This window comes from Pseudophryne corroboree, chromosome 3 (genome assembly GCF_028390025.1).
Source record: "Pseudophryne corroboree isolate aPseCor3 chromosome 3, aPseCor3.hap2, whole genome shotgun sequence".
In the NCBI taxonomy this organism is placed as follows: domain Eukaryota; kingdom Metazoa; phylum Chordata; class Amphibia; order Anura; family Myobatrachidae; genus Pseudophryne; species Pseudophryne corroboree.
Genome location: NC_086446.1, coordinates 66347176 through 66491354, shown reverse-complemented (window position 1 = coordinate 66491354; position 144179 = coordinate 66347176). Strand labels below are relative to the sequence as shown.

General features: G+C 48.3%; 1 protein-coding gene across 1 annotated transcript; it reads left to right on the top strand.

The window, feature by feature from the left end:
- Window positions 1-27316: 27316 nt before the first annotated feature.
- LOC135054742 (oocyte zinc finger protein XlCOF6-like) lies at window positions 27317-78274 on the top strand. Its single transcript, XM_063958039.1, has 2 exons — window positions 27317-27421; window positions 76007-78274. The coding sequence occupies exon 2, from the start codon at window positions 76129-76131 to the stop codon at window positions 78226-78228; it is 2100 nt and encodes a 699-aa protein (XP_063814109.1). The 5' UTR covers window positions 27317-27421; window positions 76007-76128; the 3' UTR covers window positions 78229-78274.
- The last annotated feature ends 65905 nt before the right edge of the window (window positions 78275-144179 follow it).

The window sequence follows — 144179 nt, the reverse complement described above, 5'->3', positions numbered from 1 at the left end:
AGCGGGCGTTTTAGAGCCCCTGACGGCTTTTGAGACGGCTGGACAGGCACAAGCTGAGAAGCCGGCTGTCCCATGTCATCAAACTTCTTATGTAAAGAGTTAACACTTTCACATAATTCCTTCCATAAGCCCATCCACTCAGGTGTCGACCCCCTAGGGGGTGACATCTCCACTACAGGCAATTGCTCCGCCTCCACATCATTTTCCTCTTCATACATGTCGACACAGCCGTACAGACACACAGCACACACACAGGGAATGCTCTGTAAGAGGACAGGACCCCACTAGCCCTTTGGGGAGACAGAGGGAGAGTATGCCAGCACACACCAGAGCGCTATATATATACAGGGATATCACTATATAGAGTGTTTTCCCTTATAGCTGCTGATAACTGTAAAACTGCGCCAAATTAGTGCCCCCCCTCTCTTTTTTACCCTTTTCTGTAGTGCAGGACTGCAGGGGAGAGTCAGGGAGACGTCCTTCCAGCGGAGCTGTGAGGGAAAATGGCGCCAGTGTGCTGAGGGAGATAGCTCCGCCCCCTTTTCGGCGGACTTTTCTCCCGCTCTTATTGAAAATCTGGCAGGGGTTAATTTACATCCATATAGCCCTGGGGGCTATATGTGATGTATATTTGCCAGGCAAGGTGTTAATATTGCTGCTCAGGGCGCCCCCCCCCAGCGCCCTGCACCCATCAGTGACCGCAGTGTGAGGTGTGCATGAGGAGCATTGGCGCACAGCTGCAGTGCTGTGCGCTACCTTGATGAAGACTGATGTCTTCTGCCGCCGATTTTCCGGACCTTCTTGCTTCTGGCTCTGTAAGGGGGCCGGCGGCGCGGCTCTGGGACCGGACTCCGAGGCTGGGCCTGTGTTCGATCCCTCTGGAGCTAATGGTGTCCAGTAGCCTAAGAAGCCCAAGCTGGCTGCAAGCAGGCAGGTTCGCTTCTTCTCCCCTTAGTCCCTCGATGCAGTGAGCCTGTTGCCAGCAGGTCTCACTGAAAATAAAAAACCTAAAACTATCTTTTTTCTAAGGAGCTCAGGAGAGCCCCCTAGATTGCACCCTGCTCGGTCGGGCACAAAAATCTAACTGAGGCTTGGAGGAGGGTCATAGGGGGAGGAGCCAGTGCACACCAGGTAGTTCTAAAGCTTTCTTTTTGTGCCCAGTCTCCTGCGGAGCCGCTATTCCCCATGGTCCTTACGGAGTTCCCAGCATCCACTAGGATGTCAGAGAAAGGACTGTACCTGCTAATACGGTGCTTTCTTTTGCTGTGGGGCAGCCTGTGGCAAAAAGGTCGATTTCCCAGCAGTAGCTGTGGACACGAGGTCCGAAAGACCCTCCCCAAACAGTTCCACCCCCTTATAGGGCAAAACCTCCATGTGCCGCTTAGAGTCGGCATCGCCAGACCCAATGCCGAGTCCATAACCCCCTTCTGGCGGCAATGGACATAGCGATTATTCTTGATGCCAGCCGGCAAATATCCCTCTGTGCATCACGCATGTATAAGACTGCATCTTTTATATGCTCAATCGTCAGCAAAATATTGTCCCTATCCATGGTATCAATATTATCCGACAGGGAATCTGACCACGCAGCAGCAGCACTGCACATCCAAGCTGATGCAATCGCTGGTCGCAATAGAATGCACGTGTGTGTGTAAATAGCTTTTAGGGTAGCTTCCTGCCTTCTATCAGCAGGTTCCTTCAGGGTGGCCGTATCCGGAGACGGTAGTGCCACCTTCCTTGATAAGCGTGTCAGCGCCTTATCTACCCTAGGGGGTGTTTCCCAACGTGACCTATCCTCTAGCGGGAAAGGGTACGCTGCCAATAACCGTTTTGAAATTATCAATTTCTTATCGGGGGAAGTCCACGCTTCCTCACACACCTCATTTAATTCCTCAGATGCAGGAAAAACTACAGGTAGTTTTTTCTCACCAAACATAATACCCTTTTTTGTGGTACCTGGGGTATTATCAGAAATGTGTAAAACATTTTTCATTGCCTCAATCATGTAACGGGTGGACCTATTGGAGGGTACACTAGTCTCATCATCGTCGACACTGGAGTCGGTATCCGTGTCGACGTCTGTATCTGTCACCTGAGGTAGCGGGCGTTTTAAAGCCCCTGATGACATTTGAGACGCTGGAACAGGCACAAGCTGTGTAGCCGGCTGTCCTATGTCGTCAAACCTTTTGTGTAAGGAGTTGACACTTTCACGCAATTCCTTCCATAAGTCCAACCACACCGGTGTCGACCCCGCAGGGGGTGACATCACATTCACAGGCATTTGCTCTGCCTCCACATCATTTTCCTCCTCATACATGTCGACACAGTAGCACCGACACACAGCAGACACACAGGGAATGCTCTTACAGAGGACAGGACCCCACAAAGCCCTTTGGGGAGACAGAGGGAGAGTATGCCAGCACACACCAGAGCGCTATATATCACAGGGATATCACCTATATAAGTGTGTTTTCCCCTTATAGCTGCATAAAACGTTATACTGCGCCTAATTTGTGCCCCCCCTCTCTTTTTTGCCCTTTTCTGTAGTGCAGGACTGCAGGGGAGAGCCAGGGAGCTTCCTTCCAGCGGAGCTGTGAGGGAAAAATGGCGCCAGTGTGATGAGGGAGAAGGCCCCGCCCCTTTTTCGGCGGGCTTTCTCCCGCTAATGTAAAAGTTCTGGCAGGAGTTAATAAGCACCTATATAGCCCCTAGGGCTATATATGGTGCCAGTTTGCCAGCCAAGGTGTTAGTATTGCTGCTCAGGGCGCCCCCCCCCCAGTGCCCTGCATCCATCAGTGACCGCAGTGTGTGGTGTGCATGAGGAGCAATGGCGCACAGCTGCAGTGCTGTGCGCTACCTTGGAGAAGACAGAAGTCTTTAGCCGCCGATTTTCCGGACCACCTTCTTGCTTCTGGCTCTGTAAGGGGGACGGCGGCGCGGCTCCGGGAACGGACGACGAGGTCGGGTCCTGTGTTCGATCCCTCTGGAGCTAATGGTGTCCAGTAGCTTAAGAAGCCCAAGCTACCACCACTTCGGTAGGTTCGCTTCTTCTCCCCTTAGTCCCTCGATGCAGTGAGCCTGTTGCCAGCAGGTCTCACTGAAAATAAAAAACCTAACAAATACTTTCTTTCTAGGAGCTCAGGAGAGCCCCTAGTGTGCATCCAGCTCAGCCGGGCACAGAAATCTAACTGAGGCTTGGAGGAGGGTCATAGGGGGAGGAGCCAGTGCACACCAGGTAGTCCTAAATCTTTCTTAGAGTGCCCAGTCTCCTGCGGAGCCCGTCTATTCCCCATGGTCCTTACGGAGCCCCCAGCATCCACTAGGACGTCAGAGAAAATAAGATTTTACTTACCGATAAATCTATTTCTCGTAGTCCGTAGTGGATGCTGGGACTCCGTAAGGACCATGGGGAATAGCGGCTCCGCAGGAGACAGGGCACAAAATAAAAGCTTAAGGATCAGGTGGTGTGCACTGGCTCCTCCCCCTATGACCCTCCTCCAAGCCTCAGTTAGGATACTGTGCCCGGACGAGCGTACATAATAAGGAAGGATATTGAATCCCGGGTAAGACTCATACCAGCCACACCAATCACACCGTACAACTTGTGATCTGAACCCAGTTAACAGTATGATAAACGCAAAGGAGCCTCTGAAAAGATGGCTCACAACAATAATAACCCGAATTTTTGTAACAATAACTATATACAAGTATTGCAGACAATCCGCACTAGGGATGGGCGCCCAGCATCCACTACGGACTACGAGAAATAGATTTATCGGTAAGTAAAATCTTATTTTCTCTGACGTCCTAGTGGATGCTGGGACTCCGTAAGGACCATGGGGATTATACCAAAGCTCCCAAACGGGCGGGAGAGTGCGGATGACTCTGCAGCACCGAATGAGAGAACTCCAGGTCCTCCTCAGCCAGGGTATCAAATTTGTAGAATTTAGCAAACGTGTTTTCCCCTGACCAAGTAGCTGCTCGGCAAAGTTGTAAAGCCGAGACCCCTCGGGCAGCCGCCCAAGATGAGCCCACTTTCCTTGTGGAATGGGCTTTTACTGATTTTGGCTGTGGCAATCCTGCCACAGAATGTGCAAGCTGAATTGTACTACAAATCCAACGAGCAATCGTCTGCTTAGAAGCAGGAGCACCCAGCTTGTTGGGTGCATACAGGATAAACAGCGAGTCAGATTTTCTGACTCCAGCCGTCCTTGAAACATATATTTTCAAGGCCCTGACAACGTCAAGCAACTTAGAGTCCTCTAAGTCCCTGGTAGCCGCAGGTACCACAATAGGTTGGTTCATGTGAAATGCAGAAACCACCTTAGGTAGAAATTGAGGACGAGTCCTCAATTCCGCCCTGTCAGAATGAAAAATTAAGTAAGGGCTTTTATATGATAAAGCCGCCAATTCTGACACACGCCTGGCTGAAGCCAAGGCTAACAGCATCGACACCTTCCATGTGAGATATTTTAAGTCCACAGTGGAAAGTGGTTCAAACCAATGTGACTTTAGAAAACTCAACACCACATTGAGATCCCAAGGTGCCACTGGAGGCACAAAAGGAGGCTGTATGTGCAGCACCCCTTTTACAAATGTCTGAACTTCAGGTACTGAAGCCAGTTCTTTCTGGAAGAAAATCGACAGGGCCGAAATTTGAACCTTAATGGACCCTAATTTTAGGCCCATAGACAGTCCTGTTTGCAGGAAATGAAGGAAACGACCCAGTTGAAATTCCTCTGTAGGGGCCTTCTTGGCCTCACACCACGCAACATATTTACGCCAAATGCGGTGATAATGTTTTGCGGTTACGTCCTTCCTGGCTTTGACCAGAGTAGGAATGACTTCTTCTGGAATGCCTTTTTCCCTCAGGATCCGGCGTTCAACCGCCATGCCGTCAAACGCAGCCGCGGTAAGTCTTGGAACAGACAAGGCCCCTGCAGTAGCAGGTCCTTTCTTAGAGGTAGAGGCCACGGTTCGTCCGTGAGCATCTCTTGAAGTTCCGGGTACCAAGTCCTTCTTGGCCAATCCGGAACCACGAGTATAGTTCTTACTCCTCTCCTTCTTATGATTCTCAGTACTTTTGGTATGAGAGGCAGAGGAGGGAACACATACACTGACTGGTACACCCACGGCGTTACCAGAGCGTCCACTGCTATTGCCTGAGGGTCCCTTGACCTGGCGCAATATCTGTCCAGTTTTTTGTTTAGACGTGACGCCATCATGTCCACCTTTGGTTTTTCCCAACGGTTTACAATCAGGTGGAAGACTTCTGGGTGAAGTCCCCACTCTCCCGGGTGAAGGTCGTGTCTGCTGAGGAAGTCTGCTTCCCAGTTGTCCACTCCCGGAATGAACACTGCTGACAGTGCTATCACATGATTTTCCGCCCAGCGAAGAATCCTTGCAGCTTCTGCCATTGCCCTCCTGCTTCTCGTGCCGCCCTGTCTGTTTACGTGGGCGACTGACGTGATGTTGTCCGATTGGATCAACACCGCCTGACCCTGAAGCAGAGGTTTTGCTTGACTTAGGGCATTGTAAATGGCCCTTAGTTCCAGAATGTTTATATGAAGAGATGTTTCCATGCTTGACCACAAGCCCTGGAAATTCCTTCCCTGTGTGACTGCTCCCCAGCCTCTCAGGCTGGCATCCGTGGTTACCAGGATCCAATCCTGAATGCCAAATCTGCGGCCCTCTAGTAGATGAGCACTCTGCAGCCACCACAGGAGAGACACCCTTGTCCTTGGCGACAGGGTTATCCGCTGATGCATCTGCAGATGCGATCCGGACCATTTGTCCAGTAGATCCCACTGAAACGTTCTTGCATGGAATCTTCCGAATGGAATCGCTTCGTAAGAAGCCACCATTTTTCCCAGGACCCTCGTGCACTGATGCACTGAGACCTGGCCTGGTTTTAGGAGGTTCCTGACTAGCTCGGATAACTCCCTGGCCTTCTCCTCCGGGAGAAACACCTTCTTCTGGACTGTGTCCAGAATCATTCCTAGGAACAGTAGACGTGTCGTTGGAATCAGCTGCGATTTTGGAATATTTAGAATCCACCCGTGCTGACGTAACACTACCTGAGATAGTGCTACTCCGACTTCTAACTGTTCCCTGGATCTTGCCCTTATCAGGAGATCGTCCAAGTAAGGGATAATTAAAATGCCTTTTCTTCGTAGAAGAATCATCATTTCGGCCATTACCTTGGTAAAGACCCGAGGTGCCGTGGACAATCCAAACGGCAGCGTCTGAAACTGATAATGACAGTTTTGTACTACAAACCTGAGGTACCCTTGGTGAGAAGGGTATATTGGGACGTGGAGATAAGCATCTTTGATGTCCAGAGACACCATATAGTCCCCTTCTTCCAGGTTCGCTATCACTGCTCTGAGTGACTCCATCTTGAATTTGAACCTTTTTATGTAAGTGTTCAAGGATTTCAGATTTAAAATTGGTCTCACCGAGCCGTCCGGCTTCGGTACCACAAACAGCGTGGAATAATACCCCTTTCCTTGTTGCAGGAGGGGTACCTTGATTATCACCTGCTGGGAATACAGCTTGTGAATGGCTTCCAAAACTGCCTCCCTGTCGGAGGGAGACTTTGGTAAAGCAGACTTCAGGAACCGACGAGGGGGAAACGCCTCGAATTCCAGTTTGTACCCCTGCGATACTACCTGTAGAATCCAGGGATCCACTTGCGAGTGAGCCCACTGCGCGTTGAAATTCTTGAGACGGGCCCCCACCATATCTGAGTCTGCTTGTAAAGCCCCAGCGTCATGCTGAAGACTTGGCAGAAGCAGGGGAGGGCTTCTGCTCCTGGGAAGCGGCTGCATGGTGCAGTCTTTTTCCTCTTCCTCTGCCCCGGGGCAGAAAGGAGTGGCCTTTTGCTCGCTTGTACTTATGGGAACGAAAGGACTGAGTTTGAAAAGACGGTGTCTTTTTCTGCTGATGTGAAGTGACCTGGGGTAAAAAGGTGGATTTTCCAGCCGTTGCCGTGGCCACCAGGTCCGATAGACCAGCCCCAAATAACTCCTCCCCTTTATACGGCAATACTTCCATGTGCCGTTTGGAATCCGCATCCCCTGACCACTGTCGCGTCCATAACGCTCTTCTGGCAGAGATGGACATAGCACTTACTCTTGATGCCAGGGTGCAAATATCCCTCTGTGCATCACGCATATATAGTAATGCATCCTTTAAATGTTCTATAGTTAACAAAATATTGTCCCTATCCAGGGTATCAATATTCTCAGTCAGGGAATCCGACCATGCGACTCCAGCACTGCACATCCAGGCTGAGGCGATTGCTGGTCGCAGTATAACACCAGTATGTGTGTATATACTTTTTAGGATATTTTCCAGCCTTCTATCAGCTGGTTCTTTGAGGGTGGCCGTATCAGGAGACGGTAACGCTACTTGTTTAGATAAACGTGTGAGCGCCTTATCTACCCTAGGGGGTGTTTCCCAACGCGCCCTAACCTCTGGCGGGAAGGGATATAATGCTAATAATTTTTTAGAAATTAGCTGTTTTTTATCGGGGGAAACCCACGCTTTATCACACACCTCATTTATTTCCTCTGACTCAGGAAAAACTATTGGTAGTTTTTTCACACCCCACATAATACCCTTCTTTGTGGTACTTGTAGTGTCAGAAAGGTTCAATGCCTCTTTCATTGCCGTGATCATGTAACGTGTGGCCCTACTGGACATTACGTTTGTCTCGTCACCGTCGACACTAGACTCAGTATCTGTGTCAGGGTCTGTGTCGACCCACTGAGGTAACGGGCGTTTTAGCGCCCCTGACGGTGTCTGAGACGCCTGGACAGGCACTAATTGATTTGCCGGCTGTCTCATGTCGTCAACAGTTTTTTGCAAATTGCTGACATTATCACTTAATTGTTTAAATACAATCATCCAGTCAGGTGTCGACTCCCTAGGGGGTGACATCACCAACACAGGCAACTGCTCCGCCTCCACATCATTTTCCTCCTCATACATGTCGACACACGCGTACCGACACACAGCACACACACCGGGAATGCTCTGAGTCTGCCAGCACACACCCAGCGCTATATATATATATACAGGGATAACCTTATATAAGTGTTATTCCCTTATAGCTGCTGTTATTATCGTTATTTGCTGCCAAAAATGCCCCCCCTTCTCTTTTTTACCCTGATTCTGAAGCAGGACTGCAGGGGAGAGTCAGGGAGCCGTCCTTCCAGCGGAGCTGTGAGGGAAAATGGCGCTTGTGTGCTGAGGAGATAGGCTCCGCCCCTTCACGACGTCCTTATCTCCCGCTTTTTTGTGTAAAAATGGCAGGGGTTAAAATACATCCATATAGCCCAGGAGCTATATGTGATGTATTCTTTTTGCCACCTAAGGTATATACTGTTATATTGCGTCTCAGGGCGCTCTGCGGTGCTGTGCGCTACCTTAGTCTGAAGACAGGATGTCTTCTGCCGCCGATTTCACCGGACCTCTTCGTCTCTTCTGGCTCTGTAAGGGGGACGGCGGCGCGGCTCCGGTGACCCATCCAGGCTGAACCTGTGATCGTCCCTCTGGAGCTAATGTCCAGTAGCCTAAGAAACCCGATCCACTCTGCACTCAGGTGAGTCCGTTTCTTCTCCCCTTAGTCCCACGATGCAGTGAGCCTGTTGCCAGCAGGACTCACTGAAAATAAAAAAACCTAAACTAAACTTTTATTCTAAGCAGCTCAGGAGAGCCACCTAGATTGCACCCTTCTCGGCCAGGCACAAAAATCTAACTGAGGCTTGGAGGAGGGTCATAGGGGGAGGAGCCAGTGCACACCACCTGATCCTTAAGCTTTTATTTTGTGCCCTGTCTCCTGCGGAGCCGCTATTCCCCATGGTCCTTACGGAGTCCCAGCATCCACTAGGACGTCAGAGAAATATAGATTTGTTAAAAAAAAAAATGAGCGTCTATTTTGTGTCTGTCCTGTTTAATCACTGTCTTATGCTGCCATACACTTGTACCATACCGCGGGGCATTGCACCGGCAGTTCAGGTGCGATGAATTTGCACCTGAACTGCCAAAGTGGTTATCATGTGATCATGCGATAGATCGCATGGTAATCACATGATAGACACGTCACCGCCGAGTGGAAGCGGCCTCTGGCTGGTCCCAGCAGGTGCTCATCGCACATCGCAGTGAGATGTATCTCATGTGGGTTTAAAACCACATGCGATCGCACTGCGATTCGAGAAATATTCAGTGCAGCTCATAATATCTTGAGACGCGATATTCGAGCGGCGTGCCCGCGCATCGCGTCTCAAGGTACCTAAAATGTGCATACAATCCTCCTATTTATCTCACAAATGTGGCCGAAATCGCACCGATTATCTCAGAAGTGTATGGGCACCATTAGTATAAATCAGTATTGCTCTGTATTTGTTTACACTTTATATTATATATTGACACAATTGTGTCAGAGCTGCTACTTTAGTGCTTCTATAAAAACCTTGGCATATTGCCCAGACTCCTTAGGGTTTGGATACAATTATGTGTCCCAATCTTCAATAGTAATAATAAGAATTTACTTACCGATAATTCTATTTCTCGGAGTCCGTAGTGGATGCTGGGGTTCCTGAAAGGACCATGGGGAATAGCGGCTCCGCAGGAGACAGGGCACAAAAAGTAAAGCTTTCCGATCAGGTGGTGTGCACTGGCTCCTCCCCCTATGACCCTCCTCCAAGCCTCAGTTAGGTACTGTGCCCGGACGAGCGTACACAATAAGGGAGGAATTTTGAATCCCGGGTAAGACTCATACCAGCCACACCAATCACACCGTACAACTTGTGATCTAAACCCAGTTAACAGTATGATAACAGAGGAGCCTCTGAAAGATGGCTCCCTACAACAATAACCCGAATTAGTTAACAATAACTATGTACAATTATTGCAGATAATCCGCACTTGGGATGGGCGCCCAGCATCCACTACGGACTCCGAGAAATAGAATTATCGGTAAGTAAATTCTTATTTTCTCTATCGTCCTAGTGGATGCTGGGGTTCCTGAAAGGACCATGGGGATTATACCAAAGCTCCCAAACGGGCGGGAGAGTGCGGATGACTCTGCAGCACCGAATGAGAGAACTCCAGGTCCTCCTTAGCCAGAGTATCAAATTTGTAAAATTTTACAAACGTGTTCTCCCCTGACCACGTAGCTGCTCGGCAAAGTTGTAATGCCGAGACCCCTCGGGCAGCCGCCCAAGATGAGCCCACCTTCCTTGTGGAGTGGGCCTTTACAGATTTAGGCTGTGGCAGGCCTGCCACAGAATGTGCAAGTTGGATTGTGCTACAGATCCAACGAGCAATCGTCTGCTTAGACGCAGGAGCACCCATCTTGTTGGGTGCATACAATATAAACAACGAGTCAGATTTTCTGACTCCAGCTGTCCTTGCATATATATTTTCAATGCTCTGACAACGTCCAGTAACTTGGAGTCCTCCAAGTCACTTGTAGCCGCAGGCACTACAATAGGCTGGTTCAGATGAAATGCTGACACCACCTTAGGTAGAAAATGCGGACGAGTCCGCAGTTCCGCCCTGTCCGAATGGAAAATCAGATATGGGCTTTTGTAAGATAAAGCTGCCAGTTCTGACACTCTCCTGGCCGAAGCCAGGGCTAGTAGCATGGTCACTTTCCATGTGAGATATTTCAAATCCACATTTTTTAGTGGTTCAAACCAATGAGATTTTAGAAAGTCCAAAACCACATTGAGATCCCACGGTGCCACTGGAGGCACCACAGGAGGCTGTATATGCAGCACTCCCTTAACAAAAGTCTGGACTTCAGGGACTGAAGCCAATTCTTTCTGGAAGAAAATCGACAGGGCCGAAATTTGAACCTTAATAGATCCCAATTTGAGACCCATAGACAATCCTGATTGCAGGAAATGTAGGAATCGACCCAGTTGAAATTCCTCCGTCGGAGCACTCCGATCCTCGCACCACGCAACATATTTTCGCCAAATGCGGTGATAATGTTGCACGGTTACTTCCTTCCTTGCTTTAATCAAAGTAGGAATGACTTCTTCCGGCATGCCTTTTTCCTTTAGTATCCGGCGTTCAACCGCCATGCCGTCAAACGCAGCAAGTCTTGAAACAGACAGGGACCCTGCTGAAGCAAGTCCCTCCTTAGAGGTAGAGGCCACGGATCTTCCGTGATCATCTCTTGAAGTTCCGGGTACCAAGTCCTTCTTGGCCAATCCGGAACCACTAGTATCGTTCTTACGCCTCTTTGCCGTATAATTCTCAATACTTTTGGTATGAGAGGCAGAGGAGGAAACACATACACCGACTGGTACACCCAAGGCGTTACCAGCGCGTCCACAGCTATTGCCTGCGGATCTCTTGACCTGGCGCAATACCTGTCCAGTTTTTTGTTGAGGCGAGACGCCATCATGTCCACCATTGGTCTTTCCCAACGGGTTACCAGCATGTGGAAGACTTCTGGATGAAGTCCCCACTCTCCCGGGTGAAGGTCGTGTCTGCTGAGGAAGTCTGCTTCCCAGTTGTCCACTCCCGGGATGAACACTGCTGACAGTGCTATCACATGATTCTCTGCCCAGCGAAGAATCCTTGCAGCTTCTGCCATTGCACTCCTGCTTCTTGTGCCGCCCTGTCTGTTCACATGGGCGACTGCCGTGATGTTGTCCGACTGGATCAACACCGGTTTTCCCTGAAGCAGAGGTTCTGCCTGGCTTAGAGCATTGTAGATTGCTCTTAGTTCCAGAATGTTTATGTGAAGAGACGTTTCCAGGCTCGTCCACACTCCCTGGAAGTTTCTTCCTTGTGTGACTGCTCCCCAGCCTCTCAGGCTGGCGTCCGTGGTCACCAGGATCCAATCCTGTATGCCGAATCTGCGGCCCTCCAATAGATGAGCACTCTGCAACCACCACAGAAGAGATACCCTTGTCCTTGGAGACAGGGTTATCCGCTGGTGCATCTGAAGATGCGACCCTGACCATTTGTCCAACAGATCCCTCTGGAAAATTCTTGCGTGGAATCTGCCGAATGGAATTGCTTCGTAAGAAGCCACCATTTTTCCCAGGACTCTTGTGCATTGATGTACAGACACCTTTCCTGGTTTTAGGAGGTTCCTGACAAGCTCGGATAACTCCTTGGCTTTTTCCTCCGGGAGAAAAACCTTTTTCTGAACCGTGTCCAGAATCATCCCTAGGAACAGCAGACGAGTTGTTGGCATTAACTGGGATTTTGGAATATTCAGAATCCACCCGTGCTGTTTTAGCACTTCTTGAGACAGTGCTAATCCCATCTCTAGCTGTTCTCTGGACCTTGCCCTTATCAGGAGATCGTCCAAGTATGGGATAATTAATACGCCTTTTCTTCGAAGAAGAATCATCATCTCGGCCATTACCTTTGTAAAGACCCGAGGTGCCGTGGACAATCCGAACGGCAGCGTCTGAAACTGATAGTGACAGTTTTGTACGACGAACCTGAGGTACCCCTGGTGTGAGGGGTAAATTGGAACGTGGAGGTACGCATCCTTGATGTCCAAGGATACCATAAAGTCCCCTTCTTCCAGGTTCGCTATCACTGCTCTGAGTGACTCCATCTTGAACTTGAACTTCTTTATGTACAGGTTCAAGGACTTCAGATTTAGACTAGGTCTTACCGAGCCATCCGGCTTCGGTACCACAAATAATAAGAATTTACTTACCGATAATTCTATTTCTCGGAGTCCGTAGTGGATGCTGGGGTTCCTGAAAGGACCATGGGGAATAGCGGCTCCGCAGGAGACAGGGCACAAAAGTAAAGCTTTCCGATCAGGTGGTGTGCACTGGCTCCTCCCCCTATGACCCTCCTCCAAGCCAGTTAGGTACTGTGCCCGGACGAGCGTACACAATAAGGGAGGAATTTTGAATCCCGGGTAAGACTCATACCAGCCACACCAATCACACCGTACAACTTGTGATCTAAACCCAGTTAACAGTATGATAACAGCGGAGCCTCTGAAAAGATGGCTCACAACAATAATAACCCGATTTTTGTAACTATGTACAAGTATTGCAGATAATCCGCACTTGGGATGGGCGCCCAGCATCCACTACGGACTCCGAGAAATAGAATTATCGGTAAGTAAATTCTTATTTTCTCTATCGTCCTAGTGGATGCTGGGGTTCCTGAAAGGACCATGGGGATTATACCAAAGCTCCCAAACGGGCGGGAGAGTGCGGATGACTCTGCAGCACCGAATGAGAGAACTCCAGGTCCTCCTTAGCCAGGGTATCAAATTTGTAGAATTTAGCAAACGTGTTTGCCCCTGACCAAGTAGCTGCTCGGCAAAGTTGTAAAGCCGAGACCCCTCGGGCAGCCGCCCAAGATGAGCCCACCTTCCTTGTGGAATGGGCATTTACATATTTTGGCTGTGGCAGGCCTGCCACAGAATGTGCAAGCTGAATTGTATTACACATCCAACTAGCAATAGTCTGCTTAGAAGCAAAAGCACCCAGTTTGTTGGGTGCATACAGGATAACAGCAAGTCAGTTTTCCTGACTCCAGCCGTCCTGGAACATATTTTCAGGGCCCTGACAACATCTAGCAACTTGGAGTCCTCCAAGTCCCTAGTAGGTGCAAGGCACCACAATAAGCTGGTTCAGGTGAAACACTGACACCACCTTAGGGAGAGAACTGGGGACGAGTCCGCAGCTCTGCCCTGTCCGAATGGACAAACAGATATGGGCTTTTTTTGAGAAAAAACCACCAATTTGACACTCGCCTGGTCCAGGCCAGGGCCAAGAGCATGGTCACTTTTCATGTGAGATGCTTCAAATCCACAGATTTGACTGGTTTTAAACCAATGTGATTTGAGGAATCCCAGAACTACATTGAGATCCCACAGTGCCACTGGAGGCACAAAAGGGGGTTGTATATGCAATACTCCCTTGACAAACTTCTGGACTTCAGGAACTGAAGCCAATTCTTTCTGGAAGAAAATCGACAGGGCCGAAATTTGAACCTTAATGGACCCCAATTTGAGGCCCATAGACACTCCTGTTTGCAGGAAATGCAGGAAACGACCGAGTTGAAATTTCTTTGTGGGGCCTTCCTGGCCTCACACCACGCAACATATTTTCGCCACATGTGGTGATAATGTTGTGCGGTCACCTCCTTTCTGGCTTTGACCAGGGTAGGAATGACCTCTTCCGGAATGCCTTTTTCCCTTAGGATCCGGCTTTCCACCGCCATGCCGACAAACGCAGCTGCGGTAAGTCTTGGAACAGACATGGTACTTGCTGAAGCAAGTCCCTTTTTAGCGGCAGAGGCCATAAGACCTCTGTAAGCATCTCTTGAAGTTCCGGGTACCAAGTCCTTCTTGGCCAATCCGGAGCCATGAGTATAGTTCTTACTCCTCTACGTCTTATAATTCTCAGCACCTTAGGTATGAGAAGCAGAGGAGGGAACACATACACCGACTGGTACACCCACGGTGTTACCAGAACGTCCACAGCTATTGCCTGAGGGTCTCTTGACCTGGCGCAATACCTGTCCCGTTTTTTGTTCAGACGGGACGCCATCATGTCCACCTTTGGTATTTCCCAACGGTTTACAATCATGTGGAAAAAACTTCCCGATGAAGTTTCCACTCTCCCGGGTGGAGGTCGTGCCTGCTGAGGAAGTCTGCTTCCCAGTTTCCATTCCCGGGATGAAACACTGCTGACAGTGCTATCACATGAATTTCCGCCCAGCGAAAAGTCCTTGCAGTTTTTGCCATTGCCCTCCTGCTTCTTGTGTCGCCCTGTCTGTTTACGTGGGCGACTGCCGTGATGTTTTTCCCACTGGATCAATACCGGCTGACCTTGAAGCAGAGGTCTTGCTAAGCTTAGAGCATTATAAATTTACCCTTAGGCTCCAGTATATTTATGTGGAGAAAAGTCTCCAGACTTGATCACACTCCCTGGAAATTTTTTCCTTGTGTGACTGCTCCCCAGCCTCTCGGGCTGGGCTCCGTGGTCACCAGCATCCAATCCTGAATGCCGAATCTGCGGCCCTCTAGAAGATGAGCACTCTATAACCACCACAGGAGAGACACCCTTGTCCTTGGATATAGGGTTATCCGCTGATGCATCTGAAGATCCCACTGAAAAGTTCTTGCGTGAAATCTGCCGAATGGAATTGCTTCGTAGGAAGCCACCATTTTTACCAGGACCCTTGTGCAATGATGCACTGTTTTTAGGAGGTTCCTGACTAGCTCGGATAACTCCCTGGCTTTCTCTTCCGGGAGAAACACCTTTTTCTGGACTGTGTCCAGAATCATCCCTAGGCACAGCAGACGTGTCGTCGGGATCAGCTGCGATTTTGGAATATTTAGAATCCACCCATGCTGTTGTAGCAGTATCCTAGATAGTGCTACTCCGACCTCCAACTGTTCCCTGGACTATGCCCTTATCAGGAGATCGTCCAAGTGAGGGATAATTAAGACGCCTTTTCTTCGAAGAAGAATCATCATTTCGGCCATTACCTTGGTAAAGACCCGGGGTGCCGTGGACAATCCAAACGGCAGCGTCTGAAACTGATAGTGACAGTTCTGCACCACGAACCTGAGGTACCCTTAGTGAGAAGGGCAAATTTGGGACATAGAGGTAAGCATCCCTGATGTCCCGGGACACTATATAGTCCCCTTCTTCCTGGTTCGTTATCACTGCTCTGAGTGACTCCATCTTGATTTGAACCTTTGTAAGTGTTCAAAAATTTTTTTAGAATAAGTCTCACCTAGCCTTCTGGCTTCAGTACCACAATATAGTGTGGAATAATACCCCTTTTCTTGTAGTAGGAGGGGTAATTTAATTATCACCTGCTGGGAATACAGCTTGTGAATTTTTTTCCCATACTGCCTCCTTGTCGGAGGGAGACCTTGGTAAAGCAGACTTCAGGAGCCTGCGAAGGGGAAACTTCTCGACATTCCAATCTGTACCCCTGGGATACTACTTGTAGGATCCAGGGGTCCTGTACGGTCTAAGCGCCATGCTGAGAACTTGTCAGAAGCGGTGGAACGCTTCTGTTCCTGGGAATGGGCTGTCTGCTGCAGTCTTCTTCCCTTTCCTCTATCCCTGGGCAGATATGATCTTATAGGGACGAAAGGACTGAGGCTGAAAAGACGGTGTCTTTTTCTGCAGAGCTGTGACTTAGGGTAAAAACGGTGGATTTTCCAGCAGTTTCCGTGGCCACCAGGTCCGATGGACCGACCCCAAATAAATCCTCTTCCTTTATACGGCAATACACCTTTGTGCCGTTTGGAATCTGCATCACCTGACCACTGTCGTGTCCATAACATCTTCTGGCAGTTATGGACATCGCATTTACTCTTGATGCCAGAGTGCAAATATCCCTCTGTGCATCTCGCATATATAGAAATGCATCCTTTAAATGCTCTATAGTCAATAAAATACTGTCCCTGTCAAGGGTATCAATATTTTTAGTCAGGGAATCCGACCAAGCCACCCCAGCTCTGCACATCCAGGCTGAGGCGATCGCTGGTCGCAGTATAACACCAGTATGTGTGTATATACTTTTTATGATATTTTCCAGCCTCCTGTCAGCTGGTCCTTGAGGACGGTCCTATCTATAGACGGTACCGCCACTTGTTTTGATAAGCGTGTGAGCGCCTTATCCACCCTAAGGGGTGTTTCCCAACGCGCCCTAACTTCTGGCGGGAAAGGGTATACCGCCCATAATTTTCTATCGGGGGGAACCCACGCATCATCACACACTTTATTTAATTTATCTGATTCAGGAAAAACTATGGTAGTTTTTTCACATCCCACATAATACCCTCTTTTGTGGTACTTGTAGTATCAGAAATATGTAACACCTCCTTCATTGCCTTTAACGTGTGGCCCTAATAAGGAATACGTTTGTTTATTCACCGTCGACACTGGATTCAGTGTCCCTGTCTGTGTCTGTGTCGACCGACTAAAGTAAACGGGCGTTTTAAAACCCCTGACGGTGTTTTTGAGACGTCTGGACCGGTACTAATTGTTTGTCGGCCGTCTCATGTCGTCAACCGACCTTGCAGCGTGTTGACATTATCACGTAATTCCCTAAATAAGCCATCCATTCCGGTGTCGACTCCCTAGAGAGTGACATCACCATTACAGGCAATTGCTCCGCCTCCTCACCAACATCGTCCTCCTACATGTCGACACACACGTACCGACACACAGCACACACACAGGGAATGCTCTGATAGAGGACAGGACCCACTAGCCCTTTGGAGAGACAGAGGGAGAGTTTGCCAGCACACACCAAAAACGCTATAATTATATAGGGACAACCTTATATAAGTGTTTTCCCTTATAGCATCTTTTTTATATATTTCTAACGCCAAATTAGTGCCCCCCCTCTCTGTTTTAACCCTGTTTCTGTAGTGCAGTGCAGGGGAGAGCCTGGGAGCCTTCCCTCCAGCCTTTCTGTGAGGGAAAATGGCGCTGTGTGCTGAGGAGATAGGCCCCGCCCCTTTTTCGGCGGCCTCGTCTCCCGCTCTTAACGGATTCTGGCAGGGGTTAAATATCTCCATATAGCCTCCGGAGGATATATGTGAGGTATTTTTAGCCAAAATAGGTATTCATTTGCCTCCCAGGGCGCCCCCCTCCCAGCGCCCTGCACCCTCAGTGACTGCCGTGTGAAGTGTGCTGAGAGGAAAATGGCGCACAGCTGCAGTGCTGTGCGCTACCTTTAGAAGACTGAGGAGTCTTCTGCCGCCGATTCTGGACCTCTTCTTACTTCAGCATCTGCAAGGGGGCCGGCGGCAAGGCTCCGGTGACCATCCAGGCTGTACCTGTGATCGTCCCTCTGGAGCTGATGTCCAGTAGCCAAGAAGCCAATCCATCCTGCACGCAGGTGAGTTCACTTCTTCTCCCCTCAGTCCCTCGTTGCAGTGACCCTGTTGCCAGCAGGACTCACTGTAAAATAAAAAACCTAAGCTAAACTTTTCTAAGCAGCTCTTTAGGAGAGCCACCTAGATTGCACCCTTCTCGGCCGGGCACAAAAATCTAACTGGCTTGGAGGAGGGTCATAGGGGGAGGAGCCAGTGCACACCACCTGATCGGAAAGCTTTACTTTTGTGCCCTGTCTCCTGCGGAGCCGCTATTCCCCATGGTCCTTTCAGGAACCCCAGCATCCACTAGGACGATAGAGAAATAGTGGAATAATACCCCTTTCCTTGTTGTAGAAGAGGTACCTTGACTATCACCTGCTGAGAGTACAGCTTGTGAATGGCTTCCAAGACCGTCTCCCTTTCGGAGGGGGACGTTGGTAAAGCAGACTTCAGGAAACGGCGAGGTGGATCTGTCTCTAGTTCCAACCTGTATCCCTGAGATATTATCTGCAGGATCCAGGGATCTACCTGCGAGTGAGCCCACTGCGCGCTGAAATCCTTGAGACGACCGCCCACCGCCCCCGAGTCCGCCTGAGAAGCCCCAGCGTCATGCTGAGGCTTTTGTAGAAGCGGGGGAGGGCTTCTGTTCCTGGGAAGGAGCTGCCTGTTGCTGTCTCTTCCCCCTTCCTCTGCCTCGTGGCAGATATGAATATCCCTTTGCTCTCTTGTTTTTAAAGGAACGAAAGGGCTGCGGTTGAAAAGTCGGTGTCTTTTTCTGTTGGGGAGTAACTTGAGGTAAAAAAGGTGGATTTCCCGGCTGTAGCCGTGGCCACCAAATCTGATAGACCGACTCCAAATAACTCCTCCCCTTTATACGGCAAAACTTCCATATGCCGTTTTGAGTCCGCATCGCCTGACCACTGTCGCGTCCATAAACTTCTTCTGGCCGAAATGGACATAGCACTTACCCGTGATGCCAGTGTGCAGATATCCCTCTGTGCATCACGCATATAAAGAAATGCATCCTTTATTTGCTCTAAAGACAGTAAAACATTGTCCCTATCCAGGGTATCAATATTTTCAATCAGGGACTCTGACCAAGCTACTCCAGCACTGCACATCCAGGCTGTCGCTATAGCTGGTCGTAGTATAACACCTGTATGTGTGTATATACTTTTTTGGATATTTTCCATCCTCCTATCTGCTGGATCTTTAAGTGCGGCCGTCTCAGGAGAGGGTAACGCCACTTGTTTAGATAAGCGTGTGAGCGCCTTGTCCACCCTAGGAGGTGTTTCCCAGCGCGCCCTAACCTCTGGCGGGAAAGGGTATAAAGCCAATAACTTCTTTGAAATTAGCATCTTTTTATCGGGGGCAACCCACGCTTCATCACACACCTCATTTAGTTCTTCTGATTCAGGAAAAACTATAGGTAGTTTTTTCACACCCCACATAATACCCTGTTTAGTGGTACCTGTAGTATCAGCTAAATGTAACGCCTCCTTCATTGCCAAAATCATATAACGTGTGGCCCTACTGGAAAATACGGTTGATTCGTCACCGTCGGCACTGGAATCAGTGCCTGTGTCTGGGTCTGTGTCGACCGACTGAGGCAAAGGGCGTTTTACAGCCCCTGACGGTGTTTGAGGCGCCTGGACAGGCACTAATTGATTGTCCGGCCGTCTCATGTCGTCAAACGACTGCTTTAGCGTGTTGACACTATCCCGTAATTCCAAAAATAAAGGCATCCATTCTGGTGTCGACCCCCTAGGAGGTGACATCCCCATATTTGGCAATTGCTCCGCCTCCACACCAATATCGTCCTCATACATGTCGACACACACGTACCGACACACAGCAGACACACAGGGAATGCTCTTAACGAAGACAGGACCCCACTAGCCCTTTGGGGAGACAGAGGGAGAGTTTGCCAGCACACACCAAAGCGCTATATATGACAGGGATAGCCTTATAATAAGTGCTCCCTGTATAGCTGCTTTTATAATATAATTTTTGCCACTATTTTGCCCCCCCTCTCTTGTTTTACCCTGTTTCTGTAGTGCAGTGCAGGGGAGAGACCTGGGAGCCGTCCTGACCAGCGGAGCTGTGTAAGGAAAATGGCGCTGTGTGCTGAGGAGATAGGCCCCGCCCCTTTTTCGGCGGGCTCGTCTCCCGCTCTTTAGTGGATTCTGGCAGGGGTTAAATATCTCCATATAGCCCCCGGAGGCTATATGTGAGGTATTTTTTAGCCAAATAGGTTTTCATTTGCCTCCCAGGGCGCTCCCCTCCCAGCGCCCTGCACCCTCAGTGACTGCCGTGTGAAGTGTGCTGAGAGGAAAATGGCGCACAGCTGCAGTGCTGTGCGCTACCTTTAGAAGACTGAGGAGTCTTCTGCCGCCGATTCTGGACCTCTTCTTGTTTCAGCATCTGCAAGGGGGCCGGCGGCGAGGCTCCGGTGACCATCCAGGCTGTACCTGTGATCGTCCCTCTGGAGCTGATGTCCAGTAGCCAAGAAGCCAATCCATCCTGCACGCAGGTGAGTTCACTTCTTCTCCCCTAAGTCCCTCGTTGCAGTGATCCTGTTGCCAGCAGGACTCACTGTAAAATAAAAAACCTAAGCTAAACTTTTCTAAGCAGCTCTTTAGGAGAGCCACCTAGATTGCACCCTTCTCGGCCGGGCACAAAAATCTAACTGAGGCTTGGAGGAGGGTCATAGGGGGAGGAGCCAGTGCACACCACCTGATCGGAAAGCTTTACTTTTTGTGCCCTGTCTCCTGCGGAGCCGCTATTCCCCATGGTCCTTTCAGGAACCCCAGCATCCACTAGGACGATAGAGAAAATAGATATATCTGCAGATCAATTGATCTGCAGATATATCTATGGACGGATCGGGCAGTGTGCTGTGCATACACACTGCCCGATCCGTCGGGGACTGACGTCATGAACTGGGCGGGCGTGTACACACGCCCGCCCAGTTCAGCTGTCAATCACTGCCGGCTGCCACACTGTTACAGCATTTCTCAGCGTCCTGAAAACCCACTGCGCTATTACACTACTGCTCAGCATCTGGAAAACCTGTATTGCTGACTCCATCAGCATTCCCTACAAACTTAATCCCAAAAACACAATGTTGCATATACAGGTGCCTACCCACTAATTAGTGCATCGGCACATGCATATGCAATCAGGTGCTAGTGTCCACTGAGAGAATAGTGCTTTAATGAAGGTACAGGCTGCTGCTCCCAATTATAAGGATAACTTATGAATAACCAAAAAACAAACAATTACAGGGAAATCACTCTCTGTAAAAAAGGAAGCGCTGCCTATACCTATCTTGAGCGCTGTGGACAGAACTGGGCAGGCTTAATAAATGATCTGCTCATGCAGACGTGGCAGGTTTGTCAATAGGCTCTGGGTAGAAGGTGACGAGCTATGGGGTACTGGAACACTGGTGGTGTGATCCATCAGTACAATAGGTAGCTGGCATGTCTCCATGGCTGAGAGTCTCGTGAAGACTGGTGAGTATCAGGATGCTGGGAGTAGTCAGCAATGCAGGGAAGAGAAATGCTGGACAGAACCAGCACAGCCGAGTTTCCAAATGCTGGACGGGACCAGCGAGGTAGTTGGCAGAAGGCTGGGCGGAACCAGCGCAGTAGATTGTCCAGATGCTGGGCGGAACCAACAATGTACTTGGCAGAAGGCTGATATTTTGATATTGAATTGTCTCTTTTGATAGGTATAGGCAGCACTTCCTTTTTTACAGAGAGTTATTTCCCTGTAATTGTTTGTTTTTTCCCTACAAACTACTCGCTGGTTCCGTCCAGCTACAGGAATACCTGCCTTGCTGACTCCAAGCATTCTCCACAAACTACTCCGCTGGTTCCGTCCAGCTACAGGAATACCTGCCTTGCTGACTCCAAGCATTCTCCACAAACTACTCCGCTGGTTCCGTCCAGCTACAGGAATACCTGCCTTGCTGACTCCAAGCATTCTCCACAAACTACTCCGCTGGTTCCGTCCAGCTACAGGAAAACCTGCCATGCTGACTCCTCAGCATTCTCTACAGACTACTCCGCTGGTTCCGCCCAGCCTTCTGCCAACTACCTTGCTTGCATCTGGACAATCTGCTGCGCTGGTTCCGCCCAGCCTTCTGCCAGCTACCTCCCTGGTCCCGTCCAGCATTTGGAAACCCGGCTGTGCTGGTTCTGCCCAGCATCTGGACAATCTGCTGCGCTGGTTCCGCCCAGCCTTCTGCCAGCTACCTCGCTGGTCCCGTCCAGCATTTGGAAACCCGGCTGTGCTGGTTCTGCCCAGCATCTGGACAATCTGCTGCGCTGGTTCCGCCCAGCATCTGGACAATCTGCTGCGCTGGTTCCGCCCAGCCTTCTGCCAGCTACCTCGCTGGTCCCGTCCAGCATTTGGAAACCCGGCTGTGCTGGTTCTGTCCAGCATTTCTTTTCCCTGCATTTCTTTTCCCTGCTACTAAGAGCCCCGGGCTAAATTTCAGGATATGTGAATGAGAGCGCCGGGCTGGATTTTAGGACATTCTGATGAAAGCACATAATTGGATTTCAGAAAATGCTGATTATCAGAACATGCCAGGACACACGGATAGGTGAAGGCAGCACTGAGCAGGTTGAGGATAGCTGGGTACAGGAACACTCTGATACTAGAAAGGAACAGTGATGTGGCATAGAAAGCATTCAGGTAACATAGACCTGTGATCAGAAGCTATCCCAGAGGGAAAGTGTTGCTCTGACATGGTTTGCTGGGAGTCTCAGGTTTAAATAGGAAGTGGTGAATGTTCATTGGTGACTGGAGTCAGGTGACCACTGCAGCACTGGGATTGGTTTAGAGAATCACATGAAGCAAATCCAAGATGGCTACAGCCATGATGCCAGATGGTTTGTTTACAAACGTCAGAAACTATAATGAGGACCGTGCGGCCATGGGGACTTACAGAGCTCACTGATATGACGTCGCCAACTTAGTTAAGTGTTGCTAAGACCCCGATTCATGATCAGTGCAATAAAACAATGGGCGCCCAAACATTTGCATACCACCCTGTCTAAAGTACAGGAAAATGCATTTTTGGGCACCCATTAAACAGTTGAATCTCACCCGACATCAACCATCCCTATGTATAAGTAGTATTAAGCAGACCTCATGAGAAATGTCGACATTCTGAGGAAGGGGATGGTTAGGATTAGGCTGCAGGTGGAGGTTGGGGTTATAATATGGGAGTGTGGCTAGCTATGGTGGAGGGTTAAGATTAGAGTTAGGGATAGGGGAGAAATACTCAAGGGAATATAGGAGCATCACGATCCATGCCAGAAGTAACTGTCACAGCACCACCCGGGACCCGGAAGAAGACGCCACTGCTGCCAGAAGGCAAGAGACGTGTCGACATGGTCACTGTCAACATTCCGAGTATACCAACATGCTGCATGTCAACAGTTTGACTCTGCTGACATTTGCATATTGCCCTGATGACTGTCAACAAGTCATACCACACCCCTGGGTGATGACTGTATCATTGTGTATGGCAGGTTCTTATATGGTGTGAGGATGCACAAGAGGAGACTTTTGTATTGTAAAGTGAAAAGCAGTTTTAAGGGCCACCTATTATCTGCTCTTATTTATTTATTTATTAACAGTTTCTTATATAGCGCAGCAAATTCCGTTGCGCTTTACAATTTGAAATAAAAATAACAAACTGGGTGATAACAGTCATAGAGGTAGGAAGGCCCTGCTCGCAAGCTTACAATCTATAGGGAAATAGGCATATGTACACAAGGAAAGGTGCTATCTATTGCATAGAATGAGAAGACATGTGAGGATATGTGTGGACTGTACAGAGTGGATGCAATTTGATAGGAAGGTTTATGAAAGTTATGTGGGTGGTTCAGGAATTTGATACGCTTGCCTAAAGAGGTGAGTTTTCAGGGAATGCTTGAAGGTTTGGAGACTAGAGGAGAGTCTTATTGTGCGTGGTAGGGCATTCCACAGAGTGGGTGCAGCCCGATGAAAGTCCTGCAGTCGTGAGTGGGAGCGAGTAATGAGTGTGGATGAGAGACGCAGGTCTTGTGAAGAGCGAAGAGGTCGGGTTGGGAGATATTTTGTGATAAGCGAAGTGATGTACGTTGGTGTAGTTTGGTTAATGGCCTTGTGTGTGAGTAAAAGTATTTTATATTGAATGCGGTAGAGTACAGGTAACCGATGGAGGGACTGACAGAGTGGATCTGCAGACGATGAACGTCTAGCGAGGAAGATAAGCCTCGCCGCTGCATTCCGAATGGATTGTAGTGGTGAGAGTCTCGTTTTGGGAAGACCAGTTAGGAGACTATTGCAATAATCAATGCGGGAGATAATGAGAGCGTGGATTAGAGTTTTATGCAAAAAACAATACATTCACTCACGGGGGTATATTTACTAAGGTCCCGATTTTGACCGAGATGCCGTTTTTTCTTCAAAGTGTCATCTCGGTCATTTACTAAACTCAAATCACGGCAGTGATGAGGGCATTCGTATTTTTTTGGAAGTCCAAGAAAAAAAATACGAATGAATACACCATCGGTCAAATACGCCAGCAAATTAGTAGAACTCGGTCATTTACTAAAAAGTGCAAATCTCAAAAGAGGCAAACACTGCCGTGAAAAAATACAAATCGCAAAAAAGTGCTAAAAAAAACCAGACCTGCTTTTTTGATCCGTGATTGTATAGGCATGCACGGATCCATGAGATCCGTGCATGTATATCAGTGGGAAGGGGTGGGAAAGTGTTAATTTTTACAAAAAAAATTGCGTGGGGTCCCCCCTTCTAAGCATAACCAGCCTCGGGCTCTTTGAGCCGATCCTGGTTGCAGAAATATGGGGAAAAAAGTGACAGGGGTTCCCCCATATTTAAGCAACCAGCATCGGGCTTTGCGCCTGGTCCTGGTTCCAAAAATACGGGGGACAAAAAGTGTAGGGGTCCCCCGTATTTTAGAAACCAGCACCGGGCTCCACTAGCTGGACAGATAATGCCACAGCCGGGGGTCACTTTTATACCGTGCCCTGCGTCCGTGGCATCAAATATCCAACTAGTCACCCCTGGCCGGGGTACCCTGGGGGAGTGGGAACCCCTTCAATCAAGGGGTCCCCCCCCCAGCCACCCTAGGGCCAGGGGTGAAGCCCGAGGCTGTCCCCCCCCCCATCCAATGGGCTGCGGATGGGGGGCTGATAGCCTTTGTGAAAAATGATGAATATTGTTTTTAGTAGCAGTACTACAAGTCCCAGCAAGCCTCCCCCGCAAGCTGGTACTTGGAGAACCACAAGTACCAGCATGCGGCGGAAAAACTGGGCCGCTGGTACCTGTAGAACTACTACTAAAAAAATACCCCAAAAAAGACAAGACACACACACCTTGAAAGTAAAGTTTTAATACATACATGCACACAAACATATACACATACTTACCTTATGTTCACACGAGGGTCGGTCCTCTTGTCCAGTAGAATCCATGGGGAACCTGTTGAAAAAATTATACTCACAAAATCCAGTGTAGATCGGTCCTCTTCAAATCCATTTGTAATCCACGTACTTGATAAAATAAAAAAACGGAGTCCCGACCACGAACTGAAAGGGGCCCCATGTTTTCACATGGGACCCCTTTCCCCGAATGCCAGAAACCCACTCTGACTTCTGTCTAAGTGGGTTTCTTCAGCCAATCAGGGAGCGCCATGTTGTAGCACCCTCCTGATCGGCTGTGTGCTCCTGTACTGACTGACAGGCGGCACACGGCAGTGTTACAATGTAGCGCCTATGCGCTCCATTGTAACCAATGGTGGGAACTTATTGCTCAGCGGTGAGGTCACTTTCGGTCAACCGCTGAGCAGAAAGTTCCCACCATTGGTTACAATGGAGCGCATAGGCGCTACATTGTAACACTGCCGTGTGCCGCCTGTCAGTCAGTACAGGAGCACACAGCCGATCAGGAGGGTGCTACAACGTGGCGCTCCCTGATTGGCTGAAGAAACCCACTTAGACAGAAGTCAGAGTGGGTTTCTGGCATTCGGGGAAAGGGGTCCCATGTGAAAACATGGGGCCCCTTTCAGTTCGTGGTCGGGACTCCGTTTTTTTTATTTTATCAAGTACGTGGATTACAAATGGATTTGAAGAGGACCGATCTACACTGGATTTTGTGAGTATAATTTTTTCAACAGGTTCCCCATGGATTCTACTGGACAAGAGGACCGACCCTCGTGTGAACATAAGGTAAGTATGTGTATATGTTTGTGTGCATGTATGTATTAAAACTTTACTTTCAAGGTGTGTGTGTCTTGTCATTTTTGGGGTATTTTTTTAGCAGTAGTTCTACAGGTACCAGCGGCCCAGTTTTTCCGCCGCATGCTGGTACTTGTGGTTCTCCAAGTACCAGCTTGCGGGGGAGGCTTGCTGGGACTTGTAGTACTGCTACTAAAAACAATATTCATCATTTTTCACAAAGGCTATCAGCCCCCCATCCGCAGCCCATTGGATGGGCGGGACAGCCTCGGGCTTCACCCCTGGCCCTTGGGTGGCTGGGGGGGGGGACCCCTTGATTGAAGGGGTTCCCACTCCCCCAGGGTACCCCGGCCAGGGGTGACTAGTTGGATATTTGATGCCATGGCCGCAGGGCACGGTATAAAAGTGACCCCCGGCTGTGGCATTATCTGTCCAGCTAGTGGAGCCCGGTGCTGGTTTCTAAAATACGGGGGACCCCTACGCTTTTTGTCCCCCGTATTTTTGGAACCAGGACCAGGCGCAGAGCCCGATGCTGGTTGCTTAAATATGGGGGAACCCCTGTCACTTTTTTCCCCATATTTCTGCAACCAGGATCGGCTCAAAGAGCCCGAGGCTGGTTATGCTTAGGAGGGGGACCCCACGCAATTTTTTTTTTGGTTTTACACAAATTTTTTTTTTTTTTTAAATGCACAATGAACCCCAGCACGGATCTCACAGATCCGGCCGTGATTCATTGTGTTAAAGTCGGCAGTGTTTTGCTAATCACTCCCGAAAAACACTGCAAAAAATTACGAATGACATCGACATCGGAAATCACGAAAATGCAGAATACTACAGCTTAGTAAATTAGTCGTAATCAATTCAAAAAGTTGCAGTTTTACACTTTCGATGTCATTCGTGATTGAACTTTGACCTTTTTCCGAAAATTACGAATGTTAGTAAATATACCCCACTGTGTGATAGATCCAGAGAGATGTCCCCGTCCTCTTTAGTGTCTGGATCATTCAGAGGAGAATCACAGGATCCCACAGGAGGATCATGTAGGTGGGATTTAGAGTCTCACCTAATTCCAAAGTGACATTATACTGTCTTCTGTAGAGAAGCCATGTGTGTCTTATACACTTATTATACTGTTTAATCTCCATTAAAGAAATCGGGTATTTTTACATTTATTGTTTTGTGGTTGATTCAGGTTGCAGCTCTTTTTTCGAGGTGAAGATAAAGACGGAGAAGAAGACACCTATGTGAGGGGTTGATCAGCAGTGCAAGGAGGAGGAAATCCCTACAGATATCAGCACAGGTGAGCGATACACACTTATTACAGAGAGAGTCCCATATTCTCCTTGTTCTGTCACTGCAACAATAACTTATACTACACCCTGCTATGTCAGTACAAACTAATGAGGGAAATGTATCTGCCCAGCAGGGGAGTCAGGAGCTATCAGCCTCTATTATACTCCTGCTCTCCTCCTCACATCATGTCACTGTGTGTTACCAGCCCAGAGATCTGACCAGTCTCCTCCTCACACTCTCTGGTGTATCTCATACATCAGGAGCCATCAGCCCCTATTTCTCTTATGTCCTAGAGGATGCTGGGGTCCAAATTAGTACGATGGGGTATAGATGGGTCTACTAGGATCCACTGGCACTTTAAGAGTTTAATAGTGTGGGCTGGCTCCTCCCTCTATGCCCCTCCTACCAGACTCAGTTTAGAAAATGTGCCTGCAGGAGCCGGTCACAGCTAGGGGAGCTCCTAGAGCTTCTTTAGTTTTATTTTTTAAGAGTCATTTAGGCACAGGGAAGCTGCTGGCAACAGCCTCCCTGCTCCGTGGGACTTAGGGGGGGAGTAGTGTCCAACCCTCTGAGGTTAATGGCCACTATCTCCGCTGACAGGACACTGAGCTCCTGAGGGTGATGATCGTTAGCCGTCCGAGGCGACCGCTCACTCCCGCAGCATGCCGCCATCCCCTAACAGAGCCAGAAGGTTTTGGTGGTGAATGTGTCACCGGCAACCCGACGGGCGGGGAGCCGGTGTGAATGGCGGCAACAGGGTGGGAGCACAGTACTGATACTGCGCTCCGGAAGGCTCAGCGGTACAGCAGGTGCGGCGCTATGAGGGATGCCCTGGGCCAGCGCAAATACCCTTACACTGGTCACTCAGGCTATCAGGGACTCAAGTAAACAATGCTAGCATAATACCACAGGCCGGTATAAAATTTAAAATAGTACGGGAAGACGCACCATGTTTAGGGGCGGAACCAGCAGTTCACCAGCGCCATTTTCTCCCTGCAGATCCACTTCCAGCGACGCTGACAGGGAGTGCTGTCCCTCCACACGACTCCAGCTATACTGTGCGGTACCAGGGGGTTGTAGAAGGTGGGGAGGCTGTAATTTCGCTGCGTAGTCTATTGAGGGTACACAGTCAGCGTGATAAAGCTAAATATTTATCTTATATAAAACCCTTTATGAGGTCTAAGAACACTGTACGCTTTTTACGTATGGAGTACCGTAAGGGTACGCTCGTTGCGTAACAATCGCTTAGCTGTGGTCGAGACGCTCAAGCGTCACGTTCGCTCACGGCCAAGAGATCACAGGCAGGCACGCTATTGGCTGCCGACTAACGTAATGATTCGCTATAGCGTAGCGGACGCTCGGGACCACGAGGAGATCACCAGCGGCGCTGACGCTCACAATGTTAAACCTTTATATCTAAACCATAAACAATGTAACATGCTGTGAAACCTTAGTGTAGAGATAGGGTGTAGATGCAACACAGTGTAACCTTATTAACTTAAAAGCTGTTTGAGCGTCACCGACGCTCTGAGAATACTTAACACTATAAGAAATACACAGATACCGTGCTTAGGGTCCAACGCCTAATGTATATATTATGAATGCTATACTTGCAAAAGAATTAATACAATACAAGTCATACACTACAATATAACATAGACTACCTAACCAGATAACTACACATGAAATACAATACAATACTATTACGTTTAAGGGATATTACGAGAGAAAGAGGAGAAGAGAGAGAGAGAGAGAGAGAGATATGGCCCATAACAACAAGGAAAGACAATATGATTGCGGAGAAAACTTACGCACAAAGGAAACGATCGCATGCGCCTCTGGACATCCAGCTCCCGATTTTCAGCAATGATAACCGTTGAAGAGTGAGAGCTGGATGTGGTCGGCTTGTCTATTTATGCCCCACACACAATACAATTCAATGGTCCCTACAATCTTATTGTTCATTGGACACAGGAATTCCTCCTCGCACTATAACAAAAGGTCATAGGTTGATTCATACAGGTGGGCTGTGACTATTTCCATCAGCTCAGGTGGGAGGGAAACTGGGTTTCCCGCCGCATGGATAATTAAGTGCAAATAATAGTAAATGGACATAAACTTCTTATGTCCATAACTATTCGCACGAGCGATTAATCCGCTCCAAACCAACACCGGAATATTGCTCTTTAAATATTCTTCCGATGGATACTAAACACCACTGTATGACTCCTGTTAGACCCTTCGTACAATACAAAGAGGGATCTCTCTGTCCAGGAACATGCTATATTAACTAAACTTTCAGAATCTATCAAAGGGACCATGATCTACAAAATACACTATATAGTGAAAATATGTAACGATTGAGTCGCACGCTACGATCACATAAACTCTACCGTAAATACGCATACCGTGTGCCTGCGGGTGCCCGCGACTGTGAGTATGCGCACGCACGGGAGAGCGTACGCATGCGCAGCGCGGACGTGTATGAGGTGCAAATATGGCAGTGTGTATAGAGATATTTTTCTGACTTTGACAGTCCACCCTTTGGCAGTCAATAATAACTGCCTCTTCCTAAAACATTTCAAAAAGAGAAAAATATATGTCAGAAGTTAATACATTTACATGGTTGGGTAGGGGAGGAGAGGAGAAGGTAGGAAAAAGGTATGACCTAGTGAGATAGCAGAAGCATGTGTGTATGAATCCGTGCTTGGGGGTCATGTATCATCGTGCCGTACGTGTTTTAAATCAAGCTTCGAGGTATTGCGAAGTATACATTTGAATTCCTTCTTATCCCGTGGTACGGGTCTGTGGATGGGCTGTCAAACTTTACCGAGCTCTTTTCGGTTGTGGTTGTAACAAAATGGGGGAGCACATTTTAGTTGATGATACATGAATGGGGGAGATATGTGATTGCTGATATCTGTGCCTGTATTCCCTATCGACTATGTGTGTCATTACCTGAGGGTTGTAGAAATGAAGATAAAGAACACTTATGGTAAATGCAGTGGTATTCTATGTCAGGTAAATGAACATTTGTCGGTTGAAGTCTTGTTCGGTGTCTGTTGAATGCAGTCTTCTTTGTGCTTTTGCCCATAAGGTGCGAGCAAAAGCTTTGTCAATGTCCATAGATTTACAAAAGTGTTGGGCTAGCGTAATTTTAAAATTTCTAGGGAAACTGGGGATCTATGGCAAAGTTCATCAAAAATCTGTATATCAGGTTGTCAAAACTTCTTCTTTAATCCATCTGTTGTCTGTATATCGGCTCATCAAATTCCTCGTCCAAGTGGGTCTTTTTACCTTGGAGGAAACGGAAAAACAGGTGAAAGAAACGGACCGTAGAAATCGCATTTTCATCACATCATTGTTTCTACATTTGGGTCATAAATCAGATCCATGGGAATTACAGTTTCCTCACTCCTCAGACTCATTACCCTAGTACGACGATTGCACTTCATTAAAGCCTGACTGCATCTAAATATTAAACCAATTGATATGACAACACCTAAGATACATAGGAGAAACTTCCCAACATCCATTATGACTCCTTGAGCCCATTCTCCTAAACCAGAAAACCAATTTCGCGGGTTCAACCATGACACCCAACCAGTCAGCTCATTACCTACAGCAGCAAGAGTGAGATTGTGTCTCCTGCGAAATTCCCACTTCAGTTGGAGAATATCGTCCATCTTTTGGTCTATAACCTCGACCGGGTCCTCGGTGCTATTCGTAATATATGTGCAACATTTCACGCCGTATTGTGTTGCCAGTGTGACACAATATCCGCCTGTCACTGCTGTGAGGTAATTAAGAACCATTCTATGCTGTACCAGTTCTGTTTTATAAGCTTGAAGCTCTCTTCCAGTATACCTAAAAGTGTCATCATACATTTCTGTGATATTGTCTAACAAATTTGCGAGCGCAGAAATGTATTTATAATTCAACACTCCTCTGGCGGTGCGAGTGATGTCTAACGCAAGTAGAAACTGAATCCCGCTGGATTCATGGATCATGTCAGAGGCCGGATGCTCTGTTCTTTCTATCAGGTGCCGTTTAACTACGTGCTCGTAGTGGGTGTGAGTATAAGGAGCTTGGGCAACACGGTGTATATCTTTCATTTTGGCATGTGATACAGTCATTACCTCAGGCAGTACTTTTCCAATATAACACAATCCTTCAGAGTTTGGGGCAAGCCACTTATACGCCTTTCTCCCGCATATGAAATATGCATCATCGGGGAGAACATATGGGACGGAGTAGGACATAACCATATTACACATCTTCCATGTGAAATCTCCTAACCCTAATTCTCCCATCTGTCTAGTACACGTATCAGCTTGTACGATATGTGCACAGTATCCTGGTGATACCTCTCCAACTCTCGTAATCCTATTTCCTAAGGTATACCTATACCGGAAAGATTTTCCTCTACTGGCTATGTGGCGTATAAGCTCTGTATCTGTAGGCATTCTATCTGCTCTATGCGAAAAGGTCATGGTTTGGTTACTCCATGACACTTCCCAATTTCCCGGCTTTCGGGGATTGGAGATGTTAAAACATAATAGGGACCTATCCACATGGTATTGGTGGAGCTTCAAACTAGGAGGGCTGGAGATATTAAACCTCCTGTCCACCGGTCTCCCACCACTTAACTCAAGTACCTCCCCTAACGTTAAAGGAAATGGTACTAGCCCTGATTTGCTATGACCTTGAGGTACTTGAGAGCATACCCAACAATCTGTTTTATTTAACACACTACCCACTAAGGAGTGATAGTCACTCAATGGATGCCGGTCCATATGGATATTAAAACTGGATTGGCATTTCTTAATGCACCCATCCTCCACTACGTTGTCACAGAGCCTACAGATACAGTTTTCTTCAGCTAACAATCCTTCACAATTCCTTCTATTGTCAATGCTATCGGATCGTTTTCTGATACTCGCCTTTACTTGTTGGTTAAGTTGTTCTTGGAAAACTACGCCTCCATTTTTATCATCAGAACCCATTCCAGAACCTCTCTCGACCTCCATGGTACTCTCGCCGGAACAGACTGCTCTGATCAACATCATGGTCAACAGGAAAATCCGGATCACAGTCTCTTGGGGCAAGTCCATCTTGTAGGAGGAAACGGAGAAGAATGAGAAGGGGGGAAAAATAATTTGAGGGAGAGGGGATGGGAAGTTGGAGAAAAACAATAAAAGGGAACAGGGGATCGACAACTGCTTTTGGTCTTGTGATTTTCAATGCTCAGGTGCCGCCTCAATCCTCCTGGAACAGACACTCCAGTGATACAACCTCTACCGTCTGTTCCTTATCACGGGACCTCTCTGGATCAGCAACCTTCTTACAGTGGGACGAATGAACCCAAGTCTCTCTCTCAGCAACCTTCAATGCTGTAGTGCTAGTCAATAAGACCTGGTATGGTCCTTCCCATCTGTCAATAAGGCAACCTGAGCGTAGAAAATTCCGTATCATTACATAATCCCCAGGTTCAATGTCATGACAATTACTATCTGGTAAATCAGGAATCACTAACTTCAGATTATCATTTTGATTCCTTAACTGTTTACTCATGTTAATCAAGTATTTTACAGTCACTTCATTGTTACACTTCAAATCATCCTGAGGGTTAATCATAACATGCGGTTGTCGACCAAACAAGATTTCAAAGGGAGACAGATTAAGAGGGGACCTGGGAGTGGTTCTGATGCTGTACAGTACAATGGGTAAAGCTTCTGGCCATGTCAATCCTGTCTCTGCCATCACTTTACTCAGTTTATTTTTAATAGTGCTGTTCACTCTTTCCACTTTCGCACTCGCCTGTGGACGGTATGGAGTGTGCAGCTTGCTATCAATTCCCATCAACTTACACATTCCTTGAAAGACATCACCTGTAAAATGGGTACCCCTATCACTTTCGATAATTCTAGGGATACCATATCTACATACAAATTCCTGCACAATTTTCTTAGCAGTAAACATAGCGGTATTTGTAGCCGCAGGAAATGCTTCAACCCAATTTGAGAAAACATCTATACAAACAAGTACATATTTCAAATTCCGACAAGGGGGTAATTGTATAAAGTCAATCTGTATTACCTGGAAAGGGCCGCCGGCAGGTGGGATATGAGATGGTTCTGTAGGTATTGCCTTTCCGATGTTCTTTCTCAAACAGGTAAGGCATGACATTGCTCTTTTACTCGCATGAGATGAAAATCCTGGGGCACACCAATATGCTCTTACCAACTTGCACATCCCTTCCTTGCCCAGATGAGTCAGCCCATGAGCTGCCTCAGCTAAACATGGAAGGTATGCTCTGGGGGCCACTGGTTTACCGTGTCCATCCGTCCAGAGTCCTGAGGACTCCTGGCCATATCCTTTTGCCTTCCAGACTGCCTTTTCCTGTGTGGAACACAAATTTTGCATCTCACACAACTTCTGTGTGTTGATGGTATTAAATACCATCAGTTGTGTGGTGTCTGTCTGTCTGGGGGTACCGGCTGCTAACTTAGCAGCTTCGTCTGCTCGGCTGTTACCAAGTGATACTGGGTCCTGGCTATATGTGTGTGCTTTACACTTGATAACAGCCACTCTGTCGGGTTCCTGTATCGCTGTTAGAAGCCTTTTTATGTGAGCTGCATGTGCTATCGGTGTACCAGCTGCCGTCATGAAATTTCTGAGGCGCCATAGGGCTCCGAAATCATGGACTACCCCGAATGCGTATCTAGAATCGGTGTAGATATTGGCTGATTTGCCCTTAGCCAATTCACATGCTCTGGTTAGGGCGACCAGTTCAGCAACCTGGGCTGAGTGAGGTGGGCCTAGCGGTTCCGCTTCTATGGTGCCTTGGTCATCTACGACTGCGTATCCAGTACACAAGTCTCCCGAGTCTGACTGTCTGTGACAACTACCGTCCGTGTAGAAAGTTAGATCTACATCTTCCAGTGGATTGTCACTGATGTCAGGCCTTGCGGTAAAATTTTGGGTCAAATATTCCATACAATCATGTGTGTCTTCCTTTGTGTTAAATTCTCCTTCCCCACCACTCTCATCCTCCACCCTTTGTGCCTGTCCAGGCACACCTGGGAGATATGTTGCAGGATTTAATGCACTGCATCTCCTTATGGTGATGTTTACGGGGGTTATTAGTGCCAATTCCCATCTTGTAAACCGCGCTGATGAGACGTGCCTGGTTTGGGCAGAATTTAGCAAGGCTGACACTGCATGTGGTGTATGAATTGTGAGGTTGTGACCTAGCACTACGTCTTCGCTTTTCGTTACTAGCAATGCTATCGCAGCAACGCTTCGCAAGCATGTGGGGAGGGATCGCGCTACCGTGTCTAGCTGAGCGCTGTAGTATGCTACTGGCCTGCTGGCATCACCGTGCTTTTGGGTTAGGACGCCTGCCGCGCAACCAGCACTTTCTGTTCCGTATAGTTCAAAGGGTTTCCCATAGTCTGGCATACCTAATGCTGGTGCCTGCGTTAGGCACTGTTTAAGTCTCTCAAATGCCGTCTCAGACTCGTCTGTATGCGAAATCCGATCAGGTTTGTTTGAGGAGACCATCTCCTGCAAGGGTAACGCTAGAATGGAAAACCCTGGGATCCAATTACGGCAATACCCACACATTCCTAAAAATGTTCTGATCTGTTGCTGGGTTTGTGGCAGAGTCATGTCTCTAATTGCTTGAATTCTATCAGCGGTCAGGTGTCTCAGTCCTTGTGTTAGACAGTGTCCCAAATATTTTACCTTAGTTTGGCATAATTGCAACTTGTCTTTGGAAACCTTGTGTCCTGTGTCTGAAAGATGAAACAGGAGCTGTTTCGTATCCTTCAGGGATGCTTCCAATGAATCAGAACACAGCAGTAGATCATCCACGTACTGTATTAATACTGATCCACTCTCTGGTTGAAAAGACTGTAAACAATCATGCAAAGCCTGGGAAAAGATACTTGGACTGTCTATGAAACCTTGTGGTAATCGAGTCCATGTGTATTGGACTCCTCTGTATGTGAATGCAAACAAATATTGACTGTCAGGGTGCAGAGGTACCGAAAAGAAAGCGGAGCAGAGGTCAATAACAGTGAAAAATTTCGCAGTGGGCGGGATTTGCATAAGGATGACAACTGGATTTGGCACTACGGGGAACTGACTCTCAACTATTTTGTTAATCCCCCTTAGATCCTGCACTAGCCTGTAACCCCTCCCCCCACTCTTTTTCACAGGGAAGATGGGACTATTGGCAGTGCTGGACGTTCTTACCAGAATGCCCTGTTGTAGCAAGCGCTCTATTACTGGGTAAACCCCTAACTCCACCTCTGGCTTCAGAGGGTACTGTGGGATTTTTGGAGCTATCCTACCATCTTTTACTTGTACAACTACCGGAGCTACGTTTGCCATTAATCCAGTGTCCTGTCCATCTTTAGTCCAAAGTGACTCTGGTATCTGAGATGTCATTTCTTCTACTTGGGAGGGAGTCCTATTTGTCATAATGGTATGTGACATTAATTTTGATGGGGAGTCTAACATGTCTCGCACTTCCTGGGCGTGATTCTCAGGTATGTCCAAGAATACACCTTCAGGAGTACAATAAATGACGCACTCCATTTTACACAGTAAGTCTCTTCCCAGGAGATTAGTCGGTGCCGATGCAGCCAGCAAAAAGGAATGCTTGGTATGTAAAGGCCCTACTGTAATCTCGGCTGGCTTGCTAACAGGGTAATGCTGGACTACTCCTGTTACTCCCATGGCTGGAATTGTCCTACCAGTGGTTCTCATGCCCACTGTCGAATTTATCACTGATTTGGCCGCCCCCGTATCTACAAGAAAGTTTAATGATTTACCAGCTACATTAATTGCAACTTCGGGTTCACTTCCAAGGCTTGCAATCAATTTTACTGGCTGCAGATTACAGGTATGGCCACACCCCTATTGGGTATGGTGACCTCCCTGAATCCCGCTGGCAGCAACTACTTGTGAGGGAGTTAGCTGGGAACTACCAGAGGCGTGCCAGTCTCTGTTCGGGGGGTATCTTTTTGTTTCCCCTGTATGTGGCTCATAACTCCGTCTCTGTGGACCCTGATCCCAATGTCGTGTGTCGTGTCGTTGTCTAGGGGGTTGATAGGATTTTTGTACATTTCTCGATCTACAGTCTCGTGCAAAGTGTCCCTGTTTGTGACAAAAATAACAAGTTACCACATTTGACTTACCCACAGGGTTTGGTGATATTAACACAGGCTGTTTTGTGGTCAGGGCCTGTATACTTACTGACATTAACTTATCACCTTGTGACTCCCTGTGTCTGGTGATATTCCGGTCGTGATCAATAGCAGCCTCTCTCAAAGTAGCCACAGACAGACCTCGCCAACATGGTTGTGTGGTCTGTACCCTAGTCTTTAATGACTCTTTTAAACCATCCATCAGTACCGATACTGCTACTTCTCGATGGTTTATGTTTGTTCTAATGTCCTCTATGCCTGTGTATTTTGCCATCTCTGATAATGCTCTGTGAAAATATTCTGCAGCTGTTTCTGACTCCTTTTGTTTAATGGAGAATATCTTGTTCCATTTAACTACCGCTGGGAAATACTCCTTTAACTGTAAGCTTATTCTTTTTACATTATCATTGTTGTACACATCTGTAAGAGGTACATCCTGATCTAATCCACAGTCAACTAAAAATTGAGTTGCGTCGACATTGGAGGGTAAACAAGCTCTTAGCAGTACTTGCCAATCTTTATTATTGGGCTCTAAAGTGTTTCCTAGGTCTCTGATGTATTTTTGGCTAGCAACTAAATCTTTTCTAGGGTCAGGGAATTCAGACACTATGGTCCTTCATTCCATTCGGGTAAACGGGCTATACATGGCGATGTTCCTAACAGGAGTGACTCCTGAAGTGTCCGTTTTCCCATTTGGCACTACTATTACCTTAACAGGATTAATTCTAACAACATCATTCTGTGTAGATTCTGCAGTTTGTGGTGAAATAGTTTCAGCATAGTGTATGGTGCCGTACTTACCCGTTGATACGACCTCACCTGTCCCTCCGCTAGGGGGCTTTGTTACTAATCTTATGGGTTGGGCCGTGCCTACTGTTGTTTCTGATATGGTGGCTGCTAGAGAGAGCGCTGATATTGTTGCCGATTCGTCCTCTTGATCACACTCCTGGGGAAAGTTCAAAACAGGGTACAACTTGCACGGGTTAATACTTGCATTGGTTAATTGGTTAACATTATCTTTAACATTTACACAGTTGCTAAGTGTTTGTTTGTTACACCTTAGTGCGTCATTCTCCGCAACCAATTTCTCTCCCGGTATGTATGGTGGCGGTGGGGCCGTGGCTATCAGTTTCCTGATAGAGCCAGATCCCGCCGCCTGAGCCAATCCTCTCTGTATGTCACCCTCCTGTTGCCACAACTGCAAATAATCATAATGCTTGATTCGTCTCTTTGCTGATTTAATGAGACATATCCTTCTCCTTAAATTCGTTAACACTTCTGTGCTGAAGCTACCTACTCTTGGGAATTTCTCCCCGTCATGTACTGTCATTCTCTCCCATTCATCACATAAAGCTTCAGTGTGACTTCCGTACTTTTCACACATTACGTACCTTGCCGACCCGACTGGTCGGTTTATAGAATCAACCCGAACCGAGGTTGATCGCCCCCTTCCTGAACAACTGGCCCCCATAATTTGCAGGTGTTACGGAACCTTACAAAAAACCAAGATATTCACGATAGGTTGGCGGTGAAGTTTACCGAGCACCTCACTCACTCGCCCACGCCGACCAATACGACCTGATCACACTGATATAGTGCTGGCGTACTCGACCCAGGGCCCCTATTAACCTTTGTTTACTGGAACATGTGGGTGTGATCCGCAGAGCATTAACCCTTTCCAGTAAAGGTGTGGTTGTCAGATAGTTCCTGAGTGACCAGCGAACTTCCCTTTTTGAAAAAATAAAAAATTACACAAATCACGTTAGAATGTACAAATAGCGTTTATGACCTTCGTACACAAATAGTACCGGTCAGGTTTACTAATGCACACAATTACGTGCGGTACAATCGTTCAGCACATAAGCAACTAATCTTATGTACGGAGCGACCAGTGGAATCGAAAATTGCGGCTGCGAATTCCTTCAGCAAGAGCTTGTATGGCCTATATGGGTGTTGCACCAACCCTTTTTTTTTGGTGTTGTGCCTGTGGACTCTATAGCGGACTTCCTTGTCTGCTGTACCTAGACCTCCTGGTCTGTTATGCGACCTCCTGGTCTGACCTCCTGGTCTGTTACAGTATGACCTCCTGGTCTGCTACACTCTAATGCTCAAATTTTATGTTTAACCAAGGATGCCTCCCTAGCCACCGTGCATGTCACTTACACGTATGTACCTTCACGAGAACTCGATGATTTCTTTTGGTTCAATCCTCAAAATTGTAAAAACAAACACTCACTCACCACATATACACTTTTGTTTCTATTTCTATTTCTGCGCAGAAATTTCTCTTTAGACCAGATGTGTTACAAATTAGGAGAAGGATCTATTAATTTAAATTTCGAATTTAAAATAGATTTGCGCTACTTATCGCCTGTTGCGCTATTTATCGCCTGTTGCGTTATTTAAAAATCAACACTATCGTGTGACTTGAGTTACGTGGGCGTACTCAGACGCTCCGTTGCGTAATTTACGCTGCGTGCGTCGGCCTTTGCGTACGCGAGTCTCTCCCTTTGTTAGAGACACGTGTACACCAGTCTTTGTCCACCGTAACACAACTAACACGTTTTATCAATGTATATGATCCTCGATCATCTACCGCACACCACACCAATCTCTCCTTTTACCTTTAGGTAGAGCTGTGTGTATTTCTATACCTTAACTGTATTACCTTTACTCTTTAACTATGAAATAGCGGCAAATCTCTCTTAGTACGTTTATCAATTATACAATGGCAAACAGGAGAGTGATATATGAAAATACACGAATGAAAAGAAATGCAGATATGCGTGCGTGTGTACGCAAGACAGAAATAAACAGTTTTAAAAAGACACTATCGTTTTGTTCTTACCTCCGGTCCCGGATTCCTTCAGCACCCTTTACTAAGCGAAGCAGACGCTTATCCAAACAGCACTACGAGGAATATGACCTCCCGCCCTTTGCTGCTGGATAATGTCTGCTGAAATTACCTAGTGCAGATATGTGAAGGACGGGCGAGCCGCCAATTGATAAAGCTAAATATTTATCTTATATAAAACCCTTTATGAGGTCTAAGAACACTGTACGCTTTTTACGTATGGAGTACCGTAAGGGTACGCTCGTTGCGTAACAATCGCTTAGCTGTGGTCGAGACGCTCAAGCGTCACGTTCGCTCACGGCCAAGAGATCACAGGCAGGCACGCTATTGGCTGCCGACTAACGTAATGATTCGCTATAGCGTAGCGGACGCTCGGGACCACGAGGAGATCACCAGCGGCGCTGACGCTCACAATGTTAAACCTTTATATCTAAACCATAAACAATGTAATATGCTGTGAAACCTTAGTGTAGAGATAGGGTGTAGATGCAACACAGTGTAACCTTATTAACTTAAAAGCTGTTTGAGCGTCACCGACGCTCTGAGAATACTTAACACTATAAGAAATACACAGATACCGTGCTTAGGGTCCAACGCCTAATGTATATATTATGAATGCTATACTTGCAAAAGAATTAATACAATACAAGTCATACACTACAATATAACATAGACTACCTAACCAGATAACTACACATGAAATACAATACAATACTATTACGTTTAAGGGATATTACGAGAGAAAGAGGAGAAGAGAGAGAGAGAGAGAGAGATATGGCCCATAACAACAAGGAAAGACAATATGATTGCGGAGAAAACTTACGCACAAAGGAAACGATCGCATGCGCCTCTGGACATCCAGCTCCCGATTTTCAGCAATGATAACCGTTGAAGAGTGAGAGCTGGATGTGGTCGGCTTGTCTATTTATGCCCCACACACAATACAATTCAATGGTCCCTACAATCTTATTGTTCATTGGACACAGGAATTCCTCCTCGCACTATAACAAAAGGTCATAGGTTGATTCATACAGGTGGGCTGTGACTATTTCCAACAGCTCAGGTGGGAGGGAAACTGGGTTTCCCGCCGCATGGATAATTAAGTGCAAATAATAGTAAATGGACATAAACTTCTTATGTCCATAACTATTCGCACGAGCGATTAATCCGCTCCAAACCAACACCGGAATATTGCTCTTTAAATATTCTTCCGATGGATACTAAACACCACTGTATGACTCCTGTTAGACCCTTCGTACAATACAAAGAGGGATCTCTCTGTCCAGGAACATGCTATATTAACTAAACTTTCAGAATCTATCAAAGGGACCATGATCTACAAAATACACTATATAGTGAAAATATGTAACGATTGAGTCGCACGCTACGATCACATAAACTCTACCGTAAATACGCATACCGTGCGCCTGCGGGTGCCCGCGACTGTGAGTATGCGCACGCACGGGAGAGCGTACGCATGCGCAGCGTGGACGTGTATGAGGTGCAAATATGGCAGTGTGTATAGAGATATTTTTCTGACTTTGACAAGCGCCAGGCAGTTCTTATATAACTGTCTCTGGGGCGCTGTGTGTGCTGGAGCCAAACTCTGTCTCTCTCTGAAGGTACGTGAGGGAAACTGTGTCTGACATTTTCCTGTGTGTGTGTATGCAAATTCTCACATAACCATGTCCAGGGACTCTGTGTCTTATGCTGCAGAGGAGGTATCTTCTCCAGAGGAATCCATTTCATGTACCCAGGAATGTAATATCATGTCACAGACTTCTGAATCTGAGCCACAATGGCTGGCTTCCATTAAGGCAGGCATTCCCAACCACGGTCCTCAAGGCACACCAACAGTGCAGGTTTTAGTGATAGCCAGGCTTCAGCACAGGTGACTTAATTAGTAGCTCAGTTATTTTGATTTAACCATCTGTGCTGCAGCCTGGATATCACTAAAACCTGCACTGTTGGTGTGCCTTGAGGACCGTGGTTGGGAATGCCTGCATTAAGGAAATGTTATCTCAGATTTCTACTAGGGTGGCCCATACTGAGACTAAAACTCAGGTTTTAAGGAAATCTATGGAAGTTTGGTCGGGTTCTGTTCCCTATACTTCTAAATCCCCTAGCATATACCCAAAGAAACGTGCACTTGCCCAGATTATGCAAGCCGACACGGATACCGACTCTGACACGGCAGACGGTGATGGGGATGTGCTGAGGGAGGCGGCATCCCTTGCAAATGGGGTGCAGCTCATGATTGAGGCCATTAGGGATGTGTTACACATTACTGACCCACCACCTGAGCAGGTTGAGGAGGCGTACTTCACAGACCATAAGAAAGCCTCACTAACCCTCCCTGCGTCTAAAGAATTAAACACTTTATTTGAAAAGTCCTGGGAAACCCCGGAGAAAAAATTCCAGATCCCAAAGAGGGTTCTGGTTGCTTTTTCCTTCCCTGAGGAGGATAAGAAAAAATGGAAAAACCCATCCATAGATGACACATCTGTCTCCAGACTGTCTAAAAAGGTGGTTTTACCTGTCCCTGGATCTACCGCGTTAAAAGAACAGTCTGATCGTAAGATTGACACTACTGTCAAATCCATATACACTGCTTCAGGAGTGGCGTTGAGGCCCACTATTGCCTGTGCATGGATTTCTAAAGCCATAGTAAAGTGGTCAAGCACATTACTAGAGGACTTAGATACGATGGATAGAAGTGACATTGAACTGTTTTTACGTAACATCCAGGATTCTGCGGGTTTCATGGTGGAGTCCATGAAGGACCTGGGTTCTGTCTCAGCACGCAGGGGACTCTGGCTGCGCCAATGGTCGGCAGACGCGGAATCCAGGAAAAGTGTGGAGAACCTACCCTTCATAGGTCATGCTCTATTTGGGGATGCGTGGATTTCCACGGCAACCGCGGGTAAGTCGACCTTTCTTCCCTCAGCTGCTCCTTATACGAAAAAAAAACTTTTCTTCATCAACATCGCAGTCCTTTTGGACCGCAAAGACAAAAAAGTCCAAACCTTCTACCACCTTCTTTAGAGGTGGTCAGGCAAAACCCAAGAAGCCTGCACCTGCAGGTTCCCAGGACCAGAAGCCTGCTTCTGGTTCCTCAAAATCCTCAGCATGACGGTGGACCACACAGCCTGGAGAAACGGGCTGGTGAGTGCGAGACTCAGAGGTTTCGACCACGTCTGGGTGTCGTCCGGCCTGGTTACAGGATATTGTATCCCAGGGGTATAGACTGGAGTTTCAAGAACTCCCGCCTCACCGATTTCTTCAAATCAGGCTTGCCAGCTTTGAGAGAAAGGGCTATCCTACAGGAAGCCATCCAAAAATTGAAAAAGTCAGAGGTCATTGTTCCAATTCCACCTCATATGCAACACATGGGTTACTATTCAAATCTTTTCGTGGTACCGAAACCAGATGGTTCGGTCAGACCGATTTTGAACCTGAAATCGTTAAACCCTTATCTGAGGGAGTTCAAATTCAAAATGGAGTCTCTGAGAGTGGTGATCTCAGGTCTGGAGGAGGGAGAGTTTCTGATATCCCTAGATATCAAGGATGCCTACCTCCACATTCCGATTCGGCCGCTGTATCAGGCTCATCTCAGATTTGTACTATTAGACAGTCACTATCAGTTCCAGGCACTGCCATTCGGTCTCTCCACGGCACCGAGGGTTTTCACCAAGGTGATGGCAGAGATGATGGTTCTCCTCCGCACACAGGGAGTGAACATAATTCCATATCTGGACGATCTGCTAATAAAGGCTTCGTCCAGGGAGAAGTTGTTGCAGTCCATTGCTCTCATAACTCATCTGCTCGGGTAACATGGGCCCTCATTTTGAGTTGATCGCTAGCTGCTTTCGGTCGCAGCGCGGCGATTAGGTGAAAAAGCAGAATTTTTGCGCATGCGTACGGGCCGCAGTACGCACGCGCAAAGTACTTTCACACAAAACTATGCAGTTTTACACAAGGTCGAGCAACGCTTTTCTGTCGCTCTGTTGATCGGTGAGTGATTGACAGGAAGTGGGTGTTTCTGGATGGTAACTGGCCGTTTTCAGGGAGTGTGCTAAAAAATGCAGGCGTGACAGGTAAAAACGCAGGCGTGCCAGGGGAAACGGGGGAGTGGCTGGCCGAACGCAGGGCGTGTTTGTGACGTCAACGCAGGAACTAAGCGATCAACTCGGAATGAGGGCCATGGTTGGCTCCTGAACCTTCCAAAGTCACATTTGGAGCCAATAGAGAGATTGTCTTTCCTGGGGATGATCCTCGACACGGAAGTGCAGAGAGTGTTTGAACTGGTGGAGAAATCGTTGGTGATACAATCAATGGTCCGGGATGTCTTGAAGCCTACCCGGGTATCGGTTCATCAGTGCATTCACCTTCTGGGGAAGTTGGTGGCCTCCTACGAGCCTCTATAGTTCGGAAGATTTCGTGCTCGGTCCTTCCAACTGGATCTCCTAGACAAGTGGTCGGGATCTCACCTAAACATGCACTAGAGGATACGTCTGTCGCGAAATCAAGGATTTCACTCCTCGGGTGGCTGCAAATGCGTCACCTTCTGGAGGGCCGCAGGTTCGGGGTTCAGAACTGGATCCTTCTAACCACGGATGGAAGTCTCAGGGGTTGGGGCGCAGTCATTCAAGGGGAAACCTTCCAAGGAAGGTGGTCAAGTCTGGAATCCATTCTTTAAACATTCTGGAACTGAGAGCCGTATACAACAGTCTTCTCCAAGCGGCACATCTTCTGCAAAATCAGGCCATTCAAGTACAGTCGGACAATGTGACGACGGTGGCCTACATAAACCGACAGTGCTAACAAGAATCCTCCTCTGGACAGAAAAGCACACAGTGGCGCTGTCAGCAATCTTCCTTCCAGGAGTGGACAACTGGGAAGCAGACTTTCTCAGCAGGCACGATCTCCATCCAGGAGAATGGGGCCTCCATCCGGAGGTGTTCACAGAGGTGACCAGTCTTTGGGTCGTGCCTCAAATAGACATGATGGCTTCACATCTCAACAAGAAACTTCTGAGGTACTGTTCCAGGTCGAGAGACCCACAAGCAGTGGCGGTGAATGCCCTGGTAACACCATGGGTGTTCACGTCAGTGTATGTGTTCCCTCCACTTCCTCTCATTCCAGGAATTCTAAAACTCATAAAGAGAACAAGGGTTCAGGCAATTCTCATTGCTTCGGACTGGCCAAGGAGAGCTTGGTACGGGGATCTTCTGGACTTACTGCTGGAAGATCCGAGACATCAGCCTCTATTATACTCCTGCTCTCCTCCTCACATCATGTCACTATGTGTTACCAGCCCAGAGATCTGACCAGTCTCCTCCTCTCACTCTCTGGTGTATCTCATACATCAGAAGCCATCAGCCCCCATTATACTCCTGCTCTGCTCCTCACATCATGTCACAGTGTGTTACCAGCCCATAAATCTGACCAGTCTCCTCCGTACACTCTGCTGTATCTCATACATCAGGAGCCATCAGACCCTATTATACTCCTGCTCTCCTCCTCATATCATGTCACTATGTGTTACCAGCCTAGAGATCTGACCAGTCTCCTCCCCACACACTCTGGTGTATCTCATACATCAGAAGCCATCAGCCCCCATTATTCTCCTGCTCTCCTCCTCACATCATTTCACAGTGTGTTACCAGCCCAGAGATCTGACCAGTCTCCTCCCCACACTCTCTGGTGTATCTCATACATCAGAAGCCATCAGCCCCCATTATACTCCTGCTCTCCTCCTCACCTCCTCACATCATGTCACTGTGTGTTACCAGCCTAGAGATCTGACCAGTCTCCTCCTCACACTCTCTGGTGTATCTCATACATCAGGAGCCATCAGCCTCTATTATATACTCCTGCTCTCCTCCTCACATCATGTCACTGTGATCTGACCAGTCTTCTCTCCTTCTCATTATCAAACTTCTTATTTCTTCCATTTGTACAAAACAAGTCTCTAACTGTAAAGTCATTTATATAATAATTCTATGAGGTCTATCCCATCTCCAACATGCCTGTCAAACCACTCCCACTGCTAGAGAGATGGGTCAGACCTAACTAGAGAGGAGTATCCGCTGGGTTGCCCGGAACAGAAGTATGGGATCGAGCATGATGGGAAGGAGCTTGGGGTGAAGGGGCTGGGACAGAGCAGCAGTTGGCACAAGGGGCAGATCAACGGATAGAGAGGAGGTATGGCAGGACAGAGCAGGGACGTGGTGGGCAGACTGAGGTGACCCAGCATTTGCAGGGTTCCATTACTAGTATTATAATATTATGGTAGATACTACCAATAAGTATTTTTCCTATAGTGCTTGTATATCCCATATTCCCATGTCTGTTGGATGTCTATCTGCCCTTTCCGAATACGCCACTGTCCAATTAAGCCTCAAGCCCTTCCAGTACCCTAGAACCTCTGTGCCAATCATGTTGGAGAAGCTTGAAGTGCGAGATTTGTGTTATGTTAGTTTCAACATTTGTTGGTCTCCCATTCTGTAATACAAATTTCTCTAACGTCCTAAGTGGATGCTGGGGACTCCATAAGGACCATGGGGAATAGCGGCTCCGCAGGAGACTGGGCACATCTAAAGAAAGCTTTAGGACTAACTGGTGTGCACTGGCTCCTCCCCCTATGACCCTCCTCCAAGCCCCAGTTAGATTTCTGTGCCCGACGAGAAGGGTGCACACTAGGGGCTCTCCTGAGCTTCTTAGTGAAAGTTTTAGTTTAGGTTTGTTATTTTCAGTGAGACCTGCTGGCAACAGGCTCACTGCATCGAGGGACTAAGGGGAGAAGAAGCGAACTCACCTGCGTGCAGAGTGGATTGGGCTTCTTGGCTACTGGACATTAGCTCCAGAGGGACGATCACAGGCCCAGCCTGGATGGGTCCCGGAGCCGCGCCGCCGGTCCCCTTACAGAGCCAGAAGAGCGAAGAGGTCCGGAAAAATCGGCGGCAGAAGACGTTCCTGTCTTCAATAAGGTAGCGCACAGCACTGCAGCTGTGCGCCATTGCTCTCAGCACACTTCATACTCCGGTCACTGAGGGTGCAGGGCGCTGGGGGGGGCGCCCTGAGACGCAATAAAACATGATAAAAATACCTTACATGGCAAAAAATACATCACATATAGCTCCTGGGCTATATGGATGCATTTAACCCCTGCCAGAATATACAGAAAAACGGGAGATAAGGCCGCCGAAAAGGGGGCGGAGCCTATCTCCTCAGCACACTGGCGCCATTTTCCCTCACAGCTCAGTTGGAGGGAAGCTCCCGGTCTCTTCCCTGCAGTCACTACACTACAGAAAGGGTTAAAAAAAGAGAGGGGGGCACTAATTAGGCGCAGTATTAAAACATACAGCAGCTATAAGGGGAAAAACACTTATATAAGGTTATCCCTGTATATATATATATAGCGCTCTGGTGTGTGCTGGCATACTCTCCCTCTGTCTCCCCAAAGGGCTAGTGGGGTCCTGTCCTCTATCAGAGCATTCCCTGTGTGTGTGCTGTGTGTCGGTACGTTTGTGTCGACATGTATGAGGAGAAAAATGATGTGGAGACGGAGCAGAGTGTCTGTAACAGTGATGTCACCACCTAGGGGGTCGACACCTGAGTGGATGAACTGTTGAAAATTACGTGACAGTGTCAGCTCTGTATAAAAAAACAGTGGTTGACATGAGACAGCCGGCTACTCAGCTTGTGCCTGTCCAGACGTCTCATAGGCCGTCAGGGGCTCTAAAGCGCCCGTTACCTCAGATGGCAGATACAGACGCCGACACGGATACTGACTCCTGTGTCGACGGTGAAGAGACAACCGTGATTTCCAGTAGGGCCACACGTTACATGATTGAGACAATGGAAAATGTTTTATACATTTCTGATAATACGAGTACCACCAAAAAGGGGTATTATGTTCGGTGAGGGAAAAACTACCTGTAGTTTTCCTGAATCTGAGAAATAAAATGAGGTGTGTGATGATGCGTGGGTTTCCCCCCGATAACAATTGATAATTTCTTAAAAAGTATTGGTGTATACCCTTTCCCGCCAGAGGTTAGGGTGCGTTGGGAAACACCCCCTAGGGGAGATAAGGCGCTCACACGCTTGTAAGAACAAGGGCTCTACCCTCTCATGAGATGGCCGCCCTTAAGGATCCTGCTGATAGAAAGCAGGAGGGTATCCAAAAATGTATTCACACACATACTGGTGTTATACTGCGACCAGCAATCGCCTCAGCCTGGAGGTGCAGTGCTGGGTTGGCATGGTCGGATTCCCTGACTGGAAATATTGATATCCTAGATAAGGATAGTATATTATTGCCTATAGAGCATTTAAAAGATGCATTTCTATATATGCATGATGCACAGCGGAATATTTGCCGACTGGCATCAAGTATAAGTGCGTTGTCCAATTCTACCAGTAAAATGGTCAGGTGATGCGGATTCCAAACGGCATTTGGAAGTATTGCCTTTGAAAAGGGACATTTGGGGTCGGTCTTTTAGACCTGGTGGCCACGGCAACAACTGGGAAATCCACGTTTGTACCCCAGGTCGCCTCTCAAAATAAGACGCCGTATTATCAGGCGCAGTCCTTGTTGGCAAGCGGACAAAAGGTTCCTCTTTTCTGCTCGTGACAGAGGGAGAGGAAAAAGGCTGAAGAGATTAGCCAGTTCCCAGGAACAGAAACCCTTTCCCGCCTCTGCCAAGCCCTCAGTATGACGCTAGGGCCTTACAAGCTCAGGCACGGTGGGGGCCCGTTCTCAATTAATTTCAGTGCGCAGTGGGCTCACTCGCAAGTAGACCCCTGGATCCTTCAGGTAATATCTCAAGGGTACATATTGGAATTCGAGACGTCTCCCCCTCGCCGTTTCCAAAAGTCGGCTTTACCGACGTCTCCCTCTGACAGGGAGGCAGTTTTGGAAGCCATTCACAAGCTGTATTCCCAGCAGGTGATAATCAAGGTACCCCTCCTGCAACAGGGAACGGGGTATTATTCCACACTATTGTGGTACCGAAGCCAGACGGCTCGGTGAGACCGATTCTAAATCTAAAATCTAAAATCTTTGAACACTTACATACAGAGGTTCAAATTCAAGATTGAGTCACTCAGAGCAGTGATTGCGAACCTGGAAGAAGGGGACTACATGATGTCTCGGGACATCAAGGATGCTTACCTTCATGTCAAAATTTACCCTTCTCACCAAGGGTACCTCAGGTTATGGTACAGAACTGTCACTATCAGTTCAGACGCTGCCGTAGGGATGGTCCACGGCACCCCGGGTCTTTACCAAGGTAATGGCCGAAATGATATCCCTTCGAAGGAAGGGAATTTTAGTTATCCCTTACTTGGACGATTCCCTGATAAGGGTAAGATCCAGGGAACAGTTGGAAGTCGGTGTAGCACTATCTCAGGTAGTGTTGCGGCAGCACGATTGGATTCTCAATATTCCAAAATCGCAGCTGGTTCCGAGGACTTGTCTTCTGTTTCCTAGGGATGTTCCTGGACACAGTCCATAAAAAAGGTGTTTCTCCCGGAAGAGAAAGCCAGGGAGTTATCCGAGCTAGTCAGGAACCTCCTAAAACCGAACCAAGTCTCAGTGCATCAATGCACAAGGGTTCTGGGTAAAAATGGTGGCTTCCTACGAAGCAATCCCATTCGTTAGATTCCACGCAAGAACTTTCCAGTGGAACCTACTGGACAAATGGTCCGGGTCGCATTTTCAGATGCATCAGCGGATAACCCTGTCACCAAGGACAAGGGTATCCATCCTGTGGTGGTTGCAGAGTGCTCATCTTCTAGAGGGCCGCAGATTCGGCATTCAGGACTGGGTCCTGGTGACCACGGATGCCAGCCTGCGAGGCTGGGGAGCAGTCACACAGGGAAGGAATATCCAGGGCTTAGGGTCAAGCCTGGATACATCACTTCACATAAATATCCTGAAGCTAAGGGCCATTTACAATGCTCTAAGCTTAGCAAGACCTCTGCTTCAAGGTCAGCCGGTGTTGATCCAGTCGGACAACATCATGGCAGTCACCCACGTAAACAGACAGGGTGGCACAAGAAGCAGGAGGGCAATGGCAGAAGCTGCAGGGATTCTTCGCAGGGCGGAAAATCATGTGATAGCACTGTCAACAGTATTCATTCCGGGAGTGGACAACTGGGAAGCAGACTTCCTCAGCACGACTTCCACCCGGGAGAGTGGGGACTTCACCCAGAAGTCGTCCACATGATTAAAAAACTCGCCAGGTATTGCGCCAGGTCAAGAGACCCTCAGGCAATAGTTGTAGACGCTCTGGTAACACCGTGGGTGTACCAGTCAGTGTATGTGTTCCCTCCTCTGCCTCTCATACCCAAGGTACTGAGATTGATAAGATGGAGAGGAAAAAGCACTATATTCGTGGCTCCGGAGTGGCCAAGAAGGACTTGGTAACCGGAACTTCAAGAGATGCTCACGGAGGATCCGTGGCCTCTACCTCTAAGAAGGGACCTGCTCCAGCAAGGACCCTGTCTGTTCCAAGACTTACCGCGGCTGCGTTTGATGGCATGCCGGTTGAACACCGGATCCTGAAGGAAAAAAGGCATTCCGGATGAAGTCATCCATATCCTGATCTAAAGCCAGGAAGGATGTAACCGCAAAAACATTATCACCGCAATTGGCGAAAATATGTTGCGTAGTGCGAGGCCAGTAAGGCCCGACGGAGGAAATTCAACTGGGTCGATTCCTACATTTCCTGCAAACAGGAGTGTCTATGGGCCTGAAATTGGGGTCCATTAAGGTTCAGATTTCGGCCCTGTCAATTTTCTTCCAAAAAAGAACTAGCTTCAGTCCCTGAAGTTTAGACGTTTGTAAAAGGGGTACTGCATATACAGCCTCCTTTTGTGCCTCCAGTGGCAATTTGGGATCTCAATGTAGTTTGGGTTCCAAAAGTCACACTGGTTTGAACCACTTAAATCTGTGGAGTTAAAATATCTCACATGGAAAGTGGTCATGCTGTTGGCCCTGGCCTGGGCCAGGCGCGTGTCAGAATTGGCGGCTTTATCCTGTAAAAGCCCTTATCTGATTTTCCATTCGGACAGGGCGGAATTGAGGACTCGTCCTCAGTTTCTCCCTAAGGTGGTTCCAGCGTTTTCACCTGAACCAACCTATTGTGGTGCCTGCGGCTACTAGGGACTTGGAGGAATCCAAGTTGCTGGATGTTGTCAGGGCCCTGAAAATATTTCCAGGACGGCTGGAGTCAGGAAATCTGACTCGCTGTTTATCCTGTATGCACCCAACAAGCTGGGTGCTCCTGCTTCTAAGCAGACTATTGCTCGTTGGATTTGTAGTACAATTCAGCTTGCACATTCTGTGGCAGGCCTGCCACAGCTAAAATCTGTAAAAGCCCGTTCCACAAGGAAAGTGGGCTCATCTTGGGCGGCTGCCCGAGGGGTCTCGGCTTTACAACTTTGCCGAGCAGCTACTTGGTCAGGGGCAAACACGTTTGCTAAATTCTACAAATTTGATATCCTGGCTGAGGAGGACCTGGAGTTCTCTCATTCGGTGCTGCAGAGTCATCCGCACTCTCCCGCCCGTTTGGGAGCTTTGGTATAATCCCCATGGTCCTTACGGAGTCCCCAGCATCCACTTAGGACGTTAGAGAAAATAAGAATTTACTTACCGATAATTCTATTTCTCATAGTCCGTAGTGGATGCTGGGCGCCCATCCCAAGTGCGGATTGTCTGCAATACTTGTACATAGTTATTGTTACAAAAATCGGGTTATTATTGTTGGGAGCCATCTTTTCAGAGGCTCCTCTGTTATCATACTGTTAACTGGGTTCAGATCATAAGTTATACGGTGTGATTGGTGTGGCTGGTATGAGTCTTACCCGGGATTCAAAATCCTTCCTTATTGTGTACGCTCGTCCGGGCACAGTATCCTAACTGAGGCTTGGAGGAGGGTCATAGGGGGAGGAGCCAGTGCACACCAGTTAGTCCTAAAGCTTTCTTTAGATGTGCCCAGTCTCCTGCGGAGCCGCTATTCCCCATGGTCCTTACGGAGTCCCCAGCATCCACTACGGACTATGAGAAATAGTATTATCGGTAAGTAAATTCTTATTATTTCTTTAATGTTTCAAGTCATGGGTATCAGTCATTTCTGCTGCGGGGTACTCTGGGCTCCACAAGTAATTACATCAAGGTGTAGAGTTGGATCTTGATCCGAGGCACAAACAGGCTGAAAGCTTTTGACTGTTCCCAAGATGCTCAGCGCCGCCTCCATGCACAGGGGGCTCAGTTTGTAGTTGGTGCCTGCAGTAGCAGGTCACTTACCAGGGGGCTGCCTCAGGCAGTCTATTCTTAGCTATTACATTTGACAGGAAAGAAGAAATCTTTTATCAGAATCTACAAGGGCTGCAGCAGGCTAGGTCTAATAGACATCTCTGCTGCAGCTCCATCACCCCCAGCGGCGCTGTATACTCCCACGCCCTGGTTGCTGGGTCACTGCAGTGGAGGCTCAGGTCTCTTCCAAAGGCCAGTCACACACACACGCACACCTCCTGGATTGCGAAGCCGCTGACGATGGGGAGGTAAGAGGCTTCTGTGCCCGCACTTTACTGCGCACTGGCGTGGACACTGATTACTGGGCAGCCGCTCCACTAGCCACCAGGGACAGTAAAGGGGCACAGGTCTGGGTTTTTTTCTCCTATATTAACCCCGTTTTGTACTGCCCGCAGCGCCCGGTGGGGATGCCAGCAGGGGGAGCAGGCCGGACCTGAGGCCCCTCCCCCCCAGCCCCAGGACGCCATTTCTGCAATGTTCCCGCCCTGGAGCTGCATATCTCTCCCTGACTCCTGACCAGCGGCTATCACAGATTAAGCTGAGCTGTTCCTGGGACTGCTGGGGCAAATACTCTTCTGTAGAACCGCCTGATTGCCAGTGCTGTGTTTCCTACAGGATACTTAAGTATTCTACCTGTCACTGGGACAGTGTTATTAGTTAAGAAAGAGTGCATACATTCAGGGTTGTGTGGTACAAACACCCTGTGATATACATCCAGTGTTTACTGTGTATTGTTATATCTATTGTTATCACATATAGCTATACTGAGTATTACTTTGTATAGCTAATCCAGTGCAGTTTATGGTACATAATTTCTGCATGGTACGTTTGTGACGATATATGTGTGTGTGCATTTAGCTGCTGCGTGGTTACCTTAATTACAGGGTATTTCACTCAGTGTGCTATTCCTGTATTACTACACCTGAGGGGGCCAAGTGTTTTCTGGTTTTTCTTTGTTTAATATAGGTGTGTATCACAAGATATACTAACGGTGTATTTTTACTTGTGATTTATAGTCACCATATCGGTGGTCATTCCGAGTTGTTCGCTCGCTAGCTGCTTTTAGCAGCCGTGGAAACGCTAAGCCGCCGCCCTCTGGCAGTGTATTTTTACTCCACAGCTCCGCTGAGAAGAAGTTCCCCAGGCTCTCCCCTGCAGATCACGGTAGAAAAGGGTAAAAGGAGAGGGGTGGGCACATAATTAGGCGCTAAAAACACAATATACAGCAGCTACTGGGTTTAAATTAAGTTACTGTGTTATTCCTGGGTTATATAGCGCTGGGGTCTGTGCTGGCATACTCTCTCTGTCTCACCAAAGGGCCTTGTGGGGGAACTGCCTTCAAAAAGGGCATTCCCTGTGTGTGGTGTGTCAGTACGTTTGTGTTGACATGTCTGATGAGGAAGGCTATGTGGAAGCAGAGCGGGAGCAAATGAATGTGGTGTCTCTGCCGACGGCACCGACACCTGATTGGATGGATATGTGGAAGGTTTTAAATGATAATGTTAATTCCTTGCATAAAAGGTTAGACAAAGCTGAAGCCTCAGGACAGTCAGGGTCCCAACCCATGCCTGATCCTATGTAGCAGAGGCCGACAGGGTCTCAGAAGCGCCCACTATCCCAAATTATTGACACGGATACCGACATGGATTCTGACTCCAGTGTCGATTACGATGATGCAAAGTTACAGCCAAAATTGGCTAAATCCATCTGTTATATGATTATAGCTATTAAGGATGTGTTGCACATCACAGAGGAAACCCCAGTCCCTGACAGGAGGGTTCATATGTATGAGGAAAAGAAGCCACAGGTAACTTTTCCCCCCTCACGCGAGCTCAATGAGTTATGTGAAAAGGCTTGGGAATCTCCAGATAAAAAAATGCAGATTTCCAAAAGGATTCTTATGGCGTATCCAAGAAGGTAGCCCTGCCGTCACAGGATACGGCTACCCTCAAAGATGCTGCGGATCGCAAACATACCCTGAAGTCCATTTATACACATTCAGGTACCTTACTGAGGCCGGCAATCGCGTCGGCTTGGGTGTGTAGTGCTGTAGCAGCATGGACGGATACCTTATCTGAGGAACTTGATACCTTAGACAAGGATACTATATTAATGACCCTGGGGCATATTAAAGACGCTGTCCTTTATATGAGAGATGCTCAGAGAGACATTAGCCTACTAGGTTCTAGAATAAATGCTATGTCGATTTCTGCCAGAAGGGTCCTGTGGACTCAGGAATGGACAGGTGATGCAGACTCAAAAAGGCACATGGAACAGAAGTCCTCCCCGGCTTCCACTAAATCCACCGCATGACGCTGGGGCTCCACAGGCGGAGCTAGGCCCGGTGGGGCGCGTCTCCGAAATTTCAGCCACAAGTGGATTCACTCCCAGTTGGATCCCTGGGCAATAGATATTGTGTCTCAGGGATACAAGCTGGAATTCGAAGAGATGCCCCCTCACCGATACCTCAAGTCGGCCCTGCCAGCTTCCCCCTTAGAGAGGGAAATAGTGTTAACTGCAATTCACAAATTGTATCTTCAACAGGTGGTGGTCAAGGTTCCCCTCCTTCAACAAGGAAAGGGTTATTATTCGACCATGTTTGTGGTACCGAAACCGGACGGTTCGATCAGACCCATATTGAATTTAAAATCCCTGAACATGTACCTAAAAAGGTTCCGGTTCAAGATGGAATCGCTGAGAGCGGTCATTGCAAGCCTGGAAGGGGGGGATTTTATGGTGTCTCTGGACATAAAGGATGCATACCTTCATGTCCCCATTTATCCACCTCATCAGGCGTACCTCAGATTTGTGGTACAGGATTGTCATTACCAATTTCAGACGTTGCCGTTTGGTGTCTCCACGGCTCCAAGAATATTTACCAAGGTAATGGCGGAAATGATGGTACTCCTGCGGAAGCAAGGGGTCACAATTATCCCATACTTGGACGATCTCCTCATAAAAGCGAGGTCAAGAGAGCAGTTGCTGATCAGCGTAGCACGTTCTCTGGAAGTGTTACGGCAACACCGCTGGATTCTGAATATTCCAAAGTCGCAGTTGGTTCCTACGACTCGTCTGCCTTTCCTGGGCATGATTCTGGACACAGACCAGAAAAGGGTTTATCTCCCAATAGAGAAGGTTCAGGAACTCATGACACTGGTCAGGGACCTATTAAAACCAAAACAGGTGTCAGTGCATCACTGCACTCGAGTCCTGGGAAAGATGGTGGCTTCATACGAGGCCATTCCCTTCGGCAGGTTCCATGCGAGGACCTTTCAATGGGACTTACTGGACAAATGGTCCGGATCACATCTTCAGATGCATCGGTTAATCACCCTATCCCCCAGGGCCAGGGTGTCTCCCCTGTGGTGGCTGCAGAGTGCTCACCTTCTCGAGGGCCGCAGATTCGGCATTCAGGACTGGGTCCTGGTGACCACGGATGCAAGCCTCCGAAGGTGGGGAGCAGTCACACGGAAGAAATTTCCAAGGTTTGTGGTCAAGTCAGGAGACTTGCCTTCACATCAACATCCTGGAACTAAGGGCCATTTACAACGCCCTACGTCAAGCAGAGACCCTGCTTCGCGGTCAACCAGTTCTGATTCAGTCAGACAACATCACCGCTGTGGCTCATGTAAACCGACAAGGCGGCACAAGGAGCAGGGTGGCGATGCCGAAAGCCACCAGAATTCTTCGCTGGGCGGAGAATCATGTAAGCGCACTGTCAGCAGTGTTCATCCCGGGGGTTGACAACTGGGAAGCAGACTTCCTCAGCAGGCACGAACTCCACCCGGGGGAGTGGGAACTTCATCAAGAAGTCTTCGCACAGGTTGCAAGTCGGTGGGAACTGCCACAGGTGGACATGATGGCATCCCGCCTCAACAAGAAACTACAGAGGTATTGCGCCAGGTCAAGAGACCCTCAGGCGATAGCTGTAGACGCCCTGGTGACACCGTGGGTGTTCCAGTCGGTCTATGTATTTCCTCCTCTTCCTCTCATACCCAAGGTGTTGAGAGTCGTAAGAAAAAGAGGAGTGAGAACAATACTCATTGTTCCGGATTGGCCAAGAAGGACTTGGTATCCAGATCTGCAAGAAATGCTCACAGAGGACCCGTGGCCTCTTCCTCTAAGACAGGACTTGTTGAAACAAGGGCCCTGTCTGTTCCAAGACTTACCGCGGCTGCGTTTGACGGCATGGCGGTTGAACGCCGGATCCTAGCGGAAAAAGGCATTCCAGATGAGGTCATTCCTTCGCTGATAAAGGCTAGGAAGGATGTGACAGCTCAACATTATCACTGTATATGGCGAAAATATGTTGCCTTCCTACAGTCAGGAGTGACTGGGCCTAAAATTGGGTTCCATTAAGGTCCAGATTTCGGCCCTATCCATTTTCTTTCAAAAAGAGCTGGCTTCTCTACCTGAAGTTCAGACGTTTGTGAAGGGAGTGCTGCATATTCAGCGCCCTTTTGTGCCCCCGGTGGCACCTTGGGATCTTAACGTGGTGTTGAGTTTCCTGAAATCCCACTGGTTTGAACCACTCAGAACGTTGGAATTGAAATATCTCACGTGGAAGGTGTTCATCCTACTAGCATTGGCTTCGGCTAGGCGTGTGTCAGAATTAGCGGCTTTGTCACATAAAAGCCCCTATCTGGTTTTCCATGCGGATAGAGCAGAGTTGAGGACCCGTCCACAATTCCTGCCAAAAGTGGTTTCATCTTTTCATATAAACCAACGTATTGTGGTGCCTGTGGCTACTACTGACTTGGAGGATTCCGAGTTGCTTGATGTAGTCAGGGCTTTGAAGGTTTATGTAGCCAGAACGGCTAGAGTCAGGAAAACGGACTCTTTGTTTATCCTGTATGCTTCCAACAAGCTTGGTGCTCCAGCTTCAAAGCAGACTATTGCTCGCTGGATCTGTAACACGATTCAGCAGGCTCATTCTGCGGCTGGATTGCCGCTGCCAAAATCAGTTAAGGCCCATTCCACTAGGAAGGTGGGCTCTTCTTGGGCGGCTGCCCGAGGGGTCTCGGCATTACAGCTGTGCCGAGCAGGTTCAAACACTTTTGCAAAGTTCTACAAGTTTGATACCCTGGCTGAGGAGGACCTTGTGTTTGCTCATTCGGTGCTGCAGAGTCATCCGCACTCTCCCGCCCGTTTGGGAGCTATGGTATAATCCCCATGGTCCTTACGGAGTCCCCAGCATCCACTACGACGTTAGATAAAATAAGATTTTACTTACCGGTAAATCTATTTCTTGTAGTCCGTAGTGGATGCTGGGCGCCCGTCCCAAGTGCGGACTTCTTCTGCAATACTTGTATATAGTTATTGCTGCAATAAGGGCTATGTTATTGTTGCATCAGGGTTGAACTGATGCTCTGTTGTTGTTCATACTGTTGACTGTGTAAGTTTATCACAAGTTATACTGTGTGATTGGTGTGGCTGTTATGTATCTTGCCCTGGGTTTCCAAAATCCTTTCCTTGTACTGTCAGCTCTTCCGGGCACAGTTTCTCTAACTGAGGTCTGGAGGAGGGACATAGAGGGAGGAGCCAGAGCACACCAGAATCTAAACTCTTTCTTAAAGTGCCCATGTCTCCTGCGGAGCCCGTCTATTCCCTATGGTCCTTACGGAGTCCCCAGCATCCACTACGGACTACGAGAAATAGATTTACCGAAAAGTAAAATCGTATTTTTTTTACAGGAGACTGCTGGCCACAGTCTACCTGCAACGAGGGACTGAGGGGGTGAGCAGTGTCCGCCCTGAGGGGTCTTGAGCCACTGCCTCCGTTGACTGGACATAAAGCTCCAGAGGGGACAGATCGCGCCCCGCCACAGGGGAACGCTCACCCCAGCAGCCAGCCGCCACCCCCTCTGTGTGCTGAAGTGTGGCGAGTTAGTCACTGTCCCCCCTTACAAGCGGGGACGGGGGGGGTCAGTGTGAAGGAGGCGGCTAAGGGCGGGAGCGCGGTATTAACTGCGCTCTGGGAAGGCTCAGCAGTACTAAGGTGCGGCGCTGTGGGGAGCGCCCTGAGCTAGCACGGGGCCCTACACTGACCACATTAAGCCTGTCGGGGTCCGCGGATCTGTCAGCACTAAATTCCTCAGGCCAGTATAATCTACAAGAGCGGGAAAACAGCGCCATTGAAGGGGCGGAGCTTCTCAGAGCGGACCCAGCAGCGTTCAGCGTCATTTTTACTGCCTGCTTTCACTGCCAAGTGGATCCAGGTCCCTCCAGAGCAATCTCCAGCTATCTGTACGGTACCAGGGGGTTGTAGAAGGGAGGGGAGGCTGTATAAAGGCTGTGTCACCTATTAAGGTACACATTCAGCGCTGGTTAGGGACTCCCTATACCTCCAATAGCGCTGTGTGTGGGTTGGCTCCAATCTCTGTGTCTCTCTGCCATTCTTGGGGGGGAAACTCTGTCTATATAATACCCTGTGTGTTTGTGTGTGTGTGGCAACATGTCTAGTGACAATGTTTCATATGCTGCAGAGGATTTGTCTTCCTAGGAAGATTCCATACCATGTAATCAGGATTGCACTGTTAAAGCGCAGATCCCAGCTAGAGAGCCGGAATGGTTAATATCTCTGAGGGGAACTATTTCTCAGATTTCTGATAGGGTTGCTAGGACTGAACTTGCCACTCAGGTCCTGCAATCCTCGATGGTCGTATGGTCTGATACTGCTTCCTCGGGGTCCCCTGCGGTACATTCTCACAATTATGCAGGATAACACGGACACCGATTCTGACACTGCAGGCGGTGACGGGGATGTGTTGAGGTGGACAGCATCACTTGCTAAGGGGGTACAGTTGAATGCTGAAACCGTAAGGGATGTTTTGCACATTTCTGAAACGGTCCCTGAACAGGTGGAGGAGGCCTTCTTTACAGATAGTAAGAAGCCCCCCCTCACCTTCCCGGCATCCAAAGAATTGAACGCTATCTTTGAAAAGGCTTGGGAAACTCCGGAAAAGAAATTCCAGATCCCTAAGAGGGTCTTGGTTGCTTTTTCATTCCCAGAGGAAGATAGGAATAAATGGGAGTCCCCGCCAATAGTCGATGCCTCTGTCTCTAGGCTGTCCAAACAGGTGGTGTTGCCAGTCCCGGGTTATATCACATTGAAGGACCCGGTAGATCGCAAGGTGTACGCTACGCTTAAATCTATTTACATGGCTTCGGGGCTATATTAAGGCCTACTATAGCCTGTGCTTGGATTGCAAAAGCTATTGCCAGGTGGTCAACCACTATGCAGGAGGAATCAACTACGCTGGAAAAAGGTGATGTTGATTTATTTTTACGCAATATTCAGGATTCTGCAGGGTTCCTGGTGGATTCCATGAAGGACCTGGGTTCCATGGCTGCAGGGATCTCCTCCATGTCCGTCTTGGCTCGCAGGGGTCTCTGGCTACGTCAATGGTCTGCGGTCGCGGAATCCAGGAAGAGCGTGGAGGGCCTTCCCTACACAGGTCAGGCCCTCTTTGGGGAGGCATTGGATGCGTGGATTGCCACGGCTACCGCGGGTAAGTCTACTTTTCTCCCCACAGCTGCACCGGCTACGAAGAAGTCTTTCACCCCAGCCGCGTCACGGTCCTTTCGGCCCGCGAGGCCTAGAATGAACAAGCCTTCAAACACCTTCAGAGGTGGTCGTGCCAAAGGAAAGAAACCTGCTTCCGCAGGTTCCCAAACCCAGAAGCCCGCTTCCTCCGCATGATGGTGGTCAGCTAGGCCTGGTCGAAGGTCAGGTGGGGGCAAGACTCCGACAGTTCAGCCAAGTCTGGGTGTTGTCTGGCCTGGACCCCTGGGTCCTGGCTATAGTGTCCAGGGGGTACAGACTGGAGTTTCAAGATCCCCCACCTCACCGTTTCTTCAAGTCAGGCTTACCAGCTCTGCCGGCAGACAGAACAATTCTTCTGGAGGCCATCAGAAAATTGGTGGTGTCTGAGGTCATTGTTCCGGTTCCGCCTCAACAGTGGGACAAAGGTTATTATTCAAACCTTTTCGTGGTACCGAAACCGGATGGTTTGGTACGGCAAATTCTGAATTTAAAGTCTTTGAACCCTTATCTCAGGGAGTTCAAATTCAAGATGGAATCTCTGAGAGCTGTCATCTCAGGACTAACAGAGGGGGAGTTCCTGGTGTTTCTGGACATCAAGGATGCGTACCTCCACATTCCCATTTGGTCGCCGCATCAGGCATATCTCAGGTTTGCTTTATTGGACGATCACTATCAGTTCCAGGCGCTGCCGTTTGGTCTTTCCACAGCACCAAGGATCTTCACCAAGGTGATGGCGGAGATGATGGTTCTCCTCCGCAAACAGGGGGTGAACATAATACCTTATCTGGATGATCTCCTGATCAAGGCGTCGTCCAGGGAGAGGTTATTACGATCCATCACGCTCACGACACAGCTGCTCAGGAAGCACGGTTGGATCCTGGACCTTCCAAAGTCTCATTTGGAGCCGACAAGGAGGCTTTCTTTCCTGGGAATGATCCTCGACACGGAAGTGCAGAGGGTATTTTTCCCGGTGGACAAAGCATTGGTGATTCAGTCAGTGGTCCGGGATGTCTTAAAGCCTACCCTGGTATCGGTTCATCAGTGCATACGCCTTCTGGGGAAGATGGTTGCCGCATACGAGGCTCTGCAGTACGGCAGGTTTCATGCTCGACCTTTTCAGCTGGATCTCTTGGACCAGTGGTCGGGCTCTCACCTACACATGCACCAGAGGATACGCCTGTCTCCAAAAGCCAGGATTTTGCTCCTCTGGTGGCTACAACTCCCACACCTTCTGGAAGGCCGAAGGTTCGGAGTTCAGGACTGGATCCTTTTAACCACAGATGCAAGTCTAAGAGGTTGGGGAGCAGTCGCTCTGGGGGAAACCTTCCAAGGAAGGTGGTCAAATCAAGAATCCCTTCTCCCAATAAACATCCTGGAGCTAAGGGCCGTGTACAACGCCCTTCTGCAAGCAGCATACCTGCTACAGGATCGGGCTGTTCAGGTGCAGTCGGACAACGTGACCACCGTGGCCTACATAAACCGACAAGGCGGAACGAAGAGCAGGGCTGCAGTGTCAGAGGTGGCAAGAATCCTCCTTTGGGCAGAAAGACATGCTGTAGCGATGTCGACAATCTTCATTCCGGGAGTAGACAACTGGGAAGCAGACTTCCTCAGCAGACACGATCTCCGTCCAGGGGAATGGGGCCTCCATCCGGAGGTGTTCGAGGAGGTAACGGGTTGGTGGGGGGCTCCTCACATCGACATGATGGCCTCCCGCCTCAACAAGAAGTTGGGGAGGTACTATTCCAGGTCGAGAGACCCTCAGGCAGTGGCGGTGGACGCACTGTTAACACCGTGGGTGTTCACGTCAATGTATGTGTTCCCTCCACTTCCTCTGATACCAAAAGTTCTTCAGCTGGTAAGAAGAACAAAGGTTCTGGCAATCATCATTGCTCCGGACTGGTCAAGGCGGGCTTGGTATACGGATCTGCTGTATCTCCTGCTAGAGGATCCAAGACCCTTACCTCTTCGTGAGGATCTGCTACTGCAGGGGCCATTCGGCTATCAAGACTTACCACGGCTACGTTTGACGGCATGGCGTTTGAATGCCAGATCTTAGCTCGGAAAGGTATTCCGAGTGAGGTTATTCTTACCCTGATTCAGGCTAGGAAGGGGGTATTGTCTAAACATTACCACCGTATTTGGAAGAGAGATGTTTCTTGGTGTGAATCCAGGACATTTCCTGCGGTGGAATTTCAACTTGGATGTTTTCTCCTTTTCCTGCAAGCAGGAGTGGATATGGGCCTGAGATTGGGCTCCATCGAGATCCAGATCTCTGCCTTGTCCATCTTCTTTCAAAGACAATTTTCTGTCCTCCCTGAGATTCAGACCTTTTTGAAAGGGGTTCTGCACATCCAACCTCCCTTTGTGACGCCAACGGAACCCTGGGATCTGGATGTGATGTTGCAGTTCCTACAATCAGCTTGGTTTGAGCCTCTACTAGAGGCTGACATCAAGTTTCTCACGTGGAAGGCGGACACTTTGTTGGCCTTGGCTTCTGCCCAACGCGTGTTGGAATTGGGGGCTTTATCTTGTAAAAGCCCTTATCTGATCTTTCATGAAGACAGGGCGGAACTTAGGAATCGTCCGCAGTTCCTGCCTAAGGTTGTATCGGCTTTCCATATCAACCAGCCTATTGTGGTGCCAGTGGCTACTGGCTCCTCAATTGCTTCAAAGGCCTTGGATGTTGTGAGGGCTTTGAAGATCTATGTGAAGAGGACTGCTCGTCATAGGAAAACTGACTCTCTGTTTGTCCTCTACGATCCAAAGAAAATTGGGTATACTGTTTCTAAGCAGTCGATTTCATGCTGGATCAGGTTCACTATCCAGCATGCTTATTCTACGGCGGTATTGCATTGTCCGAAATCAGTTAAGGCCTACTCTACTCGTAAAGTGGATTCTTCCTGGGCGGCTGCCCGGGGTGTCTCGGCCTGACAGCTTTGCCGAGCTGCTACTTGGTCTGGTTCGAACACGTTTGCCAAGTTTTACAAGTTCGATACTTTGGCCTCTGATGACCTCAGGTTTGGTCAAGCAGTCTTGCAGGAGCCTCCGCGCTCTCCCATCCGTAATGGGAGCTTTGGTACATCCCCATGGTACTAATATGGACCCCAGCATCCTCTAGGACGTAAGAGAAAATAGGATTTTAATTACCTGCCGTAAATCCTTTTCTCATAGTCCGTAGAGGATGCTGGGCGCACGCCCAGCGCTTCGTTTTCCTGCATTGGTTTTATAGTTAAGTACTGCCTGGTTCCAAGGTAAGTTCTGCGTTATTTAAGGTTTCAGCTGTTGCTGAGTTTTCCGGCATGTTAGCCGGATTTGTATGTTGTATGAGCTGGTATGAATCTCGCCACTATCTGTGTAATTCCTTCTCTCGAAGTATGTCGTCTCCTCGGGCACAGTTTCTAGACTGAGTCTGGTAGGAGGGGCATAGAGGGAGGAGCCAGCCCACACTATTAAACTCTTAAAGTGCCAATGGCTCCTGGTGGACCCGTCTATACCCCATGGTACTAATGTGGACCCCAGCATCCTCTACGGACTATCAGAAAAGGATTTACCGCAGGTAATTAAAATCCTATTTGTACAGTTTCAGAGTAGCTCTAGACCTATTCAGCGCTTGTGATCACTTCAGACTATTCAGTTCCTGTTTTGACGTCACAAACACGCCCTGCGTTCGGCCAGCCACGCCTGCGGTTTTATCTGGCACGCCTGCATTTTTATCTGGCACGCCTGCGTTTGTCTGCTCACTCCCTTAAAACGGTCAGTTGACACCCAGAAACGCCCTCTTCCTGTCAATCAGTCTGCGGCCAGCAATGCGACTGAAAAGCTTCGCTAGACCTTGTGTGAAACTTCATAGTTCGCTGTAATAGTACGACGCGCATGTGCATTGCGCCGCATGCGCAGAAGTGCCGTTTTTTTGCCTGATCGCTGCGCTGCGACCGAAATCTCCTAGTGAACAACTCAGGATGACCCTCCATACCATCTATATCTCTTGAACTCACGGTCTGTGCTACCTTAGGCACCCTTTACTGAGAGTTCTTGATAGGTATAGTGCTGCTACACTTTGTACCTGGTTGCCCAATTGTGCATATAGCTATGTCTGCTACACGTGGCAACAGCGCTGTGGCTTCTCCCACACTGCGTGGTAGTGAGGCTGCGGACGTCATGGAGGATAATATGGCAGCTGAGAGTTCAGGTTCAGGGGGTTCCTTGCCCCCAGTGGGTTGGTAGCACCTGGAGCATCACAAGACCCACCTTGGGCTACATTTTCCACATTATTAAACACGCTTGTGACTAAATCAACGCCCCCTGTGGGACCACCTGTGCCACTGCAACAGTTTATGGTCCCTGCTGTGAACCCGCCATGGGCGGATCAGCTTTCTACTCAGTTACAGCATTTGAACCGATCTATGACTAAATCTAAGGGTCACTCTCGCCCGCCTAAGACTAAGTCGTCTTCTAAACGGACCATTACCTCCTCCCAATCCACGGCTATTCCAGACACATCCTCTGACGAGGACGGTGCATATACTGATCCCACAGACACTGACACAGATGTTTCTGATTGGGAATGAAAATCATTAGTGGATGTCCCGGATTTGATTGAGGCGATCAGACTCATTCTTCAGGTGACTGATGATCCTGAGCCTGAGTCTGTCTTCAAGAAACCGGATAGGTTTAAGCGTAAGAAGGTGGTTAAACAAGTTTTACCACATTCTGATCACCTGGCTGACATACGCCAGGAATCCTGGGAAAATCCAGGGACTAAATTTATACCGAATAAGAGACTGTTAGCTCGCTATCCTCTCTCTCCGGAGGTATGTAAAAATTGGGAAACCCCTCCGCCTGTAGATTCTCATGTGGCGCGTATGGTTGTTTCCTCTCTGAAGGTACCGACGGATCGACGTGTGGAGGGCTGTTTAAAAGCAATTTATACTTTAACGGGGGCTGTGCATTGGCCAACAATTGCAGCGACTTGGGCTGCTGAAGCTGTTGAAGCATGGGCTCAGGAACTTGAGGTGGAACTACCTTCAAATGCATCCGAGCATGCCCGACAATGTCTCTCATATATCGCCACAGCTTCTCTATACCTTAAGAAAGCGGCCTCCGATGCCGGGGTGCTCGCGGCCAAGGCTGCTACTACGTCCGTCTTGGCCAGACGTATCCTTGGGTTGAGATCCTGGTCAGTGGATATGGATTCAAAGAAAACCTTGGAGGTGCTTCCTTTCAAGGGAGACATTCTCTTTGGAGAAGACCTCAATAAGATTGTGGCTGATCTGGCTACTGCTAAAACAGCTTGCCTACCTAGTACGGCTCCTTCAACGCAGAAGGCTAAAAGTACTTTCCCTCGGCCCTTTCGTCCTCCAGGTAAAGCAAAAGGCGTACCCAAAGCGTACCCAAAGCAAGCTCGTGCTTTCAGACCTGCCAAGCCCAGACCGAAGCGTGCCTGGGCCGCCCGTCAGCCAGCTTCCAAAACGGACAAGCCTGCCACATGACGGGGCGGGCCTCCCTCTGGGAGATCCCAAGGTGGGGGCCGACTTCTAGGTTTTGGCCAGGAATGGTTGAAGACCACTTCAGATACCGGGGCGAGGGAAGTCGTCGCTCAAGGTTACGCCTTACCCTTCAAGAATCGTCCCCCACAGCTGTTTTGCCTGACAGATGTGCCTCTGGATCCGGCAAAAGCAAACACGTTGCACTCTGTGGTACATTCCCTCCTGACCACAGGAGTGGTAGTAGAGGTGCCTCTGGCTCAGAGCGGCAAGGGGTACTATTCACCGCTGTTTCTAGTCCCGAAGCCGAACGGGTCCTCGCAGCCCATTCTCAATCTGAAGTCCTTGAACAAACATGTGCAGGTCTCCAAGTTTTGTATGGAACTCTGCGCTCTATTGTTCTGGCCATGGAGCCTGGGGACTATATGGTCTCCCTGGACATACAGGATGCCTACCTGCATATTCCTATTGCGGTATCTCATCAGCAGTACCTGCGGTTTGCGGTGGGCAACCTTCATTACCAATTTCTGGCGTTACCCTTTGGTTTGACAATGGCTCCCCGAGTTTTCACCAAAGTAATGGCGATCATGACGGCTATGCTCTGCCGTTAAGAGATCAGGATCCTACCGTACTTGGACGATTTGTTGATCCAGGCAAATTCCCCAGAACTTCTCCTTTGTCATCTCGATCTGACGGTCCAGTGTATGAAAGCATGTTACATCTGGGAGCGTTATTGGACACTCACAACCAACGGTTGTTCTTGTCTCAGGAGAAAGTCCTGAAGCTTCAGGACAGGATTCGATGCTTCCTATCTCGTCCGCAAGTGTCGATACATTTGGCAATGCAAGTGCTAGGTCTCATGGTGTCGGCTTTCGACATGGTGGAGTATGCTCAGTCCCACTCTCGCCCTCTGCAGAGGTTGATTCTGGCCAAGTGGGATGGCCTGCCTCACCGGATCAGATCTCACATGATCTCCTTGTCTCCAGAGGTCCGCCTGTCACTGAGCTGGTGGTTGCAGGACTAACAATTCAGCAGGGGCCATCCCTTCTGGATATCCAACTTGGTCTTTCTGACGACGGATGCCAGTCTGAGAGGTTGGGGCGCGGTGTTGGAACAACACTCTCTTCAGGGTCGGTGGACCAAGGAGGAGTCTCTGCTCCCGATCAATATTCTGGAACTGCGGGCAGTGTTCAACACGTTGACTGGCCCAGCATCTAATTCAGAACAGACCTGTTCAAGTACAGTCGGACAGCGCCACCACGGTGGCGTACATAAATCATCAAGGCGGCACTCGAAGCCGCATGGCAATGAGGGAAGTATCAAGGATTCTTCAGTGGGCAAAACGCCATCTGCCGGCAATATCAGCAGTGTTCATTCCGGGCGTTCTGAACTGGGAGGCGGACTATCTCAGTCGTCAGGACGTGCACCCCGGAGAATGGAGCCTACATCCAGAGGTGTTTCAACTTCTTGTGGACAAGTGGGGCCTCCCAGATGTGGATCTGATGGTGTCTCGACACAATCACAAGGTTCCGGTCTTCGGAGCAAGGACAAGGGATACTCAAGCGGCGTTCGTGGATGCTCTGTCAATCCCATGGAACTTTCGGCTGCCGTATGTGTTCCCTCCGGTATCACTCCTGCCCAGAGTAATACGGAAGTTCAAGCAAGAAGGAGGAAGACTACTTCTGCTAGCTTCAGCGTGGCCCAGACGGCACTGGCTCTCCGATCTACAGGGCCTCTCACTAGATTGTCCCCTTCTACTTCCGCAACGACCAGACCTTCTCGTTCAGGGCCCTTGTGTTTACCAGGACTTGGCCCGTCTGGCTTTGACGGCATGGCTCTTGAGGCTTCCGTCCTGAGGGCCAAGGGTTTTTCTGAGGCGGTCGTTCAAACTATGTTGAAGGCCCGTAAGCCGGCTTCTGCTCGGATTTACCATAGGGTCTGGAATGCTTACTTTACTTGGTGTGTGTCTCACAATCATAACGTTTTCAAGTTTAGCACGGCCAAACTGTTGGCTTTTCTACAACAGGGCCTGGACTTAGGTCTGCGTCTGGCCTCCCTCAAGGTTCACATTTCTGCCTTGTCAGTTTGGTTTCAGAGAAAGATTGCCACCCTACCTGATGTCCATACATTCACTCAGGGTGTGTTGCGGATTCAGCCTCCATATGTGCCGCCTGTGGCCCCTTGGGATTTGTCAGGGGTTTTGGAGGCCATACAAGTGTCTCCATTTGAGCCTCTTGCCTCTGCTGACCTTAAATGGCTTTCCCTTAAGGTCCTTTTCTTGCCGGCTATTGCTTCGGCTAGAAGGGTCTCGAACTTGGGTGCCTTGTCCTGTAAGTCTCCCAATTTGATTTTTCACTGTGACCGGGCAGTTCTTAGAACGCGGCCCGGTTATTTGCCTAAGGTGGTGTTTTCTTTCCACCTTAACCAGGAGATTGTGGCGGTGCTGAGCATCTTGGGAACAGTCAAAAGCTTTGAGCCTGTTGGTGCCTCGGATCAAGATCCTACTCTACACCCTGATGTAATTCCTTGTGGAGCCCAGTGTACCTCGCAGAAAGCGATTTAACAACTGTAAGTTCTTACCATAAATCTCGTTATATTATCTTGTACTTTGTGGTATTTGTGAACAAAGGCAATAGTTATTTTACCTTTAAAATAGTGCTATATTTCTATGGAAAGCAAATCTAAGAAATGTTCTGAGTCAGTTTGGCACCATAATACACATTGCTTTTCTGGTCACCCTCACCCAAGGGTTCATGGGCACCCTTGGGTGAGGGTGACCATGAACAGGGCAGCATGTATGGAGGAGCATAAGTGGAGTAACACAAACAAAGCTAACAAATTCACACAATGGACCTGGGAGTTAGGGAATGTGGGCGGAAGGCAGGCAGGGAAAGGGTGGGCAAGGCTAAATTGCAGTGTTGGCCACGGGCAATGTTGCTGACATAGGTGTAGTGAGCCACACAGCATAGCTTCATATGGGACAACCATGGGGGTGCATGGTTGGACAAAAAGGATCCCTGACAGTGGTGTCATCTGTGAAAGGGATGACAGAAGAAGGAATCGAAGGGAGATCTAAATCGTAAGAGGCAGTAAAGAGAGGTGGAGAAGTACATAACATCAACAATCATCAGCAAATGGATAATGTAAAACAGCATATCAAGGGAGCTTATAGAATCTGACGGAAGAATTCGCATCCCAAAACAAATGAAGCACTTGCACGTGCAGTGCCCGTCAACGATTGTAGGGCCGGGCCAAGCCAAGTGCAGGTCATGCAGTGCAACATAGAAAGATGTTGGAAACAGCGGAAGAATATCAAGTTCCAGTACTGGTAGCAGGTGTTCCTTTCCATTTAGTGACCAGGGGCAGGATGTAATGACGCCGGAGATGCGAGATGACGGTCAATCTCGTAAGTTTTTCTTGAAGGGGCAATCCCTTACAATACATGGTTTTGCCTTGTAAGTGATTGCTCCTTTAAAAGAAGTTCCGAGATCGTCTGGCATTTCGCATGTCTGGCCATCTTGTGCGTCATTACATCCAGCCCCAGAGATCATTCTGACCTTAGAAGTATGCTTGATTGGTGATTACGGCAAGAATGGGCGCGCCACAGCAAAGCGCTCGTTAAGTGAAGAAAGCCCAGGTTTAGGAAGCATTGCTCGGGCCTCAGCTGGAGTTGCAGAAAGTCAATTATTTTGATGCCAAATTAGGATACAAAATGGATATCCCCATCTGTATTTTATGTTGTGTGGTGGTGTCTCAGACGAGAAGCGAATGGTTTCAAGTCCCCACATTTCCCTAGTGTAATAGAGGAAATGTCTTCAAAGATTTGAAGTGTGGAACCAGAATAAGAAACACTGGAATCTCTGGCCTATCATAGGGCCGCCTCCTTGGCAGTATAGTAATGCATCCGTAATGCCCTGTCCTGCGGCTGAGACGCATCCTGTGACCACAGCTTGAGAGTACGATGGGCGCGATAAAGAAGGTGGTGATAACTTACATCGTCTGCTTCACTAATCTCTTCTAACTCGTCCACAGTTCTAAACATTCTTCTCTTCTACTCATTTCGTATGCGTACATAGATCGAACCATTCACATCTTGCAGAATGCCTTTATTAAATGTACCCGGTCTCGGAAAGAGTGTCACACATTTTTTTTGATAGCTTCAACCATTCTACATGAAAGCTTATAGCACCGGTGCCATACTTCGCTATCATTCTATAAACAGCTGTTACTTCCGGTAATTCATTCTCCTGTCTGTCCGAGCACCATTGTGTGGTATGTACCGGTCTTGGAGTGTACTCAGTCTAAACCATAATTCAGAGGTAGCTAGGAAAAATGCACAGATTCTACAACACCTTTCTCTAATACCAGTGTGGATTGACGCATGGTGACACTTCTGCTTTTGGGCTCTGTCTCTTTCACAAGATGACTACAGCCTCTTCCGTGAGATCTCCTCATATCTCTACCTGTAGGTTCTAACAACAAGTCTCTCCATGTGAAACCGTACACTCATTTTCCCTTGTTTTCAGACTTTGCAATTTACCGAGGATAATTAACGGTGGGTATCCCCGAGGCTATTCATTGGCACTCCTGACTTCTCCCAATGGCTTAGTTAATGTACATTGTTAACTGGCGTTTACACTGGTTATTGGGCGTTAACGCACAGAATCTGTGAAGGCAGCAGCCATTTTGGGAATGACATTTACACATCTGACAGGCGCCAACAGTGCCAGGGCAGACTGCGGTGGGGGTGGCGGCAGCGGCATCATGTAAGCCCTGACAACGAGCAGGTAGTATGGCATAACTCTAAGGGGCATTAATGTGTGGGCCATGCATACATATGATGCAAGGGGCATTATTGTCTGGGGCATATTATGATAATATGGTGCAAGGGGCATTACTGCCTGTGGGGCATAATATGGTGCAAGGAGCTTTACTCTGATAATATGGAGCATGGGGCATTACTGTCTGTGGGGCATAATATGGTGCACGGGACATTATTGTATGGGGCATAATATGGTGTGAGTGGCACTATTGTGTCGGTGTAAGGTAGTTTTTCATTGCAATGCCACGCCCATTGCAGCAAGACCACACCCCCTACAATGAGGCCACACACCTTTTTTATTTCTCTGACATCCTAGTGGATGCTGGGAACTCCGTAAGGACCATGGGGAATAGACGGGCTCCGCAGGAGACTGGGCACTCTAAAAGATTAGGTACTATCTGGTGTGCACTGGCTCCTCCCTCTATGCCCCTCCTCCAGACCTCAGTTAGAATCTGTGCCCGGCCAGAGCTGGGTGCTCCTAGTGGGCTCTCCTGAGCTTGCTAGAAAAGAAAGTATTTGTTAAATTTTTATTTTCAGTGATCTTCTGCTGGCAACAGACTACGTGGGACTGAGGGGAGAGAAGCAAACCTACCTGCTTGCAGCTAGCTTGTGCTTCTTAGGCTACTGGACACCATTAGCTCCAGAGGGTTCGAACACAGGGCCTGACCTCGATCGTCCGTTCCCGGAGCCGCGCCGCCGTCCCCCTTGCAGAGCCAGAAGACAGAAGATAAAGACGAAATCGGCGGCTGAAGACTGCTGTCTTCATTAAGGTAGCGCCATTGCTCCCACAGTACACCACACACTCCGGTCACTGTAGGGTGCAGGGCGCTGGGGGGGGGGGGGGTGCCCTGGGCAGCAATTATGATTCCTTTTGGCACTGAAAATGCACATATATAGTCTGGCACTATATATGTGTAACCCACCCCCCCCCCCCCCCCCCCCCCGCCATTAATGTACACAAAACGCGGGACAGAAGCCCGCCGCTGAGGGGGCGGGGCCTTCTTCCTCAGCACACCAGCGCCATTTTCCCTTCACAGCTCCGCTGGAAGCAGCTCCCCAGGCTCTCCCCTGCAGTATCCAGGTACAAGACGGGTAAAAAAGAGAGGGTGGGAACATAAATTTAGGCGCAAAATAAGATAAATAAGCAGCTATTGGGTAAATAATTTATTATAAGTGTAAATCCCTGTGTTATATAGCGCTGTGGTGTGTGCTGGTATACTCTCTCTCTGTCTCCCCAAAGGACTTTGTGGGGTCCTGTCCTCAGTCTGAGCATTCCCTGTGTGTGTGTGGTGTGTCGGTACGGCTGTGTCGACATGTTTGCTGAGGAGGGTTACGTGGAGGCGGAGCAAGGGCAGATAAGTGTGGTGTCGCCCCCAACGGGGCCGACACCTGATTGGATGGATATGTGGAAGGTCTTAACCGACAGTGTCAACTCCTTACATAAAAGGTTCGATGACGCAGCAGCCTTGGGACAGCCGGGGTCTCAGCCCGCGCCTGCCCAGGCGACTCAGAGGCTGTCAGGGGCTCATAAACGCCCTCTAGCTCAGATGGTGGACACAGATGTCGACACGGAGTCTGACTCAAGTGTAGATGAGGATGAGACAAATGTACAGTCTACAAAGGCCATCCGATGCATGATTACTGCAATAAAAGATGTATTGCACATTTCTGACGTTAACCCAGTTACTACCAAAAGGGGTATTATGTTTGGGGAGAAAAAGCAGCCAGTGACTTTTCCCCCATCTGATGAATTAAATGAATTGTGTGAAGAAGCGTGGAGTTCCCCTGATAAGAAACTAGTGATTTCTAAGAGGTTACTGATGGCGTACCCTTTCCCGCCAACGGATAGGTTACGTTGGGAAACATCCCCTAGGGTGGACAAGGCGCTCACACGCTTATCTAAAAGGAGTCTGTGTATACACACTCTGGTACTCTACTGAGACCTGCTATTGCTTCAGCCTGGATGTGTAGTGCTGCAGCAGCATGGACTGATACTCTGTCAGACAACATTGATTCCCTCGACAGGGATACTATTTTGCTAACCCTAGAACATATAAAAGATGTCGTCTTATATATGCGAGATGCACAGAGGGACATTTGCCTGCTGGCATCTAGAATTAATGCAATGTCCATTTCTGTCAGGAGAGTATTATGGACTCGGCAGTGGACGGGGGATGCTGATTCTAAAAAACACATGGAGGTTTTACCTTATAAGGGTGAGGAATTGTTTGGAGACGGTCTCTCGGACCTCGTATCCACAGCAACAGCTGGGAAGTCGACTTTTTTACCTCAGGTTCCCTCACAACCTAAGAAAGCACCGTATTATCAAATGCAGTCCTTTCGGCCAAATAAAGGGAAGCGGGTCAGAGGCGCATCCTTTCTGGCCAGAGGCAGGGGTAGAGGAAAGAAGCTGCACCAGGCAGCCAGTTCCCAGGAACAAAAATCCTCCCCTGCTACCACTAAGTCCACCGCATGGCGTTGGGGCTCCACAGGCGGAGCCAGGTGCGGTGGGGGCGCGTCTCCGAAACTTCAGCAACCAGTGGGTTCGCTCACAGGTGGATCTCTGGGCTGTACAAATTGTATCTCAGGGATACAAGATGGAGTTCGAGGCGACTCCCCCTCGCCGTTACCTCAAATCCGCCTTGCCAGCTTCTCCCAGGGAAAGGGAGGTAGTACTGGCGGCAATTCACAAGCTGTACCTCCAGCAGGTGATAATCAAGGTCCCCCTCCTTCAACAGGGACGCGGTTACTATTCCACAATGTTTGTGGTACCGAAACCGGACGGTTCGGTGAGTCCCATTCTGAATTTAAAATCCTTGAACACTTATATAAAGAAATTCAAGTTCAAAATGGAATCGCTCAGAGCGGTTATTACAAGCCTGGAAGAGGGGGATTTTATGGTGTCGCTGGACATCAAGGATGCTTACTGGCATGTCCCCATTTACCCACCTCACCAGGAGTACCTCAGGTTTGTGGTACAGGACTGTCATTACCAATTCCAGACGTTGCCGTTTGGTCTCTCCACGGCACCGAGAATATTTACCAAGGTAATGGCCGAAATGATGATACTCCTTCGGAAGAAGGGAGTTATAATTATCCCGTACTTGGACGATCTCCTCATAAAGGCGAGGTCCAGAGAGCAGTTGTTGGTCAGCGTAGCACTCTCTCAGGAAGTGTTGCAACAGCACGGCTGGATTCTGAATCTACCAAAGTCGCAGCTGGTTCCTACGACGTGTCTGCCTTTCCTGGGCATGATTCTGGACACAGAACAGAAGAGGGTGTTTCTCCCGGTGGAGAAGGCCCAGGAATTGTCATCTCTGGTCAGGGACCTCCTGAAACCAAAACAGGTGTCGGTGCATCACTGCACGCGAGTCCTGGGAAAGATGGTGGCTTCATACGAAGCAATTCCCTTCGGCAGGTTCCATGCAAGGATCTTTCGGTGGGATCTGTTGGACAAGTGGTCCGGATCGCATCTTCAGATGCATCGGCTGATCACCCTGTCCCCGAGGGCCAGGGTGTCTCTGCTGTGGTGCCTGCAGAGTGCTCATCTTCTCGAGGGCCGCAGGTTCGGCATACAGGACTGGGTTCTGGTGACCACGGATGCAAGCCTCCGAGGATGGGGGGCAGTCACTCAGGGAAGAAACTTCCAAGGGCAGTGGTCAAGTCTGGAGACTTCACTACACATAAATATACTGGAACTAAGGGCCATTTACAACACCTTGAGTCAAGCAGAGCCCCTGCTTCAAAACCAACCAGTGCTGATTCAGTCAGACAACATCACGGTGGTCGCCCATGTGAACCGCCAGGGCGGCACAAGAAGCAAGATGGCAATGGCAGAAGCCACAAGGATTCTTCGATGGGCGGAGAATCACGTGCTAGCACTGTCAGCAGTGTTCATTCCGGGAGTGGACAACTAGGAAGCAGACTTCCTCAGCAGACACGACCTCCACCCGGGAGAGTGGGGACTTCATCCAGAAGTCTTCACACAGATTACAAATCGGTGGGAAATGCCACAGGTGGACATGATGGCGTCCCGCCTCAACAAAAAGCTAAAAAGATATTGCGCCAGGTCAAGGGACCCTCAGGCGATAGCTGTGGACGCACTAGTGACACCGTGGGTGTACCAGTCGGTTTATGTGTTTCCTCCTCTTCCTCTCATACTCAAGGTACTGAGGATAGTAAGAAAGAGAGGAGTAAGAACTATACTCATCGTTCCGGATTGGCCAAGAAGAACTTGGTACCCAGAACTGCAAGAAATGATCTCAGAGGACCCATGGCCTCTGCCTCTCAGACAGGACCTGTTGCAACAGGGGCCCTGTATGTTCCAAGACTTACCGCGGCTGCGTTTGACGGCATGGCGGTTGAACGCCGGATCCTAAAGGGCATTTCAGATGAAGTGATTCCTACGCTGATAAAAGCTAGGAAGGATGTGACAGCTAAGCATTATCACCGTATATGGCGGAAATATGTTGCTTGGTGTGAGGCCAGGAAGGCCCCAACAGAGGAATTCCAGCTGGGTCGATTTCTGCACTTCCTACAGTCGGGGGTGACTATGGGCCTAAAATTGGGGTCCATAAAGGTTCAGATTTCGGCCCTATCCATTTTCTTTCAAAAAGAACTGGCTTCACTGCCTGAGGTTCAGACGTTTGTTAAGGGAGTGCTGCACCTTGGGATCTTAACGTTGTGTTGGATTTCCTGAAATCCCACTGGTTTGAGCCACTTAGGACCGTGGAGCTAAAGTATCTCACGTGGAAGGTGGTCGTACTGTTGGCCTTAGCTTCAGCAAGGCGTGTGTCAAAATTGGCGGCTTTGTCATGTAAAAGCCCATATCTGATCTTCCATATGGACAGGGCAGAATTGAGGACTCGTCCCCAATTTCTCCCAAAGGTGGTATCAGCGTTTCATTTGAACCAACCTATTGTGGTGCCTGCGGCTACTCGGGACTTGGGGGACTCCAAGTTACTTGATGTAGTCAGGGCTTTGAAGATTTATGTAGCCAGGACGGCTGGAGTCAGGAAGACTGACTCGCTGTTTATCCTGCATGCACCCAACAAGCTGGGTGCTCCTGTTTCAAAGCAAACTATTGCTCGCTGGATCTGTAGCACGATTCAGCTGGCGCATTCTGCGGCTGGACTGCCGCATCCAAAATCAGTGAAAGCCCATTCCACAAGGAAAGTGGGCTCTTCTTGGGCGGCTGCCCGAGGGGTCTCGGCATTACAGCTTTGCCGAGCTGCTACTTGATCGGGTTCAAACACATTTGCAAAGTTCTACAAGTTTGATACCCTGGCTGAGGAGGACCTTGAGTTTGCTCATTCGGTGCTGCAGAGTCATCCGCACTCTCCCGCCCGTTTGGGAGCTTTGGTATAATCCCCATGGTCCTTACGGAGTTCCCAGCATCCACTAGGATGTCAGAGAAAATAAGAATTTACTCACCGGTAATTCTATTTCTCGTAGTCCGTAGTGGATGCTGGGCGCCGGTCCCAAGTGCGGACTCTCTGCAATACGTGTATATAGTTATTGCTTAACTAAAGGGTTATTGTTATGAGCCATCCGTTAGATGAGGCTCAGTTGTTGTTCATACTGTTAACTGGGTATGGTTATCACAAGTTGTACGGTGTGATTGGTGTGGCTGGTATGAGTCTTACCCTGGATTCCAAATCCTTTTCTTGTAGTGTCAGCTCTTCCGGGCACAGTTTCCCTAACTGAGGTCTGGAGGAGGGGCATAGAGGGAGGAGCCAGTGCACACCAGATAGTACCTAATCTTTCTTTTAGAGTGCCCAGTCTCCTGCGGAGCCCGTCTATTCCCCATGGTCCTTACGGAGTTCCCAGCATCCACTACGGACTACGAGAAATAGAATTACCGGTGAGTAAATTATTATTTTTTACAATGTCTATGGGGAGTGGGGGGGGAGGGGGATTTTTTAGTGTTCGCACTGGGAGCCAAATTGCCTAGAAACAGCCCTGCCCGCGGGTGCTTAGAAACTGCAAAAAATATAATTCTGTTGCAATTACAGCTTTTCCCTCATTACATCTCATGTATATTGTACATCTTTAAGAGGCAGCAGTATCTGATTTTTCCTTAATATTATGCATAAATAACAGTTTCATATTTGAAAGGATTTTTTTGTATCAGCAGTTTTTTTTTTTTTTATCACACCCTCCTTGTTGCAATGCAAACTGCTGCAAGCACTTAAAATTGTATAATACTGTAGGTCAACTCAAAATATCAGTTACATATTGTAGCTTTTAAACCTCTTAAACTTATCAATTTTTTATTTTTATTTAAATGCATCTTAGTAACTTTCTTTTTCCCCCCCCCTATATTCCTGATGGATGTAATAGAAGAAATATATCGCAAGAATATCTAATTTAATCTCCAGACTGTGAAATAAATTCACCAGACGAGATTCTCCAGAAGAAATCCCTGTGCTTTAATTAGCCATCCAGCTCTCCAGCATACAGTTATGTCATCTGAACCTTCAGACATGTCATGTTCTCCTGATAACGCCGATATCGGCACAGGTCTTGGAGTAGATTGTTTATTTCCCGATAATAGGGAAGCCACGTGTTCTACACAGAGCACAAAGGTTATTGGCCATCAACCAGCTAATAGAAGCAAGAAGTCATTATCATGTTCTGAGTGTGAAAAATGTTTTAAAACCAAATCCATTCTTGTGGCACATCAAAGAATTCACACAGGTGTGATGCCATTTTCATGTTCCGAGTGTGAGAAAGGATTTAGAGACAAATCAACTCTTGTTATACATAAGAGAACTCACACAGGTGAGAAACCATATTCATGTACTGAGTGTGGGAAATGTTTTACACAGAAATCACTTCTTGTTGTACATGAGAGAAATCACACAGGTGAGAAGCCTTTTCGATGCTCTGAGTGTGGAATATGTTTTACTGCCAAGTCATTTCTTCTTAAACATCAAAAAGTTCACACAGGTGTGAAGCCATATTCATGTGCCGAGTGTGGAAAATGTTTTGCAGACAGAACTACTCTTTGTACGCACGAGAGAATTCACACAGGCGAGATGCCATTTTCATGTACCGAATGTGGGAAAAGTTTTAGACATAAGTCAGGTCTTATTGGACATGAGAGAATTCACACAGGTGAGAAACCATATTCATGTGCTGAGTGTGGGAAATGTTTTACACAGAAATCACTTCTTGTTGTACATGAGAGAAATCACACAGGTGAGAAGCCATTTCGATGCTCTGAGTGTGGAATATGTTTTACTGACAAGTCAGTTCTTCTTAAACATCAAACAGTTCACACAGGTGAGAAGCCATTTTCATGTCCTGAGTGTGGTAAATGTTTTAGAGACAAATCAGGGCTTGTTAAACATGAGAGAACTCACACGGGTGAGAAGCCATTTTCATGCTCTGAGTGTATGAAATGTTTTACACAGAAAGCACATCTTGCTATACATAAGAGAAGTCACACAGGAGAGAGGCCATTTTCATGTTCTGAGTGTGGGAAATGTTTTAATCATAAATCACATCTTGCTGTACATGAGAGAAGTCACACAGGTCAGCAGCCATTTTCATGTTCTGAGTGTGGGAAATGTTGCAGCGACAAATCAGCTCTTATTTTACATGCAAGACTTCACACCGGTGAGAAACCATTTTCATGTACTGAGTGTGATAAATGTTTTAGAGACAAATCACATCTTCGTAAACATGAGAGACTTCACACAGGAGAGAAATTATTTTCATGTTCTGAGTGTGGGAAAAGTGCAAGAGACAAATCAGATCTGGATAGACATATGAAATATCACACGGGTGAGAAGCCATTTCCATGCTCTGAGTGTGGGAAATGTTTTGCAACAAAATCAGAAGTTGTTGCGCATCAGAGAAGTCACACAGGTGAGAAGCGATTTTCATGTGCTAAGTGTGAGAAATGTTTAACAAGTAAAATAGCTCTTGTTATACATGAGAGACTTCACACAGGTGAGAGGCCATTTTCATGTTCTGAGTGTGAGAAATGTTTTAGAGACAAATCACATCTTCTTATACATAAGAGAACTCATACGGGCGAGAAACCATTTGCATGTGCTGAGTGTGGGAAATGTTTTACAGAGAAATCAACACTCACTAAACATAAGAGAATTCACACAGGTGAAAAGCCATATTCATGTGCCGAGTGTGGGAAATGTTTTGCAGACAGAGCTACTCTTTGTACGCACGAGAGAATTCACACAGGTGAGAGGCCATTTTCATGTACCGAATGTGGGAAAAGTTTTAGACATAAGTCAGGTCTTATTGGACATGAGAGACTTCACACAGGTGAGAAACCATATTCATGTGCTGAGTGTGGGAAATGTTTTTCAGTGAAAAATACTCTTAATTCACACAAGAGAATTCACACAGGTGAGAAGCCATTCCCATGTGCTGAGTGTGGGAAATGTTTTACACAAAAATCATCGCTTTCTCTACATGAGAAAATTCATACAGGAGAGAAGCCATTTTCATGTGCCAAATGTGGGAAAGGTTTTAGACAGAGAGCTTATCTTGTTAAACATGAGAAAAGTCACACCGGTGTGAAGTCGTTATGATGCGCTGAGAGAAGTTCAATCTTGTGAAACATTCACACGCATCTAAACTGGAAACTTTGTTTTGAAAGGAAAAATATTTTAGCTAAAGAGCACATCTTGTGCATAATGTTTTTCCTGAGATTAGTGATACATTTACATCTCATATTCTAAAATGAGATGAGCTTGCATCAATTGTGTTTCTGGTTGAAAAATTGTATTTTGTTTGTTTTTGTTATTTTTTCCGTTACTATCCATCTCCCAAGATAATATCCACTCATTATCACTTTACAGGATGTATGGTTGATTTTGGTATCACCCAAAATTGTTAAGAGTGTAGGAGGACATTGACTGTGCTCAAAAGGTTAATTGATGGTAAATTCTTATGGACTTGTAATGGAATATATGGTCCATAAACCTCCCTACTATAGCAATATCTGATATATACAACAAGGTTCCCAGAGAAACGTGAGGCCATAATTGATCACTGTGATGACAAAGGTTTATTTTCTAAAGAGAATAAAAGCCTGATAACCACAGAAATTGTTCTTTGGTTAGTGGAGCCATCATCCGGGCACCACAAGTGTGAGGAATAAGGACTGTCTGATATGTGGATGTTCCTGGAGCTTTGGTTGGAGTTCCTATATGTGTCTATATTGAGACAGTGGGGTCTATTTACTAAGCCTTGGACAGAGATAAAGTACCAGCCAATCAGCTCCAAACTGCCATGTTACAGGCTGTGTTTGAAAAATGAGTTAGGAGCTGATTGGTTGGCACTTTATCTCTGTCCACTTTATCACTGTTAGGAACTTGGACTTGCAATTAGGAAGCATGGACTTGCTTAGAATTGTGGTTCTTGGACTTGATGAGCGTGCAAACACTTGGACTTGATAGCTGTTGAGATACTTGGACTTAAAAGACGTTTGTGGGGAACTTCCAGTACCCCTCCCCCTCCTGCTGTTCCCTTAGTGCTTGTCACGCACACCGGTACTTGATACCTCCAGCAGTAGAAGCTCACCCGATAGCCAGAAGACCCCAAGTTGCACTGAGTAGGAACTTGGAGTGGGGTACGCAGCTGCCCAAGATATGAGGCACGAGCTGGAATAACCTCCGTCAGGGCAGGTGTATAGTGTGGGTGGTATGTAGTGTTCCCTCTAGAAATTGTAGAGGGCAAGGCGCCAGACTACGGGGGCATATGTGTGAGCGCGCGCCTGAAATTAATGCATTAAACTGGACGGTGCGGCCCACAGACGTTGCTATAGGGGGCGTGGGCGGACAGCGGCGTCACTGTTGGGGACGTGCCCAGCACCTACAGAAGTGCTGGGCTTCCCCCAAGCTCTCCGACGGCGTGAATGAATGCAACGCCATCTTTACACACTGGGAGAGCAGGAAGCGAGCGGCTGTTTTAGCAGGGCGCTGCAGAAAGGGCAGGGTGGATTTTGCCCTTAAAAAATCGGGAGGGGCGCAGCACCCTGCTAAAATAGCCTAGCGTGAACACTAGTATGCAAGCTCCAAGCTGGGGAGCTAGAGTTGGCAGATGGAAAACGCCACACTAGACCTAGGTATGGCAGGCAGGGATTCTGTCAGAGTATCCACAGGATATTGACCAAGATTTGTAACAGGGTAAACTATAACCAGCACAGAGGGGGTGGCCAGCAAGGATTGTATAGAGCAGTGGTTCTCAAACTCGGTCCTTAGGCCCCCACACAGTGCATGTTTTGCAGGTAACCCAGCAAGTGCACAGGTGTATTAATTACTCACTGACACATTTTAAAAGGCCCACAGGTGCAGCTAATTATGTCATGTGTGATTCTGTGAAGAGACCTGCAAAACATGCACCGTGTGGGGTCCTGAGGACCGAGTTTGAGAACCTGTGGTATAGAGGGTAGCTTGATCAGTCACCAGCTGAGGACCAGCAGAAACAATGATTTCCTAAAGGATGTGCTGCTGCACGTTCAGACTACTCCACTGGGCCTGCTCCCCTATTTCCAGCAATCAGGAACGCCGTCTGTGTCCAGCGTCCCAGTTTCTAGGTTCCCCGTCGGGAAGAGACTGTCCAGGGGGCTGGAAGGGATGCAACATCCCGATCGCCTGGCAATGAACGTGACCTGCGCCTGATGCTGCCCGCTTGGTGGGTCATAACAATCCCCATCCAAAGCTTAGTAAATAGACCCCTGCATTCCCTACTCTATTTTTTTTTCCTGAGCAAAAATGATGATATGGAGGTATGTGAAATTTGTCTTTGTGCTGTTTTTGTGGATATTGGGGGGTTATTCAGCAAGGATTTCAAATTCTGCTTTTTAGCAGAATTTTCAATCCTTTGAATCGTATGCTGGGGGGCTGCCCAGCATGCAGTCCACCCACTGCGATCACGCTGAAATTGCGATCGTGCTGCAATTACAGCGTGATTGCTCAAATTGTGGATGCCTCCTACCGGCGCATCCTGGCTGTGACGTCAGGAGAGCGTAGACATTTTTTAGTTCGGAGCGGCTGCTTGTGAACACACCACGCCCCCTCTGGTTAAGCTCCACCCCCGGAGCGTTTTGCTGACCCGCGAACCCCATTGCCTGTCAATCAGGCAGAGGCGTTCACAATTACTGCGGGTCACCTGGTATTATTTGCGGGCGCATGCGCAGGACAGGACCTGGGCATGTGCCCGCAAGGGTCATTCGCAAAAAATACGCTGGTATCACGATGCGAGCTGAATGACCCCATTTGTCATAATATCTTGTTATTTTTCAACCTTTTGTATCACTTCATGTGTTATTTTTGATACATCAATGGGCTGTCATCACACAGGGATAGATGCGATATGTTCTTGTTATAGAAATATACGTAAACATCAAAATGTGATTTGAATTGCGATGGCGGTCGCACCGATGGATTAGCTGCAAGGTGACTGACAGGTAGGCAGCGTGAGTGACCGGTAAATAGCGTTTGGTAGTGGTCGAGTAATGTCATGGTCATGTGATGACCCGATTTGTGATGATGGTACCGATGTATCAGCAGTTGTATGCTGTCGGAAAGGAAATGATGCGGCAGCAGTGGGTATCCCTGTGCTCAGGTTGGCTTCTGCCCATATTTGCATATAGTCGCAGGTGCGAACGTCAAAAGATAGCGACAGCCATCACATCAACAGCCACATCTGAATTAGGCCCAATGACTGATGCCGACACCACCATGAATATGGGTGATAAGGTTACGCTGACAATACTTAATTGCTACATATATTAAAACCTCCTTATAAGTATATACACACACACATAATACGCTTCAGTTATTATAATACATATTAGAGTTGCTATATTGAGCTTGCCTGCGCAAAAATATTTTACATGGAATCAATTTTTATTCTATTGCTTTGAAAGTTATGGCATACGGCTGTAAATGTGAATTATAATGTTTTAAATTGCAAATCTTGGATGTCGAGAAATTTGTGCCTTTTTGAAATGTTTACCAAAAACAAACACACCATGTTTAATTCAATCTAAATATGGTTAATTGTTTAGTTTCACTTTTGTAAATACAGTATATTAAACATGGCGCGTTACTTGCCACTTCTTGTTAAATTTATCATTTCATTTGAATTGACGCAGACATAAGGGGCGGGATGTAGTGAAGTCCGAGTTCGGTGGACATTTTTTTTTAAAGGAGCAATCATTTACAAGCCTTGTAAATGATTGCCACTTTAAAAAAAACATCCGATATTGGCCGGGCATCCCGCATGGTCGCGGAACTCGGACTTCATAATACCCTTGCCAAAATGTCTAAGCCAGCCACTAGATGTCAAGCCTGGTGGTATATGTATTATTTCATCAGGTGCCTATGAAGTCCAAACCAACGAGAAGCAAGATTAGATTAGTCTAATGTCAGCAGGAATATTAATAAGATTGGATCATTTTTAATTGACGTTAGAATTATGTGGCTTGCAGCGTACTATACATGCATTGTAACGATCACGTTTGATCACGTCATAAATTGTTCCATATAATAAATTGTATATTATGAAATCTGACTAGATATTGTATTTCTTTTTTCTTTTTTTTCTTTTTTTTTTTATCAACTATATTTTTTATTAATTTTCTCTGCACAACAAATGAAAAAAAAATTGGGGGGGACAAAGGGATAGGGAAGGCGATATTAACCAACAGTCAATAGACATTGTCTATACATACTCATTGCCAGAAATATTTTACATTCAAAATAAATTAATACTTTTAGGGAACAAGTGATACTAAAATTCAATCTGATGCTTTTTTTAAGCTTTTAAAATTGAAAAAAAAAATCTGTTTATTGATTTTTTTTGCTGCAAGAAAAAAGGGAACAGAATCACAATAGGAACGTACAGGGCATGAAATACAGAAATGGAACAACTGCCCGTAATGAGCACAAATGGGTCATCATAAAATATTATGAGCCAGAAAGAAAAACACTCATGTCATTCAATAAGTATTCAAAACATGGACACAATAGCATAGGTGAGCATTAAGAGAAGTAAAAATGAGTACATTTTCAGTAACATACCCGGAATTGTTGTCAGAGGTATAAGGGGAGAAATAGGATTTCTCTAACGTCCTAAGTGGATGCTGGGGACTCCGTAAGGACCATGGGGAATAGCGGCTCCGCAGGAGACTGGGCACATCTAAAGAAAGCTTTAGGACTAACTGGTGTGCACTGGCTCCTCCCCCTATGACCCTCCTCCAAGCCTCAGTTAGATTTCTGTGCCCGACGAGAAGGGTGCACACTAGGGGCTCTCCTGAGCTTCTTAGTGAAAGTTTTAGTTTAGGTTTGTTATTTTCAGTGAGACCTGCTGGCAACAGGCTCACTGCATCGAGGGACTAAGGGGAGAAGAAGCGAAGTGCAGAGTGGATTGGGCTTCTTGGCTACTGGACATTAGCTCCAGAGGGACGATCACAGGCCCAGCCTGGATGGGTCCCGGAGCCGCGCCGCTGGCCCCCTTACAGAGCCAGAAGAGCGAAGAGGTCCGGAAAAATCGGCGGCAGAAGACGTTCCTGTCTTCAATAAGGTAGCGCACAGCACTGCAGCTGTGCGCCATTGCTCTCAGCACACTTCATACTCCGGTCACTGAGGGTGCAGGGCGCTGGGGGGGGCGCCCTGAGACGCAATAAAACAGGATAAAAATACCTTACATGGCAAAAAAATACATCACATATAGCTCCTGGGCTATATGGATGCATTTAACCCCTGCCAGAATATACAGAAAAACGGGTGATAAGGCCGCCGAAAAGGGGGCAGAGCCTATCTCCTCAGCACACTGGCGCCATTTTCCCTCACAGCTCAGTTGGAGGGAAGCTCCCGGTCTCTTCCCTGCAGTCACTACACTACAGAAAGGGTTAAAAAAAGAGAGGGGGGCACTAATTAGGCGCAGTATTAAAACATACAGCAGCTATAGGGAAAAACACTTATATAAGGTTATCCCTGTATATATATATAGCGCTCTGGTGTGTGCTGGCATACTCTCCCTCTGTCTCCCCAAAGGGCTAGTGGGGTCCTGTCCTCTATCAGAGCATTCCCTGTGTGTGTGCTGTGTGTCGGTACGTTTGTGTCGACATGTATGAGGAGAAAAATGATGTGGAGACGGAGCAGAGTGTCTGTAACAGTGATGTCACCACCTAGGGGGTCGACACCTGAGTGGATGTACTGTTGAAAATTACGTGACAGTGTCAGCTCTGTATAAGAAAACAGTGGTTGACATGAGACAGCCGGCTACTCAGCTTGTGCCTGTCCAGACGTCTCATAGGCCGTCAGGGGCTCTAAAGCGCCCGTTACCTCAGATGGCAGATACAGACGCCGACACAGATACTGACTCCTGTGTCGACGGTGAAGAGACGGTGAAGAGACAACCGTAGTTTTCCTGAATCTGAGAAATAAAATGAGGTGTGTGATGATGCGTGGGTTTCCCCCCGATAACAATGTATAATTTCTTAAAAAGTATTGGCTGTATACCCTTTCCCGCCAGAGGTTAGGGTGCGTTGGGAAACACCCCCTAGGGGGGATAAGGCGCTCACACGCTTGTAAGAACAAGGGCTCTACCCTCTCATGAGATGGCCGCCCTTAAGGATCCTGCTGATAGAAAGCAGGAGGGTATCCAAAAATGTATTCACACACATACTGGTGTTATACTGCGACCAGCAATCGCCTCAGCCTGGAGGTGCAGTGCTGGGTTGGCATGGTCGGATTCCCTGACTGGAAATATTGATATCCTAGATAAGGATAGTATATTATTGCCTATAGAGCATTTAAAAGATGCATTTCTATATATGCATGATGCACAGCGGAATATTTGCCGACTGGCATCAAGTATAAGTGCGTTGTCCAATTCTACCAGTAAAATGGTCAGGTGATGCGGATTCCAAACGGCATTTGGAAGTATTGCCTTTGAAAGGGGACATTTGGGGTCGGTCTTTTAGACCTGGTGGCCACGGCAACAACTGGGAAATCCACGTCTGTACCCCAGGTCGCCTCTCAAAATAAGACGCCGTATTATCAGGCGCAGTCCTTTGTTGGCAAGCGGACAAAAGGTTCCTCTTTTCTGCTCGTGACAGAGGGAGAGGAAAAGAGATTACCCAGTTCCCAGGAACAGAAACCCTTTCCCGCCTCTGCAAAGCCCTCAGTATGACGCTAGGGCCTTACAAGCTCAGGCACGGTGGGGGCCCGTTCTCAAGGAATTTCAGTGCGCAGTGGGCTCACTCGCAAGTAGACCCCTGGTTCCTTCAGGTAATATCTCAAGGGTACATATTGAAATTCGAGACGTCTCCCCCTCGCCGTTTCCAAAAGTCGGCTTTACCGACGTCTCCCTCTGACAGGGAGGCAGTTTTGGAAGCCATTCACAAGCTGTATTCCCAGCAGGTGATAATCAAGGTACCCCTCCTGCAACAGGGAACGGGGTATTATTCCACACTATTGTGGTACCGAAGCCAGACGGCTCGGTGAGACCGATTCTAAATCTAAAATCTAAAATCTTTGAACACTTACATACAGAGGTTCAAATTCAAGATTGAGTCACTCAGAGCAGTGATTGCGAACCTGGAAGAAGGGGACTACATGATGTCTCGGGACATCAAGGATGCTTACCTTCATGTCAAAATTTACCCTTCTCACCAAGGGTACCTCAGGTTATGGTACAGAACTGTCACTATCAGTTCAGACGCTGCCGTAGGGATGGTCCACGGCACCCCGGGTCTTTACCAAGGTAATGGCCGAAATGATGATATTCCTTCGAAGGAAGGGAATTTTAGTTATCCCTTACTTGGACGATTCCCTGATAAGGGTAAGGTCCAGGGAACAGTTGGAAGTCGGTGTAGCACTATCTCAGGTAGTGTTGCGACTGCACGATTGGATTCTCAATATTCCAAAATCGCAGCTGGTTCCGACGACTTGTCTTCTGTTTCCTAGGGATGTTCCTGGACACAGTCCAGAAAAAAGGTGTTTCTCCCGGAAGAGAAAGCCAGGGAGTTATCCGAGCTAGCAGGAACCTCCTAAAACCGAACCAAGTCTCAGTGCATCAATGCACAAGGGTTCTGGGTAAAAATGGTGGCTTCCTACGAAGCAATCCCATTCGTTAGATTCCACGCAAGAACTTTCCAGTGGAACCTACTGGACAAATGGTCCGGGTCGCATTTTCAGATGCATCAGTGGATAACCCTGTCACCAAGGACAAGGGTATCCATCCTGTGGTGGTTGCAGAGTGCTCATCTTCTAGAGGGCCGCAGATTCGGCATTCAGGACTGGGTCCTGGTGACCACGGATGCCAGCCTGCGAGGCTGGGGAGCAGTCACACAGGGAAGGAATATCCAGGGCTTAGGGTCAAGCCTGGATACATCACTTCACATAAATATCCTGAAGCTAAGGGCCATTTACAATGCTCTAAGCTTAGCAAGACCTCTGCTTCAAGGTCAGCCGGTGTTGATCCAGTAGGACAACATCATGGCAGTCACCCACGTAAACAGACAGGGTGGCACAAGAAGCAGGAGGGCAATGGCAGAAGCTGCGGGGATTCTTCGCTGGGCGGAAAATCATGTGATAGCACTGTCAACAGTATTCATTCCGGGAGTGGACAACTGGGAAGCAGACTTCCTCAGCACGACCTCCACCCGGGAGAGTGGGGACTTCACCCAGAAGTCGTCCACATGATTAAAAAACTCGACAGGTATTGCGCCAGGTCAAGAGACCCTCAGGCAATAGTTGTAGACGCTCTGGTAACACCGTGGGTGTACCAGTCAGTGTATGTGTTCCCTCCTCTGCCTCTCATACCCAAGGTACTGAGATTGATAAGATGGAGAGGAGAAGGCACTATATTCGTGGCTCCGGATTGGCCAAGAAGGACTTGGTAACCGGAACTTCAAGAGATGCTCACGGAGGATCCGTGGCCTCTACCTCTAAGAAGGGACCTGCTCCAGCAAGGACCCTGTCTGTTCCAAGACTTACCGCGGCTGCGTTTGACGGCATGCCGGTTGAACACCGGATCCTGAAGGAAAAAAGGCATTCCGGATGAAGTCATCCATATCCTGGTCTAAAGCCAGGAAGGATGTAACCGCAAAAACATTATCACCGCAATGGCGAAAATATGTTGCGTAGTGCGAGGCCAGTAAGGCCCGACGGAGGAAATTCAACTGGGTCGATTCCTACATTTCCTGCAAACAGGAGTGTCTATGGGCCTGAAATTGGGGTCCATTAAGGTTCAGATTTCGGCCCTGTCACTTTTCTTCCAAAAAAGAACTAGCTTCAGTCCCTGAAGTTCAGACGTTTGTAAAAGGGGTACTGCATATACAGCCTCCTTTTGTGCCTCCAGTGGCAATTTGGGATCTCAATGTAGTTTGGGTTCCAAAAGTCACATTGGTTTGAACCACTTAAATCTGTGGAGTTAAAATATCTCACATGGAAAGTGGTCATGCTGTTGACCCTGGCCTGGGCCAGGCGCGTGTCAGAATTGGCGGCTTTATCCTGTAAAAGCCCTTATCTGATTTTCCATTCGGACAGGGCGGAATTGAGGACTCGTCCTCAGTTTCTCCCTAAGGTGGTTCCAGCGTTTTCACCTGAACCAACCTATTGTGGTGCCTGCGGCTACTAGGGACTTGGAGGAATCTAAGTTGCTGGATGTTGTCAGGGTCCTGAAAATATGTTCCCAGGACGGCTGGAGTCAGGAAATCTGACTCGCTGTTTATCCTGTATGCACCCAACAAGCTGGGTGCTCCTGCTTCTAAGCAGACTATTGCTCGTTGGATTTGTAGTACAATTCAGCTTGCACATTCTGTGGCAGGCCTGCCACAGCTAAAATCTGTAAAAGCCCGTTCCACAAGGAAAGTGGGCTCATCTTGGGCGGCTGCCCGAGGGGTCTCGGCTTTACAACTTTGCCGAGCAGCTACTTGGTCAGGGGCAAACACGTTTGCTAAATTCTACAAATTTGATACCCTGGCTGAGGAGGACCTGGAGTTCTCTCATGCGGTGCTGCAGAGTCATCCGCACTCTCCCGCCCGTTTGGGAGCTTTGGTATAATCCCCATGGTCCTTACGGAGTCCCCAGCATCCACTTAGGACGTTAGAGAAAATAAGAATTTACTTACCGATAATTCTATTTCTCATAGTCCGTAGTGGATGCTGGGCGCCCATCCCAAGTGCGGATTGTCTGCAATACTTGTACATAGTTATTGTTACAAAAATCGGGTTATTATTGTTGGGAGCCATCTTTTCAGAGGCTCCTCTGTTATCATACTATTAACTGGGTTCAGATCACAAGTTATACGGTGTGATTGGTGTGGCTGGTATGAGTCTTACCCGGGATTCAAAATCCTTCCTTATTGTGTACGCTCGTCCGGGCACAGTATCCTAACTGAGGCTTGGAGGAGGGTCATAGGGGGAGGAGCCAGTGCACACCAGTTAGTCCTAAAGCTTTCTTTAGATGTGCCCAGTCTCCTGCGGAGCCGCTATTCCCCATGGTCCTTACGGAGTTCCCAGCATCCACTACGGACTATGAGAAATAGAATTATCGGTAAGTAAATTCTTATTTTTAATTACCTACCGGTAAATCCTTTTCTCGTAGTCCGTAGAGGATACTGGGGTCCACATTAGTACCATGGGGTATAGACGGGTCCACTTGGAGCCTTGGGCACTATGAAATCAATAATGTGCACTGGCTCCTCCCTCTATGCCCCTCCTACCAGACTCAGTCTAGAAACTGTGCCCGTGGAGACGGACATATCCTGAGGAAGGATGTGACAGAACAGTGGTGAGATTCGAACCAGCACACACGAGGAAAGTCATGCTAACCAAAACTGAACAGGAACAGCAACAGCTGAACCAACAACATTACTTAACGAAGTAACAATGCAGGAAACACGAAGCACTGGGCGGGCGCCCAGTATCCCCTACGGACTACGAGAAAAGGATTTACCGGTAGGTCATTAAAATCCTATTTTCTCTTGTGTTCTAGAGGATACTGGGGTCCACATTAGTACCATGGGGAAGTACCAAAGCTCCCAAACTGGGTGGGAGAGTGCTGAGATTCCTGCAGAACAGATTGACCAAACTGAAGGTCCTCAGAGGCTTAAGTATCGAACTTGTAGAACTTAACAAACGTGTTCGAACCCGACCAAGTAGATGCTCGGCAGAGTTGCAAATCCGAGACACCCTGGACAGCCGCCCAGGAAGAACCCACCGACCTAGTAGAGTGGGCCTGTATGTTAGGGACCGGCAATCCTGCCGATGAATAAGCATGCTGGATAGTAAGCCTGATCCAGCGAGTAATATACTGCTTTGAAGCAGGACACCCAATTTTCTTGGGATCATAGAGAACAAACAGTGAGTCATATTTTCTGTGACGAGCTGTCCGCTTCACGTAGATCTTCAAAGCCCTCACAACATCCAAGGGCTTTGAGGTAGCAGAGGTGTCAGTAAGCACTGGAACCACAATAGGTTGGTTGATATGAAGCGCAGACACCACTTTAGGAAGAAATTGCTGACGAGTTCTGAGTTCAGCTCTATCTTCATGAAAAATCAAATGGGCATTTGTGAGACAACGCCCCTAGTTCGGACACATGCCTTGCAGAAGCTATGGCCAATAGTGTAACGTTCTTCCATGTAAGAAACTTCATGTCCACCTCCTGTAAAGGCTCAAAACATTCCGATTGTAGAAACTGCAACACCACGATCAGATCCCAAGGTGCCGTGTGAGACACAAAGGGCTGTTGGATGTGCAGAACCCCCATCAAGAATGTCTGAACCTATGGGAGGGAAGCCAATTGTTTCTGAAAGAAAATGGATAAGGCCGAAATCTGGACTTTCAAGGAGCCCAAACGTAGACCCACACCCAACTGCAGCAAAAGGAGAAAACATCCCAGTTGAAATTTCACAGCAGGACATTTCCTATTTTCACACCACAAGACATTTTTTCCATTTTAATGTTTAGACGTTACCCCTTTCCTGGCTTGTGTCAGGGTTGGAATGACCTTGTTCGGAATGCCCTTTCAGGCTAAAATCTGACGCTCAACTACCGTGCCGTAAAACGTAACTGTGGTAAGTCTTGATAGACAAACGGCCCTTGTTGTAGAAAATCCTCTCGAAGAGGTAGCGCCCACGGGTCCTCTGGGATCATCTCCAGTAGATCCGCGTACCAGGCCCTTCTTGGCCAATCCGGAGCAATGAGAATTTCTTGAACCTTTTCCCTTTTTATTCTTTTGAGAATTCTTGGGATCAGTGGAAGAGGTGTAAACACACAAATCATTTGGTAGATCCATGAAGTCACCAGAGCATCCACCACCACTGCTTGTTGGTCCCTCGACCTGGAACATTACCGCTTTAGCTTCTTGTTGAGACGAGAGGCCATAATTTCTATTTGTGGAATTCCTCACCGACGTGTTAAGGACTCGAACACCTGCGGGTGAAGGCCCCACTCTCTCGGGTGGAGGTCGTGTCTGCTGGCGAAGTCCGCTTCCCAGTTGTCTACTCCCGGAATGAAGATTGCCAACAGCACAACCGTGTGTCTTTCTGCCCAGAGGAGAATTCTTGTTACCTCTGACATTGCTGCTCTGCTCTTCGTTCCACCCTGTCGGTTTATGTACGCTACTGCCGTTACATTGTCCAGGTATTATCTTCTAGAAGGAGCTAGATGAATGAGAAGTAGAATCTGATTGGTTGCTATGGGCAACATCCCATCTTAAATAGAACTCCCGTCTTAGTAAATTTACCCCAAAGTCTGTACACGTTTGTGAGTATTTAGGTGCATGAAATAAGTCAGAGTTGCAGTTCTGGTTTAGGGCATAGGTTCTCAAACTCGGTCCTCAGGACCCCACACAGTGCATGTTTTGCAGGTAACCCAGTAGGTGCACTGGTGTATTAATTACTCACTGACACATTTTAAAAGGTCCACAGGTGGAGCTAATTATTTCACTTGTGATTCTGTGAGGAGACCTGTAAAACATGCACTGTGTGGGGTCCTGAGGACCTAGTTTGAGAACCTGTGCTCTAGTGCATGTCAAGATGTGATCTGTACCAACTGTCCAGCTGAAAGAGCCTCGCATGAAATCTTCCATACTGAGGAGCCTCGTAAGAGGCGACCATCTTCCCCAGAAGGCAAATACATAGATGCATCGATATCCGGGCTGGTTTTAGGACATCCCGCACTATCGACTGGATTATCAATGCCTTTTCCAACGGAAGGAATACCTTCTGTTCCTCCATATCCAGTATCATCCCCAGAAACGGAAGCCTCCGTGTTGGTTCCTGAAGTAGTTGGGTTGGGAGGGCAATGCTGTCCAACAACCTCTCCCTGGAAGGCGCTGTTATCAGCAGGTCATCCAAGTGCGGTATTATGTTCATTCCCTGCTTGCAGAGGAGAAACATAATCTCTGCCATTACTTTGGTGAATATCCTCGGTGCCGTGGAGAGGCCAAATGGCAGGGCCTGAACCTGGTAGTGACAGTCCTGTAGTGCAAACCTTAGATAAGCCTGATGAGGCGGCCAAATCGGAATATGAAGGTACGCATCCTTGATATCCAGAGACCCCAGGAATTCCCCTTCCTCTGAGACACCCCCGCAGCAGTGTGTAACTATTTCAGAGTGTTCTCAATCTTGCGGTCAGCTGTGTCCTTTAAGGATGCTGCCCCAGGGACAGGTAAGACTATTTTACGTAAAAACTAGATACCGATGCGTCCACAATCGGCGGGTTTTCCCATTTCTTTATATCATCCAGAGGAAAGGGAAAGGATATAGAGATCTGACATTTTTTGGCAGGGTTAGCCTAAGTTTCTTCAAACAGGGCATTCAATTCCTTTGATGCAGGAAATGTAGCCGGGGATTTCTTTTTTACATTAAAATAAGGTTCCTCTTCTACCACCGTTGTCCTATCAGGAATGTGCAGGACATATCTGATAGCCTCTATCAGGGCCTGTATTCCCTATGACAAGACAGCATCCCCCCACTCGCATCCACTTCACCCTCCTCTGGGTCTGATGTATCATCATCAGTATCATCCTGCATGAGCTGGGCCAGAGTATACTTTTGTGGGCAAATGGCGGGGGTTTGAGACGCTGGTATGGTAACTGAATCTCTATTTACCAGGTCATCCATAGACTGTCTTAAGAATTGCATCTCTTTCTCATTATGGGAGAATTTAGTAGAAATATTAGATATCATCCCTTTAATGGAAGCTAACCATGGGGGTTCTGCCCCACTAGCTTGAGAATGAGTACTATCCTGAGTACAGGGTAGTGAGTCTCGGTGGGGAGAAAAGACACTCAGCTGTGCAGAAAACACAGTCCCTGGACATGGTAACGTGAAGGGACACACACCCCCACACACACACAGGAGCTGAAAACACAGTTTAACCCACACAGAGCCCTCTGGGAGATACAGATTGGAGCCAGCCACCCCACGCACCTGCAGCCAAGTAACTTAGCTGGGCGTCACTTAGTCCCTTAATAGGGCTTAGTATACTACAAACCTCCCCCCTAACCCCCCCCCCCTTCTAAGACCCCCTGATACCGCTGAGGAGACGTGGAGTCTTTGTGGAGGAGCTACGCTTCCCTGTGTTTCCTGTCCGTGTAAGCTGCAGAGGGAAAATGGCGCTGGTGAGCTGCTGGATCCGCTCATAGTGAAACCCCGCCCCCTTAATGGCGCTTGGCTTCCCGCTATTTTTATTCTGGCCTGAGGTAATTTTTATGTCTAACAGAGGGTTAAAACCCTTGTTAGTTATGATAGCCAGTGTGGGTATGCATTGATGGCTCAGTACACCCCTCACAGTAGTACACACGTCTGTGAATGTCCTCTGAGGCCCCTGGAGCGCAGCCTGCACTCAGAGCGCGCTCCTACCCTTGTGCCGCCATTCCCACCGGCGACCCGCTAACCGGGACGCCAGCGGTGTACTCACCACTCTTCTATCTTCTAGCTCCATTAAGGGTGGCGGTCTGCCGCGGGAGGGTACACTCGCGGAGTTGGGGCTTGCGAATTACTCCCTCAGGAGCTCAGTGTCCTCTCAGCGGAGAAATGGGACTGTTAACTCTTTAGGAAGTTGGGCCGTATCCCCCCAAGTCCCACGAAGCAGGTAGTCTGGTGCCAATCAGACCTGCATGAAAACAACAAATAGAAAATAAATGCAGAAAACTCTTCCGGAGCTTCCCTAAGCGTGACCGACTCCTCCGGACACATTTTCTAAACTGAGTCTGGGAGGAGGGGCATAGAGAAAGGACCCAGTGCAAACTACTGATTTCTTAGAGTGCCCAAGGCTCCTAGTGGACCCGTCTATACCCCATGGTACTACTGTGGACCCTAGTATCCTCTAGGATGCAAGAAAAAAAAAAAAGGGGGGGGGGGGTGCTTTAGACAGGCAGTAATATCAAGGAGACCTTCTATAAATCCAAATCACAAGCCCACATGGAAATAAGGAAACAGTGGCAGGGTAGATTAAACAGCACAGGGAGTGTCCATAACAGTTTGAGTAACATGGTGGTATAAAAACCAGGTAGTAGTGTTGAGCACCTGCAAAATCTTAGATTGAGTAGATTGGTCCAAAATCTTAATGTAGACGCCCCATTTATTGTAGAATCGCTTAACCCCCGATTCCGTAGCCGGAAACACAGCTTGCCTATCGAAATACAGAATAATAAAACGCATAGTCCCAAAATTTCGGCACAGCTATGATCATTTACTCTGACATGTCCCTCATTTACCCTAGTCCACCTCGCATGTCAGGCCCTCCACCCCCCCCCCCCCCCCCGCACAGGTACAAAAGCATTGCATGGCTGCAATTCTTTTGTACCTGGTGAGCAGCTGTGACACTCAAAATGGATCCCTGTTATGCGGACGTTTGGGGGGTCATATATGCATGCAGGCACTATAACTCATTAATTGAGCCCCTTAAGTAATCTTGATGGAGTCTCATTCACTGGCTAGTTTGGTGACCCCAAGGAGGGTTGGTGCCTCTCCTTGACTTGGACACGGCGATGTCACCACGATCCGAACCTGGCAGGCACTAGAACCCTGGAGCTTACCTGTTACTGAGATGAGAGTGGGAAGGCTGACAGCATGGATTGGCTGGAGCAGAGCGGGAATCCAGGTGGTGGGGTTCGCGCCAATGTGTGATGAGAAGCGGGCGCGAATGGTGTGCGCTGTGGAGAGCGGAGCCGCCGCTGAAGGGAAGGAAGCTGGAGCTCAACACCGCCGCCTGCCTCGTCAAACTGAACAGACGGTTCCCGCTGAGGAGAAGCTGAGCTGTGAGGGGGGGATGGCGCGGAGCTCCGTGCAGCGTCAGAACTCTCCACTGCCAGCCATGAGGGAGTACCAGGAGCTGGATCGCTGTGCGGCCATCAGACAGCCCAACACTGTGCTGACCGGGAGATGACGAGAGAAGCACTGTGCAGCTTTGCACAGCAGGCCAGCTGCAGGGGGGGAGCTGGAGTCGTATCACCATTGCTGGGCCAGGTGAGGCACTGGACGGGAGCCGGGTAAGAGACTGCTACTTGCATTGTGCCGTCACTGGGGTTGAGGGATTAGACAGGTACAGTTGGCCAGTCACAAGTACCTGCTGTCAAGTCACCATAGCGAGCCAGAGACTTAGCCCCAACTGTCTGCCGGCCACATACTGGGAGACCCCACAGTTATTTCCCAGCCCTGTGGTGACTAAACGCCCTGTCTGGGTTTGACAGATTGGAGAAGCATCCGGTCTTGTGGTACACACTAGAGAGCCTTGCCTCCCCTCAGCAAAGCTGCCATCCGTAGAGAGAGAGACGTTGAAGTATCCCTAATTGCACCAGTCCCTCAGGTTAACACTCAGCAGTTGGAGACCCAGTAATTACATCTGCATAAAATACATAGAGACCTTTGTTACTGTCACAACGGGGAGAGATTCATTCAAGTCAAAGAAAGGTAATCCTCCTTTTATGATACAGGCCAGCTTATCGGCTCACCCCAAGAACTTTCATGTCTTTGCTTTCGCTGTTTGAATACACGCTGTCTTCTGCTTATCAGCTGACCCTTTTATGTTTGTCTTATGAGGAAAGTGCTCTGAACTGCGACACTCTTTGCTATTCATCTGCTATTAACAGACATCTCTTGCCTGCCTGTGTATTAAACTAGCTGCATGCCCATCTCTTTATAGGAGCAACTGAACTGAATGGTATTCTTGTCTTTAAGCTACCTGACTTAATCTTACGTAATGCTTATTGACTGCCAGCAACTACCCTGACCTGCTATCTTTGAGCCTGCAATTAATATAGCTTTTACGCTTCTGAACTCTAGTATATCCACTGCTTCTGAACTTGAACTCTGAACTAGGTACAGGCATTAGTTAAACAACTTGCAGCTTGAGAAGGGTTAGACTGCCACCCAGTGGATATTTAAGGTCACTTCACAGGATTAATGTCTTAGTGTAAATGTGAACAGTGGCCCTCATTCCGAGTTGTTCGCTCGGCATTTTTCATCGCATCGCAGTGAAAATCCGCTTAGTACGCATGCGCAATGTTCGCACTGCGACTGCGCCAAGTAACTTTACTATGATGAAAGTAATTTTACTCACGGCTTTTTCTTCGCTCCGGCGATCGTAATGTGATTGACAGGAAATGGGTGTTACTGGGCGGAAACACGGCGTTTCAGGGGCGTGTGGCTGAAAACGCTACCGTTTCCGGAAAAAACGCAGGAGTGGCCGGAGAAACGGTGGGAGTGCCTGGGCGAACGCTGGGTGTGTTTGTGACGTCAACCAGGAACGACAAGCACTGAACTGATCGCACAGGCAGAGTAAGTCTGGAGCTACTCTGAAACTGCTAAGTAGTTAGTAATCGCAATATTGCGAATACATCGGTCGCAATTTTAAGAAGCTAAGATTCACTCCCAGTAGGCGGCGGCTTAGCGTGTGTAACTCTGCTAAAATCGCCTTGCGACCGATCAACTCGGAATGAGGGCCAGTATTTTGTGGTCTCATACCTATTTAAGGAAACTTCATGCTGATGTTTGCAATACCACTGTATGTCCGAGTTTGCATTACTTGCTTCCTATTGTGAATTGCTTTAGCCTCTTAACTAATTCATTTAACAGCAGTGACCATTCTGATCCTAAATAATAAATCTTTGTCACCGTCCTAATGTGTGGTGACTTAGTGTATGTGTTGGGTCCTCTGTGGTTGGGGTTCCTTGCCTTTCTGCCTAGGGTTCCAGCAGTAGATCTGGTCCAAGTGTTGATTCTGGGTGACAAATCCAAGTACGTCCACCAACACCTGCATCTGCATTGACATTCCACCTCATACTTACCTATTACAACTTAATGTCCGCGAACAGGATTCAGGATGTCGGAACCAGAGGAACCTCAGACGCCCGCATCAACTACTGTCCGAAGGATGTTACCCGCTTCACCAGGCCAGTCACCACCAGCTGCGTCATCACAGGCTGCACCGATCACAATGCCTTATTTCGGGGCCCCGTGGCTTCCCATATACTCGGGAGATACTAAAACGGCTAGAACAAGTTCTTTTAAAAAATAAGAATTTACTCACCGGTAATTTTATTTCTCGTAGTCCGTAGTGGATGCTGGGGACTCCGTAAGGACCATGGGGAATAGACGGCTCCGCAGGAGACTGGGCACATCTAAAGAAAGATTTAGGACTATCTGGTGTGCACTGGCTCCTCCCCCTATGTCCCTCCTCCAAGCCTCAGTTAGGACACTGTGCCTGGAAGAGCTGACACAATAAGGAAGGATTTTGAATCCTGGGTAAGACTCATACCAGCCACACCAATCACTCCGTACAACTCGTGATATGAACCCCGGTTAACAGTATGATAACAATGGAGCCTCTGAACAGATGGCTCGCAATAACAACCCGATTTGTGTAACAATAACTATTTACAAGTATTGCAGACAATCCGCACTTGGGATGGGCGCCCAGCATCCACTACGGACTACGAGAAATAGAATTACCGGTGAGTAAATTCTTATTTTCTCTGACGTCCTAGTGGATGCTGGGGACTCCGTAAGGACCATGGGGATTATACCAAAGCTCCCAAACGGGCGGGAGAGTGCGGATGACTCTGCAGCACCGAATGAGAGAACTCAAGGTCCTCCTCAGCCAGGGTATCAAATTTGTAGAATTTTGCAAACGTGTTTGCCCCTGACCAAGTAGCAGCTCTGCAAAGTTGTAAAGCCGAGACCCCCCGGGCAGCCGCCCAAGACGAGTCCACCTTCCTTGTGGAATGGGCTTTTACAGATTTAGGCTGCGGTAGTCCCACCGCAGAATGCGCAAGCTGAATAGTGCTACAAATCCAGCGCGCAATAGTCTGCTTAGAAGCAGGAGCACCCAGCTTGTTGGGTGCATACAGGATAAACAGCGAGTCAGTTTTCCTGACTCCAGCCGTCCTGGAAACATAAATTTTCAGGGCCCTGACTACGTCCAGTAATTTGGAATCCTCCAAGTCCCTAGTAGCCGCAGGCACCACACTAGGTTGGTTCAAGTGAAAAGCTGATACCACCTTCGGGAGAAACTGAGGACGAGTCCTCAACTCTGCCCTATCCATATGGAAAATCAGATAAGGGCTTTTACATGACAAAGCCGCCAATTCTGACACACGCCTGGCCGAAGCCAGGGCCAACAGCATGACCACTTTCCACGTGAGATATTTCAAATCCACGGTTTTAGTGGCTCAAACCAATGTCATTTCAGGAACTCCAAAACCACATTGAGATCCCAAGGTGCCACTGGGGGCACAAAAGGGGGCTGAATATGCAGCACTCCCTTTACAAACGTCTGAACTTCAGGCAGTGAAGCCAGTTCTTTCTGGAAGAAAATCGACAGAGCCGAAATCTGGACCTTAATGGACCCCAATTTGAGGCCCAATGTCACCCCTGCTTGCAGGAAATGCAGGAATCGACCCAGTTGAAATTCCTCCGTAGGGGCCTTCCTGGCCTCACACCAAGCAACATATTTCCGCCAAATGCGGTGATAATGTTTTGCAGTGACATCCTTCCTGGCTTTGATCAGGGTAGGGATGACTTCCTCCGGAATGCCTTTTTCACTCAGGATCCGGTGTTCAACCGCCATGCCGTCAAACGCAGCCGCGGTAAGTCTTGGAACAGACAGGGCCCCTGCTGCAGCAGGTCCTGCCTTAGCGGTAGAGGCCATGGGTCCTCTGAAAGCATCTCTTGAAGTTCCGGGTACCAAGCCCTTCTTGGCCAATCCGGAACCACGAGTATAGTTCTCACTCCTCCCCTTCGTATTATTCTCAGTACCTTGGGAATGAGAGGCAGAGGAGGAAACACATAAACCGACTGGTACACCCACGGTGTTACTAGAGCGTCCACAGCGATCGCCTGAGGGTCCCTTGACCTGGCGCAATATCTTTTTAGCTTTTTATTGAGGCGGGACGCCATCATGTACACCTGTGGTCTTTCCCAACGGTTTACCAGCATTTGGAAGACTTCTGGATGAAGTCCCCATTCTCCCGGGTGGAGGTCGTGCCTGCTGAGGAAGTCTGTATTCCCAGTTGTCCACTCCCGGAATGAACACTGCTGTCAGTGCTAACACGTGATTTTCCGCCCAACGGAGAATCCTTGTGGCTTCTGCCATTGCCCTCCTGCTTCTTGTCCCGCCCTGTCTGTTTACATGGGCGACCGCCGTGATGTTGTCTGATTGGATCAGTACCGGCTGGTTTTGAAGCAGGGGCCTTGCTTGGCTTAGGGGATTGTAAATGGCTCCTAGCTCCAGAATATTTATGTGAAGTGAAATCTCCTGATTTGACCACAGTCCTTGGAAATTTCTTCCCTGTGTGACTGCACCCCAGCCCCGAAGGCTGGCATCCGTGGTCACCAGGACCCAGTCCTGTATTCAGAATCTGCGGCCCTCTAGTAGATGAGCCCTCTGCAGCCACCACAGCATCGACACCCTGGTCCTTGCCGACAGGGTTATCTGCTGCTGCATCTGGAGATGGGACCCGGACCATTTGTCCAACAGGTCCCACTGGAAAATTCTTGCGTGGAACCTTCCGAATGGAATTGTTTCGTACGAAGCTACCATTTTTCCCAGGACTCGCGTGCATTGATGTACCGACACCTGTCCCGGTTTTAGGAGGTTTCTGACTAGAGATGACAACTCCTCGGCTTTTTCCACTGGAAGAAAAACTTTTTTCTGGTCTGTGTCCAGAATCATTCCCAGGAACAGAAGACGTGTCGTCGGGACCAGCTGTGACTTTGGAATATTGAGAATCCAGCCGTGCTGTTGCAGCACTTCCCGAGAAAGTGCTACCCCCACTACCAACTGTTCCTTGGACCTCGCCTTTATCAGGAGATCGTCCAAGTACGGGATAATTAAAACTCCCTTCTTGCGAAGGAGTATCATCATTTCGGCCATTACCTTGGTAAAGACCCTCGGTGCCGTGGATAACCCAAACGGCAGCGTCTGGAACTGATAGTGACAGTCCTGTACCACAAACCTGAGGTACTCCTGGTGAGGAGGGTAAATGGGGACATGCAGGTAAGCATCCTTGATGTCCAGGGAGACCATGTAATCCCCCTCGTCCAGGCTCGCAATAACCGCCCTGAGCGATTCCATCTTGAACTTGAATCTTTTGATATATGTGTGCAAGGATTTTAAATTTAAGATGGGTCTCACCGAACCATCCGGTTTCGGTACCACAAACATTGTGGAATAGTAACCCTTTCCTTGTTGAAGGAGGGCTACCTTGACAATCACTTGCTGTGAATACAGTTTTTGGATAGCCACCAACACTGCCTCCCTGGCAGAGGGAGTTGCTGGTAAGGCATATTTTCGGAAACGGCGGGGGGGGGGAGACGTCTCGAATTCCAGCCTGTACCCCTGAGATACTACTTGAAGGACCCAGGGATCCACCTGTGAGAGAGCCCACTGTGCGCTGAAATTTCTGAGACGGGCCCCCACCGTACCCGGGTCCGCCTGAGCAGCCCTAGCGTCATGCTGTGGACTTACCGGACGCAGGGGAGGACTTCTGCTCTTGGAAACTAGCTGTGTGCTGCAGCTTTTTCCCTCTACCTTTTCCTCTCGGCAGAAAAGATGAGCCTCTAGCCCTCTTGCTTTTCTGGGGCCGAAAGGACTGTACCTGATAATACGGTGCTTTCTTTTGCTGTGGGGTAGCCTGTGGCAAAAAAGTTGATTTCCCAGCAGTAGCTGTGGAAACGAGGTCTGAAAGACCATCCCCAAACAGTTCCACCCCCTTATAGGGCAAAACTTCCATGTGCCGTTTTGAATCGGCATCGCCTGACCATTGCCGAGTCCATAACCCCCGCCTGGCGGCAATGGACATAGCGCTTATTTTTGATGCCAGCCGGCAAATATCCCTCTGTGCATCACGCATGTATAAGATGGCGTCTTTTATATGCTCTATTGTCAGCAAAATATTGTCCCTATTCATAGTATCAATATTATCCGACAGGAAAACTGACCACGCAGCTGCAGCACTGCACATCCATGCCGATGCAATAGCTGGTCTCAATATAATGCCCGTGTGTGTGTATATAGCTTTAAGGGTAGTTTCCTGCTTTCTATCAGCAGCTTCCTTTAGGGCGGCCGTATCCGGAGACGGTAGTGCTACCTTTTTTGATAAACGTGTCAGCGCTTTATCTACCCTAGGGGGTGTTTCCCAACGTGACCTATCCTCTGGCGGGAAAGGGTACGCTGCCAATAACCGTTTAGAAATTATCAATTTCTTATCGGGGGAAGTCCACGCTTCCTCACACACCTCATTTAATTCCTCAGATGCAGGAAAAACTACTGGTAGTTTTTTCTCACCAAACATAATACCCTTTTTTGTGGTACCTGGGGTACCATCAGAAATGTGTAATACATTTTTCATTGCCTCAATCATGTAACGGGTGGACCTATTGGAAGATACACTAGCCTCATCGTCGTCGACACTGGAGTCGGTATCCGTGTCAACATCTGTGTCTGCCATCTGAGGTAGCGGGCGTTTTAAAGCCCCTGATGACATTTGAGACGCTTGAACAGGCACAAGCTGAGTAGCCGGCTGTCCTATGTCGTCAAACCTTTTATGTAAGGAGTTGACACTGTCACGTAATTCCTTCCATAAGTCCATCCACACAGGTGTCGACCCCGCAGGGGGTGACATCACATTCACAGGCATTTGCTCCGCCTCCACATCATTATCCTCATCATACATGTCGACACAGCAGTACCGACACACAGCACACACACAGGGAATGCTCTGACAGAGGACAGGACCCCACAAAGCCCTTTGGGGAGACAGAGGGAGAGTATGCCAGCACACACCAGAGCGCTATATACCACAGGGATATCACCTATAGAGAGTGTTTTCCCTTATAGCTGCATTATCATAATATACTGCGCCTAAATTTTGTGCCCCCCCCCTCTCTTTTTTACCCTTTCTGTAGTGCAGGACTGCAGGGGAGAGCCAGGGAGCGATCCTTCCAGCGGAGCTGTGAGGGAAAATGGCGCCAGTGTGCTGAGGGAGATGGCTCCGCCCCTTTTTCGGCGGGCTTTCTCCCGCTGTTTTTGTAATTCTGGCAGGGGTATTTTTACACCTATATAGCCCCTGGGGCTATATATGGTGTCAGTTTTGCCAGCCAAGGTGTAAATATTGCTGCTCAGGGCGCCCCCCCCCAGTGCCCTGCACCCATCAGTGACCGCAGTGTGTGGTGTGCATGAGGAGCAATGGCGCACAGCTGCAGTGCTGTGCGCTACCTTGGAGAAGACAGAAGTCTTCAGCCGCCGATTTTCCGGACCTTCTTGCTTCTGGCTCTGTAAGGGGGACGGCGGCGCGGCTCCGGGACCGGACGACGAGGTCGGGTCCTGTGTGCGATCCCTCTGGAGCTAATGGTGTCCAGTAGCCTAAGAAGCCCAAGCTACCACCAGTTAGGTAGGTTCGCTTCTTCTTCCCTTAGTCCCTCGTTGCAGTGAGCCTGTTGCCAGCAGGTCTCACTGTAAAATAAAAAACCTAAACTATACTTTCTTTCTAGGAGCTCAGGAGAGCCCCTAGTGTGCATCCAGCTCGGCCGGGCACAGAAATCTAACTGAGGGTTGGAGGAGGGTCATAGGGGGAGGAGCCAGTGCACACCAGATAGTCCTAAATCTTTCTTTAGATGTGCCCAGTCTCCTGCGGAGCCGTCTATTCCTCATGGTCCTTACGGAGTCCCCAGCATCCACTAGGACGTCAGAGAAAATGTAAATAAAAATTAAGATCTATGTTCAGGCTGTACTCACTTAACGAGGAACAAAAAGCAGAGGTTGTCATCGGGCAACTAAAAGGTGTGGCATTACGGGAAGTAAGATCCTGGTCTGATAAAGAGTGAAAGACCGCTGACTGCATCTTGAATAAGTTGTCCGATATCTTAAACTTACAGACGATTGCAGAGTTAAAGGGTCGTCTGTATGCCCGGAAGCAACAACCACATGAGTCCCTACGAGAGTTTGCATTGGGGCTACAAGAGGCCATGCCGGTGATACAGGTCAGAGATCCAAAAGAGACTGAGGAAACGGATGAGACCATGATAAACTTGCTTATAGAAGGAGCTAGAGGGTAAGCAACAAGAGCCCAGTTGTGTATCCGGTGGTGTCAAAACCCTGTCTGCACTTTTTCAGAGGCGATGATGGACATCTTAGGCCTTAATCAAAACACAGATGTCGAGTATGAAACTGTCGGGCCACTTGAGAGTGAAGTGTACGGAGACTCACAATTAAGTCCGATGGCTGAACCCTTTGTCTCCATAGGAACAGCCATGCAACAGTCGCAAGCTGGTCAGGACCAAATGGGAGTGCTCACCAGTGTCCTCCATGAGATGATGAAGGAGTTAAAGAAAATACAACTGGAACAGGCTGAAGCTAAACGCAAGGGATGGCACCGAGATCAAGGCAGAAAAGGACGACAACTGTGGGATGTGCCATGTGAATCACGGCGACGCCCCATGGACCAATTTGATGCCCAAGGAAGACCTATATACAGACGGTGTAAGCAGAGTAAGCACATTGAGAGACAGACTTCCAATGATCCTTTAAACAAGCTGACCCCGAGGCGAGGGACCGACCCTCTGGAGGAGATGGATCAGTAGGTCCATCAAAGCCGGGGTGGTGTCCTCGATATGTCTGAGAGTGTACCCATCTAAAGATTCAAGTTAACGGGGTGAAGGTGTCTGCTTCTGGACACAGGCTCACAGGTGACGACGATCCAACTTGTAGAGTTTCAGAGACACTGGGACGATTCTGAAATAGTGAGTCCACCGAATACCTGTTAACACCTATTGCCCAGTATTGGACAGCAAATCAAGTTCCGCGGCTATTTGGAGGCTGACCTAACTATCGACCAGGCTAATCTGGAGAGGCAAGGGTTTCTGGTCACCACTACGTACAATGAATATCTACCTCTGGTCATCTTAGGGATGAACGTGTTAAAGAACTGTCCGGATGCATTGGTGGAGGCTCTTAAACTGGAAATGCGGTCTGCTGCCCCGATGGAGCGGAATACTCTTCAGCAGGCAGTCAGGTTGCTTGAGGGTCAAAAGAGATTCACCAATACAAGGGGTGAAGTTGGAAGGTGAGAATCACTGATTGCCAACACGTCATCTTGCGGCCAAATCCTGAGCACGTAGTGTGGTGCAAAGCCCGGATCGGGCCGGGGGGGGGGGGGGAGATTATGAGGCAAGAATATATGGAAAAGCAAATGTAGTACCTATCCACAGTGCGCTCTAAATTAGCAGCTCGGTAGTGTGTGGTCACTCAGAGGTAACCCTCAAAAATACCTCCACCAAATAGGTTCAAGTGATTATACAAAAAGATGGTGACCATACATGCAAGCGCATTAGTTCAATGGTTGAATCATGGAGCGACTGCAGTCAAAGGTCCTTTCACAGATGATTCCCAGTAAGAAAAAACAATTTGTGTTCCCTAATGCACACTGAGTGAGTAATAATACTACATAATAATCAGATAATACGGAGATCTTAGTTGCGTATATCTGCAGATACAGGGTTAAGCCCCCAGGCCGATCGACAAGGCTTCTCCGTCACTGGGCGTCCCTAATACTAGGTATGGGTCCGGGGTGCAGGACCCCATCATGCCGGCACAGGTCGGCCACCCCAGGTCGGCACACAGGTGAAAATTAATGAGGGTTAATAAGAAGCACAGAAGTGCTATATAAGTGAAGTGTGATTAAAATACAAAAATATATACAAAGTGAAAGGGAAAATCATGAGTGTTAATAAAGTGTTAGAGTGTGCCGACCTGAAGCCGACCAGCCATACCGACACAGGGGCCACCGCACCCCACACCCACCCCATAAATAATAAATAAATATCATGTTGGACGCTTGTCACGCCATGAGAGGTCCGGTTTAGTCGCATAAAGCAGCAACAGCCAACCAAAGTATGCGCTTCGGGTCAGAGCAACAATTGAATTGCTCCGTTGGGCAGTGCCTCCCCTGTCATTAATTATTAAAATAATACAAAGAAGATACTTATGACACATATTATGTGTCATAAGTATATGCTATAGCTTTATATTATTTTAATAATTTTTATAGCGTAAAAAAAGTTTTTATTTGTGTTTTAGAGGCACCACTCCAGGTGCCTCCCGATATCAATGTGAGAGAGCCGGAAGCGGGGGGGCGGGGCCGAGCATCGGGCAATAAAAGCCCATTAAAAAAAGTAATGTAAGCGGCCCTTATACAAGAGCCTCTTTGACAGGGTTGTGCTTTCAGCCATGTGAAAGAACGGCCCTGTCACTGAAACAGTTGTGATTGGGCAGTGGGAAGTTCTGGTCTAGCCGAGCTGCAAATACGCTGTGCTCGGCACTTGCAGGAGCAGATTGGCCTGGCGGGTTGCCAAGACTGGCGGCCGGTTCCGTTGTCTAATCTGGGGCTGAACGACCGCAAACCACCCCCTACCCGGACTGGCTGCCACAAGCGTTAGTCACCCACCGCCACTCCAGCTGGAGTATACAGCAGCGCCACACCATATACAGGGAGAGTAGGGCTGCAAAGGAGACAGCGGTCCGCACTGAGATAGGGGGTACTATGACATCCGTTGCAGCCCTACTCTCCCTGCAAATGATGCAGCTTTAGCAGGGGAATGGTGTGTGCGTGTGAAAGGGGAGGGGAAGGGTTTGGCAGAGGAGGGGGGGGGGGGGTGTTGCATGTTTCCAACACGACCTGTGTATTTTGAAAATGTGTCAGGTGGTAACACATACACCTGTGCACCAGCAAGGGGATTTGTTATGGATCCTTGACAAATGCCATTGCTGGTGCACAGGTGTATGTATTACAACCTGACACATTTTCAGAATACACAGGTCGTGATGGAAACATACAACCACCGCGCTCCTCTGCCAAGCCCCCCACCCCACACACACAGGTCATGTTTGAAACATACAACTCACCCCCCACCACCATTCCCTGTTGGAATATACAGCAGCGGCATAACCCCTTCTAAAGCTGCATCATATGCAGGGAGAGCTGGGCTGCAACGGAGGCCATGCCCCCATCCCTGTGCCGACCGCTGCTGTCACCCAGACAGCACCAGCTGTGCTCAAGAATGTCTGTGGGCTGCAGCCAGTGCAGCCTGTACTGCAAACGTTGGCTGGCACCAGTGATGAGGCGGGCTCTAGTGCGAGCACGCAAACATGGAAGCATTGAAGAGCCGATCATGTACAGCTGGAGCATATAGTAAAATAGTAACTAAGGTTGAAAAAAGACAATTGTCCATCAAGTTCAACCTATTTGTGGTCTCCTATGCAGTCTTATTATAGGACTAGTTAATTTAACTATAATGTGTGACTACACACCATAACCCTGAATATATTTATCCAATAGGAATTTATCTTACCCATTCTTAAAGGTGTTGACCGAGTCCGCAGTTACTACTCTCTCAGGCAGGGAATTCCAAACACGTATTGTCCTTACTGTGAAAAAACCTTTTCGCCTTAATGTGTGGAAACTCCTCTCCTCTAACCTCAGCTAGAGACTATGTGTCCTCTGTGCTGATCTTATAGAAAACAGGTCCCTCCCAAGCTCTGTGTATTGACCCCTTATATATTTGTAGAAGTTGATCATGTCCCCTCTTAGTCTCCTCTTTTCCAATGTAAACATGCCTAGCCTTGCAAGACTTTCCTTGTATTCCAGCATCTCCATGCCCTTGATTAGTTTGGTCGCCCGCCTCTGAACCTTTTCTAGCTCCAGGATATCCTTTTTGTAATATGGTGCCCAAAATTGCACACAGTATTCAAGATGTGGCCTCACTATTGATTTATATAATGGGAGTATAACACCCTCGTCCCTTGCATCAATTCCCCATTTTATGCATGCTAACATCTTATTAGCCTTCTTTGCTGCAGAGGTTCGGCGCAACTCCCCCACCCCCTCCAACCCGATTGCAGGCCGCGTCCACCCCCATGTCCAAGCTCCCCTGGACCACACAGGAAAGAGACAGGTGTGAGGTACCGGAGAAGAGGGACCCATCACTTCCGCTCCGGATGTCTGAGTGTCCGTCCGTCCGTCGGTCCTGTGTGAGCCTGCTGTCAGTATGGAGGGAGCAACAGTGGCTGGGGCCCGGGAGCTACAAAGAGGAGGTGAGATCCTTGTTCAGCTTATTCTAATTTATGTTTGCCGAGTCCTTTCCACTCTCATCCTGCCCCCCCCCCTTCTATTACTCCTGTCTGCCCTCCTACTCTGCACTACTCTTACTCCCATCCTGTCCTCCACTTTCCACTACTACTTCCATTCTGCCCCCTGCTCCCCACCACTGCTACTCCCAGCCTACCCCAACTGCTCCTCACTACTACTAATCCCAGCTTGCCCCCTGTTCTCCACCACCACTACTCTCAGCCTGCCCCCTGCTCTCCACCATAACTACTCCCATCCCACCCACTGCTCTGCACTTTTACTGCTCCCATCCTGATTCCCATTATTCCTCCCACCCTGCCCCCAGCAGTGGCGGAGTGTATGGAGCTTGTGCTCCATGTCTCACAGTACAGTACCCATCCAAACTGACACTCCTGCCTCTGGAACATACAGTACCCCCGCAGGCCAACGCGTACATCCACTACCCACCCACCCTACCACCTCCTCCCCCTGGCCCCAGGGACACACATTCCCCACCCTGCCCACTGGCCCCCTAGACACAGTCCCCTACCAAAATGGGGCGGCAGCAGTAGCGGGCATTGGCTCTGCAGCGGTAGGAGTCATTGGCGGGACTCAACAGACATTATGGCTGCTGACCTCACCGCACGCCACTGGCTAAAAGGGTATGAGTAAAGATTTATCAGTGTCAAAATCTGACCACAGTGCATTTCTTTCGAACAGGTACATCTAATGGTGCTGGACCTGAATATTAATCTACTGAAATAGAGGAACCAGTCTCATGTGATGGAAGACCTCACACACACACACACTGACATGCATACACCCACATATCGTACACAGTATACTGCTACCAGTAGCGCACGCAGGGGGGGTTTCTGAGTACGTGGAAACCCCCCCCCCCCTGATGAGTCAAATGTTTAATTTGTGAGATGGAGACAGCAGTGTCTCCGTCTCAGTAAAAGCCGTGATTGCGACCGCGATTACGTAGCTCTCTGCACAGAGAAAGTCTGGGGGAAGCTGCTGGCTGCTCGTGCTCGGCTGCAGCAGCTCCCTCCCTCCAGGCTCAAAGGACCACCAGTCTGCTGCTTCTGCCTCCCAGCCCCTGGTGGAAGGGTAACTAAATGCTATGTATACCAACATATATGTATACTGCGTGTAATGTATGTATTTGTAGGTATGTATGTGTGCTTATGTATGTATGTGTGTTTGTATGAATGTTCGTGTTAACGTGTGTGTGTGTGTGTGTGTGTGTGTGTGTGTGTGTATATGTATATATACACTGCTCAAAAAAAAATAAAGGGAACACTTAAACAACACAATGTAACTCCAAGTCAATCACACTTCTGTGAAATCAAACTGTCCACTTAGGAAGCAACACTGATTGACAATCAATTTCACATGCTGTTGTGCAAATGGAATAGACAATAGGTGGAAATTATAGGCAATTAGCAAGACACCCCCAATAAAGGAGTTGTTCTGCAGGTGGTGACCACAGACCACTTCTCAGCTCCTATGCTTTCTGGCTGATGGTTTGGTCACTTTTAAAAGCTGGCAGTGCTTTCACTCTAGTGGTAGCATGAGACGGAGTCTACAACCCACACAAGTGGCTCAGGTAGTGCAGCTCATCCAGGATGGCACATCAATGCGAGCTGTGGCAAGAAGGTTTGCTGTGTCTGTCAGCGTAGTGTCCAGAGCATGGAGACGCTACCAGGAGACAGGCCAGTACATCAGGAGACATGGAGGAGGCCGTAGGAGGGCAACAACCCTGCAGCAGGACCGCTACCTCCACCTTTGTGCAAGGAGGAACAGGAGGAGCACTGCCAGAGCCCTGCAAAATGACCTCCAGCAAGCCACAAATGTGCATGTGTCTACTCAAATCTTTAGAAACAGACTCCGTGAGGGTGGTATGAGGGCCTGACGTCAGGGCCGGTGCAAGGGTGTTCGGCGCCTCCCTGCAAACTATAAATTTGCACCCTCCCATACTTAATAAAGGGACAGTGCGCACCGAAGTCGCACGCCGCAAGTAGCAGGTGGGGTGTGGCCACACAATCGTACCAATTCAAATTACTCTAGAAAGTAGCACAATCTTGTTCACATTACACCGCACACTGGGGGTCATTCCAACCCGTTCGCACGCAGCGTTTTTTCGTTGCAGTGCGAGCAGGTCGGAACTGCGCATGCGCGCCACACGCATTGCGCACGCCATCACCGGGAAGCGACGCCACCAGCGAGAAATGTAATCGCTTCGGCGATCGCAAGAAGACGGACAGGCAGGAGGCGTTCCGGGGCAGATACTCACCGTTTTCCAGGCGTGGTGGGTCCCACGCATGGAGGGCGGATGTCTGACGTCACAGCCGGGAACATCATCGCTGGATCCGTCGCACTGGTGAGTAGCTGCAGGGCTGGTCTTGTTTTGCTTTAAACTTTTTTTAGCATAGCAGGGCTGCACAAGCGATCGCAGCCCTGCTATGCTAAAATACACTCCCCCACAGATATGAGATAGATACATAGATAGATAATAGGCAGACAGATAGATAGATAGATAGATAATAGACAAACACACAGATAGATGATAGATAGACAGACAGACAATCACACATAAAAAGAAAAATATAGGGGTGTGGCTTCATGGGGAAGGGGTGTGGCCACGAAATAATACCAATTCATATTACGGTAGTCTCCATTATTCAAATTACGCCACACAGTAGCGCCACTACACCAGGTAGAACCCCTTTTACACATTACGGCAGCCAGTCCCCCTTTTTACACATTACGGCAGACAGCGTCCCCCTTTCTACATATTACGGCAGACAGCGTCCCCTTTTTACACATTAGATAGATGATTGATAGATAGATAGATAGATAGATAGACAATCACACATAAAAAGAAAACTCACTTTAGTTCCTCTGTACTGGTCTCTGGCAGTTTCTCTTTTGTTCCTGATCCTGAGTCCTGTCAGGGGATGAGATGGCTCCGTCCATAGGGATGGGGGCATCTAGTGGCTCCTGGCGGTACTGCAGTCAGCAGTGACTGCAGCTCTCAGCTTCCGAAGTCGTCCTTTGCTGGTCCCGCCCCCACACCTCCCCTTACTAGCGTCACAACGCTGTCACAGGACGGGAGGAGGTGGGGCTGGAGTGGGGGGGACAGAGGTTCCGCGATCCAGGCTGCCGGCTGCCGCTGCACTGCATCCCTTCGCTGAGCGGGTTCCGCCGGCTCACAAATTAAGAGAAAAGTCCAGAAGCAGAGCATTGTGTCCCTCCTGAAGAGGGTCATGTTGGGAGGTATGTATATATTAGAGATGTGCACCGGAAATTTTTCGGGTTTTGTGTTTTGGTTTTGGATTCAGTTCCGCGGCCGTGTTTTGGATTCAGACGCGTTTTGGCAAAACCTCCCTGAAAATTTTTTGTCGGATTCGGGTGTGTTTTGGATTCGGGTATTTTTTTTTTTTTTTAAACTTAAAAACAGCTTAAATCATAGAATTTGGGGGTAATTTTGATCCCATAGTATTACTAACCTCAATAACCATAATTTCCACTAATTTCCAGTCTATTCTGAACACCTCACAATATTATTTTTAGTCCTAAAATTTGCACCAAGGTCGCTGGATGACTAAGCTAAGCGACCCAAGTGGGCGCCACAAATACCTGGCCCATCTAGGAGTGGCACTGCAGTATCAGACAGGATGGCACTTAAAAAAATTAGTCGCAAACATCACATGATGCAGAGATAAATAAAAATAAAAAAGAGGTGCAAGATGAAATTGTCCTTGGGCACTCCCACCCACCCTTATGTTGTATAAATAGGACATGCACACTTTAACAAACCCATCATTTCAGTGACAGGGTCTGCCACACGACTGTGGCTGAAATGACTGGTTGGTTTGGGCCCCCACCAAAAAAGAAGCAATCAATCTCTCCTTGCACAAACTTGCAGAGGAAAGATGTCCACCTCCTCCTCATCGTCCGATTCATCACACCTTTCACTGTGTACATCCCCCTCCTCACAGAGTATTAATTCGTCCCCACTGGAATCCACCATCTCAGGTTCCTGTGTACTTTCTGGAGGCAATTGCTGGTGAATGTCTCCATGGAGGAATTGATTATAATTCATTTTGATGAACATCATCTTCTCCACATTTTCTGGAAGTAACCTCGTACGCCGATCGCTGACAAGGTGACTGGCTGCACTAAACACTCTTTCGGAGTACACACTGGAGGAGGGGCAACTTAGGTAAAATAACGCCAGTTTGTGCAAGGGCCTCCAAATTGCCTTTTTCCTGCCAGTATACATACGGACTGTCTGACGTGCCTACTTGGATGCTGTCACTCATATAATCCTCCACCATTCTTTCAATGGTGACAGAATCATATGCAGTGACTGTAGACGACATGTCAGTAATCATTGCAGGTCCTTCAGTCCGGACCAGATGTCAGCATTCGCTCCAGACTGCCCTGCATCACCGCCAGCGGGTGGGCTCAGAATTCTTAGCCTTTTCTTCGCAGCCCCAGTTGCGGGAGAATGTGAAGGAGGAGCTGTTGACGTGTCACGTTCCGCTTGACTTGACAAGTGTCTCACCAGCAGGTCTTTGAACATGTGCAGACTTGTGTCTGCCGGAAAGAGAGATACAACGTAGGCTTTAAACCTAGGATCGAGCACGGTGGCCAAAATGTAGTGCTCTGATTTCAACAGATTGACCACCCGTGAATCCTGGTTAAGCGAATTAAGGGCTCCATCCACAAGTCCCACATGCCTAGCGGAATCACTCCTGTGGCCGGAGAGACTAGCCAGCCACACGTGTAATGGCGTCTGCGGCACTGAAGGGGTTAACCCTCGTGCCCAGCGCCATGTTGCGGACTGGTTAAAAGTTTGTTGAATGATGTGTTTTAACATGTCATATGTAGTGCTCTGTGCACCATTGCAGGAAGACATGTTTAAATGTATTTATTTTATATTCAAGACAGGCTTGGTGTATATTTAAAGGGAAACACGTGTTTAAATGAAATGTATTTAAAGGAAAAATGCAGTTACTATAGATGTCTGAATAAGCATATCTTATCCTCTGGAAATAGGAAGTGGCATGCTAAGGGCTCTGTCCTAGCAGCGAGGTGTGAAGGACAATACCTTTTGATGTGTAAGTTCCTTAGAGAGAGATGCTAATCACTGGGTTTATGGGCTTGGAACTTGTTTCATGTAGGCGATTTGATATACGTTCCCTGAATGGCAGATAAAGGAAGGAAGACTGTTTGTTTGTATTGTAGCCATTCCTGTTGTAATCTTAAATACTGGGATTGCCTGGAGATGTGAATGACCAGAAACATCTGTATTTTGAAGATATGTGATAAATTTATCAATAGTGAATGTTAATCTGATGCCAAACGTTGTCTGGGTGACAGGAAGGAGGATATTGTTTTATTGCACTTATATCCTTGTAAAATGTAATTTATTGGTATTTTGTAAAATAACCTGATTGGTTGGAGAAGACAGGGAGGGCTTACACCCCTGTGGTACTGTGTGGAAAACTGACATAAAAAGGAGACCTGCGTGCCTCCAGAGTTGTAGTAGTTATTCCATCTTATTCTGCTGAAAACATCTGATTGTATGCTGTTGCCCCTAGCAATAGGGAGGAGCCTTTTTAAAGGTTATTGAGCAATAAACATCTTTGCCTCAAGAAGACTGCTTCATCTTGTGACCAACAGTGTTAGGCCAAACCTAGCCCCGTCCTCCAGCTGTCCAGGGAAGCACCTAGCGTCTCCAAGTTCCGCCTTCCGCCAGCTACCGGTAAAGGCCTAGCAAGTGGCTAGTGGGGATTCGTCGACACCACACAGGTGTGGTAAAGCAGTGCGTCGGCACATACAGAGCAGAACCGTGGTTCCAAACGCCACGGCAGGTTAGGAGTTTGGTGGTGGCAGCAAAACCCGCCCACGACGCAGTGGGTGGAGTCAGTAACAGGCGGTTACTGACGGTAAGCGGGAATCCCCTATGTGGTCAGGCCTCGTGTGACTTGACCTTCCAATCTGTGCGCAGTCAACGGGACGCGAAAGCGGCAAGTGCTTTCGTACGGTACCATCCTGTCACAACTCCATTTTAGCTCCTCCTTCAATCTCTCCAGCTGCTTCTGCAAAAGCCTGATGAGGGGAATGACCTGACTCAGGCTGGCAGTGTCTGAACTGACTTCACGTGTGGCAAGTTCAAAGGGTTGCAGAACCTTGCACAACGTTGTAATCATTCTCCACTGCGCTTGAGTCAGGTGCATTCCCCCTCCTTTGCCTATATCGTAGGCAGATGTATAGGCTTGAATGGCCTTTTGCTGCTCCTCCATCCTCTGAAACATATAGAGGGTTGAATCCCACCTTGTTACCACCTCTTGCTTCAGATGATGGCGGGGCAGGTTCAGGAGTGTTTTCTGGTGCTCCAGTCTTCGGGACACGCGGTGGCTAAATGCCGAAAGTGGCCCGCAATTCTTCGGGCCACGACAGCATCTCTTGCACGCCCCTGTCGTTTTTTAAATAATTCTGCACCACCAAATTCAATGTATGTGCAAACCATGGGACCTGCTGGAATTTGCCCACATGTAATGCACGCACAATATTGGTGGCGTTGTCCGATGTCATAAATCCCCAGAAGAGTCCAATTGGGGTAAGCCATTCTGCGATGATGTTCCCCAGTTTCCGTAAGAGGTTGTCAGCTGTGTGCCTCTTATGGAAAGCGGTGATACAAAGCGTAGCCTGCCTAGGAACGAGTTGGCGTTTGCTGCTACTGGTGCCGCCGTTTGCTGCTACTGGTGTTGGCGTTTGCTGCTACTGGAGATGCTACTGGTGCCGCCGCTGCTGTTCTTGCTGCGGGAGGCAATACATCTACCCAGTGGGCTGTCACAGTCATATAGTCCTGAGACTGCCCTGCTCCACTTGTCCACATGTCCGTGGTTAAGTGGACATTGGGTACAACTGCATTTTTTAGGACACTGGTGACTCTTTTTCTGACGTCTGTGTACATTCTCGGTATCGCCTGCCTAGAGAAGTGGAACCTAGATGGTATTTGATACCGGGGACACACTACCTCAAGAAATTCTCTAATTCCCTGTGAATTAACGGTGGATACCGGACATACGTTTAACACCAACACAGCTGCCAAGGCCTGAGTTATCTGCTTTGTGTCACGATCCGGGTATCTGGACGCCATTACCTGCCGTTTAGATGTCTCCTGAGGCTGGCTCAGCGTTCCAAGTCCGGATCTCATCTGTGTCTACACTCTGCATATCCCTCCTGTCACTCTAAGATGCTGTCACAGCGGCGCCATGTTTGAATCCTGCATGGCGTCTCCCGTCCTCCGCCATTGCTACTATGTTTCCACATGGTTTTCCAAACCAGCTTTCCCTCCAAATCCTAACATGGGCGCAGCCATGTTGGATCTAATCACATGCTCCAGTTTCACCAATCCACTGCCTCTGGAAATCTGCATAATTGCCCAGCCAATGCCTGCATAGCTGCAGGTATAAGTATCCTGTGCCTGGGCCAGGAAGTCATCAGTGCTTTGTTTGTCATACCTTGTTCCAGTCTCTCTCTACTGTGGTTTGTTTCTCCAGGTTCCAGCTCCTGTTTCCAGCATCCACTAAGAGACCCGCACCAGCCTTCCATCCTGCAGTGCAGCCTGACTCAGCAGTCCTCCGTGGCTGTTCCAGCTTCCAGCCATTAACCCATCTGCTTCCAGCAGCCAGCTTTCAGCAGATTCCAGCTTCTGTCAAGTACCGGTGTCGATCAAGCGGATCCCTACTTACCAGCAGTATCCACCAACCACCGGTAACCATTCTACAACTCTCCTGTTTCCTCGCTCCCTAGCATCTTACAGCATCCACTCCGTGTTTCATCACCTGGCTGGTTCCATCCAGAATTCACTCTGTGACTTTATTACCTGGCTGATCCCATTCAGCATCCACTCCGTGTCTTACCACCTGGCGGGTTCCATCCAGTAATACAACAGCTTCATCTATTACATCTGCTGTCATGTTCCTCGGCTATCTCCACTACTGCAACCAGGCCTGGTAAGGTTATTCCATCAAAGGACTTTAACAACTGTTCTTTAACCTACCAGTGCTCTGTGATACCTTCTATGGTCAAAGTGTTCCAGGAACTATATCATTTGCCATTGCCATTATTTGCTGTCTGTTATTACACGGAGTCTGTCAATAAACTTTTATTTTTGCTTTTACCTGGTTGTCATGGTCACACCTTCGGGTTTCCTTTAACACTTACATGTCCAGGGGTCTGATTAAACCTCCCCGGTTTAAGTTCCTTTCAGCCCCTACAACTGAGGCTTCCTCCTGTCAGCCAAAACCCTCAGTTGTGACACTTTGCAGCAGGATGACTGCTGTGATATTTCATCTTCCTCGCAAAGGACTGTTGGACAGTCAATTGCTTACTGGAAGTAGTACAAATGGTCTTCCAACTTCTCCTCTGGGATGACAATCGACTCCCAGCAGCAACAACAGCAGCAGCAGCGCCAACAGCAGTAGGTGTTGCACTCAAGGATCCATCGGAGGAATCCCAGTTAGGAGAGGACTCGTCAGACTTGCCAGTGACATGGCCTGCAGGACTATTGGCGTTCCTGTCTAAGGAGGAAATTGACACTGAGGGAGTTGGTGGTGTGGTTTGCAGGAGCTTGGGTACAAGAGGAAGGGATTTAGTTGTCAGTTAACTGCTTCCACTGTCACCCAAAGTTTTTGATCTTGTCAATGACTTCTGATGAATGTGCTCCAGGTGACGTATAAGGGAGGATGATCCTAGGTGGTTAACGTCCTTACCCCTACTTATTACAGCTTGACAAAGGAAACACATGGCTTGACACCTGTTGTCCGCATTTCTGTAAAAATAATTCCACACTAGAAGGGGGCGTGGCCTACGTGGTGACCAGACGTCCTTGCACTGGGCTCCCACTTCAGAGGGCTAATTGCCAAATTTATACCTGCCCTAGCCCCTTATACATACTTCACAGTTCCCTACTATCCCCCCTGGGGCCCCCCTGTACCTGATTCGAGGAGCCGCGGAGCCGGGGGACGTTCCTGCAAGTCCCTGCGGGTTGCGGCCTAGTCGGGTCCGGAAGCCGGGGGCTCGAGTACGCGCCGCACCCGGGAATTGAGCTCCAGAGGACGCGCGATTCGCGCACCGGAAGTAAGCGGCCGCGAACGCCTCCCCAGCCTCCTGCAGTGCCTGCAAACACCTCCGGACCCCAGGGCACGGAGCTGGGGGTGGAAGTCTGCCCTGAGTGACCCACACAAGGAGCTCCAACAGCAGCAGCAGATCTGGCACTTAGAGGCCTCGGCGGCCATCTTGGAAAATCTGTGCTGCTTCTGGAGCTGACATCTCCTGCATCTCCAACATCCCTGGGTTCAGGTGCAGGGTGAGTGCATATTTTATCACCAATTGATACACCCTGGTTCTGTTACAGGCAGCTTAGTGGGATGCTGCAGTGAACCTCTGATGTGACACTTTCTCACCTCCCTCCACCACTCATGTTTAATGTGTCCGACACCTGACGGTCCTCCGTGTTCCGCATCTCTGTGAATAAATTTACCTACCGCTACGCCTGTCCTGGTCCTTTACAACTACCTCCGAGCTCCTTTATCATGGCCCCTAAAAAGGTAAAAGGAGCACTGCCACCTAAAGTGTCTTTTCCTAAACAGAAATCACCTCTGACCTCATCCCCTCGGGGGGAACGCCCGACTACTGCCTCGACCCCTCTGAAATCAAGCAACTCACTGGGCACCATGTCGATTGCTGGCATAGATGTGGACTCTGAGGCGCCCCTGACGGTGAAATCCCTATGTCAGATCCTGGTGGCGTTTAAATCTGATCTAACTACCGATCTTACAGCGGCTATTAGAGAAGTCAAGACAGACTTAACCGAGGTTGGAAACCGTACAGATCATTTGGAGCATAAGATGGAGGAACTTGTGTCCTCCCACAACGATCTCATCACCGCACATGACCAGCAGAGGGCCGACCTGGACGCGCTACGAGATAAGATGGCGGATATGGAGGACCGTTCCCGCCGGAACAACGTTAAAATAAGAGGCATTCCGGACTCTGTGACTAACTCGGAATTGGAAGGCTACACCATGACCGTTTTTCGCAAGCTGTTGCCAGACGCTGACACTCGTGATTTACTTATCGACCGTATACACCGCTTGCCTCGCCCGCGTACGGTCTCTAACGATCTTCCCAGAGACACTCTACTACGCATCCACTTCTTTTCTACCAAAGAAAAGATCCTTAAAGCGGCAAGAAATGTAGGAGATTCTGATGTTCTGGGAGGACTCCAAATCTTCCAAGACTTCTCAGCTGTAACAATGGCGAAAAGAAGAAACCTGGCTCCGATAACGACAGCACTACGTGCTAACGACATACCCTACAGATGGGGTTTCCCGGTGAAGCTGATCATCACTAGCGACGGATCCTCGTATGTCGTTTCCTCTCTGGATGCCGGTATCAAGCTACTGTCGGACTGGGACATCTCCGTTAAACAGCCCCAGGGCCTTGGCAGTCGCCCTGGAATACGAGCCGAGTGGTCTACTCATTGAATCGCTTGACCCCTTCTGTTGGCTAAAATATCTTGATTACACCGGATTGTTGGTCGTTTCCTGTTCAGGACTATACCTTGCGATTGGGGCTATCCCCTGGGACTATGTGAGTTATACGACGACCCAATCGTGCACAAAGTAATTTTTGATATGTCAATGTGATGTATGTGTTGAGTTTTTACGTTCTCTCTCTGCCTAAAGGTTCTGTTTAATTGCTGTTTAGGTTATGTTACTTATTAATTCTAAGCACCTCGGTTGATTAGCTGTCCCGAATGTGATAAATCGGAATTATTTTAATAGTATATAAACGGGTGGCATGAGTGGTGGCGTCAGGCCACATCACCCCCTTCCTCTTGTTATTCTACTGCACCTGTTCCTCCCCTTGCAGTAGCTATGCAGGCCCGATATACAGGGCCTTCTTGGTTTATTCCCCTGTTATTTATGCCCAATTTTAGTTTACACCCATGTACCTCTTTTCCCCTGTTTCTTTTTTGTCAGCTATTTTTTCCTGGGAAACATCTACTATTTGGTAATGAGTTAGGCCGGTGGTTCACTGTACGATTGGTGGAGACTGCTGACATACATTTCATCTATCTAAACCATGGTTCGGATTTTGTCTTTGAATGTTAAGGGGTTAAACTCCCCTAATAAGAGGAGATTGGCCCTTACATACTTTTTTAAACAGAAGGTGGATATTGCAGCGGTACAAGAGACCCACTTCTCAGCTTTGAAACCCCCGGTCTTTGGCGACCAAAGATATCCCCAGCGGTTTTTTGCAAATGGCCCGTTTAAGCGTAATGGGGTGGCGATTCTAATCGGTGCAAAAACACCCTTTGTGTTGCAAGCACAGGCGTCTGATAAAAATGGCAGATACCTCATAGTGCAAGGCCTGTTAGCTGATAAACTGGTGACGATAGTATCGGTATATGCCCCTAATGCCAACCAACTTCCCTTTTTGCGCAAATTATTCACCAAAATTCAAGCAATTCGTAAAGGTTCCTTGATAGTTTTGGGAGACTTTAACCTAGTCTTAGATCCAACCTTGGATAGATCTCCGAGAGGTGTTCCACTACGCTCGGCCCCCCCCTCCCCAGCTTCCACTGGGTTTAGGACGTTAGTGAACGAATTTGACCTATACGACATATGGAGAGTCCAGAATCCTTCAGCAAGGGATTACACCTTTTATTCACCGGTACATAACTCATACTCACGCATTGATATCACTTTCTGTGACAAATGGACTCTGCAGCACATCCGCTCAGTGGACATCCTTCCCATAACATGGTCAGACCATGCCCCGATACTTAGCCGGTGGGATCTTGATAGACAGTCCCTACCTCCCCACCCGTGGCGACTATCCCCCCACCTGCTCTCCAACCATGTATCTAAAAAGATGATTGAGGATAGTATATCAGGCTATTTACTGTCCAATGCCCCCTCTGACACGTCCACATGTAATCACTGGTGTGCCTTAAAAGCTGTAGTTCGGGGAGCGGCTATTCAAGCTGGGGCATTACTAAAGCGTCAATCAGCTCAATTACAAAACGATTTGGAAGCTAAATTAAAATGCTTGGAAGACCAAAACAAACAAACCCCGTCTCTGTCTGTTAGAAAGGAGCTTGCCGAGATACGGGGCCAATTGCAGAAACTCTTAATGGCCCGAACACAACAAGCTTTGAATAGATTGCGCAAGAGATTTTATATAGCGGGTAATAGACCGGGCAGATTACTGGCCCGAAAATTACGATCCCAACAAGCTCGGAATAAAATTAAATTCCTGATGTCCCCCTCCGGTTTAAAAGTTTCCAATCCCTTGGATATCTCAAATCAATTTGCCCATTATTATGCCCGACTGTACAATCTCTCGTCGGACCCTACCACCCAACAACCTACAGCAGCGTCCATTGATAGTTTTTTAAGTTCCTTGCACCTCCCTTCTTTGTCGGAGGCCCAGGTAGAGCTTTTGAATGCTCCCTGGGCCTTGGAGGAAGTTATGGAGGCAATACGGTCGCTGCCCTCAGGTAAAGCTCCGGGACCAGACGGTTTCATAAACGATTTTTATAAAATGTATCAGGGACTTCTAACACCCACATTGACCAACGTTTTTAATGACATAACTGAGATGGGTACCCCCCCCAGGGAGATGCTGGAGGCACAGGTGGTGACGTTACCTAAACCAGGGAAGGACCCCTCTTCGTGCCAGAATTACCGCCCCATAGCGTTATTGAATGGCGACATTAAATTATTTGCCAAGCTTATTGCCACCCGAGTTAAACTCTTCTTACCTACCTTGATCCACCAGGACCAGGTGGGGTTTATACCGGGAAGGCAGGCGTCGGATAACACCCGCAGAGTCTTTGATCTTCTTGATTCTTTACCGTCTGATCGGGGCCTTCTCCTGCTATCCCTGGATGCGGAGAAGGCATTTGATCGGTTGGGTTGGCCATATATGAAATCTGTTTTATCTAAATTTGGCTTCAGCGGGCGTATTCTCTCCGGCATGCTTGCTTTATACCACTGCCCCTCGGCTCGGGTGTTTAGCAATGGCTTCTTATCAGACGTATTTCCCATTACCAACGGCACGAGACAGGGCTGCCCCCTGTCCCCGCTAATATTTGCGCTCGCTATAGAACCTCTGGCAGCGAAAATCCGCCTCAGCCCCCTGTTCCCTGGTGTTTCCCTTGGGCCCCAGTCGCATAAATTGTGTCTTTTCGCTGATGATGTTTTGCTATTTGTCACAGATCCCATAGAGTCCCTGCCCCACTTACACTCCTTATTAGATGATTATAGTAGAGCCTCTTATTATAAGCTCAATACTGCAAAAACGGATGCTCTGCCAATTAACCTCTCTGACTCTCTTGCCACCCTCCAATCAAAATATCCCTATAACTGGCAAACTTCGTCTCTTACCTACTTAGGTGTTTCTATATCCCCTAAAATAGACACGGTACTGGAGGAAAATCTTAATCCCCTCCTTATCTCGCTCACAATTTTAACCAGATCCTGGGCGCTTTATGATATTTCTTGGCTTGGACGCTTAGCTGCGTTCAAAATGTCCCTCCTTCCCAAGTTGATGTATCTTTTCCGAACGATACCTTACTCTTTTCCCAAACGATACATTGACAAATTTACGCCCATTATGGTAAAGTACATATGGGCAGCCCGGGCCCCTAAAATAGCACGCACTCGAATGGTCCTACCCAAGGCTTTGGGAGGACTGGCGATGCCAGACCTTGCACTTTACCATGAGGCGTGTACATTAGCACATGTAAGGATGTTTGGGGCAGCTGGATTAAACCTGGGATGGGCTAAGCTGGAAAGACAAGCGTGCACGGCTTACCCGTTGGGGGACATCCTACATACCCCTAAGAGCCTTCGCCCACCTTCTCTATCAACACTTCCATCTACACGCACTTCACTGCAAACATGGGACAAATTAACTGCGAAACTGACTGCTGCACCACCTACCTTTAAATCTATTTCTCTCCATGCCTTGATGAAACTAATCCCAAATTTGAATATCTCCCGATGGCATTTATGTGGCCTCTCCAAACTGAGTGATTTGTTAGACGGGTCAGTAATGATACCCTTCCCTGCCCTGCAAACTCAATTTTCCTTACCTGATTCCTCACGACTGAGCTATTACCAAATTAGTCATTGGTGGAGCTCGCTTCCTATTATTACTAGAGAGGTCCACCCATACACTCACCGGGTTTACGCTAGACTGAATGTGACAGACTCTAAGGGAGATATATCCTTTTGGTACAACGTTCTCGTGGCCCTACTGCCCAACCCTAAGGTCAAAGCACAGATTAAGTGGGAGAGGGACTTGGACCTCAGACTGTCAGATTCCCAATGGAGTAACATCTACCTATCTACACACACTATGTCTAAGTGTCTTAACCACACTGAGATGCACACAAAGTTGCTGAACAGACTTTATCTCACCCCAGATAGACTTCATGTGTTTTGGCCCTCATGTTCAAAATTCTGTTGGAGGCAATGTGGGGAAGTAGGTGATATTTTCCACATTTTCTGGACCTGTCCCTTACTGGCCCCCTTCTGGGCAGCTATATTTGAATTAATCAATAACGTTCTTCATATGTCCCTAAGCCCCTCTCCTAGTATGGCGTTGCTCCATTTGATGCCGAATACTCTATCTCCCCGTCACAAATATGTATTGGGTCACATCCTTATAGCGGCAAGAGCCGCTCTGGCACAAAACTGGAAACAGTCTACATTGCCTCATATTTCGAAAGTTATTCAAAAAATTGAATTTCATTGTGAAATGGAAACACAGTTTGTGGCAATGTCACCTCTCCCTTCTGCGAAACTACCAGATTGGTCATTATGGCGGGAATATGTATCAAGTAGAGCCCGTCCCCAACCCTTACCGACTATTTCCAGTCCTAGCCCCAGCCAGTTCCCTTTAAACGAACCGAATGATCCCCCGGACATTAGTCCATAAATACTCCAATCTCTCAGTACTGCTATATGCTTGTGTATTTATATGCAGATGTCATGTACTAATTGGATGCAAAGTGAATCTGTTATTATAGATGTTTCTCTCCCCCCTAATTGTTTATAAATGTTTATTATTCCCCCCCCTCCCTCTTTCTTTTGTACCCTACCCTTTTTGTTGTTGGAAAGAAAAACAATAAAAATTTAATGATGGTAAAAATAATTCCACACTGAAGAGGTGATTTTTTTTATTTGACCAGGCATGTCAATGGCCATATTCATCCCACAGACAACAAGTGTCTCCCCGGGTGCCTGACTTAAACAAACCACATCACCATCAGAATCCTCCTTGTCAATTTCCTCCTCAGCGCCAGCAACACCCATATCCTCATCCTGGTGTACTTCAACAGTGACATCTTCAATTTGACTATCAGGAACTGTGGTGCTCCTTCCAGCACTTGCAGGGGGCATGCAAATGGTGAAAGCCGCCACCTCTTTCCGTCCAGTGTTGGGAAGGTCAGGCATCGCAACCGACACAATTGGATTCTTCTTGGGGATTTGGGATTTCGAAGAACGCACAGTTCTTTGCTGCGCTTTTGCCAGCTTAAGTCTTTTCATTTTTCTAGTGGGAGGATAAGTGCTTCCATCCTCATGTGAATCTGAACCACTAGCCATGAACATAGGCCAGGGCCTCACCCGTTCCTTGCCACTCCGTGTCGTAAATGGCATATTGGCAAGTTTACGCTTCTCCTCAGACGCTTTTAATTTAGATTTTTGGGTCATTTTACTGAACTTTTGTTTTTTTGGATTTTACATGCTCTCTACTATGACATTGGGCATCGGCCTTGGCAGACGACGTTGATGGCATTTCATCGTCTTGGTCATAACTAGTGGCAGCAGCTTCAGCACGAGGTGGAAGTGGATCTTGATCTTTCCCTATTTTACCCTCCACATTTTTGGTCTCCATTTTTTAATGTGTGGAATTATATGCCAGTAATATATCAATAGCAATGGCCTACTGTACTGCACTATGGGGGTAATTCCAAGTTGATCGCAGCAGGAAATTTTTTAGCAGTTGGGCAAAACCATGTGCACAGCAGGGGGACAGATATTACATTTGCAGAGAGAGTTAGATTTGGGTGGGTTATTTTGTTTCTGTGCAGGGTAAATACTGGCTGCTTTATTTTTACACTGCCATTTAGATTGCAGATTGAACTCACCACACCCAAATCTCTCTCTCTCTGCACATGTTATATCTGCCTCCCCTGCAGTTCACATGGTTTTGCCCAACTGCTAACAAAGTTCCTGCAGCGATCAACTCAGAATTACCCCCTATATGTATACTGCTGGTCACCAAAATGCTGCACTGTCCTACTATATACTGCTCACAATAATGCAGCACAGAGATAATATACTTGACACAGAGCTGCAAGATACAGCAATGGCCTACTGTACTGTACTATATGTATACTGCTGGTCACCAAAATGCTGCACTGTCCTACTATATACTGCTCACAATAATGCAGCAAAGAGATTGTATACTTGACACAGAGCTGCAAGATACAGCAATGGCCTACTGTACTGTACTACTATAATTATATACTGGTGGTCCCCAGTCCCCACAATGCAGCACACTGAGCACAGATATTTGCAGCACACTGAGCACAGATATTTGCAGCACACTGAGCACAGATACGGAGCTTTTCAGGGAGAGAACGCAGCCACGTCCTCTCCGTTCAATCTCCAATGCACGAGTGAAAATGGCGGCGACGTGCGGCTCTTTATATAGAATACGAATCTCGCGAGAATCCGATTATGACGTTCGGGCGCGTTCGGGTTAACCGGGCAAGGCGGGAAGATCCAAGGCTGCCTCGGAACCGTGTAAAATAGGTGAAGTTCGGGGGGGTTCGGATCTAGGAGAACCGAACCCACTCATCTCTAGTATATGTATATATGTCTGTATATATATATATATATATATATATATATATATATATATATATATATATATATATATATATATATATATATATATATATATATATATATATATATATATATATATGCACAATTAAGCGGCACTCCAGGACTTAATTCAAATAAATGGGTCCAGTCTCCCGATTTTGTTGTGCAACATTTCGATTTTAATCACAAACCTTCGTCAGGCATATACATACAACAGAAAAAGTCTTGCCTATATAACAAATGAAATCACCAGGTGCAGTGCAGTCCAGGAAGCCCCAGACTTCCACTGATGTCATGCAGCATAGACTAATTATGTAACAAGAGAGTGTTAACCCTTCACCACACTACAGACATGGAAATTAATGAAAGACGGTTAATATTCAAACAATACTTTGTAAATACAATGATCATCCACAGGATAAAATGCAACAAGTTATATCAAAGATTATAAATGAGTATAGCAATCAGGGCGATTATACATCACCACATCACAATTGACTAAAATGGCTAACCTGGGGGAAACAATTAGATCAATGATTGAAAACAACATGTAGAAATGAAGAAAAACATCACAGAAAACTGCTGTAAGAAAGTGTTTCATTTAACCCCTTAGGTGTTACAGTGTTGAGCCTGTCAATCCAGGCTCAACACTCTCTTGTAAACCTCCTAATGATAATCTGTGGACCCCTTATTCAAAAGTAAAGCATTTATTACCTTTAATACCAAGAAATAATGACACGGAGACTTGAATTTGGCAGAAAATTGTTAGCTATTTATTGTACCCTAACCATTAGCAAACCTGTAAATTGAAAATTTTAGTTAACATGCCGATTCAGCCGGCATATGGTGGCAGAAAAAAGAACGGCTCTATTCAACGGACGCTACCCTTAAAACATTAAAATTCAAAACCATCCTAATTTAAACACAAACTATAAAATCGGTAATAGGTGCCCGACTCATACCCCCAGGGTGACTACCCACCCTGATGGGTGATGCCGCTGCCCCCGGACGGGTGGTCGAGCGGCCTTAAAAGTCAATGGAGGTGAGTGCACCTAAACCACACCAAACTGTAAATCACTACAGCTAACAAAACAAACTACAACCTGCCGTTCTTTTCCGCCAACAAATAGCCAACGCTAAAACCAGCTAACAATTCAACGCCAAGGCACTCCGTGCCAGAACCTCTACCAACAGGGTGGGAGGGCGGGAAGGCAATTCAGCAGCAAGAGAGACCAAGCTGGCCTAGCATTCCCTATATATATTATCCCTCCCCTTTTTCCATGGGCTGTACTTTCCTCACAGCTAGGTCCACCCCTCACAGGAGGTTTAACTCTTTCCATTCCTATGCAGTCATTTCTCTCTCCTTACGTAATTAGTCCATGCTGCATGACATCAGCGGAAGTCTAACTCTGAAAAGCATCGCTAGACCCTGTGTGAAACTACATAGTTCGTTGTAATAGTACGTTGTGCATGCGCATTGCGCCGCATACGCATGCGCAGAAGTGCCATATTTTTGCCTAATCGCTGCACAGCGAACGAATGCAGCTAGCGATCAACTCGGAATGACCACCATAGGGCCTAATTCAGACCTGATCGCAAAAGCAAATTCTTTCTCTAATGGGCAAAACCATGTGCACTGCAGGTGGGGCAGATGTAACATGTGCAGAGAGAGTTAGATTTGGGTGGGTTATATTGTTTCTGTGCAGGGTAAATACTGGCTGCTTTATTTTTACACTGCAATTTAGAATTCATTGTGCAGTGCACATGGTTTTGCCCAGTAGAGAAAAAGTTTGCTGTTGCGATCAGGTCTACATTAGGCCCATAGTATCTCACAGTACACCTCAGGACTCACACTCGGGAGTGGCCCTATTCCTGCTCGGGCTGCGGGAAATGTTTTACCCAGAAATTGGCCCTCATGTCGCATTATAGGACCCACACAAGGGAATAATATCCTTACTCTGAGTATGGGAGGTGTCTGAATAAACGTAAAACATTCTTTAACCACTCAACTGATGATTCCCCCCCCCCCCCCCAAAAAAAAAAACGTTCAGAAATTGTTTTATTTTTTTAATGAGTGAATTAGGTGAAGAACATGTATTTCAACTTATCCAAAATGATTTTAGTTTAAAAAAAAAAAAATTATATTTGTAAAAACATTTATTTGTTTCAAACATTGGATCATCTGCCACCACCATTGATTGAGTGAGGTGGGAACGAGAGAGAGAGAGAGAGAGAGAGACGTGAGCAGGGCCGGACTGGCCATCTGGCACTTCGGGCAAATGCCAGAAGGGCCGATGGCCAGATGGGCCGGTCTGACTGTCTGCTTGCTTGCCCGAGTATCTCCGCCCCCTTTCAACACTCTCAGCGACCGGCGCCTATGTCCGGCCGCTGCGCTCTGGAGAAAAGTGCGGCTGCTCTCCTCTTCCCTCCAACCTTCCCAGAATGCCAGTGTGAGCACGACGTCATTGCGCTCGTCCGCACACCATTCTGGGGGCGGGCGCGGTAGTGGGAGGGTAGTAAACGTGCAAGGAGCAAGAACAAGGAGCAGCAGCAGCCCCAGCATGGTGGCACGCGGCCGCCCACCCGCTAACAAGCACCCAGTCTGCCTGCCTGAGCCCCTGTCCTTGGATCCCGGCCACAGCAGCAGTACAGCAGACAGACAGCTGCAGCATCAGCACTGCAGGGAGAGTGCTGTCCCCCTGGCTAGGGTGAGTGCGGGTGTATCATGATGCTCTGGTTGACTCTCACTCTCTCTCTATCCTCTCTGCTTTCTATTTCTCTCTCCCACCCCACTCTCTCTCTCTCTCTCTCTCTCTCTCTCTCTGTCCTCTCTCTGTGTCCTCACCCCCTTTCTCTCTTTTTGTCCTCATCCTTCTATCTCTCTCATTCTTACCCCCCCCCTCTCTCTCTCTCACCTCTCTCTTTTGTCCTCACCCCCTCTCTTTCTTGTCCTCATCCCTCTATCTCTCATCATAGTGCACAGCATTCTGGGAGTGGCCGCAGGGGAGAGAAGTCCTAGGAGCAGCAGCATGGTGTTGGGTGATGGCACTACACGCGGCCGCCCACAAGCAGCCCGGCCTGCAGCCTGCCTGACTGAGCCCCTGGTGAGGAGACCCTTACCCATGCAGTCCTGGATCCCAGCCCAAGCAGCACCACAGCACAGGACCAGCTGCAGCATCAGCATTGCAGGGAGAGTGCTGCCCATCAGGTAAGTGCAGGTGTATACATGCCTTGGCTGTCTATCTTGTCCTCACCACTGTCTCTCTCTCTTGTCCTCACCTTTCTCTCTTGCCCTCACCTCTCTCTCGCCCTCACTTCTCTCTCTCAGGTCCTGACCCCACTCTCTTGTCTGCATACCTCTCTCTCTCTCTCTCTCTCTCGTCTACACCTCTCTCTCTCTCTTGTCCCCACCTCTCTCTCTCTCTCTCTCTCAGGTCCTGACCCCTCTCTCTTGTCTGCACATCTCTCTCTTGTCTTCACCTCTCATGACGTCTCTCTCCCTTGTCCTCACCTCACTTTTTCTTGTCCCCACCTCTCTCTCTCAGATCCTGACCTCTCTCTCTCATCCTCACCTCTCTCTCTCTCTCTGTCCTCACCTCTCTCTCTCTCTCTCCTCACCTCTCTCATCCTTACCGCTCTCTCTCTCTCTCTCATCCTCACCTCTCTTTCCCTCTCGTCCTCACCTCTTTCCCTCTCTCTTGTCCTCACCCACCATCTCTCTCTCTCTCTCTCTTTCACTTGTCCTCACCTCTGTCTTTCACTTGTCCTCACCTCTCTCTCTCTCTCTTGTCCCCACCTTTCTCTCTCTTGTCCCCACCTCTTTCTCTCTCTCTCTCTCTCTCTCTCTCTCTCTCTCTCTCGTTCCCGACTCTCTCTCATCCTCACCTCATTTTCTCTCATTGCCACCTCTCTCTCTCTCTTTCACTTGTCCTCACCTCTCTCTCTCTCTCTCTCTCTTGTCTCCACCTCTCTCTCTCTTGTCCCCACCTCTCTCTCTCTCTCTCTCTCGTTCCCGACTCTCTCTCATCCTCACCTCACTTTCTCTCATCGCCACCTCTCTCTTGTCTTCACCTCTCTCACTCTCTGCCCACACTTCTAGCCCTCTCTCGTCCCCACCTCTCTCTCTCTCTCTCTCTCATCCCCACCTATTTCTCTCACCCCCTCTCTTTTGTTGTCCCCACCTCTCTCTCTTTCTCTCTTGTTATAATCACCCCTCTCTCTCTTGTTGTCCCCACCTCTCTCTCTTGTCCCCACCTCTCTCTATCTCTTGTCCCCACCTCTCTCTCTCTTGTCCCCAGCTCTCTCTCTTGTCCCGTCCTCTCTCTCTCTCTTGTCCCGTCCTCTCTCTCTTGTCCCCACCTCTCTCTCTCTCTCTCTCTCTCTGTCCTCACCTCTCTCTCTCCTTCTCTCTCTCTCTGTCCTTACGTCTCTCTCTCTCTCATCCTCACCTCTCTTTCCCTCTCATCCTCACCTCTTTCCCTTTCTCTTGTCCTCACCCCCATCTCTCTCTCTCTCTCTCTCGTTCTCACCCCTCTCTTTATCTCTCTCTTGTCCTCACCTCTCCTTCTCTTGTCCTCACATCTCTCTCTCTTGTCCCCACCTCTCTCTCTTTCTCTCGTCCCCACCTTTCTTACCCTCACCCCCCCCACTCTCTCTCTCTCTCTCTCACTATCTCACTCTCTGGTCCTAACCTTTCTCTCTCTCTCTCTCTCTCTCTCCCCACACCTCTTGCTCTCTCTCATCCCCACCCCTCTCTCTCAATCTTGTTTCTTACTCACTCTTGTCCTCACTTCGCTCTTGTCCCCGCCTCTCTCTTGTCCTCACCTCTCTCTCTCTCTCTTGTCCTCACTTCTCTCTCTCTTGTCCTCACCTCTCTCTCTCTCTTGTCCTCACTTCTCTCTCTCTCTCTTGTCCTCACCTCTCTCTCTCTTGTCCTCACCTCTCTCTCTCTCTTGTCCTCACCTCTCTCTCTCTCTCTCTCTCTCTCTCTCGTTCTCACCTCTCTCTCTCTAGTCCTCACCTCTCTGTCTTGTCCTCACCTCACTCTCTTGTCCACGTGGCTGCCCCATGGCAGATTTGAAATAATAGTGCCGCGGTCATAGGAGCCGCACTGCAGTGCCGCACCAAAGGCCATGACCACAGCCGCCTCCTCCTCCGTTGCACTGCTGCCGCCCTCTGCCTCCTCCTCTCCTGCAACGGCGCTGCCCTCAGCCTCCTCTGCCAACATCGGTATGGGTGAGGTTCTCTGGCTTTAAAATATAGATTGCCTTGCTCTAGATGGGCATACAGTGAGGAACTAAACTGGATAGACCTGTGCCCTCAGTCCTTCTCTGCACCTCCGCCAGCTCCCACAGCTGCCTCCTCCGCACCAGCTTCTAGACCCACAGACTCCTCTGCCCTGCACTGACCACAGCCTCTTCATCCACCACACCGCAGACCACAGTATCCTCAGCACCGCCGCTGCTAAATAGGTCATCTTACCCTGCTGCCTTTCTCTCTCTTTAAGTCCCTACTGTATGCCCTTGCACTCCCTCTCTCTCTCTCACTCTCCCTGCCCCTATGTTCCTGCTGTCACTTTCACTGTCCCTCTGTCACTCTCCCTGTCCCTATATCCCTGCTGTCACTTACCCTGTCTTTCTGTCACTCTCCCTGTCCCTATGTCCCTGGTGTCTCTTTCCCTGTCCCTCTGTCACTCTCCCTGTCCCTATGTCCCTGCTGTCACTCTCCCTGAATTTTGTCTCAGTCCATGTGGCATAATGTGAATTTTGGCTCATTCTGTGTGCTATAATGTGAATTTTGGCTCATTGTGTGTGCTATAATGCGAATTTTGACTCATTTTGTGTGCTATACTGTGAATTTTGGCTCATTCTGTGTGGTATAATGTGAATTTCAGCTCATTCTGTGTGCTATATTGTGAATTTCGGCTCATTCCGTGTGCTATAATGTGAATTTCGGCTCATACCGTGTGCTATAATGTGAATTTCAGCTCATTCCGTTTGCTATAATGTGAATTTCGGCTCATACCATGTGGTATAATGTGAATTTCGGGCTCATACTGTGTGGTATAATGTGAAAAGGTCACCAGTACTAGATAGTATAAGGGGTCCTACTATTGTGGTGCATAATGTGTATAAGGGGTATATGGTATGGTAAACTACACTGAAGGCCACGCCCCCCTTTTGAGTGGCCACGCCTGGAGGATTATTTACAACCTTTACTTTTCCATACCCTCACTTCAACATTTCCACTTCAACTACTGGTTGTGTGTATTTTAATAGAGAATGATGTACACTTGTATGTTGTTATAATATTAATTATATTTGTAAGAGCACAGACTAAGAAGTAGGAGGAGTCGGGAATAGTAAGGGGAGGAGTCAGATGCTGACACCGAGGTGGGCCTGTGTGCTTCAAAAATGCCAGGGTCTATTTTTAGTCCCAGTCCGGCCCTGGACGTGAGGACAAGAGAGAAAGGGGTTTATTTACTAAGATTCGTAATTTCCGTAAAAAGGTCAAAGTTCAATCACGAATGACATCGACAGTGTAAAACTGCAACTTTTTGAATTGATTACGATGGATTTACTAAGCTGTCGTATTCGGGTTTTTCTTTGCTTCCGATGTCGATGTCATTCGTGTTTTTTTACCTAATTTTACGGCAGTGATTAGCAAAACACTGCCGTTTTTTTTTACAATCAATCTCGGCTGGATCTGTGTGATCCGTGCTGGGGTTCGTATTTTTTTTAAAAAAAATTAAACAATGTAAAATTCCATAAAAAAATGCGTGGGGTCCCCCCTCCTAAGCATAACCAGCCTCGGGCTCTTTGAGCCGATCCTGGTTGCAGAAATATGGGAAAAAAAATGACAGGGGTTCCCCCATATTTAAGCAACCAGCATCGGGCTCTGCGCCTGGTCCTGGTCCCAAAAATACGGGGGACAAAAAGAGTAGGGGTCCCCCGTATTTTTAAAACCAGCACCGGGCTCCACTAGCTGGACAGATAATGCCACAGCCGGGGGTCACTTTTATACAGCGCCCTGCGGCCGTGGCATCAAAAATCCAACTAGTCACCCCTGGCCGGGGTACCCTGGGGGAGTGGGGACCCCTTCAATCAAGGGGTCCCCCCCCCCCAGCCACCCAAGGGCCAGGGGTGAAGCCCGAGGCTGTCCCCCCCCATCCAATGGGCTGCGGATGGGAGGGCTGATAGCCTTTGTTGTAAAATAAAAGATATTGTTTTTAGTAGCAGTACTACAAGTCCCAGCAAGCCTCCCCCGCATGCTGGTACTTGGAGAACCACAAGTACCAGCATGCGGCGGAAAAACGGGCCCGCTGGTACCTGTAGTACTACCACTAAAAAAATACCCAAAAAAACACAAGACACACACACCGTGAAAGTATAATTTTATTACTTACATACACACATACATACATACTTAGCTATGGCCCCACGCAGGTCGGTCCTCTTGTCCAGTAGAATCCAAGGGTACCTGTTGAATAAATTATACTCACGAGATCCAGGGGTCCAGGCTCCTCGGCAAATCCAGGGTTAATCCACGTACTTGCCAAAAATAAAAAAACGGTGTCCCGACCACGAACTGAAAGGGGACCCATGTTTGCACATGGGTCACCTTTCCCCGAATGCAAGAAACCCACTTTGCCTTCTGGCTAAGTGGGTTTCTTCAGCCAATCAGGGAGCGCCACGTTGTAGCACTCTCCTGATCAGCTGTGTGGTCCTGTCCTCACTGACAGGCAGCACACGGCAGTGTTACAATGTAGCGCCTATGCGCTACATTGTAACCAATGATGGGAACTTTCTGCCCTGCGGTTGACCTAAAGTGACGTCACCGCTGAGCAGAAAGTTCCCATCATTGGTTACAATGTAGCGCATAGGCGCTACATTGTAACACTGCCGTGTGCTGCCTGTCAGTGAAGACAGGAGCACACAGCTGATCAGGAGAGTGCTACAACGTGGCGCTCCCTGATTGGCTGAAGAAAACCACTTAGCCAGAAGGCAAAGTGGGTTTCTTGCATTCGGGGAAAGGTGACCCATGTGCAAACATGGGTCCCCTTTCAGTTCGTGGTCGGGACACCGTTTTTTTATTTTTGGCAAGTACGTGGATTAACCCTGGATTTGCCGAGGAGCCTGGACCCCTGGATCTCGTGAGTATAATTTATTCAACAGGTACCCTTGGATTCTACTGGACAAGAGGACCGACCTGCGTGGGGCCATAGGTAAGTATGTATGTATGTGTGTATGTAAGTAATAAAATTATACTTTCACGGTGTGTGTGTCTTGTGTTTTTTTGGGTATTTTTTTAGTGGTAGTACTACAGGTACCAGCGAGCCCGTTTTTCCGCCGCATGCTGGTACTTGTGGTTCTCCAAGTACCAGCATGCGGGGGAGGCTTGCTGGGACTTGTAGTACTGCTACAAAAAACAATATCTTTTATTTTACAACAAAGGCTATCAGCCCTCCCATCCGCAGCCCATTGGATGGGGGGGGACAGCCTCGGGCTTCACCCCTGGCCCTTGGGTGGCTGGGGGGGGGGACCCCTTGATTGAAGGGGTCCCCACTCCCCCAGGGTACCCCGGCCAGGGGTGACTAGTTGGATTTTTGATGCCACGGCCGCAGGGCGCTGTATAAAAGTGACCCCCGGCTGTGGCATTATCTGTCCAGCTAGTGGAGCCCGGTGCTGGTTTTAAAAATACGGGGGACCCCTACTCTTTTTGTCCCCTGTATTTTTGGGACCAGGACCAGGCGCAGAGCCCGATGCTGGTTGCTTAAATATGGGGGAACCCCTGTCATTTTTTTTCCCATATTTCTGCAACCAGGATCGGCTCAAAGAGCCCGAGGCTGGTTATGCTTAGGAGGGGGGACCCCACGCAATTTTTTTAGCAAAAATAAGCACTTTCACACCCCTTCCCACTGATATACATGCACGGATCTCATGGATCCCTGCATGCATCTCAAATCACGGATAAAAAAAGCAGGTCTGTTTTTTTTTAGGACTTTTTTACGAGTTGTAATTTTTCACGGCAGTGTTTTGTGTTTTTTTGCTTTGCACTTCTTAGTAAATGACCGAGATTCATACTTAAACAGCCGCGTTTTGACCGATGGTGTATTCATTCGTAATTTTTTACCTGAACTAGCAAAAAATTACGAATGCCCTCATCACTGCCGTGATTAGTGTTTAGTAAATGACCGAGATTTACCGAGATGACACTTTGATGAAAAAACGGCATCTCGGTCAAAATCGGGAGCTTAGTAAATATACCCCAAAGAGAGAGTGGTGAGGACAAGAGAAAAGGAGAGGACAAGAGAGAGAGGTGAACATGAGATAGAGAGAGAGGTGAGGATGAGAGAGAGAGAGAAGGTGGGATGTACCAATCATATGCAGTACATCCCACCACTTACTGCGCCAATCAGAGATGTAGCTAGGTGCCATGGTGCCCGAAGCAGTGGTATGTTTTGGCGCCCCCTCCCCTGTAATGAATTGGGGGGCTTAGCCAACATGTAGTAGCATGTTACATTTGAAAATAAACAATATTTAAAAATCCCAGATTGGTGACAGGGCCAGTTCTAGACCTTGTAGAGCTCAGGGCGAAAGTTTCCTTTGGGTGCCCCCCATGTTTAAAATAGGGTCAGTGCATGTTAAAAACTTACAACAACAATATAGGGGCATGGCTTCATTGGGAAGGTGCAAGGCCACTGAATAGTACCAATTCACATTACACCGAACAGTAGCACCCTTTATACATGTTATGCCACACAGTAGAGCCCCTTATACACATTACACTATGGTTGAGCCCCTTATACACTTTACACCACGGTAGAACCACTATGGAAGTAGCTGTATTTAACTATTTGTTTTAATTAAAAAAAATGTCAAATATATATTCCCCAACTGACCTGATCTCACAACCCCTCAATTCCTCAGTGAAAATAGAGCCCCAAATGTGACACCCCACCCCCCCACCACAGACCTGATAAACCTCCAATCTCTGTATAGAAATAATGCTGCCCCAGAATTTACCCCCTCAGATCTGATAGTCTCCCAATGCCTCAATTAAAATAATGACTCAAATGTGACCCCCCCACCCACAGACCTGAACCCCCCAAAACTCTCCATGAAAATAATGCACCAAAAATGCCCCCCATCCCGCCTGATTTGATAATCTCCCAATGCCTTAATTAAAATAATACCCTAGAACTGCTAGCCCTGACCTGATAATCCCACTGTGCTTCAATGAAAATAATGTCCCAGAATTGCCTGAGGGGCAAAGAGAACTGTGCTTCAGCAGCCTGCGGGGCAGAGAGAGGTGCTGCAGCATCTGAAGTAGAGACGTGCTGCAGTTCCCATGAAAGAGAGTGGTGGTGCAGCAGCGGGGGGCAGAGAGTAGTGCTGCAGGACAGAAGTAACCATGCTGCACAAGCAGACAGGGGGGTATATTTACTAAGAATCGTAATTCTCCCGATTTGGTGGGAGATTAATCACGAATGACATCGAAAGTGTAAAACTGCAACTTTTTGATTTTTTTACGGCTAATTTACTAAGCTGTCGTATTCTGCATTTTCGTTTTGACCGATGTCGATGTCATTCTTTTTTTTTGCAGTGTTTTATGGGAGTGAATTGCAAAACACTGCCGACTTTAACACAATGAATCACGGCCGGATCTGTGAGATCCGTGCTGGGGTTCATTGTGCACCTTTTTTAAGTTATTAAAATAGTTTTACATTTAAAAAAAAATTGCGTGGGGTCCCCCCTCCTAAGCCAAACCAGCCTCGGGCTCTTTGAGCCGGTCCTGGTTGCAAAAATATGGGGGGGAAAATGACAGGGGTTCCCCCATATTTAAACAACCAGCACCGGGCTCTGCGCCTGGTCCTGGTTCCAAAAATACGGGGGACAAAAAGCGTAGGGGTCCCCCGTATTTTTGAAACCAGCACCGAGCTCCACTAGCTGGACAGATAATGCCACAGCCGGGGGTCACTTATATACAGTGCCCTGCGGCCATGGCATTAAATACCCAGCTAGTCACCCCTGGCCGGGGTACCCTGGGGGAGTGGGGACCCCTTCAATCAAGGGGTCCCCCCCCCCCCAGCCACCCAAGGTCCAGGGTTGAAGCCCGAGGCTGTCCCCCCATCCAAGGGCTGCGGATGGGGGGCTGATAGCCTTTGTTACAAGTGTTGGATATTGTTTTTAGTAGCAGTACTACAAGGCCCAGCAAGCCTCCCCCGCAAGCTGGTACTTGGAGAACCACAAGTACCAGCATGCGGCGGAAAAACGGGCCTGCTGGTACCTGTAGTACTACTACTAAAAAAATACCCCAATAAAGACATAACACACACACCTTGACAGTAAAACTTTAATACATACATCCACACCACCATATACACATACTTACCTATGTTCCCACGCAGGTCGGTCCTCTTCTCCGTGTACCTGTTGAAAAAATTATACTCACAAAATCCAGGGTAGAAGGCTCTTCTGCTTGTAATCCATTTGTAATCCACGTACTTGTCAAAAAAAACAAACGGATACCCGACCTCGAACTGAAAGGGGCCCCATGTTTTCACATGGGACCCCTTTCCCCGAATGCCAGGAACCCCCTCTGACTTAAGTCCAAGAAGGTTCCATCAGCCAATCAGGGAGCGCCACGTTTGGCACCCTCCTGATTGGCTGTGTGCTCCTGTACTGTATGACAGGCGGCACACGGCAGTGTTACAATGTAGCGCCTATGCGCTCCATTGTAACCAATGGTGGGAACTTTGCGGTCAGCGGTTGACCGAGAGTAACCTCACCGCTGACCTCAAAGTTCCCACCATTGGTTACAATGGAGCGCATAGGCGCTACATTGTAACACTGCCGTGTGCCGCCTGTCATACAGTACAGGAGCACACAGACAATCAGGAGGGTGCCAAACGTGGCGCTCCCTGATTGGCTGATGGAACCTTCTTGGACTTAAGTCAGAGGGGGTTCCTGGCATTCGGGGAAAGGGGTCCCATGTGAAAACATGGGGCCCCTTTCAGTTCGAGGTCGGGTATCCATTTTTTTTTTTTACAAGTACGTGGATTACAAATGGATTACAAGCAGAAGAGCCTTCTACCCTGGATTTTGTGAGTATAATTTTTTCAACAGGTACACCATGGATTCTACATGGAGAAGAGGACCGACCTGCGTGGGAACATAGGTAAGTATGTGTATATGGTGGTGTGGATGTATGTATTAAAGTTTTACTGTCAAGGTGTGTGTGTTATGTCTTTATTGGGGTATTTTTTTAGTAGTAGTACTACAGGTACCAGCGGGCCCGTTTTTCCGCCGCATGCTGGTACTTGTGGTTCTCCAAGTACCCGCTTGCGGGGGAGGCTTGCTGGGCCTTGTAGTACTGCTACTAAAAACAATATCCAACACTTTTACCAAAGGCTATCAGCCCCCCATCCGCAGCCCTTGGATGGGGGGGACAGCCTCGGGCTTCACCCCTGGCCCTTGGGTGGCTGGGGGGGTACCCCTTGATTGAAGGGGTCCCCACTCCCCCAGGGTACCCCGGCCAGGGGTGACTAGTTGGGTATTTAATGCCACGGCCGCAGGGCACTGTATAAAAGTGACCCCCGGCTGTGGCATTATCTGTCCAGCTAGTGGAGCCCGGTGCTGGTTTCAAAAATACGGGGGACCCCTACGCTTTTTGTCCCCCGTATTTTTGGAACCAGGACCAGGCGCAGAGCCCGGTGCTGGTTGATTAAATATGGGGGAACCCCTGTCACTTTTTTCCCCATATTTTTTCAACCAGGACCGGCTCAAAGAGCCCGAGGCTGGTTAGGCTTAGGAGGGGGGACCCCACGCAATTTTTTTTTTTTTAAATAACACTTTCCCACCCCTTCCTACTGATATACATGCACGGATCTCATGGATCCGTGCATGCCTATCCAATCACGGTAAAAAAAAGCAGGTCTGTTTTTTTTTTTAGCACTTTATTACGAATTTTTATTTTTCACGGCAGTGTTTGGTTATTTTGTGATTTGCACTTTTTAATAAATTACCGATTTCTACCAATTTGCTGGCGTATTTGACCGATGGTGTATTGATTCGTAATTTTATCCAAGGACTTCCAAAATATTACGAATGCCCTCATCACTGCCGAGATTTTTGCTTAGTAAATTCCCGAGATTACACTTTGAAGAAAAAACGGCATCTCGGTCAAAATCGGGACCTTAGTAAATATACCCCAGTGAGTCACCTCTGGCCTGCCCTGTTCCCTACCTAGTCTCTGAGTACGAACAGCAATTCACACCCTCTGCTTCTCCTCCACCTGCTCTATGGCTGCCAGTAGGGGGGTAGCAGGCGGCAGCGCCCGGAGCTCGTGCTCCACTGGAGCCACCCTCGCTACACCCCTGGCGCCAATACTTATCACATATGTACTAATATATGCGATTAGTATTGCAAATGTCAGCTCTCCCTAAGAGCTGCCCTTTGCGATGGCTTCCGGTCCCTGGACTTCCAGGCTGCTTCTGTCTCCCTGCTGTGCAGCTGCTGGGGTCGGGATCCGGGACTCAGGCAGGCAGATCGGGTGCTTGTAGACAGGCACCCACGTGTAGTACCACGCCCCGTCGCCCAACACCATGCTGCAGTATTGCTGTTCCTCGGTCTTCTCTCCCCTGCTGCCGCTCCCAGAATGCCATGCGCAATGACGTCGTGCCCGCACAAGCATTCTGGGTAGGTGCTAGGGCAGAGGAGAGCTCCCCTCAGCAGCAGCAGCAGAAGCAGCGTCACTCCCACTGAGGGATAGATGCGAGTGTACCGGTGGGGTACTATGGCAGGGATAAGGAGGCGCTGGTGAGCAGCAAAAGACGCAGGTGAGACATACGAGTCAGTGAAGTCACACTCTGCGCAGCGGCGGGAGACGGTGCCCTTGGAGCCTGGCGCCGTACGCAGCTGCGTTAATGGCCGGCCGGTCCTGGTCACAAAGTGTACACAGCGCTGTACAAGGTAAACATAGGAAACAGTGATGGGATGTCAGTGCAAATACAGTATGCAATATTCAACAGCAGGTCAAAGCATAAGTACGGAGCAAAAATACCAAATCACACCACAAACTGGGTAGGACAGATATCAGGGACAGGACAACTGGCTGAAGCTGGCAGGGGAATACAGGGGCAAATTGACACCCCAAATATGGGACCTGCAAACAGTCAGAGTCACTGAAGGGGAAGAGGAGATAAGGGGGGCAGAGCGGTAATGACAAGGATAGTACTAGGAAAGAACAAGAGGGTGGAGGGCCCTGCCCTTACGAGCTTACATACTAAGGGGATTTATATGTTCCTAATTGCAGTAAAACTCATTTTTGGTTAAAACCTTAATTTTTTTTATTTTTTTATTTTTTTTATTGAAGCAAATGCATTCAGACAGTTTACATAATCAAAGAGTAAGTCTTAAATCAAGACAATGTAACAAATAGTTCAAGTAAACTAGTAAGATAGTTTTTAACACAGCATATAAAACAGTGTGATAGGTTATTATATGAGGGATTAGCAAAAGGCGTAAAGTAATCACAGGCTAAATAAATAATGCATTGCTCCAAACTCCTCCTTTTCCTCAAATTTTTCCCAACCAAAATGGGGAGAGCATGAGCTACGGCCGTAGCCCATGGTCATACGATAAACTGCAAACTGAAATGCAAACTACCTATGCAGTGGAAACTATATTACAGCATAGGGTAAAAGGAAGTAGGATGAAACGTATTCCGCATTCCACAATACTACGATACCAAATGTGAAATACACATGCATAGGGACCGTATTCTGATCCATATGCTAGTGTATACAGAACCAATAAGAATAGTTTAGATGTAATACCCATGTATAAGGGCCATAGTATGATCCATATGCGAATGTATATGTAACCAATAAGAATATATTAGGTGTAATACCCATATATGAGGGCCATATTCTGATCCATATGCTAATATATACAGAACCAATATGAATATGTATATATATTTACCAAAGTCAAAGTCTTGAGTGAAGGTCATACACTGTGTAGGCAGGCCAAGGAGGTGGGAGTAAATAACAAACTATTCAAGTAACATCACCGATAGGGACCTGAAGTAGAAGTGGTACATAGACGATTGGCCTTTCCTTTCTGATAAACCAATACAACAACCTAGTGGGCGAGGGAGAAATCAACATATGTGAGCTAATTAAACAGGACATGTTTTCACTTTGTATCTGTCTGCAGGGTAAAAAAAGGGCAACACATGGTAAGGATGTTCCCAATTCAAAATACAAGTCTCTTTCGTCAGAAAGGTGAGAGTCAGGGATTTGAGCACAACTGGCAAAGTTGCTATAGCAGTTAGGTGCGGGGATAGAAATAGTGGCATCCGCCTCAGAAATATATGCGGGCCCTGTTCTGAGGCTGGTAGTAGATAAATCATCAATGTCACAGTCTCCCTGCGACTGCATCAAAACAGACAGACAGGGAGATTGGTCATCAGAAGGGGCCAAGTCACGATCAAAGAGAGACATCAGACAGTTGATTCTACTTTCTATGTAAGGCATTAAGATTTTTGATAGCTCTGCCGCCAGTTGAGTGGCGAGAGCTTCAGTGTCCTGCGTTGAAGATATGACCAGCTCCCCTGTTAAGACAGGGGGGAGAGAGGGTAGCGGAGTGCATATCTCCAAAGCGGGAATCCCACACATAGACATTTTACCAGCTACCACTTAAAATGTGTAACAGAAGATTAACACCAGAACATAAAAGTTATTTACTAGAGTCAGATTATGAAGTACTATAACTCAGCAGAGAAAATGTAGCAAGTGTTAAAACACACTAGTATGAAAATAAAAATAAAAATATAAAAGCCAAGGGGGGCGTAGCCTGACGGGAAATGGAGTAGGACGTGTTCTCCTAGCTCCCCAGCCGACAATATCCTAAATATATCCTGACACCCCCTGAGTGACTGCATAAGTGGCCCTGTACGGCTATCTAATTGCCTGCTGTCCGTTCTGGGCCTCGTTTTAAGGGGATCATGTGTCCGGTGTCCCTGCTGGGAACGTTAGAAGGGGTGAGCTGATCCTGACCTGCATGAGCCCGGCGCCATCTTGGATAGTGCTGCCGGGGAGCTTTGCCATCCGTCTCCCACCCGGCTTGCCTGACATACCCCGCGGCCGGCGAGTGGATAGCGCGGGGGCCCCGCCACCTGAGCAGCACGTCGATCTGCACCACTTCCCCGCCGGACGACCAGGGCGCTTGTCGCGCCCGTGCTGACTACGGAAAGCCGCCGGGCGCCATCTTGCGGTTGGCGGGCCGCGTACACGGAGCTCCGCCACCCGCCCCTGACAGCCCTGGGCTCAATTTGGAGAAGCCTGTGCGCTAACCGGAGAGCACCCCCGCTGCCTGATACAGGAGCCCTTGCCCCCCTGAGGGTTATATCACCAACTGGGCTGATTGTGGGGTTTTCCGGGCGCCATCTTGTGGTTGGCAGCAGGCTCAGCTCTGTTCCTGTCCACACCTCTCCTGCTGGAAGTGCCTATTACATGGAGCTTGGGCAGCTGGACCTGACTGGAGGCTGGTGACTGTTACTGAGAAGACCTGCATTGCTCTGCCTCAGGAGGGTGCTGTCTGTTCAGGTGGGAAATTGCCTGACTCCCTGATCCTGACCACAGCTCCCAAACCCATAGTGCCGACACGCAGCAACACTATCAAGAACACTGGTCCTTTTATATATATATATTTATCCCGCGCCTCTTGGCCCTCACACAGCGTGCTAGTACCTGCGCCCCCTCTTTCTGCCTGCATTGCTTTGATATATAATTGGTCGTGTACGGCGGCATTGTGTTATCCAAAATGGTGAAAGGCCGCCAACAAAACGCGGCGGCGGGCGCAATGGAGAAGTTTGTCCGTAACCCCGGTCCCCAACAACAGAGGAGGGAAACTACACAAGCTGAGTCTTCGCCCCCCTCTCCTGCATACAGCTCTGCCTCATCAGAACCGCCTGATGCTGCGTTACAAAGAGTGTTGGATGCCGTGACAGCTAGTGAGGCCCGCTTGGCTGATAAAATTGGGCAGGTGCAGTCTGATCTCTCCATTATCCATCAGGACCTACAACGGGTGAGAGAGAGGATGGGTGAGGCCGAAACCCGTATCTCCAATGTCGAGGATACTGTCACTCCACTGGGACGGCGTACTGATAATTTGGAGTCTCAAATGACTGATGTGCACAAAAAACTAACGGATATGGAGGGACGCTTACGTCGCAACAATGTCCGTTTCATCGGTTTGCCCGAGAAGGAGGAAGGCTCATCTCCTGAGGAATTTCTAGAAACATGGCTTCGGAAGGCATTTGGTTCCGATGAATTCTCGCCTCATTTCACCATAGAACGAGCTCATAGAGTTCCGATGCGCCCATTGCCTCCGGGGGCTCCGCCTCGTACCTTCATCGCCAAGTTCCTTCACTTCCGCGACCGGGACACTGTTCTGAAACTTGCCCGCACGAAAGGCCCCCTAAAATGGAACGGGTCGCCAATATCGGTCTTCCCAGACTTTGCGGTGGAGGTGCAGAAAGATAGAGCTCAATTTCTGCCTGTTAAGAGGAGACTCCGGGAACTTGATTTGCCATACGCCATGCTCTTTCCATCACTATTACGAGTGGTAGCTGATGGTGAAACCAATTTTTTTGCGACTCCTCGAGAGGCGATGGTATGGCTGGATAGACGCTTCCCGGCGAGACGGGCTCTTGCTGATCCGTGATTAATTCCTGTGACTATGGTTGCAAGAGATTTTATGTACAGGATAAGATTATCTGCATATCTACTGGGGGATGCAGGATGTGGAAAATGTTTAAATATCTAAGTGCTGCTCCCTGAGGATGTGAGGGTGGTGGGGGGGGATAATTACTTACCCTATTTTCTGTCTTGTTTCTCTTCTCATACAGGCCAATCATTATATGCATATTGCTGGGATGCGGGGAATGGGAGGGCTGGGGGAGAGGAGGGATATATTAGTGGTCCGAATATACCTGATTGTATTTTGTTCTTAAGTCCCGGGGGGTGACTTTGTATGTTTTGCCCCCTTTTTTCTATTTTATGGGGGCGATTTCGTCTAATGGCTGGGGATGTTTTGTTCGTGTTTTGTTTTCTCTTTCTTAGGGCCATTATATTCTTGGCTCCACCCAGAGTATAACTGGTTGTGTGCTCTGGGCCTGAGCCGGTGTTAGGTTAGGGGATCCAAGTATGCTGCAGGTTGGGAGTAGTGTACAGGGTGGGGGGAGGGGGGAAGTTAAAAGCTACGGTTGTTTCTGGTATGGATGTTTAGAATTTGAGTGTGTGTGGCTTACGAATCTATTCATTGAGCGGTGGTGCCTTGTACTTGTATGCAGAGAGGATGGATCTGGCTGGCTGTGGGCTGTAGCCTCTATTATTATCAAAACGACCCCTCATGGTTGGACTTAGGATGTTGTCATGGAATGTGCGGGGACTCAATGACAAGATTAAGAGATCTCTGGTGCTTAGACAAATTAAGCAGTATGCCGCTGATGTGATATGTCTTATGGAGACCCACCTGGTGGGCAGCAAGACCCTAGCCATTAAGAGGCCTTGGGTAGGGTGGGCATTCCATTCTACACACACTTCTGCCTCTCGGGGGGTCTCTATTCTTGTAAAGAAGACTGTTCCCTTTGTATTGGAGTCAGTACAAACGGACCCATGGTGGAGATATGTGTTTTTAAAGTGTAAGATCCACTGTACCCCTCTGCTTTTGCTGTCCGTGTATGTGCCTCCCCCGTACTCCTCCGATGTCCTGAAAAAGGTTGCAGGGTTTATGGCCTTGTCAACGGGAATACCCGTGGTTTGTGTGGGGGATTTTAACAATGTATTAGATAAAGCGATGGATAGATTCTCTACTAATCCCTCTGGTCCACATTCTGGTAGAAATGGTTTTGCTGATGTTGTGTCGGGGCTGGGCCTGGTTGATCCCTGGAGACTGAGACATCCATCTGTTAAACAATATTCATGTTTCTCACACTCCCACTCCTCGTTCTCTAGGATTGACCTGGCTCTTCTTTCGAGCGATCTGATTCCTAGGGTCCGGGATAGCAAATATGAGACTAGGGGTATATCGGATCACTCCCCTTTAACATTGATCCTGGATTTTAATTGCTCTAGAGCAGGGGTGTCAAACTCAAATTCATCGGGGGCCGCATCAGCAGTTTGGTCCCCATCAAAGGGCCGGTTGTATCTGTAGGTCTATCCAAAATTTACCGCTCCACCTGCCTTATATGTGCCCAGCCATCTGCCCCCTTTTAAAGTGCCCATCCATGTGCCCCCTTTTATAGTGCCCAGCCATGTGCCCCCTTTTATAGTGCACAGGTCCCCATTTTACACATTGTGGCAGGCACAGGTCCCCATTTTACACATTGTGGCAGGCACAGGTCCCCATTTTACACATTGTGGCAGGCACAGGTCCCCATTTTACACATTGTGGCAGGCACAGGTCCCCATTTTACACATAGCGGCAGGTACAGGTCCCCATTTTACACATTGTGGCAGGCACAGGTCCCCATTTTACACATTGTGGCAGGCACAGGTCCCCATTTTACACATAGCGGCAGGTACAGGTCCCCATTTTACACATTGTGGCAGGCACAGGTCCCCATTTTACACATTGTGGCAGGCACAGGTCCCCATTTTACACATAGCGGCAGGTACAGGTCCCCATTTTACACATTGTGGCAGGCACAGGTCCCCATTTTACACATTGTGGCAGGCACAGGTCTCCATTTTACACATAGCGGCAGGTACAGGTCCCCATTTTACACATTGCGGCAGGTGGTGGAAGGAGGGAGAGAGAGAGAAAGAGAGGAAGGGAGAGGGGCTGACTTACATTTGAAGCGGTTCTCGCCGCTCTTCAGCCGCCTCTCCCTCCTCGTCTGCGCGGCTCCCTTCTCCCTCCTCCGACGGGGTTTCGTTGAATGACGCGTTTGCGCCGTGACGTCACGACGCAATCGCGTCATTCCGCGAAACCCCGCCCCCCCCCCGAGCTGGGCACTCGGGAGAAGGGGGTTTCATGGCGGCGGCACCGCGGGCCATCAGACGAGGTCTGGCGGGCCGGATTTGGCCCGCGGGCCTTGTCTTTGACACCCCTGCTCTAGAGGCCAGGCAGTGTGGAAGTTTAATCCGTTCTGGCTAGTACATATGGGAAATGGCTCCGATCTGGTGGCCGCGTGGCGGGAATTTTTCGAGATAAACAAGGCTGGGCAGCCTATCTCTAATCTATGGGATGCGTACAAAGCCTTTTTGCGGGGAACCCTAATTAAACGAGTGGCTAATTTAAAAACATTTTTCAGGCACCGGGAGTCCGAACTAGAGACCCTAAGTGTTGCTGCAGAGGCACAATATTTACAGGATTGCTTGGATAGTTCCAAATCTGCATGGTTGTCAGCTTAGGGGGAATGGAGGGAATATCTAATGGAAAAGACTCAGCATAGACTCCTCTTCTCCTCTCACGCCTTTTACGCCTCCGGGTATAGGCCGGGATCATATTTAGCCTCCCTGGCACGGGGTGAGAGATCCGCTAATACCGTGGTTGAAATAGAGGCCTCAGACGGTACCACTTTACTGCAGACCCCACAGATTGCGTCGGAATTCGTGTCGTACTATAGGAGGTTATATAGCTCTAAACTAGACTGTACCCCGATGCAATTAGAAGAATATTTACAGACTATACAGCTCCCCTTGCTGACTTGTGAGGCACATGACTTCCTCGAGGCACCTATTTCACCGGAGGAGATTGTGGCTGCGATCAACGCTGCTCCCAATGGGAAGGCTTCGGGGCTCGACGGCATACCGTCTGAGCTATATAAACGTCATTTAGATTTTTTTGTCCCCCAATTACTTGAGTTATATAATCAGATATTTACACAGGAATCCC

Coding starts and splice junctions, on each gene's coding strand:
- LOC135054742 (XM_063958039.1), top strand. CDS start 76,129: ATGTCATCTGAACCTTCAGACATGTCATGTTCTCCTGATAACGCCGAT.